The 143412-nt window shown below is 46.3% G+C and overlaps 2 protein-coding genes across 4 annotated transcripts; one reads left to right on the top strand and one right to left on the bottom strand.

Moving 5' to 3' along the window:
- Positions 1-30638: 30638 nt before the first annotated feature.
- Positions 30639-58758, top strand: SGCA (sarcoglycan alpha). Of its 3 annotated transcripts, XM_077314409.1 has the most exons (11): positions 30659-30735; positions 33365-33475; positions 34454-34579; positions 36962-37116; positions 38017-38089; positions 42307-42505; positions 45673-45835; positions 46150-46358; positions 49763-49789; positions 57439-57643; positions 58317-58758. In XM_077314409.1, the coding sequence occupies exons 2-10, from the start codon at positions 33442-33444 to the stop codon at positions 57629-57631; spliced, it is 1179 nt and encodes a 392-aa protein (XP_077170524.1). In that variant the 5' UTR covers positions 30659-30735; positions 33365-33441; the 3' UTR covers positions 57632-57643; positions 58317-58758. The 3 variants fall into 3 exon arrangements, with proteins under 3 accessions (XP_077170523.1, XP_077170525.1, XP_077170524.1); XM_077314408.1 differs by lacking the exon at positions 33365-33475 and having other exon boundaries at positions 30639-30735; XM_077314410.1 differs by lacking the exons at positions 33365-33475; positions 36962-37116; positions 38017-38089 and having other exon boundaries at positions 30639-30735.
- Positions 58759-68464: 9706 nt separating this feature from the next.
- COL1A1 (collagen type I alpha 1 chain) lies at positions 68465-115108 on the bottom strand. The gene is made up of 51 exons (XM_077315648.1): positions 114886-115108; positions 112233-112421; positions 110686-110720; positions 110544-110579; positions 109914-110006; positions 109755-109826; positions 108620-108664; positions 107264-107317; positions 106965-107018; positions 106084-106137; positions 105016-105069; positions 104375-104428; positions 104227-104271; positions 103277-103330; positions 103120-103164; positions 102718-102771; positions 101616-101714; positions 101455-101499; positions 101270-101368; positions 99021-99074; positions 98811-98918; positions 96204-96257; positions 94538-94636; positions 92048-92101; positions 91846-91944; positions 90949-91002; positions 90290-90343; positions 90127-90180; positions 89596-89649; positions 88460-88504; positions 88242-88340; positions 87070-87177; positions 85953-86060; positions 84880-84933; positions 84726-84779; positions 83634-83741; positions 83492-83545; positions 82411-82464; positions 81007-81168; positions 80488-80595; positions 79568-79675; positions 78945-78998; positions 78701-78808; positions 77120-77173; positions 76817-76924; positions 74213-74266; positions 73346-73453; positions 72958-73240; positions 72250-72440; positions 71384-71626; positions 68465-70380 (listed from the first exon to the last, which is right to left on the bottom strand). Exons 1-51 carry the CDS (start codon positions 114965-114967, stop codon positions 70234-70236), a joined length of 4359 nt encoding a protein of 1452 aa, XP_077171763.1. The 5' UTR covers positions 114968-115108; the 3' UTR covers positions 68465-70233.
- Positions 115109-143412: the final 28304 nt, after the last annotated feature.

Below are 143412 nucleotides of genomic sequence, written 5' to 3'. Positions count from 1 at the left end.
CATACCATGGACGAGAATGCTGGAAGGGAAGGGAGCATGTGAAGGGTGGGCGCTACTCAAACAGGAGCTATTGCATGCTCAATCAATGACTATTCCAGAAAGATGAAAACACTGCAGGAGCTCTAAGAAGCCTATTTGGATGAACAGAGAACTTCAAGAGGAACTAAGAAAGAAAAGGAAAATGTTCAGGAAATGGAGGGAAGGACAGAGCTCTAAAGAAGAGTACCTACAGGTTACTAGGCACTGTAGATCAATCATCAGAAAGGCCAAAGCTGAGAGTGAGCTAAGATTGGCCAGGGAAGCCCATTGTAACAAGAAAAGATTTTTCAGTTATGTGAGGAGCAAAAGTAAAGTAAAGGAGGCAATAGGCCCACTGTTGGATGCGGATGGACATACTCTAACGGAAGATTCAGAGACAGCAGAAAGGCTTAGTGCCTATTTTACATCTGTTTTTTTCCCTACAGGTCAAAGGGGTTAGGCACATCTAGAGATGGCCGTAGCCAAAGGATAGTGTCTGGGTGGCAGGTTAACATGGATAGAGAGGTTGTCGAGAGGCATTTAGCTGCACTGGATGAGTTCAAATCCCCTGGGACGGATGAAATGCACCCGAGAGTGCTCAAAGAACTTTCCAGAGAACTTGCACAGCCCTTGTCCATCATCTTCGGAACCTCTTTAAGGACTGGAGATGTCCCGGAAGACTGGAAGAGAGCTAACGTTATTCCAATCTTCAAAAAAGGGAGGAAGGATGACCCGGGAAACTACAGACCAGTGAGTCTGACCTCTGTTGTGGGGAAGATAATAAAGCAGATATTAAAGGGAGCAATCTGCAAACATCTGGAGGACAATTGGGTGATCCAAGGAAGTCAGCATGGATTTGTCTCCAACAGGTCCTGCCAGACCAACCTGGTTTCCTTTTTTGACCAAGTAACAGGTTTGCTGGATCGTGGAAATTCAGTTGATGTCATTTACTTGGATTTTAGTAAAGTTTTTGACAAGGTTCCCCATGATGTTCTGATGGATAAGTTGAAGGATTGCAATCTGGATTTTCAGATAGTCAGGTGGATAGGGAATTGGTTAGAGAACCGCACTCAAAGAGTTGTTGTCAATGGTGTTTCATCAGACTGGAGAGAGGTGAGTAGCGGGGTACCTCAGGGCTCGGTGCTCAGCCCGGTACTTTTTAACATATTTATTAATGATCTAGATGAGGGTGTGGAGGTAAAGATAAGTGTAAAGTTCTGCATCTGGCTCAGAAAAATGAAAAGCATGCCTACTGGATGGGGGATACGCTTCTAGGTAACACTGTGTGTGAACGAGACCTTGGGGTACTTGTGGATTGTAAACTAAACATGAGCAGGCAGTGTGATGCAGCGGTAAAAAAGGCAAATGCCATTTTGGGCTGTATCAACAGGGGCATCACATCAAAATCACAAGATGTCATACTCCCATTGTATACGGCACTGGTCAGACCACACCTGGAGTACTGTGTGCAGTTCTGGAGGCCTCACTTCAAGAAGGACATTGATAAAATTGAAAGGGTACAGAGGAGAGCGACAAAGATGATCTGGGGCCAAGGGACCAAGCCCTATGAAGATAGGTTGAGGGACTTGGGAATGTTCAGCCTGGAGAAAAGGAGGTTGAGAGGGGACATGATAGCCCTCTTTAAGTATTTGAAAGGTTGTCACTTGGAGGAGGGCAGGATGCTGTTTCTGCTGGCTGCAGAGGAGAGGACACGCAGTAATGGGTTTAAACTTCAAGTACAACGATATAGGCTAGATATCAGGAAAAAGTTTTTCACAGTCAGAGTAGTTCAGCAGTGGAATAGGCTGCCTAGGGAGGAGGTGAGCTCCCCCTCACTGGAAGTCTTCAAGCAAAGGTTGGATACACACTTTTCTTGGATGCTTTAGGATGCTTAGGGCTAATCCTGCATTGAACAGGGGGTTGGATTAGATGGCCTGTATGGCCCCTTCCAAATCTATGATTCTATGGTTCTATGATTCTATGATTCTATGTTCTGTTCTTTTGTATTTTCATGCTGGCGGTAATCCTAGGCCCTTGTTTGAAAAGTTTGAGCATTTGGCTATTTTTGATTGGATCCTTCTTTTTGACCCCGATGTTCATTGTCCTAGAGGTGTTTCATCACTTTATGAGATTTTTAAAAAAATGTCTGCATTCTGTATTTGCTAACTGCAAGCTTCCCCCTTTTTTAAGACTCCAGTGAAGTGTTCCCTAAAACAGCATGAACATTTCCTTGGAGGGTAGGGTTGCCAACTTCCAGGCGGTGGCTGGAGACAGCCTGCTGTTACTCCTGATCTCCAACAACAGAGAGCACCTGGAGAACATGGACATTTTGGAAGGTGGACTCTTTGGCATTATGCCCCATCGAAACCCCACCCCAGACCCTATCTACCTCCACTTCCACCCTCAACATCTTCAGATGTTTCCCAATCTGGAGCTGGTAACCATACTTGAGGAGTCCTTTGATCCCTTTGTGTCGCAACAGTTTTAGGGCTGTAGTCCTGTGCATGCTTACTTGGGAGTAAATCCCACTTAAGAGGGCTTAATGTTGGGTGAACATTCATAGGATTCCACTGCTTTGCAGACAGAGAGGGGAATGGCCCTGGAAGAAGGGGCGCAGTCTGCTCATTCCCTTTGGGTGGAGGAGGAGCATCCATGTTTTTGCAGAACATGGTTGGCATTTCCAGAGCAGTGGAGGAAAGGAACGTGCCCTCCCAGAATCACCCACCATCCAGGTTCTCTGTACAAGAATACGCACTGTTCACATTCTTGCCCAAGCCATCTGTGCCGAGGACAGACATTTGAACAAAAAATCTCCATGGAGCTTTCTGTACAAGCTGTGCCAGGCAAAGTAAAGATTATTCTTATTTTAAGAAGCAGGGAAGTCTGGAGGGAGGGGTGCTCCCAGATTAATTTTATTAGCTAGCATCTCTGTGTTGGACAGAGGGGCAGGGGCTAGGATTGCAAGCCTCCAGGTGGAGCCTGGAATCTCTCGGAATCCAATCCAGACTACAGAGATAAGGTCCCTGCTGATGGATGCTGCTGTTTTGGAAGGGGCACTCAGTGGCAGAGATAACCAACCTTCTGGCAGGCACATTTGGAATTCTGATACACTGTGGGGGGCACAGCCCTGAAATGGCTGCCATGGAATGGATGCCACTCGAGGTGGAACCATCCGCAAAATGATTGCTGCAACTTAACTTGAGCCACTCAGTAAAGATCTTTGTGTTGTGGTGGCAGCTGCTGCCAAAGCAACATTTTAAAAAAATCTGCACTGCCCGTCAAATCTCAGCAAGCACTGGCCGGGGCTCATGGGAATTCATAGAATCATAGAATAATAAAGTTGGAAGGGACCTCCTGGGTCATCTAGTCCAAGCCCCTGCACTATGCAGGACACTCACAACCCTCTCGCTCATCCACTGTCACCTCTAATTTTAGTCAGTGAACATCTGGAGAGCCACAGGTTGGCCACCCCTGTGCCAACACAGACCTTGTCTGCTGTTAGAGTCTATAAACACCTAGTTTCTTTAAATGAAACAAAAGTTGCCCGATCCAAATTGTGGTTAGAGAAGCTCTTAGAGTACACTGGGATGGCAAAACTTACTAACTTGGTGAAAGGACCACCAGAAGAATTTCATGATGTTGGGACTTTTTTCTTGAATTAATTGATAGATAATGTATTAATGGAGTTCAATGGTTTTACTTTTTTCTTTCTGTTCCTTTCTCTTTCTCTCATAATAAGTTCATACAATCTAAACTATTTTTTTTATAAAAATAGAATCAGATTCAAACACACAAGGTGCCATCAGGGCCCCCCAAGGGATTAGGAAGCCAGGGCTATGAATGCTTGGTCCTAAATGATATGAAAAGTCCAACTGGTGCATCAAAGGGAAACAAACTGTGCAGCAAAGAAGTGCTTGACTGAGTAACTCGTGAAAGAAGCAAGTCAGCATATATGATGCTCCCTCCTTCCCAGAATTCCATCAATGTGCTCTGCTCCTGGACCTGTTTGCACTGTTACAAGTATCAGTTAGTAGTATTAAAGTTATGGTTATTTATATGTTATGGATTGTTTCTTGTATTGTTTATATGTTTTATCTAAACTGCCCTGAGCCTCTGGGGAGGGCGATATATAAATATAACAGACAGACAGACAGACAGACAGACAGATAGATAGATAAATTTGCTGCATGGTTTGAAGGCTCACAGTGCAGCAAACCTGCTGAAGTGAATCTTGATTTCGTTTTGGGATTCACAAGCTTCGTAGGCTAAGCCACAAGTACTCAATACTCCATAACAGAAGATTCTCTTTTTGCAAGCAATTTTCTGCATATAGTCATTATTCCAGTTGCTTACAGATTTATTGTTTGAGTTGTCTTGCAAGCCAGAATCAAAGCTGAACATATCACATGTCATTCCTCTATTAAGCCAAGAGGAAGGCTACTGAAAACCTGTTTTCTTAACCCATCCATGTTTTGGAATTATGTAAATCTGAATTAAAGACCCTGCTTCTTCATACTTCATTATGGACAGTTTGTCAGTGCCTTCGTTCATGAGTCCCAGGAGAGATATTGTTGTTGTTATTGTTGTTGTTATAATATTTCTATACCGCCCTCCAAGTAACTCGGCTCAGGGTAGATCAGTCAGAGTAAACTGACCTTGATGGACCAGGACAGCATGAGGCAGGTTCATGAGTTCTTCCTTTTATGTTTTTGTTTCCATAATGTTATACCTACACAAGTTTTAAGCACTTAATCCATTTAATATGCAACATTTAGTCTATTTTTACTTATTGACTTGTTCTGTTGTGTTGTTTTAATTAGCACCCTGCCTTGGTCTTTTAACTAGTCGTTCCTGGAACTGGAGAGAGATTTGAATAAATTGTATTTATTTATGCTTGCATTTGCTACTTTACTGACTCCATCTCTTCCCCCTGCCACATTGTAGTCTGAGGAAACAATAGAATAACTAAATGGAATTTGGAACTTCTTTTTCCAACCCTGGGAAAAAATGTAGAGAGAGAGAGGAGGGAGAGAGACTCCAGAGAGTTGTTAAAAAAATGTTTCATTGGTTAGACCATGGGATTTTTATGAGCAAAAGCTACTTTGTCCATCTGAGGGAACGGTGTGGGGATGTAATTACATGGAAAAGCAAATAGATTGTAAGGAAATATCTATACTCTTGGGGGCAAGGACAGAGTAGAATGAGAGACAATGTACTGTATCCAGCTGAAGGAAAGGCAACAGTGAAAGAAAATCACTTAAAAAAATTTAACATAAAAAGGCTGTGTGTGTGTATGTGTGTGTGTGTGTTTGTGTGTGACTGTAACTGCATGGGAGGTGTTGTGCTGTGCTGGCACCTGGTTTTTGGTCCAAGGTTGGTTGCCCCGAGCCTTCCAACAATCTCATGGGGTAACACTTGGCCCGCTTCCATCAGTCTGCTCTGGGTTTTCGCTACCGCACTGTAGCCGATGGACAGTAAGTAGAAACTTCCTGATTTATGCATCAATCATTGCCATGGAATGGAAATTACCAATAATCTTCCAGCAGCATTATGTCGCATTTGAGCAGCACCCCCCTTCCAAGGCTGAAATCAATCTGTTAAAAAAAAAAAGGAATTACGTTACAACGCAACTCCAATATAATGAAATCCCCAAACAAAGATGGCCGACATCGGCCCACAGCACTGTTCCAGGTCGGGGAGTTTCTGATGCACTGCGGGCTGGCCTGAGGGCAGTGTCGGGCATTTCTGCTTTTCTTTCCCTGGACCTGGGAGAAGAGAGGAAAGAGGCAAGCAAATGAAGTTGCCCAGCCCCACCCGCTCTCGGTCCCAATTCCCCAGGGAAGAAAGCCCTGCAGATGGACATTAGGCAGGGCACAGGAGGGCAGGGATCTGGGAGGGGGGCATACAAGTGAGGCAAGGCAGTTTTATGGTGTTGTCACATCCGGCCACCCCACAGTGCGGCAGAGCCTCCCCGACCCAGAGTGGTGACTCTTTTTCAGCTTATAATGTGTATGATAGCTCCTAGGGAGAGTTCAGGCTTGATTTGATTGAACCCACTTATATATTATTACACATGTAAATCTTATACAAATTTAAGACCACTCCCCCCCCTTTTTTTTTTGTATGGCATGTGTGGAAAAAGTCTAGTCCTTCTTTCAGGTAAACAGAGTGTCTCAGGGAACCTGCTTCACCTATGACACTTTCCCCAAGTGGGTATGGGAGGAAAATGGCTGTAGCAAATGTCAGCCATGTGTACATACAATGGAGTAGATTTGGTGACATTTTCCTACTTGATGGCTTATGCAGAGATATGCTTTGTCTTCCAATTGAGGGCAGACACAGATTTGCACCTTATTTTCCGATGTGCTGGCACACGCAGATTACTTTTTATTTTCCTACTCAACAGTGCTACACCAGGGGGTGGGTTTGGTGGGACCTTTGACCAGCAAGTCTTGTGGCAGGCCATTGAAGATCTGATTGATTGTGCAGATTTTTAAAAATATTACTTGGGCAGCAGCAGCTGCCATAGGATAAAGATCTTCACCGTGTGGCTGAAATTAAGTTGCCACGGCCATTTTGGAACTGTCTCAGCTTCCTGGGGCAGCCATTTTGTGCTGCACCTACCATAGTATCACAGAATTCCAAATGTGCTCACAGGCTCAAAAACGGTTGGGTATATCTGGTATACACAGGCGTGTGCTTTATTTTTCCGCTGGATGGAGTATACATGTGCATGCTTTATTTTTCTATTTGATGGTGTACGCATTTGTCCTTTATTCTCCTCTTTGGTGGCATACACATAGACAAGTATTTGCCTACTTGAGCATCCATACTGATGTCTGCTCCTCCACCCATGGAGGGGAAGATGTTACCTGTGAAGCAGCCCTTCAAGGATGACGCACCATATATCCCTGTCTGCTCCCCACACTTGCTGTACAGCAGGGGTAGTCAAACTGCGGCCCTCCAGATGTCCATGGACTACAATTCCCACGAGCCTCTGCCAGCGAATCCCTCACTGAGGTACAAGGCCATTGAATCCACTTTTTAAGTATCTATTTTCTCACAGGGATCTGATCTCTATAGTATGTTGATGAGCAATAATTCTGAATAGGGTTGCCGGCTCTGAGTTGGGAAATACCTGGGGACTTTGGGGGTGGAACTGGGAGGAGCATGCTTTAGGATGCTTAGGGCTGATCCTGCGCTGAGCAGGGGGTTGGACTAGATGGCCTGTATGGCCCCTTCCAACTCTATGATTCTATGATTCTAGGAGGTGAGATTTGGAGCAGGAAAGGACCTCATTGGAGTATAATGCTATGGAGCACACCCTCCAAAGTAGCCATTTTATCCATGGGGACTGTAGCCTGGAGATCAACTATAATTACTAGAGGATCCCCAGGCCCCCATGGGGATTGGCATCCCTAATTCTGGGGGATCCCCAGTTCCCACTCAGAGGTTGGCATCCCTATCTCCACCTTTTCCCTTTCAGTTGACCCACTCCTCTGCCTGCTCAATCATGAGAGTAACCTTTTTCAACCTTTTGAGGGCGGATGAGCCCCTGAAATAATTTTGCATAGCTCAAGGAAGTGATGTCAGTGGGCCATGTCCCCCCATACCCCTGGAAGTGACATCACTACCCACAACTTTACCCCTCCTTTTCTGCCTCCCACTGCCTTTACTGCTACCATGGTGGATCTACCTAACATAGGCCAAAAAGAAGAGTAGGAACTGAGAAGACAGCCCAGACCCCGACATACCATGCATGGGCACAGGCAACGTGGAGGCAGTGTGGGCGGAGGCGACATAGACGGCATGGGGGCTGTGCCCCGCTTAAGAAGTGCTCAGGGAAGGAAAAGGCGGGAAGGAGTCCTGGGCGACTGTGGAATGGAATGGCTGAGCAGCAGGCAGGTGGGGAAAGAGAGGAGAAGAAGGGACGGGGGTCTGACAACCGAGGAGGAAGGGAAGGGGGCACTTAGTTAAAAACCACAAGGGAGAGACTTAATTGTGTTTGAACTGATAGGAACTGCCTCCCTCGCCATGCCCTCCACTGGCCAGCCATGTTTGGGGGGGGGATTGGGGGGACTTTAACTTACATTGCAATGTGTATTCACAACACTGAATATACAGTGCCATGTGTAAGTATCAATTTTTTAAAAAAAGCTAGACCAACAAACCTCCAATTGGTTGGGCCCAGTGATTGACAAGCTGCGGAGTGGTGAGTGAAAGAGTACGTTGCTTTCTCTTTTGCTTTTTTCGCAGCATGTGAGGAAGGTAAAAGGTGAGATGCCACAGCAGGAAGGCTTTAAGTGTGGAGGGGAGAAATAGCGTGATTTAATATCACGCTATTGCAGGTAGGAGGCATCTCGCTATTTTGATCTCTGTGTGGAAATGTGCTGAATGTTCTGTCACTGGTCTGCTCCTCAATTTCCCGCTGCAGTTTGTCAGGGTCTGTGGTTTCCCTACTTGCAGGTGGTTCAGGTGCCTATAGAGTAGCTGGTGCCTGGCTGGTATGAGCTCTTCCTTCCAGCAACTCTTCTTCCTCTTCAGAATTGCTGCTGAAACTGAGAGGAGGCCTTGTCAAAGAAAGAGGAGGGAGGGAGGGAGGGAGGGAGAGGAAGGAAGGAAGGAAGGAAGGAAGGAAGGAAGGAAGGAAGGAAATCAGGTTTCTGCAGATTGCCCAATCCTTGACTTGGTGCAAAAGATCAAGTTTATTGAAAGCAAGCAAGTTAACCTAATTAATACCTGTTGGAGCAAAGCAAAAGAGGCCCACCATATAACTCTGCTTTCAAGCCCCCGCCTGTAAGAACCCATGAAACATGGGAAATCTTCAAATCTCAAACTGTTCTGATATCAAAGGGAACCAAGGACACCGATTTGACTTCCTGGAGACAAGCGGTGAAGAATGGGGGTGGGGTGGGGTATGAAAACAGAGAGGAACCAGGACAGGCAATGTGAACAATTGACACAGATATATGTATATTTCTACCAAGCACCTCTGCTGCCAGCAGCCTTCATGAAAGCTGGGGGGAAAGTCCATTGGCCCCTTTTCTGTCATGTGTATCATTAACAGTATCACCTTGGAGGTTTGCTTCCCAGAGGCATTTAAAAATGTACACAGTGTCTTTCACAGCAGCCTGCTCAGATGCGCCCCACCTCCCGACCAGTGGCATCCAGCAACCAACACCCGGATTCCTGCCTTTGTTGATGAGCATGCACACTAGGAAGCGGCCAAGATCCTGGACTCATCTTGGTAAACTGCAATATCGGAATAACTGAAGGGGGAGCAGGAGGGGTAGATGCAGGCTGGTCTGGGAGTTCTACTTAGCTCATCCGGGAAATCCCTCCCTGGGATGAGGAGGGAGGACGTTGGGTTTGGGGCAATAGGATGTCACAACCATGTCTGTTTTTTGCCATTTGGTCAGTTCCTCTGCCCTTTCTCCTTTTATGGCTTGTTCTGTTCTCTGTCTATGCAATTTATTACCTTAGATGTCTTAGATATGAATTATAACAGTAGAGAGTTAGTGTGGGGGACTCTCTACTCTGCCCGATCACTATGGCAACGCTATCTCGGTCAGAGTCCTTGAAGGTGCTTATGTCACCCTGGATAACAGAAGAACAAATGGACCCATGTCCAAATGGACTTGGTGGCGGAGAAGCAAGGGGTTAAAACAGAGTGGAGATCACTTGATGTTAGTCTTAGCAAGGATCTCAAGATATAAGCATCATTGTATTTTACAATAAAGAAACTTTCTCGCAAATGGAGTTTTCTTACTGAAAGCAATTGAATGAACTCTCACAATCAGGCTAGCCTAAGTCACCCAGATCAGGCTTTACACCAATTGATTATGTTTAAATCTGAGTATGATCTTCAAGTTTCAGCCACTGGAGGGGTTTTTTAATGTTTCCTTTGCCTTCTAATTACGCACAAATCAGAACTGCTTATACTCTGTGCAAATACAATGGTCATAATTTGTGACAGGAAACACCAAATTCCATAAGCTGGTTTCACTGTATAAATCAACCCAGTCCTTTTGTATGCCAGACATGGGAAACCAACCAAACTCAACACTAATCTCACAACCAAAAGGTTACTGACACAAGCCCCCCAGTTCTCTTTCCCTCTCCCCACACCAGCCAGACTAATCCAAACATTCCAGCCTGAAGGCATAATTCCAGCTGCCTTTTGCCTGGGCCAACCACTGTCCAAAATGGCTGCTCCGACGTTTGAGCAATAACCCGAGAAAGGCTCGCCAATATTTTGTTTTGTGATTGTGTGCACTTGCAGGAAAAGTACACAACTCCCAGTTGGGAACTATCGGGGTGAGGTGTGGAGAAGAGTGGGATGTTAGTGGGGCATATGCCATGGGGTCCACCTTCCAGATCAACCATTTTCTTCAGGGGGAATTGATCTCTGTTGCCTTTCAATGACTGTATGTTGTGAATGTATTCCCAGCTGAAAAATAATTCTTGCAGTTTACTTCTGAATGTAAGAATGTTCTATGCTGGGGGATGGGTGCTCAGGCTCTAGTTTTGAAGGACTTCATTCTGTCAAGAAAAACATGGTTGACCAGATGTAGACTGAGAAAGGGTGCCCCTGCCCAGAAAAGTGTGGCTGTGAAACATTTCCCTCCCAAAGAAATCCTCTTTCATGTTTGCTTTCTGGACGCCCCTATAATCTCCATGAGCAGAGCAAGGCATAATGCAAAATACAGAGGGGGTGGCAGGATCTGTAGAGCAATCCTGTTGAGTATGAATAATAGGTTAGAGGAAAGAATAGTTCCAAATGGCTTGCTTACACATTGCCATTCTCAGGAGAAATGAATAATCGGGATTGGGGGGCTGGGCACAGGAGAATGCCAGCACTCAGAAAATATGTGGCTTGATATGGGAAGATGATTCCCATATGGTAGGGTTGCCAGCCTCCAAGGGATGGGTGGAGATTTCCCGCAGTTAGAATTGATTTCCAGGCAACAGAGATCAGTTCACCTGGACAAAATGGCTGCCCCTGGAGAGAGACTCCATGGCATTAGGCCCACTGAAATTTCTCCCCTCCCCAAACCCTGTCCTCAAGAATCCCCAGATATTCCCCAACGCACAGCTGGCAGTGATACCACCTGGGCCTATTTACCACCATCATGGCAATCATAGAACCATAGAGCCAGAAGGGTCATCTAATCCAACCCCCACATGGTAGATACAAGGTAGGTGAAGCTGAGAAAGTGATGTGTCCAACTATATGGGTACATTTCAAAAATCTAAATCCACAATTCCCATAGCATAATATGAGATACACCAGCCTCTAGGTGAGGCCAAGGGATTCCCCAGAGTTACAGTTTATCTCCACACTATGGAGATTAGTTCCCGTGGAGAAAATGGATGCTGTGGACTCTATGGCCTTGTACCCTACTGAGGCCCCGATCCTGCCAAGGCTCTACCCCTCAATTTATAAAATTCATTTATAAAATTAAGCATGAAGCTGACAAAGAGAACTTTTCCTCCCTCTCCTCAAATACTGGAACTTGAGGGCATCTAAGGAAGCTGATGGGCAGGAGGAACAAAAGGGAACACAGCTTTACACAGAGAGTGATTACAATGTGGAATTCACTGCCAGAGAACGTAGTGATGACCACAGAAACCTCCAAAAGGCATTAGATAGATTCATAGAAGATAACTCTGTCAGCAGTAGAGTTGTGTGCTTTGGCGGCCGAAGCACACAACCCTAGTCAGTAGCTACTAGCGATGGTCACTGAGGTGAACTTCCATATTCGGATGCACTAAGCCTCTGAATCCTAGAGCCAGGAGGCAATGTGGGGACCTGGTGTAATCCATGGCGACACTAGGGCTCTCGCAATTTGTTGCCGGTCCCACTCATCACGCCGGCCACACGCTTGACTTGATTTTCGGTGCCGGGATAGAGGTGGTTCTGGAGCCAGCTTTGGCCGTGCCATGGTCAGACCACTATGCCCTGCGGGCCCGGCTTGTGATGCCACCCCCTCCCCAGTTGGGCGGCGGGCGCACTTTTGCCCGCCCGCGGAGACTCATGGATCCAATTGGTTTCCGGAATGCTCTGCGGGGCCCGATGCCTCCTGGCAACTCACTGGCGGCGATAGTAGAGGACTGGCAGTCCCGTCTGACAGCCGCTATAGATGAGATTGCCCCTAAGCGTCCTCTCTGCCCTCGACTCAAACGGGCCCCCTGGTACACGGGGGTGCTCCGGGAAAAGAAGAGGGAGGTGAGACGACTAGAGCGAGTGTGGCGGAAGACTCGCGACGAAGCTGCAAGAACATCTTATCGCACGCTTATGAGGGCGTATGAGATGGCGGTGAAAGTGGCGAAGCGAGAGTTCTTCGCCATGGAAATCGCGTCCGCAAGCTCTCGCCCGGCCCAATTATTTAGGGTAGTTAGATCCCTTACCGCCCTTCAGGGGCGCCAAAATATTAGTCAATTGGCACTTGGCTGCGAGGCATTAGCGAGCTTTTTTGCGGATAAAGTCTTGTCGCTTCGCCGTGACCTTCCTGTCACAATTAATACAGTAAATGAACTGGAGACCTGTTGGCCGTCTTTGGCAGCGAGGTTTGATGGCTTCAGATGGCTCTCTTCTTCCGAAGTGGACAAGTTGCTGGGGTCGGTCAGGGCGACCACCTGCCCCCTTGATCCCTGTCCCTCTTGGCTTCTCAAGGGGAGTGGAGAGGGGATAGGAGGCCAACTCAGGGATATTATCAACCTTTCCCTGAGTTCCGGGGAATTCCCCGAGCGGCTAAAGGAGGCGGTGGTTCGCCCTCTCCTGAAAAAATCAACGCTGGACCCGCAGGACCCTGCCAACTACCGCCCGGTGTCGCACCTAGCGTTCCTGGGCAAGGTGGTGGAAAGGGCTGCGGCGGACCAGCTCCTAGCTTTCTTGGATGAAACTTCGGCACTCGATCCATATCAGTCTGGCTTCCGTCCTGGCCACGGGGTGGAGACGGTGTTGGTCGCTTTGCTGGATGATCTCCGTCGCCAGCTGGATAGAGGCGGGTCAGCCGTGCTGGTCCTTCTGGATCTGTCGGCTGCTTTCGACACCGTGGACCATGAGATATTGGGCCACCGCCTCGCCGGTACGGGGATACGGGGTACAGCCTTGCGCTGGATACGCTCCTTCCTCCAGAACCGGACCCAGAGGGTTGCAGTGGGGGATGAGCTCTCGCGCCCTTATGGACTCCCTTGTGGGGTCCCACAGGGCGCGGTTCTCTCCCCCACACTATTTAACATCTTCATGCGCCCTCTGGCCCAGCTGGTACGGAGTTTTGGGTTGGGCTGCCATCAGTACGCTGATGACACCCAGCTCTATCTCCTCATGGACGGCCACCCAGACTCCCCCCCGGAACCATTCGCCAGATGTTTGGAAGCAGTGACAGAATGGTTTGAGCAGAGTCGCCTGAAACTCAACCCCTCCAAGACGGAGGTCCTGTGGCTGGGAAGTAGGGGGCGGGAACAGGAAGCGCATTTACCCACCCTGGCAGGGGCGCATCTTACCATCGCGTCCCAGGCTAGAAACTTGGGTGTGACCATTGATGCCTCCCTGACTATGGAGGCGCAGGTCAGGAAAGTAGCCGGCCAGGCATTTTTCCATCTTCGCCAAGCCCGGCTACTAGCGCCCTACCTGTCCCCCGAACACCTGGCCACTGTGATCCATGCAACGGTCACCTCCAGATTAGATTTCTGTAACTCGCTCTACGCGGGCCTACCCCTGTCTCTGATCCGGAAACTCCAGCTGGTACAAAATGCAGCCGCTAGGGTCCTCACCGGCACACCTTGGAGGGCCCACATCCAGCCTGTGCTGAGGCAGCTGCACTGGTTACCAATTGCTGTCCGGATCCGGTTCAAGGTTCTGGTTCTAACCTTTAAGGCTTTACGCGGGCTGGGACCCACATACCTGAGGGACCGCCTAGTGCCCTATGCCCCCCGCAGGGCTCTGCGCTCTGCGAGTGAGAATCTTCTGGTCGTTCCCGGCCCTAGGGAAGCACGCCTAGCCTCGACCAGGGCCAGGGCCTTTTCGGTCCTGGCCCCCACCTGGTGGAATGAGCTCCCGGGTGAGCTGCGGGCCCTGCGGGACCCTTTAACGTTCCGCAGGGCCTGCAAGACGGAGCTCTTCCGCCAGGTCTATGGTTGAGGCTGGGGCTGCCGGGGTACATCGACTGCTCTCCCTCGGGCTTCCTGAACATCGTTGACCTCCTTCTCCTCCACCCCCCCTTTTTTAGGAATGGGGGTAGGAAGGGGATCTTATTATTGTGCTGCCATGTTGTGACATTTTAAAGTCTTAATGGGAGTTTTAATGGGTTTTTTAAGACATTGTAACCCGCTGCGAGCCATTTGGGAGTGGCGGGAAATAAATCGAAATAATAATAATAATAATGTCAAGGGAAGGCCTTGGCCTCTTTGCCCTGTTGGTCACCCTCCAGAGGAACTGGCTGGCCAGTGTGTGAGACAGGATCTGGATTAGATGCATCGTTGGTCAGATCCAGCAAGGCAATTCTTATGTTATGTTCTGAACATAGAAGAAAGGTGGCTTGACTTGGCGTGTGGCTCAGTGATACAAAGGTGCCATGTTGCTAATCCCTTTACTATCTGGGATTATCAGCCTCAAGATGAGGCCATCCTGGAGTATTCCCAGAATTATGTTTGGCCTCCAAACTACTGAGATCATTTCCCCTGCAGAAAACAACAGTTCTGGAGAGCAGGCTCTCTGTATAGAAGAAGTTTAGAAGAAATGGAAATCCTAGAGTGACTGCAGAAGATGGACTGCAGAGCTAGGAGTCACGTAGAATGATGCTTGGTCACTTACAGAACTGCTGCTTCACCGTGATGCCCCACCTAGTTCAAGATCTTCCATTTCTCCTACAATATACCATTCTAGAATCCCACTGGTTCTAGGGCTGTTATGTTTGGATAAGTGCTTGGTGTAGTGGTTAAGAGTGGCAACCTCTGATCTGGAGAACTGGGGATTCCCCACTCCTCCACACACAGCCATCCGGGTGACTTTGGGCTAGTGACAGTTCTCTCAGAGCTCTCTCAGCTTCACTTGCCTCACAGGGTGTCCGTCGTGGGGAAATAATTTATAATTATTCCATCTTAGATCCACCCCAGTCAGGCTTCTGGTCTGGCCAGGGGGTGGAAACAGTGCTGGTTGCCCTGACAAATGACCTCCACGGCCAGCTGGGTTGGGGCGGGTCAGCGCTGCTCATATTGCTCGAACTTACAGTGGTGTTTGACATAGATGACCATGAGCTTTTAGCTCGCTGCCTTGCTGATGCCAGGATACAAGGGACAGCCTTCCAGTGGCTGATCTCCTTTCCCCGGGGTCATGGACAAAGGGCAGCAATTGGAAAGAAACAATCGAACCACTGCCAGCTTCCATGTGGAGGGTCACAGGGTCCAGCCCTCTCTCCAATTTTATTCAACTTCTTTATGATTCCCATATGGTACGGTTGCCAGCCTCCAATTTTATTCAACTTCTCTGCCCAGTTGGGGCAGAGGTTTGGGCTTGGGTGTCATCAATATGCAGATGACACCCAGCTCTTCCTCCTGATGGATGGCTGCCTGGATTCACCCCCAGATTCCTTAGCCAGATGTCTGGAAGCAGGGAAGAGCTGGCTCAAGCAGTCATCTGAAGCTCAACCCTTCAAAGCTAGGCAGGAAGGGTCTTAGTGAGGACGCGCAACTGCCCAGCTTGGATGGGGCGAAACTGTAAGTAGCTCACTCTGCCAGGAACATGTCCGTGATCCTGGATGCCCCCCTCTCTGTGGAGGCACAGGTCACAAAAGCAGCACAGCTGGCATTTTATTTCCTTTGCCATGCTCAGCTACTAGCACCCTACTTAGCCCCAGAACATGTAAGCACAGTGAGCCATGCTGCAGTCACCTCTAGATGGGATTTCTGCAACTCACCCTACACAGGCCTGCCCTTTTTCCTCCTCCAGAAGCTACAGCTGATGCAGAATGCAGCTGACAGGGTTCTCTCAGGAACACCTTGGAGGGCCCACATCCAGCCTATGCTCCAACAGCTGCACTGATTACCAGTTCAATCCCAGATCAGGTTTAAGGTCTTCATAATTACCTTTAAGGCCATACACAGTCTGGGCCCAGCATACCTGTGGGACCATCTCTCTGCCTATGCCCCTCAAAGAACACTAAGCTCGGCCAACTCCAACTGGCTGGTGATCCCTGGCCCCAAAGAAACAAGTCTGGCCTCGACCAGGGCCAGGTTGTTCTCTCTCCTATTCCCCATTTGGTGGAATGAACTCCCAGAGGAGATCCGGGCCCTGCGGGAGCTAGCACAGTTCCACAAGGCTTGCAAAACAGAGCTCTTCCGCCAAACTTTTGGTTGGGGCGACTGAGCTGATAACATCTGCTGGGCCCTCCAGACCCCCCTCTTATCAGATATGCCCACTGGAAACGTTGTGGGGCAATTTCAATCCAGCCAATCGGCTGGGTTATGGTCAAATGTTAAATGGTTTGAATAGCCGAGGATTAAATGCTCAGTGATGTTGATGCAGTTATTGAGTTTGATCCACAGAATTTGTTGTATCTGCCATATTGGATTCATGTTCCCTGTGAGCTGCAAGGGAGGATGGCATACAATGCAAACAAACGAACAAGCCACTTTGAGACTCTGGGTAGCAAAAGATGGGACACAAAAAACCATCTCCTCTCCTTCTTGTTGTTGGTAGGTGCTGGGGTAGAAGTCCTGCAGCCTCACCAAAAGGGAGAGAAAGGGTGTACACATGATTGTACACGACCTGTTTCTCAGCTCCCTCGTGATTCATGTGGTCCAGAGCAAAGGGAAGAGGAAGAGCAGATTTTAGAATTGGGCATACATTCTGTTCTGGGGCCCTCTTGAAACACTTTTTCATGTTAAGCCTTGCATGATAGTGACCTTCTTCTGGTGCTATTTGGGGGACAGATTACAAATACTACGACAGACCATTTAATTATTAATCCTCGCTCTCATGAATATAATGCTCTTTTCATTTGCAAAAATGCTTTTAAGTGAGTTTTGTACCATCTGTTATATATGGGTGCCCCCCAAAATTTCTATGCCACTGTGCCTCCTGATTTATTTTAAACCATCATTTGCATAATTTCCACAGTAAGACCATACTAAAATTATGCTATTTAAACAGGTTACATCCCACTGGGGAAGGAAATTAATTAGAAACCAGGAAGGCCCTTTTCCCATGAACCTGCCTGGTGACCTCAGGGGTGTCCGTCTTCCTCATCAACCGCTTCTAGCCTTGTGAATAGGGCCGTCAGCTCTGGTGGGAAATACCTGGAGAATTGGGGAGGGGGGGGGTTGCAGCCTGAGGGGGGGGGTTGGAAGGGGAGGGACTTCAGTGGGTGTTTTCTCCAGTTGAACTCATCGCTGTTGCCTGGAGATCAGTTTTAATAGAGGGCGGTCTCCAGCCACTACTTGGAAGCTGGAAAACAAACTTGGGACGGAGGTAACTGACCTACATCACAGGGCTGTTGTGAGGACGACATCGAGATTAAAAATCCCAGTGGAATATTGTGTGAATCCATTGAATCAAAAATAAACATGAATCCTGTGGGACAGATCTATGGCTTTAAAAAAGCAGTAGACACATTCACGCAGGATACTTTCCTTATTTTTAATTATAAATTGTATTGCACTTTAGAAAATAAGAAAAAGAGACAAAAATAGATTAGTACAGATGAGAATAAGCTCTTAACCCATGAGAGTTGCTTAGTGAGGGAATATAGATGAGATTTACAATTTCCAGATATATATTATTGATTACAGTTCTTTTCTTTGGTAGGGTAAGAAACAATTTCGATGCAGTAAAAATTCCTCTGAAGAGTCTCTGTGAATTAGGCTGGTAAATTCCACCACTGTTGTGAAGTCTGCCATTTTTGTCGACCAAAGTTCAGTCCCTCGTAGTTCTTCTTGTTTCCCGTGCTGTGACACGTTAAGTCCAGCTGCTGCTGTCACATAAAAAAAATCCAGTTAGGTATACTTGATGGGAGAAAGGACAATAGCATATATTTATAATTATTATTGTTGTTGTTGCTGTTGTTAAATTTATTACCCGCCACTCCCAAGTAGGCTTGTGGTTACAGATGTCCAGTTAAAACCCCCATTAAAACCCTCTTAAAATGGGGAAAAAATACAAATACAGTGGACCAACAATCCAACAACATGGCAGAGGAGACAGGAGAGACGAAGTAGTCGTTATAGCTTGGCACCAGGGGCGCCCCATTGATCTTCCCCCACTGTCCTAGCCTCAACTGTAGACCTGGTGGACGAGCTCCATTTTGCAGGCCCTGTGAAAGGCTGGAAGGTCCCGCAGGGCCAGCAGCTCACCTGGGAGCTCATTCCACCAGGTCGGGGCCTGGACTGAAAAAACCCTGGCCCTGGTTGCGGCCAGCCGTGCTTGTTTGGGGCCGGGAACGACCAATAAATTCTCACCCACAGAGCATAAGGCCATGCGGGGGACATAGGGTGATGGGTGGTCCCTCAGGTATATGAATTCCAACCCGCATAAGGCCTTAAAGTTTAAAACCAAAACTTTGAACCGGATCCGGACAGCAACTGGCAACCAGTGCAGCTGCCTCAGCACAGGCTGGATGTGGGCCCTCCATGCTATTCCTGTGAGGACCCTAGCAGCTGAATTTTGTACCAGCTGGGATCAAGGACAAGGGCAGGCCCACATAGGGCGAGTTACAGAAATCTATTCTGGAGGTGACCATCGCATGGATCACCATAGCCAGGTGTTCAGGGGACAAGTAGGGCGCTAGTAGCCGAGGGATGAGGACTGAGATTTGTTGAAGGACAAACTAGTGAACCGTGAGGGGATGTTTTTCATGGGGGAGCGGGAGTACGTTCCTCCTCCTAGGAGGCAGTAGGTTCTACAGCCATGCCACAAGAGCCGGGCGATGGGGCATTCTGAGTTCTTGAAAACCTTCCACCTACTGAGAGGCAGTACCGGTGGCCCACCTTGCAAAAGGACATTAAAACATATGTGCAAGGATTCCCGCTGTGTTTCACCACGAAGAGGGGGGTGAGGAAGCCTCAAGGATTGTTGCAGCTGCTTAAGGTTCTGAATGGGCCATGGGTGTTGGTGGTCATGGATTTTATCATGGACTTGCCTCCAGGCATAGGAAGACACAATACGGGTGGTGGTAGATCTGTTCTCTAAACAGGCACATTTTGCCCTGTGTTTGGCACTTCCCTCTGCCTCAAAACTAATGAGTATGTTTTTCCAGCACATTTATCTGCTACATGGGTGACCTACCAAAGTGATCCCTGACCATAGGCCCTAGTTTGTTGTCATCTTCCGGCAGGAGTCCCTGAAACTGAATGGGGCAGAATAAGATTTGCCGGCAGGCTATTACTTGGAGGTAAACAGGAAGGCTGAGTGGGTAAATCAAGTGTTGGAGCAGTTCCAGCAGTGCTAGACCTCCTTCCAGCAGCATGATCGGACTGAATTGTTTCCCCTGGCTGAATTTGTGTATAATAATTTGACACTCTAGCACAGGCATGTCCCTGTTCAAGGTAGTGACCGCAGTGAATGCCCGATTCGCACCCTCATGGGACCTCCCGGGCGACAGTCCACTGGATTTTCAGGCATGGGCAAGCAGAACTCATGGACATGGCTGATTGGGGTGTTGCAAGTGGCCAGGGAGAGCCCTAAAATGTATGCAGACAAGAAGTTGAGCCCTGAGCCTGCTTGAAAGGTGGGGAACCAGGCTTATGTCTCCACCAAGCATTTAAAGTGTCTGCAGCCATCAAAGAAACTGGGAAAGAAATATGTGGGTCTATTTACAATCACCGGGGTGCTCAAACCTATGTTTGTGGAACTTGCTTTACCAAAGATTTACCGCAGTGGCCATGCGGTTTTCCATTCCAGCCTGTTGAAAAAGACCCTGGCACCTGAATCCCGATGACCCCGTTCCCACTTTTGTTGATGAGCACATCCATTTCAAAATCAAGGACATTTTTGACTCTCACTGCTACTGAGGGAAGCTACAATACTTTGTTGACTGGAAGGAGCTCTTGGAGGGAGAGTGGGAGTGTGTGGGCATGGAGCATGTCCATGCCTCCCAACTGATGAAGGCATTCCACCAATGCTACCCTGACAAACTGGCCGGGGGTGGGGGTGGGATATCAAAACCTTATAACTCATGTCCCCTCCAGCCAGCCTGGCACCTCGGCCATCCCCACCACCTTCGCCTAAGTGACAAACCCTCACTGTTGCCATGCCGACCATCTGCATCTCAAGGCAAAATATTACCTGGGGGGGGGAGTGAGGGTTGATGATCTAAAAGCAATATAATGCCTGAAATGAGAGCCCCTTCTCAGGTCAAGCCAATTTGATGCCTCTTCAATGCTACCTAATAAAGAACCTGATTTCTACAATCACGAGTCTTGCTAGTGTCCACAGGGGGCAATCCTCACAGTTATATTAATAGCACAACCAGAATCTGTACTTCCTTTTTTTGGCCTACATGTACTCAATAGCTAGCAACGCCACGCTTTGCATACTAGCTTAATTAAGCACTCTGCTAACTTTTCTAAATCAGTACCTAGACCCATACCACAGGTCCCACCACTCAATATCCATTACGGGTTATTGGGGATGTTATAAGAGCAGAGAATTCCAGCCTCTGAAGGGGTTTGATGCCTCTTTCTTCCAAGAAATGGAGAGCATTAAAGTTGGTTCTACTCTCCTTCATATCCTTTATTCGCTTGTTCATTTATACCTGCCGTTTCTCTCAGGAGGAAACCAGGTAGCTAACAACAATCTCATCTCTGATGATTTCTCCTCAAAACAACACTGTGAGGTAGGTTAGGCTGGCAAGCTTCCACGGCAAAGTGGGGATTCGAACCTGGGTTTCCCAGGTCCTACTCCCATACTCAATCCACTCTCTTATGCTGGCTCAAATCATCTTCATATCCCAGTATTAGTAACTTGGTTACTACTTCCTGTGAGTTTGATTGTTTACCCGTTTATTTATATGGTGTCTTATTCAGGATTTGGTCCTCTCAGAGACAACAGCAGAGTAGAAATACTTAAGTAAATATTAAATAAATAAAAGAGCATGACTGGCTCCAGGTCATCCAGTGAGCTTAATGACAGATGAGGAACTGGAACTCAGGACTCTGCTTTCCTCTAGACCTGCCCTTTTCAACCTTTTGACCATGGAGGTACCACAAAAATTTTTTTGCAGACTTTGAGGTACCAGGAAATGATGTCAGCTAGCCATGCCTCGGGAAGTGAAAGGAGTCTTGGCCAGGAAAGGTTTAAACGGCTGGGGCCCCTCCCCTTCCCACCCCCTCCAGGTTCCTCATTGACCACTTGGGGATGAGGTGGATCAACCTGTCCAAATAAGGATAGATTTTTTTTTGAAAAAAATGTATTTCCTCTTTGCTCAGAGCTGAAAATGGCAGGCACAGGGTGGGAGGACTCTCCGCAGCCACCATTTTGAAAACCCCAGTGCCGCACTACCATTGAGGGGCCTTTGAGGTAGAAGAAGAAGAGTTGGTTCTTATATGCCGCTTTTTCCTACCCGAAGGAGGCTCAAAGCGGCTTACAGTCGCCTTCCCATTTCTCTCCCCACAACAGATACCCTGTGAAGAAGGTGAGGCTGAGAGAGCCCTGATATTACTGAAGAAGAAGAAGAGTTGGTTCTTATATGCCGCTTTTCCCTACCCGAAGGAGGCTCAAAGCGGCTTACAGTCGCCTTCCCTTTCCTCTCCTCACAACAGACACACTGTGGGGTGGGTGAGGCTGAGAGAGCCCTGATATTACTGCTCGGTCAGAACAGTTTTATCAGTGCCGTGGCGAGCCCAAGGTCACCCAGCTGGCTGCATGTGGGAGAGTGCAGAATCGAACCTGGCATGCCAGATTAGAAGTCCGCACTCCTAACCACAACACCAAACTGGTACTGTATGGTATTGAGGTATGGGAACCCTGGCACTCTAAGAGGGCTATCAGCTCTGGGTTGGGAAATACATGGATAATTTGGGGGTGAAGTCTGGGGATGCCATCCATCTAAATCAGGGGTGTCAACTTGTTGTCCTCCAGATGTCCATGGACTACAATTCCCATGAGCCTCTGCCAGCCTCATGGGAATTGTAGTCTATGGACATTTGGAGGACCACAGGTTGACTACCCCTGCTCTGAGCCTCCGGGGAGGGCGGTATAGAAGTATGATAAATAAATAAATAAATCAGCCATTTTCTTCAGGGAAACTGACATTGACCATCTGGAGATCAGCTGTAATGGCAGGAGATATCCAGGTGCCACCTGGAGATTGGCAAACTGATATTATGCCACCCTGAATCTCAATGTGTCCTTCAAAAAGACGACCACCTGATCTCCTAAATGGGCGTGTTTATCATCATTTATAGTTTTTTACATGGAAGATGGGGTGAGTGGACTTGAAGGCACACGTGGTCTGGGGTGCCAAATCCAAAGAAGAAGAAGTTGGTTTTATGTCCTGCTTTTCGTTACCTGAAGGCATCTAATCTCAAAGCAGCTTATAATTGCGTTCCCTTCCTCTCTCCAGAACAGAGACCCTAGGTAGGTGGAGCTGAGAGAGCTTTGTGAGAACAGCTCTAACAGGCCTGTGAGGAGCCCATGGTCTCCAAGCTGGCTGCACATGGAGGAGCAGGGAATCAAACCTGGCTCTCCAGATTAGAAGCTGCTGCTCTTAACCACTATACCAAGTTGGCTCTCTGGGCAGCTCTCATAAAAAGTTGTTCCCGATGACACCTCCAGTGAGAGAAAATGGTTTTGCCAACAGCAGAGTCCTTTGGCTTCTTCTTAATGGGTTGCATTTGTTTCCCATTCTAGAGGTGAGTTTCTCCAGCATCTGTGACTCAGGCATAGACCAGGCAGCGATCTGCTTCACTTAATAGCAGTTAGTGCCTGCTGGGCTAATTTAGCAAATTATCTTTCTGCTAACACTGGTGTGTGTGGGTGTGGGGAGGGGGAGGGCCTGCTTTGCATTTTGTGCATCTGACTACTTTGCACACTATGCTCTTTTCAGGCCTCTAAATTTGACACATTTGATTTTATTTCTTCAGTCATCTGAACAACAGCTACCTTTGAGACTGCACAAAAATATGGTGTGTGATTTTCTAGTGGTGCCCTCTGGTGCCAGAGGATAGAGGCACAAGGATTGACATTTGCCATTGTGTTTTTTTTTTCAGAGGAGAGGGGGGTTGTTGGCAGATCTATTGGTTTGCTCACAGACAGCAGGAGGAACCCTGCAGCTCCCCCCAGCCCTTGCTCTCTTCCTGTAAAGGTAGATTGGTATTTCTGGGCTTGGCCTGGCTACACTGACGCAAGTTGGATAGTGACGGGCCTCCTTAACAGATGGGAGGAAATTTGCTGACCTAAATATAGATGTCTTGCAGTAAAGGAAGGTGCAAGAGGGTGGGTGGGTGGGTGGGGGGGAGACTGCGGTTTCCACTGGGAGAGGTGTGAAGGGAAAGGAGAGCAGCTATTCATGTTGTAAATCCGGCCAGTCCAACGACAAATCCTTCTCACTCCCCCAGTTAGGATTCCATCTCCTCCTAAGTGATACCTTTGCATTTCATTGCTCTTTAGCATTCTTCCACAGCACAAGGTTGCCAACTCCAGGTTGACAAATTGCTGGAGATTTGGGAATGGAGCCAGGGAAGGGAGAGACCTCTCCAGATTATAACGTTATAGAGTTCACCCCAAGGAGCTGCCATTTTCTCCAGGAGGACTGATCTTTGTAGTCTGGACAGCAGTTGTAATTCTGAGAGGTCCCCAGGCTCCAACTGGAGGTTGGCAACCATAAGTGAAAAGCCCTTTCCTCATAGTTTCCTGTCTCAGATGGGGTGTGTGTGTGTGTGTTGTGAGAGCACTGAAGGAAAAGCATGAGCTTTCTGCAATTGTTAGTACACGGTGGAGGATTAGACATTAGAGTACACCTCCAGGTGCCGCCTGGACATCTGCTGCATATACAGATTACAGAGATCAGCTTCCCAGGAGGAAATGGCAGCTTTGGAGTGGCAGGAGTGGGCAAACTGTGGCCCTCCAGATGTCCGTGGACTACAAGTCCCATGAGCCCCTGCCAGCATTTGTTAGCAGGGGCTCTTGGGACTTGTAGTCCATGGACATCTGGAGGGCCACAGTTTGCCCTCTCCCGCTCTATGGCATTATACCTTATGAGGCCCTTCCCCTCCTCAAACCTGCGCTTCCCAGTCTCTGTCCCCAAATATCCAGTAATTTACCTATGCAGAATTGGCAACCCTGGGAAGTAACAGAGGCTGGACATGGGGAAAGAGCCCAGCTCAGACCCCTGAACTCATTAGAATGTAATCCCAGAATCTTTTTACTATAGCTACTCCAATCTGAAACGTATGACAAATTCCATTTCATTGTCATAAAGCGAACCATGAGATTATGACAGGACCACTTCTGAACACGTGCAGAGTTCATTTCCCTCACCTGAGGCACTGCACTAGAAGAAGTGTAAACATTCCAAGGGCTGAAATACAATTGCCAGGTCCCCCTTGGCTACCGGTGGGAGATGGGAGAGGGGGGGAGAGGGTTGCCAGATCCAGGCTGGGAAATTCCTGGAGATCTGGGAATGGTGCCTGGGAATGGTGCCTTCAGAGGGGTCCAAAGTCACAGAGTCCCCCCTCCCAAGCATCCATTTCCTCCACCGAGAACTGATTTCTCTAGTCTAAAGATGAGCTGTAATTCCAGAGGATCTGCAGGTGCCAATTGGAGGCTGGCATCCTTAGGCCACAACCTTTTTACAAAGAAAGAATTAGCCAGAAGGCTTTCAAAATTAAGGGCAGGCTCTTGGGGTGACTTGCACTGGTGTACCCCACTCTGAGCTGTCATTTGTGCATCAGGAGAGGTAGCTCAGAGCGCATCCCTCACATGTTTCTCTCTCCGATGCCCTTGCTTGCTGGGGATGTCCTAGATTTGAGCCAGATATTTTCAAAGTCCCCTTGCTCCCTGCATCTCTCATTATACTTGGAATGCCCTTGCTGCTTGCCATATCTTTTTGTTCAGCTGAACCTACCTGCAACCTTGTCTATTTTTATCTTTTCCTCAAAAACTCCATCTCAGCGTGAAAGCTCTTGAGCACAGCCTGAAACCACTTGAGCTCTTGCCATAACAAAATACAAGAATACAATACCTTAGGATGACCCCAACAAAAGACAAGAAGCCAATGTAATACACAGCACAACTAGTTTCTCCAGGATATTGTAATGGAAAGTGTTCTCAAGTTGCACTCAACTTAGGGCCATTCTGTACGGTTTTCAAGGTGAGAGACGTTCAGACGTAGCAAACTACATCAGACTGGAGAGAAGTGAGTAGCGGGGTATCTCAGGGCTCGGTGCTCGGTCTGGTACTTTTTAACATATTTATTAATGATCTAGATGAGGGGGTGGAAGGACTTCTCATCAAGTTTGCAGATGACACCGAATTGGGAGGACTGGCAAATACTCCGGAAGATCGAGACAGAGTTCAATGAGATCTGAACACAATGGAAAAATGGGCAAATGAGAACAAGATGCAATTTAATAAAGATAAGTGTAAAGTTCTGCATCTGGGTCAGAAAAATGAAAAGCATGCCTACTGGATGGGCGATACGCTTCTAGGTAACACTGTGTGTGAACGAGACCTTGGGGTACTTGTGGATTGTAAACTAAACATGAGCAGGCAGTGTGATGCAGCGGTAAAAAAGGCAAATGCCATTTTGGGCTGTATCAACAGGGGCATCACATCAAAATCACAAGATGTCATAGTCCCATTGTATACGGCACTGGTCAGACCACACCTGGAGTACTGTGTGCAGTTCTGGAGGCCTCACTTCAAGAAGGACGTGGATAAAATTGAAAGGGTACAGAGGAGAGTGATGAAGATGATCTGGGGCCAAGAGACCAAGCCCTATGAAGATAGGTTGAGGGACTTGGGAATGTTCAGCCTGGAGAAAAGGAGGTTGAGAGGAGACATGATAGCCCTCTTTAAGTATTTGAAAGGTTGTCATTTGGAGGAGGGCAGGATGCTGTTCCCATTGGCTGCAGAGGAAAGGACACGCAGTAATGGGTTTAAACTACAAGTACAACAATATAGGCTAGATATCAGAAAAAAGTTTTTCACAGTCAGAGTAGTTCAGCAGTGGAATAGGCTGCCTAAGGAGGTGGTGAGCTCCCCCTCACTGTCAGTCTTCAAGCAAAGGTTGGATACACACTTTTCTTGGATGCTTTAGGATGCTTAGGGCTGATCCTGCGTTGAGCAGGGGGTTGGACTAGATGGCCTGTATGGCCCCTTCCAACTCTATGGTTCCGTGATTCTGTGAAAACCACGTGTTATGCTTTTGCCATGTAGCCTGGGTCCTGTTATTTGCAAGCCTATGCGTTATCTCTGCCTGCATTTCAGCAACTCCTTTGATCCCCAGCCAAGCCATCCTGCCTTTGATCTCTGTTCAGAATAGGTATGAATGCAATGACCTTGTCTTTCCTGCCTCCCTGCTGCGTTTCGCCTGGGAAGCACTATCTGCTTCTGAGAGCTGGAGTACCAGAGTCTGCTCGCAGCCAAACCACTCAACACTCACAGGGGCTGTGGGTAAAGGGTAGAATCATAGACTCATAGAGTTGGAAGGGACTTCCAGGGTCATCTAGTCCGACTCCCTGCACAATGCGGGAAATTCACAACTACCTGCCCATCCACAGTGACCCCAATTTCATAACCAAAAGATCCCCCCACCAAAAATCTCCAGAATCCAGCCTGGCCTGCAGGAAATTTACCTCCCATCCCACAGTGGCAATCAGCAATTCCCTGGGTCTTACCAGAGGGGAGTAAACTGGTAATCTGGACATTTCCCCAGGACATTTCCTTGCCGAGTGCCTCAAAAAGGCCACTGCTGGTCCAGGAACGACCAAGGAGGTGTCCCTCCTCTCACCAGCAACCGGTGGGAGGGATCTGGGTGGGAAAGGATGCCACAAGATGGGTGCTCACCCAGTGAAGGTCCTGTTGCCTCCAGTGGAGTCAGAAACCAACTCATCCCCGGATGAATCTCAATCCCAAAGAAGCTGAGTATCCAGGAAATGGGTGAGACGTGCCCAATGGCAGGCCCTGAAGTGGGGGGCAGGTGGAACCATGATGAGAGCACTAATCCCTTTAGTGACAGTCCTGGTGATGCTGGGGAATCGCTCCTGGAGGTTTAGGTTTAAGCTGCACAGGATATTGGACTTGGGTTGCACACAAACTGATAAACCCGGAGGTAGCCCAATACCTGGAGTTGCTGCTGGAACAGCTGGAGAGGCCTTTGACATTTGCCAGATGGATGGTTGGCTGGTGGGGTGGGGGGAGCTGCCACCCACAGGACTGAGCCCTTGGACATGGGGGGGGGGGGAACACTAGGAGCAGGTGCAACCAGTGGTGGTGCCCAGTGAGGATTGTCCATTCATTTTAGGTTGTAGGAGCACATTGTGGACTGGCAGCCCAGACCATCACATTCTGGGGGAAGACGTGTCAGAGCCACTGGCACGGTGAGGGGAAGGAGCAAGAATTGGTGGCCATACTTCCCACACTGATCCCAGTCAGCATGCCCCAGGCTGGGCTGGCTAGGGAGCAGGCCCAGGAGTACTGGGACTTGTGCAATGTATCAGGAGACAGTTGCAGAATTTCCTTGGGGTTGCACATTTCTACAGAGATTTTCTGGCCAATTTAGCTCTGGTCACCCTTCCCTTAACAGACCTGTTGAAAACCAAGGGGAGTGGGGAGCGTGCCCAGAAGCTAGGAGCCTGGCGGCAGTGGACTGGGGGATGTCAACAGGCATTTGATGAACTGAAAAGACATTTCACTTCTGAGCCCAAAGTCAGGCCTGCCAATCCGGCAGAGCAATTCATAGTCCAAGTGGACGCAAGTGATGTGGCTACACCCAACCATGACTTAACTGGCCATCAGGGGAACATTTAGGGGGCTCTATGGTAGTGGTTCTCAATCATCCTAATGTCGCAACCCTTTAATACAGTTCTTCACGTTGCAGTAACCCCCAACCATAACATTATGCCAGTGTTCTTTCACAGAAATTAAACTGAAACTGACCAATGGTGTGAAGATCCATTGTTCATGATTGTATATAAACTTTTTTTCCTGGGGTTTCTCAGTTCAGTTCTGCCTCTTGTCCCACCATGCCGATCTCACTCTTTTCCGCTGCTCCAGACAGACGGACGCTTTATCTCGATCTACCGTGCAAGGCTGTTGTGTAGATGGCTCCCCCCCAGCCAAACAGCTTGCCCTGCCGCAACCCCTGTGAAAGGGTCGTTTGACCCCCAAATGGGACCCGACCCTCAGGTTGAGAAACACTGTTCTATCTTTACACCACTCCACTGACATGGTATAAATAAAAGAGTAAGGGGTGTGGGGGAGGGCTCGGTCCGGGATGGGGAAAAGAGGCCATTGGCCTCTTTCCCCCGGACTGACAAGCAGAGGGCCCAATTGGCTGGCGTGAAGCGCCTGCCGATAGGGCTCTCTGCTTCTCAGCCCAGGGGCAAGAGGCCAATTGGCAGCTGTGTGCAGCCCCCGCCCCTTGGCCCCTTGCCCCTGGACTGACCCGCCCACCCCCCAACCTGAGCCACCTTCGGCCGACAGCCGCCATTCTGTGACTATCCGGCGACCAGGCACGTAGGCGGCTGCCCGGCCTAATCTACTCTGCCGCCCTCGGGGGGGAGGCTTCGGGCCGGCCCGAGGGCTGTCCCTTGGCCCGCCCCAAAGCCCCGAGGTCGGTAGAGCGGTAGCCCTGTTCCTTTCCCAGCCGGCAACCTGGGGCCTGGAGTGGGAGGGGGGCGGGAGGGAGACGAGCCTTCCCGGCTGGGAAGGGAGCAGGGGCGCTGCTTCACAGATGCGGCGACCCTGCTCCTTTCCCAGCCAGCAAGCCGGGGCATTGGGGGTGGGGGGTGGGAGACATGCCACCAGTCACCCAGCAATTGGCCCTACTTCACCCCCGTAGTGCTCGCCTGCCGCCCCCCCACATGCCGCCGCTCCCCAGGACCATCTCCCCGCCCTCTGCGCCGACCTGCCATTCGGCTGGGGATCGCCCCGGACTTGCTGCCATGCCGGTCGCCTGCATGGCCCCACTTTCTGCGTCCGCGTCCCCCCCCCCCGCCTTCCCATCACCTTTCCTCTCCTCCAACGCCTGCCTGGCACTCGCTGGCCACCGGGGTGGGGTAGGCCCATTCCTGTCCCGGCCCCTTCCAGCCTCACTCCTAGCGTCCATTGCATTTCGGACTGCAATGGGCTATATTTCTAGTAGTAATATAATACATGATGTTAAAACATGGAAATGGGGTTGTGCCAAGTGATGGTATAAGTTTCGGTCAGAACTAGGGATGCCAGCCTCCAGGTGGGACCCGGGGATCCCCCAGAATTCTAGCTCATCTCCAGACTCCTGGGGTCAGTTCCCCTGGCGAAAATGGATGCCTTGGAGGGTAGACATCAGTGAGATCTCTGTCTTCCCCAGGTTCCATCTCCAAATCTCCAACCTGGATCTGGCAACCCCACCTCCTGTCCCCCTAACCAAAACTCAGTGGCTTAACTGTCCTTTGTGGTGAATCCTAGAGAGTCACCCCACTCTAGGATGGCAAGATGACTCAGCAAAGTCCGACAGGGAACTGGTTCCTTGCAGGCAAAGTTTTTCTTCCATTTCAAATGGCCTTTTAGAGCTGCCAGCTTTTAGAAAAGTAATTCTTCGTTATTTGGGAAACACTTTTTTTGCTCATCATTAAAAATAGTAAAACAGCAGATGGCAGGTACCCTCTTTAAAAAGACATTCACTTTCCCTGTTCCCTCACAGTAAGGAATTCCTTGTTGTCTGAAGCATCTCTTAAAACCGTCATCTTCAAAAGTGTTGTTTTTACAAATCTGTGCTTATACTTAGTTCATTTATCAGTTCCTTGGTTTACAACTATATAATCAGGTACAAGCTCAGCTCTGTTCTAAAAGTCATGCTTAGATTTAAGGCACACTTGAAGGTTTTAGGAATGACCTTTAGAAAATCCCAAATCCTGCCCTCCTCAGGCTCCACCCTCAAAACCTCCAGGTATTTCTTAACCCTGTTAAGGCATCACAACACTCAGGGCTGCCTTTATGGCAAGAGACTTCTGTTCTGGATGATTTCCTGCTAATTGGCAACAATATACAGCTAAGCCAGCATCTGCATTTGGCTTTTGTCTTGACCAGAGAGACAGTCCTCGATGTTCTATCCAAGTGGCACAAAAGTCATTCTCATAATTCCCACATTCAGAATTTGGCAATTTGAGCCAAATTCCACCCAAGCCTGAGGTCCAGGACAAATGGCCCTCTGTCCCCTGCCTCCAAGTGCCCCAGGCCCGAAGCTTTTTGGGAGCAGGGTCTGCCTCCCAAAATTCTGCTCCTAGAGATCCCACCAGTCTGCTCTGTTCTTTGAGTATCCTCACAGTGCCCCCTTGAGGGTGTTGTCGTGCTTGTAAACTTGGATTCAGCTGCCATGTTCAAACTTTCTCAGCACTTGGCATATGTATTTATATACGTGTGCGTACACACAGAGTCACCCCTCCCAAACACACACACACACACACACACACTTTGCCTTCCACAGTCTTTCCTACCAGCCTGCCCCTGTCAATCAGTTCTTCCCGATGGCAAGATGGCAGGGCAAGGTCTGACTGGGAGCTATTTTCTTGCAGGCAAGTTTGATCCTCAGTTTTCAATGGCCATGTGGGATTGTATGCTACACGGGTACGCAGGAGTATCATATGTGCAGGCCACTTGTAAGAGCTGGAATGGGGGTGGGGAGAGAATGCAGAGACAGGATTTCAAGACTCCAAGAAGCAAGGGGGAAGGGTGATGATGTGTGGAAAGTTATATCTTCTTCTTTTTTCTTAAACACTGCCCCACTCAGGAGTGATTTCCCCCTAAAGGCACACACACATCCCTGCTCACTCTCTTTATTCATACTGGCACCATTTTTAGCAAGACAAAGGCGAAATTCTTGGGAATCCATAAGGCTGCCTGCCCTCCTTCTCCCACCCTCTTGTCTCCGCCGCCTTCTAATTTTAGCGTGAGCTTGCCTTCCCTTTTGTTTGTTGCTTGGAGTTAAGTCAGCTGTTGCCACATTTGTTTCGGCAAACTGGAGGTGACAGCAATATTTAGGGGGACGTCTTTTATGAGCTGGAGTTCTATGGGTGCGCAGGCTTTTGACCCACACAGAATTCTCCATTAGGGCAGAAGGGGGAAAGAGTGCCTGCAGCAGACGGGATGTAAGTCAAGTGATGAGGGCTGTCACTAATAGAATCTTGCCCCACCACGAAAATGGGTTCAGAGCAGGGTTCCCAACTGGAGTACGAGGGCAGAGTAGTGTATTCGAGAGCCCCTCAGATATACCACGGCATGGGGGGGATTCCAAGATGGAGGCTGCACGGAGCCGGTAGCTGGCTGCTTCTTCCCCTGTGACTGGCATAAGTTGGCTCAGGGGGTCTTCTGTTGGGTGTTAGGGCTGTTTTGAGTGGGGGAGGCATATTTTTATATTATTTTGCCTATAGGGCATTGCAGACAAAGTGTAGTGGGGTGCAGAGACGGGGGGCTGTTTTTATGTTTGTGTGCATATTTTTATTTCCACATGGGGGCATGGCCGGGGGCACGGCCAGCTGACATCACTTCCTTGGGACCTTAAAGCCTGAAAAATATTTCAGGTTTACCTCAACGGTCAAAAGGTTGGAAAAGGCTGGCTCAGAGGGTCACCACGTTTGTCTGCAGTTTCAGGGTGTAAGGCTTTGAGCATTAAAGCATATGACAATGCCAATTGTAATCAGGTTGAGTACAGCACAGGGGGGATTCTTGGGGACAGAAAATTATCATCTGTAGTGAGACACAAATTCCGTGTCCGTGTTCAGATGTGGAGAATCCATTGTGTTCTACTGACCCCCCCTCTCCCCCGGGAATCCTTCCAGACCTGCCAAAAACTGCTGGGCTTCACTTGCAAAGCTGTCAAAGGTCTCCACTTTTAGATGCATGACCAAGTGCTGAGACATGCATATGTGCATGTTTTGTGCTGTCATGTTGCAGCTGATTTCTAGCAGCCTCATAGGGCTTCCAAGGCAAGTGATTAAGCAGAAGTCACTGCCATGGCCTGCCTCTGCAAACTGCACGTTCAGAACAATGGACTTGCCTAGGGCTGAATAGTAGGGATGGGCACGAATCATAATTTTGTGGTTCATGAGCCATTTAAATTACTGGTGAGACACCTTTCTGGCCTCTCTCAATTGCCCTCCAAAAAGTGCTCCACGAGCTCTTTCTAAGAACTCTTCAGCCTCCTTTTTAGAATAAAGTGAGGACAGGCATTCTTCTAGCTTCTGCACCCTCTCCTCCAGGAGTGCTACTAAATTGTACTTGGTAAAAATACAAACATGCCACAGACAGTACAAGATCCACGTCCATTACCAGCTATGTTGCTTTGATCCATTGTGGGGAAAAGCAGACCCCTTCTGCAAATTCTGGAACACTAACTTAGCCTTCTGGCTGGATCGTGGAAATTCGGTTGATGTCGTTTACTTGGATTTTAGTAAAGCTTTTGATAAGGTTCCCCATGATGGTCTGATGGATAAATTGAAGGACTGTAATCTGGATTTTCAGATAGTCAGGTGGATAGGGAATTGGTTAGAGAACCGCACTCAAAGAGTTGTTGTCAATGGTGTTTCATCAGACTGGAGGGAGGTGAGTAGCGGGGTACCTCAGGGCTCAGTGCTTGGCCCGGTACTTTTTAACATATCTTAACCCCCGCCCGTGGCGCTCCGGGCGCCGCGGACTAAATAAAGCCGTATGGGCTTAGGGGGAGGAGTTAGGGCGGGCTCTGTCCGGGATGAGGAAGGGTGCTGATTGGCCCCTTCCTCCGGACAGACCATTGGCAGGGCCAATTGGCAGGCGCATAGTGCCTGCCGATTGGCCTCTCCGATTGCCGCCCCAACGCCAAGGGAGCAATTGCGAGCCACGCACAGCGGGGCTCACAGTTGCTCCCTTGCCGGCGGCCTGACGCAGCAATCTCCCCCCCCCCCACCAAAGCGGCCCATTAGCTTGCGGCCCAGCAAGCTTCTTGCTTCAGGAGGGGGGGGGGAGAAGCTTGCCAGGCCGCAAGCTAATCGGCTGCTTTGGTGGCTGATTTGCTGGCGGCCGGGAGGGGCGGGGAGAGGGAGCCGGCATGCCAGTGGCGGAAACGCGCATGCGTTACAGTTTGGTGTAGTGGTTAGGAGTGCGGACTTCTAATCTAATACAGAACTGTTCATGCCTTTCCCCTCCTTCTATTCACGGCATTTTCTGCAGCAAACATCAGTAGATGTGCCCAGACTGGGTGAAGTCGCTCTCAGCCTTTATGGAGACAGACGTCTGTTTGATGAGCCATGCTAGATGTTAGGAGGTTGCTTTGCTCGGCTGGTAGGTGTTGAGCTTTGTGGGCAGCCCGTTAAAAGACAAAGCAGCAGGCAGAGACGTTTCTTAATTAAATTACAAACAGGCCTTGATGATGCAGGGCAAATGTGACAAATCCCCCCCAGGGAGAAGGCGGTAAAAGCTAAATGGAAAAATACAAACAACCCCTGCTACCTTTTGAAATGTAACAACCGAGAGCAAGAGGATGGGAACAGCTCTGGGACTATTTGGGATTCTTTTGAAAGGAAAGATCTAAGTAAAGCAAAACAGAATAGTTGTTTAAAATCACAGTCCAGTAGCACCATTAAGACCAACAAAGATTTATTTAATAGCTGTAGGTGTGGCACATCTGGAGCTTTAAAAGGTGGGGAAGGAAACAAATTGGGTTTCCCCCACTTCACAAATAGGTGAAATCAATTTGTAATTTTTCACAGCCTACTTCTATTCTTTTGAGACTGGAACTTAAGCCCGCTGTACCCAAAATACAGCGGGTGCTAGCAGCCCTCCTTGCGGCCCCGCCGCCCGCGCCCCCCTCCCTGCCTTGAAGCCCTCTCCCCCGCCCCCGGCTTCATGACAGGGATCTTTTGTAATTCATGTCCCCTCAGGCCAGTCCAGCACCTGGACTGTTCCTATCACTCCCTTTACGATCTACTCCACCAGCTCCCACCATTACCATGCTGGCCATTAGCAACTCAAGGCAAAGCGTTCCCTTGTGGGGAGTGGGGGCTGGCAATCCAAAAAGCAATATAGGACCTGAGCTGGGGGCCCATCTCCACTCCAAGCCAAGAGTGTGTCTGTTGCTACTTCAATGCTATCCAGTAAAGAAGTCTGATTTTACAATCACGAGTCTTGTTAGCGTCGACGGGGGACAGCCGTGTAGACATGAAACTGGCGGGATGCCAGAGAAGATCAGTAGAAGAAAATTTATTTTCAAGGAATCAGGATTCAGGCATCTAATTTGAGGTCCCTTTTCTCTCCTGCCAGTGGTTTTGTTCAGCGGGATCCTGGATGCCAGTCTGCCAGTTCTGCAGCTGCGTGCTGTGGTTGGGGAAATCTTCATCCATGAGCTAGAAAGAGAAGGCTTTCTGGACTACTTCACTGACCATTCAGGTAAAGGATTTGCAGTCTTCTTTTGATAAAAAAAATATTGTTTGTTTGAGTGTTTACATATTTATATCACCCTCAATTCTCCCAGGCATCCCAGGACCCAAGGCAGGTAACAACAATGTAAAAATAATCACAACAGTTTCATAAAGCAAAACATTAAATGCAGTACATTCAAACCACAAACTAAAAGGACATAGCCCCCAATGAGTAGGGTGTTCCCCCTTTGTCTGGGCAAAGAATGTCCTTCTCTCAGATTCTTTGGATTAACTCATCCATTCATCCATTAAATTCCGCACTCATATCCATGCAGACCTAACTATGCACCATTAATTTCTTTCTTACTGTAGAGACATCGTAATCCTTCATTCGTGTGTCTCAGGGTTTAGTTTTTGAATTTACCTGAAAGTTAATGCTTCCCTGCATATGTGCCATTCCCTGTAAATCTGCAGGATTCCTATCTACAGTTATTGTCACCAACCGGGTTTTGAATTTGTGTCTCACTTACTTTGTGCAATGTTAAGGTTTAACTCTCTGTGTTTATCAAAATCTTTGGATATATAGTTGGCTTTCTGTGTACGTTTTGTATGTTTACTCGAGCTGTGGCTACCTTTATGTATTTTTTATGCTATTAAAGGTAATGTCTTGCTCACCCACTGGATTTAGTTTAAAGCCCTCCTCACCAGGGCTTAATCTTCACGGAGCTTTTATTCCAATCCCAGGTTGATTCAGTCCCTGCCGTCTCCACTGAATGCAATTTCCATTTTGATTTTGGCTAATTTAAATTTTCCCTCTGCAACAAACATGATTTTCCCTGCAATATCCTAGAGTGGATATAACCCTCAATATTTGAAAAATCGGTATGAGAAAGCATGCAGAGCTCTTCCTGTTCCGAATTTGCTGCTGAGCTCCATGGTAGAGAAGGCCTGATTGGCCAAGCTTTAGTTTCTTGTTCCCAGGCTGCAAGCTTGCCTTAAAGGGCAAGAGACTCAGCAGAGACTTCAGAAGCCCTAACTTCCCTCAGTAGAGATTTGCCTCTTGGTTTTTCTCTCCCTCCTCTGCTGTCTCCAATTCTCTCCCCCCCCCCCTTCAAAAAAAGAATAAAAGAGGCTCCTTCTGTGCTTGGCTCCTCACTCCCCTTCTGAGCTTCTTTAACCACGTGCAGAACGATTTTCTGTTTCAATGGAGGAAGACCCGAGTTCAAATCGATCTGGATTCAGCAGGATCCACAACGGAATAAACAAAGTTAGGGCAGATTCAACCCAGGTCTGCAAGCCTCTTCACAAAAACATTTTTTCTTGTGAGGTGCAAATCATCTCCCGAAAGAAGAGCCTCATCACGAAGGCCCTAGTCCAAAAGTGTAAACCTTCCACGATGACACCAATGACATGGCCAGTCTTTATTTGCATTTTCTTTCCCCTCCTAAGCCACGGCCATTGACAGGGAGAACTGATGCAAACACACATCCTGCACTCCCAGGTCCTTCACCTTTTCGTTCAGAGCCACAAACTCTCTTTTAATATGCTCCACACATATTTGTTCCCACATGAATGAGGAGGAAGGGATAATGATCTGTGGGCTTCATGAGCCTTTCCAGCCTTCATGGGACATCCTTGATGCGTGAACCAGTAGACAGCACGTCTCTTGAGACTACATGTCCCGTCAACATACTTTGGCCTCCACCCCTCTTGGTAGGGAATTCCCAGTTATCAGCACCTGCCTCTTCCTACGTTGGGGACCATGAAAAATTCTTTGAGCCTTGGTGGGGGAACTGAAGGTAGTTTCTAAGCCCTAGCCTCCACCCCTGAGTGCCAGGGGATGGGACGGAGGTTAGAAGGGGTCTGAGAATATCCTATATCTTGCATTCCTTCTTTGGTGCCATCTCCTCCCACCACCATATCTGCCCCTTTCCCATATTACTGGGATCCTTGATCCCCTTAGGCCTCTCCTTTTTGTCCCTTCATTTATGCCTTGTTCGTGTGAGGTGTTCACAATGTCCTCCCCTCTTGTTTTCAATGTTATGCATCCTCCTCTTCCCTTTGTTTCAGTGGTTTTCAGCTTATTTGTCTTCCTCCATGTCGATCATCTTTTACTGGCGTCTCAAGGTAGTTTAGATTTCTGATTGTGCGTAGAGTGGGTGGACGAGGTATCCTGTATGTTGGTTGTTGGAGGTTTGATTTTTGTACTGCATCTCATGCTGCTGTATGGTGGTGTCGATTTTTGGATTATAGCTGTGTGAATTTGTTTGGGGGGAGGTCACTGGGGAGCAATTGGTTAGTACTTAAGAAGGGATGAGTCAGTTCTGGGTTTTGCCCCACAGCGTCACACAGGCTTTTTTCTCTCTGCTTACAAAAGCCTGGTTTTAGTTCTGGGTCTGAAATCTTGCAGAGCTGTCGTCTGATCCCCCCATCACTTTCCATGCCAACCTGCTGGATCACCCAGACCTGCCCCAGTGGCTACGCTACATCCAGCGCACGCCTTTCCAGACGGGCTATCTCTACGGGTCTGCCACAGACAGAGAGATTGGCACACAGACCATTGAGGTAGGTAAGGGTGTGCTTTTAAACCAGAAAGAGAGGCAGGGAGATGCTGTGCATTTCTGGAATTTTGGGAAAAGAGAGCAGCTACCACCACAAAATGGTTGCCATGGAGGTGGGACAAGTTACAAAATGGCTGCTGAGAGGACAGTCCCAACAGGTGGGAAGGGCAATGTTGTTGGGGGCCAATGCCCCCTTGGGGTTTAATGAACAACTTTAAAGATCAGTGTGAGTTGTGGATCATGTGTGTGTTTTGGAGTTCTAAACCATAAATCCCTGACTTGCTTAGCCTTGGCCGGCTCACTCTTATTAAGGATTCTAATACAGAGGCAGGCAATGACAAATAACTTCTGAACATCTCATGCCTTCAAAACCCTACAGCAGGGGCAGTCAAACTGTGGCCCTCCAGATATCTATGGACTACAATTCCCATGAGCCCCTGCCAGCGAATGCTGGCAGGGGCTCATGGGAATTGTAGTCCATGGACATCTGGAAGGCCACAGTTTGACTGCCCCTGCAGCCTACAGGGTCGCCATAAATCAGCTGTAATTTGGCTGCAAGTCCCTTACCCCACCCCAAGCCAATCTTTGCTTAAATACTCCTATATTCTTTCATTGTAGACCCAGGAAAGGTGTCTTTGGGTTGTGGCAACAACTGTAGCAATGTATTTTTGTAGTGTGCGTGACTTGTCTGGACAGGCACATTTTGGAGCCGTTACTTGAACTTTTATGAAGTTTGCAAACCAGATTGGCGGTCACCATATATCTCAGTGCCAGATTTGAAGACCCACATTGCAGTCTCGGTTTCTGTGCCCCCAGTGCTTTTTCTTGGCTTCACCGACAGCCATTTTGTGTCTCCCTGGGGCAGGGAAGGAGCAACCAGATCTTTTCCTCTTTTCTATGACAGGTGACGGCATATAACAGGGACACCTATGAGACTGTGAGACAAACCTTGGTCATAAGCATTGTCCCATCTCCAGGTAAACTTTTCATCAGTTGCTTTGCTGGTTTTAATTCCATTTCGACACCCTATCGCAAGATCAAACAGGAGATGTGTGGCTCTTTAATGGGGGGTGGGGCTAGGTCTCCCATAGAGTTCTGAGTGAATCCTAGAGTGTCACCTCAAATGATTAATATCGCTTGTGGTTTTGTACCAGATGTGAGTTTGCACTTTAGAAGAGCGCCAAAGGTGTGTTCCCAAACCCCAAATTCTCCCACTGGAATGCCTGCTCTGGCTGATATCCTATGGCTGATATCCTCAGAAACTAGCCTATATTACTTGAGCATAAGCTCTCCTGGATTTGGGCTCGGTACCTCAGATCCATCACAGCCATGCACACCTGAGCATGCCAGTCCCAAGCCCGGGTAAATGACAAGGGTTAGGAAAGACCTGGCAACCTACCTTGTAAAAATGTTGCCAAGAAAATCCTATGGCACAGCTCTCGACCGATTTCAATATGGTGCCCAGTGGTGAGCCCCTCAGGCCAGAAAGTCCCCAAACAAGTGACTGGGGAGGAGCAAGAATCTACAGCAAGTAGCCCTGGATTTTATGATGTGCCTGGGGCAAATCCAGCAGGAACCCCAGGTGCTGATGTTCCAATGGTGAAAGCAAGGCTCTGCGCTTTACAGAGATGCACCAAATAGCAACTTGGAATGCTAGAGGACTGACTCAAGGAAAACTGGAAAAGAGAAATTGTCAGGTTATCCATTGACCTCCTGGGCATCAGTGAATTACATTGGACAGATGATGTTTATTTTCAGCCAGAGGATTTCACCATCTACAACTCCATAAGAAGGAGTGACATGGCTTCCATTGCAAGCAAAGAATTTTCTCGAGCAGTGGAAGGTTTTTCGACGATCAATAATCGACGATCAATAATCAAATCATAACAATTCAAATTTGTACCAAGCCAATAAATATCACAACTATCTAAGTATACGCTGATGCAACAGAGGTAGAAACTGAAGACTCCTATACTGCCATTCAAGACCATTTAAAATGAGTACCCAAGAAGGATGTCATTTACATAATGGGTCACTTTCATGTAAAAGTTGGCACACAAGCAGAGAGAGACATGACTGGCAGCCTTGGACTTGGAGAAAGGAATGATGCAGGTGATAGTCTGGCACAATTCTGTCATGAAAATCGGTTATGCATCATAAACATTTGGTTCAAGCAGCATAAACATCACCTATAGGACATCACAAAATAGACCTCACAGGATCAAATCAACCATCTCTTGTGCAGCTGATGATGGTCCCACTCAGTCCTTGCTGTCAAAACATATCCAAGTGCTGATTGCAGTTCAACTGTTAGTGGCTAAAATCAAGACAAAACTCTGCAACACCAAGAGAACATCAGGCTTGAGGGAGTTCGATGTAACTAAAATTCTGCTCACATATGAAGTGGAGGTGAAAAATCAATTTCAGCTATTGGACACAACAGAGAGGATGCCTGAGGAAGTGTGGCAGGAAATTCAATTCACTGTTATTGAAACAGCAGTTAAATACATAATGCATAAGAAGCCAGAAAAAAGGTCAAAATGGCTCTCAGATGAAGCTGTAAGAATATCTGAATGTAGAAAAGCAGCAAAAACTAAAGGCAAAATGGAGGAAGCAAGAAAACTAAATGTGGATTTTCAAAGGACAGCAAGAACAGACAGGGAAGGCTACTGGAATCAGAAATGCAAGCAGTTAGAAGAAGATTACAAAAAGGGAAACTTGAGAAATGCTTTTGCACAAGTAAAGAGGATCCAAATGCCATTTGCTGTTTGCAAAATCATTATCAGCAATAAACAAGGGAAGGAACTGATTGACCAATAGAGCATCAAAAACAGGTGGCAGGAATACACAGAACTGTACTCATGCAGAACGGAAGTTAGTTCTCTTTAAAATTAAAAAGAAATAGAAATAGAACTTGAACTGGCCATTCTTGAGGAGGAAGTTGAACGAGTCTTGAGTAAATTGCCTAACAACAAGGCCCCAGGTATTGACATCATACCCATGGAGCTGATGAGATGGGTACCAATCAAAACCATTACAGCTTTGTGCCAGAAAATCTGGGAAACTTAACAACTGGATAGAAGAATGGAAACGATCTGTGTTCATTCTACTACCAAAAAAGGGTGACTCAAAAACCTGTTCCAATTACCGTACAATATCCTTCATTTCTCATGCTGGTAAGAAGAAGAAGAGTTGGTTCTTATATGCTGCTTTTCTCTACCAGAAGGAGTCTCAAAGCGGCTTACGGTCACCTTTTCTTTCCTCTCCCCACAACAGACATCCCATGAGGTAGGTGAAGCCGAGAGAGCCCTGATATTGCTGCTTAGAATCGCTTTATCAGAGCTGTGGAAAGCCCAAGGTCACCCAACTGGCTGCGTATGGGGGAGCAGGGAATCAAACCTGGCTGGCCAGATTAGAAGTCCGCACTCCTAACCACTACACCAAGCTGGAGCTCTGCACCTGTGTGTGCATGCCTGCAGGCTCACTGATGCCTGTGCCTCCCTTCCCCCCTGGCAGCGCGGTGTTGGTTGCGCCGGGAGAGACCGGCTGTTTTGGGCGCCAAAGTGCCAAACCCTACTGAGGACCAAGCCTTGTGAAGAAAGGCTGAGGAACTGCTCAGCCTGGAGAAGAGCCAGTTGAGAGGGAACATGATTGCTGATTTGAAAAAGAATCTGGAGAAAATGGAGAGGGTTCAGAGGAGAGCAATGAGGATGATCCAGGGCCTGGGGACCAAGCCCTATGGGGAAAGGCTGAGGGACATGGGAATTTTCACCCTGGAGAAGATAGGTTGAGAGAGGACATGATTGCTGTCTTCAAGTATTTGAAAAATTGTCACTTAGCGGAGGGCAGAGAAAGGTTCCTGTTTGTAGCAGAGAACAGGATCCACACTAAGGGGTTTAAACTATGTGTAGAATGATATTGGCTAGATTTCAGGGAAAACATTTTGACAGTCAGAGCAGTTCAGCAGTGGAATAAACTCCGTAAGAGTTGGTGAGCTCCCACTAAATGTCAGTCTTCAAGCAGTGGCTGGACAGATATTTATTGTGGATGTTTTAGGCTGATCCTGCCTTAAGCAGGGGGTAGAGCTAGATGGCCTGTATGGCTCAATCCAACTCTATGATTCTATGAGATCTCCAGCCACAATTCTGTCAAGCTACATTGGGCAGATATCTGGAGACATATCTTTAACCTGGATAAGATTCGAAGCGTATGATCATGATCATGCCCTACCTGATTGGCCCTCAATGGTGGAGGCTGAGAACAGGGAGTGTCCACTTACCCACAGAGGGCCAATGGTGGATCTGCTCCACCCACAACCACCTCCTCCTCCTTGCTGGAAGAAGAGCCAGCCCACTCTGCTGGCCCAGCTTAGAAAGGTAAGATGAACAGGCAGTGGGGTGACTGGGAGGGAGGCAGAGGCTCAGGCCGAAGGCAAGCCCCACGGAGCTCAGGGTGGCCTCTATACCTGCCTGCCTGAGATCCTAGGGGTGGGGGAGGGAGGCCCACGAAAGGCCACCTGCTGGCCCTATGAGGAGCCTGCTAGCCTTTGGAGGTCTCTCTGCAGCCTTACCTAGTTTGAGGCTGCCTGTCGGCACTATGGGGCCCAGGGCAGCCTCTTCGCAGCCCTCTTGAATTCAGAGGGAGGGGGACAGGAGGCTTGGGAAAGGCCATTTGCTGACCCTATGGGGACTGGCGCAGCCTTTGGAAGCCTCTCTGTGGTTCTCCCAAGTTCAGGGGTGTTGCAGAATTCCCGGGAAAGGTCACCTGCCAGCACTATGAGGCCTGGGTGGTGTCCAGAAGCCTCTCCGCAGCCTTCCTGAGGAGCTGAACTCTTCCTTCCATTTTTTGTCTTCCTTTTTTAATCTCCCTCCCTTTCCCCCTTCCTTCCTCCCTCCCTTTGTATTCTAATAAAAATAAATAAGGTGAAGGCACGGCCTGGTTACCATGAGCAAGCCTGCCTCAGGTGGACATTGGCACATTGACACTTAACCATCAGCAGGGAGTTTTGTGGGTTTGTAAGTTTCTGAAAGGCCCCCTGTTAAGTTGTCAGTCACACTTAATTTCTTCAGAGGCAAATGTCATAACACTGGTTTGGGGGTACAGCGGTCTCATTGAAGGGACACAAATTCAACGTTGTGCCACCAACCTTGAGACCTGGCATGCCTTTCCCCCTACCCCGACGCCCTCTCTGCAGATGGAGAGATGCCCTACCAGGCGGACTTCTTTGTGAAGAACTGGAACGTAGAGGAAGTGCTACCAACTGAAGTCCACGAACTTTTCCAACAAGCTGTGGACAGCATGTGGGAGCAAGAAGGTTTGGTTGTTGTCAATATCTCCTCTGCCCTGGACCGGGGAGGCCGTGTACCTTTGCCCATTGAGAACAGGAAAGAAGGGTAAGGAAACCGAGCTCCTTGGGAAACGCAGAAAGAGTCCTAAAATGGTCAAGTTTCTGTTTCTACTATGGCTCTTTCACTCATTAGCTCAGGATTCTGTTCCAGTTTGGAAACAAACAGTACGAAGTGACTTCACCCAATAGTATTCACATGGTGAGGTGAAGGCCTGTAGATGATTTGAGCATCTGATGCAGATTTATTCTGAATCAGACCTTTTGGTTTCTGGCCATATACCAGCAAATGCCAAAATATTGGAGAACAGTGTTAGTTAAAGCCCTGGTAAGGAAAAGGGACAGGCACAAAGAGCCCAGGAGGGAGTCATTTTGATCTGGGAAATTGGATGGAAAGAAGGACAGTTGCAGATTCTTCTGCTTCTACCAACATGGCATGGTGTGTGTGTGTGTGTGTGTGTGTGTGTGTGCTTGTGTGTGTGAAGGCCTGGAGGATCATTGTCCATGGGGTCACGATGGGTCGGACACGACTTTGCACCTAACAACAACAACAACAACAACAAGCCAACTCCAGGCTGGGAAACACTTGAAGATTTGGGGTGATATTACCAAAAATAGACCTGTCTTCTTAATTTATGATAGAATTAGCAATGCTAGATACCTAATGAGCAATGCAAGAGGCAGTAACAAGCAAGATTATATGAGGAGAGTATCTGGCAAGAAATCTTAGATGCAAACTTTAGGAATTAATACAAAGGTTTTCTATAGAAAACTAGGAGCAAAGCCTGTTGCACCCAGAAATATAACAAGCACTAGGATGCACAGCTGCACTGTGTCCTTCCTGGGTGAGAATGAAAGGAAGGAAAGGGGATGAAGGAAGAAAGAAAGAGAAGGAGGGAGGGTGAAAGAGGAAGGAAGGAAGGAAGACAGATAAAAGGGAGACGGAACATAGAAAGGGAGAAAGAGAGGGGGAGAGAAAGAGGGGGAGGGAAGTAGAAAGAAAAAAGAAAGAATGAAAGAAAGAAAGAACGCAAAAAAGGAAGTAAATGAGGTGAAGGAAGGAAGATGGAGGGAAGAAAGACAAGAGGACGGAAGGATGGAAGGAAGACTCTCCCACCCACCCCCACTTGGGAGGGCCATGGGGAGGCTTCTGAAGTGAAGGGACAGGGGATCTCAGGTGGGCAGGAACAGAAGCCACGCTGGGGTCCTTTGGCCTGGCCTGTGTCCTGAGCCTCTGCCTCCCTCCCAGCCACCCCACTCTCTGCCCAGCTTACTTTTCTGAGTTGGGTCAGCAGAGCAGGCCAGCCTATCTTCTGGCAGGAAGCAGAAGGAGGTGGCCAGGGATGTGGCAAACCCACCACTGGTCCTCTGTGGTCTTCCCCCTATTGGGGACCTATGCCACGGAGGGCCAATCAGGTAAGTTATGAGTTTGAATTTTATCTTGGTTAAAGATAAATCAAAATGGTCCCTAACATACAAACTTTAATCTAGAACAGTCCTGCGGAAGAAATAAAGGGATGATTGGGTATTAATGGAGGGAGAATGGGCCAATTAAGGCATATTTTACTATCCAATGCCTCAAGGGGGAAAGATTCCAGAGGTGGCAGCAGCAGTCTGCCCGGCATGCTGGGTCTCACACAGAGGGGTAGCCAGCTATACGAACAGGAAATGCTCTCTTTTTAGAGCAAATGTGTACCCGGGGGCTAGGGGCAGGGAGCCCTAGAGGCTTTGATGTGAGCAGGATGGCAATGTCAAACAAGAAGAGGTCTGTCAATGAGCAATCTAGATTCTGATAACAAAACTCTACTGGACCATTTAGGGGTATCTGGGAGTCAGTGAAAGACTTTGGGTGAGTCCTGTGGAATGACTTCTTCTGCATTCTGGTTGGGAGGGGGAGTCCAGGTATGAGAATTCCCTGTTAATGGGAGTTTGATGTGCCAGATACTAAAGCCAAAAGGAAGCTGCCAGAAGCCCAGGAAGAAAGAACAATACAGAATAGTTAATTAGATCTGCCAGTAGCCCATGTGCGGTCTTAGTGATCCTTAGGTAGGAATGAATGTCCTGCCCCGCTCTTTTGTTCAAATGATTGCATTGCTCCTGTAGGCAGACAGGAGACCTCCTTGTGGACCCCGATTTTACACAGTTGACCTATTTCTGAGAGTTGACCTATTTCTGCCGCACACAAGGCCTTGTGGGTAGCCATGTCTGGCTTGGCCTGTGTTTGCTTGTCAGAAACAAAGATGGAGGATAGAAGCTGCTCTCCCCCCCTCACATATTGAAAGGGCTTGTCCATGGGATTGATTCCCCACTCCTTCACATGAAGCTTGCTTAGGTCAGTCACAGTTCTCTCAGAGTTCTCTCAGCCCCACCTCCCTCACAAGATGCCCATTGTGGGGAGAGGGAAGGAAGGCAAATGTAAGCTGCTTTGAGACTAAAATGTTGACAGAAGTGGGGTAGAACCATAGAGTTGGAAGGTGTCTCCAAGATCATCTAGTCCAACCCCCTGCACAATGCAGGAACTCACAACTACCTGCCTACCCACAGTGACCCCAGTTTCATGCCCAAGTGATTCCCCCATACACACACCCAAAATCTCCAGAATCCAGCCTGGCCTGGAGGGAATTCACCTACCATCAGCAATTCCCTGGGTCTGCAAGGAAGGACCACAAGAGACATACATGGGCACATCCCTTCCCGCCCACCAACTCCTCGTTTTCCTCTTTTTCTTAGGTTTGCCAGCCTCCAGGTGGCACCAGAAAATCTCTCGCTGTTACAGTTGATCTCTAAATGATCAACCGCAGTTCCCATGGAGAAAATGGCAGCTTGAGGGTAGATTCTATGCAATTATACCATGCTGAGGTCTCTCCCTTCCCCAAACCTCTCCCTCCTGAGGCCATACCCCCCAAACTTCCAAGTATTTCCCAACCCAACTAGGAACCCTACTTTTTCCGCTGTAGAAAAGTTGGTTAGATCCCACCCTCAATATCAGCAGTTACTTTTATAGTCAAAACAGTGTTTGGAGCACCAGTTATGAAATTCTAGAGAGGGTCCAGTTCTAACTCCTTGTTCCCTGACAAGTATTTTGCCTCACTACTATATATGCATTGCGCTAGAGTTTCTATCTAACATTTGAGTTTCTATCTCCTTCATTCTACAGGTTTATTCTTTCTTCCATTTCTTCCTTTTGGTTTCCTTACCTTGTTTTCCTTTTCTCAGAATTTACATCAAGGTGAGTTCTAAGGATCCGTTCACTGAGTGCTTGACAGAGGCCAAGTCCTCTGAAAACCTTCACCGGTGTAAGCTGGAGCAACAGCCGGTCATTACCTGTTATGACAGCTTCAGCCCCAGATTCAGAGTGGACTGGTGCAATCTTACCCTGGTGAGAGGCGGGGATTAGGGTTGACATCTCTGGGATGGGAAATACCCAGATATTTTTGGGGCGGGGTCTGAGGAGGGAGTGGTGGGACATCAATGGGGTATAAGGCTATAAGGTCTACCTTCCAAACCAGCTATTTTATCGAGGTGAATTGATCTTGGTTTTCTGGAGGCCAGTTATACTCCCAGAAGCTCTCCAGTTACCAGCTGGAGGTTGGCAACCCTGTCAGGGAATCAGAGGAAATGGCATGTATGGTTAGCCATTCCTAAAGTCGAGAGATCCTGATTTCCTGCTCTTCTCATTTTTATGTTCCTTAGATAGACCTCACAGATGTAAATGCCACAGAAATGGTGACTGTCTTTGGCGATGGGGTGCTTGAGCCTGGTCCAGAATTCAATCCTCCAGAGGATGCCCCTGATCGGTTGTTTTTCTATGACTTCTTGCTCACCTTCCTTCTCCCTCTCATTTTTGGCCTTCTTCTCTGTCTCATCCTGGCCTACATCATGTGCTGCCGACGGGAAGGCATGTAAGTTGAGCAAAACACGTGTTATTTAAGACGTGACTTCTGGTGGAATAATTTCACAGAGAGTTTTCAGGTGTTTTCTACATTTGACAAAATATTCATTCATTCATTCATTCATTCATTCATTCATTCATTCATTCATTCATTCATTCATTCATTCATTCATTCAATATACCGCCCTCCCCAAAGGTTCAGGGTGGTTTACATGAAACAGAAACAATACAAGTAACTCAGTTTGTAATGTGGTGGTGACAATAACAACAATGCAGTGATAGCAGTAAACAGTGGAATGGTAGAATCCTATAGAACAGTGGTCTGCAACCTTCTTTGCGGCCACGCATGGCACAAACACGCATGTGCATTGCACATGCGCGACGCTGTTTCCTCGCCCCCCCTCCCACAAAAAGAAGCTTGCCGGGCCGCTTTTGCGGCCGATTTGCTTGCGGCCTGGGAAGTTTCTTACTGGGGGGGGGTGGCGGGGAGAGGGAGCTGCAGCCCAGTGCCAGGGCCTTCGTGGCCTGGCACCGGGCCGCAGCCCAGTTGTTGGCGACCACCGCCATAGAACATTTATCAAACAAATTATGTGAATGGAGCAGTGCTGCCATGAGAGAAGAAGCTAGCCACAAAATGGCTTCACTTCAGCCATTCAGTGAAGATTTCTGTGCTGTGCTGCCAAAGCAATCTCCAATGGTCAGTCAGTGGCCTTGCTGGGCTGAAGCTGCCCCTGGCACTGCCTGCTTTTTAAAAACACTTGGCAGGCACCCAGAAAGTTGTGGGCAGGTTCCATGGAACCTACGGGCACTATGTTGAGGGTCTTCTAATGTAGGGGTTACTCAGAACAGCTAGTATTCCGTTCATAGGAATGTCTTCCGTTCTCCACAAGTAAGGTCATGTTCACATGATGATATCCTGGAGTTGTCTGCTCTGCTTTCTTGAGCAGAAGTTGGTTTCACGTTGTACAGTTCATGAACAGAACGTTGTTATTCATCTAGCATCATATACGGCTCATGTTATTTAAACAGCATCATGATCTGAAATGCACAAAGATGCTATTATTTCAAAATGTTACATATGTATGCAGATTGCTGCTGTGCAGAAGGGCATGATGCTGTCAAACTGGCAAAACCTCAGCCCGTGTTGAAGATTATTGCCACAGCAAGAATTGCAATTTATCTGTGAATCTTTTGTACAAAGGCATAATTGTTTGCGCAAAAAGAAACCTAAAGAGGGTGTGATTGAAAACAGGAGTTAAAGGGCAATTTAGGTTGCCAACAACCTGGAGAAAAAAATGTCCCACCTCCTTAATAGCAGCTTAGTAGAATGCTATTTACCCAGTGATTTTATTTGGTCCCCGCTGGTATTTCCTTACATTAGACCAGGGGTAGTCAAACTGCGGCCCTCCAGATGTCCATGGACTACAATTCCCAGGAGCCCCCTGCCAGCATTCGCTGGCAGGGGGCTCCTGGGAATTGTAGTCCATGGATATCTGGAGGGCCGCAGTTTGACTACCCCTGCATTAGACCTTCATTAAAGGGACAGGGCATTTTCCCCGTTGTAGGCTGGTGGGAATCCTGGGCAATATGGATCTGTTATAAACTGGAAATCCAGGATCATAGAGTGAGACTCAATTACGTAATTTTGTGTATTTGCATAATTTATTCTAGTCCAATCCAAAAATGTACATAAAAAAATGTTTGGGTTAAAAGATATATTCCACCTCATCAGCCGCTATAGGAGTGGCTGTCTACACATTTTGGAAGCCATCATAATTAAAATGCAATAAACTGTCCCTGACGGAGCCACAGGAAATAAGACCCAATGATTAAAAGACGTTTAAAAGAATCATTTCCAGCCCGTGCCAGCCAAGAAGGGTCGATGAAACCACAGGGGAGTAATGAAATCATCGAGAGCAGTAAAGGAAAATAAAACATATCACATTCAGGAAAAAGGCAATAAAGTAGAAAACTAATAAAATCCATCAGTACACCACCGGGTATAAGGGGGGAAACAGGATGCGATGTAATTCTGTGGCAACCAAATGACTTTGGAAAGATCACAGAGTAACGGAAATAAAAAGACACACACTCTGGCTTTATGAGCATAATGTATTCATGTGCACACAAGCACCCCCCCCCCAACCATTGCACAGAAAAGATGCCTCCAGTGATAGCTGTCTGAGGTGTTCTTGCTGCTGTTTTCAGCGGGTGGCCATGTTGGTCTGCAGTGGAGCCAGTGTGGTGTTGCGGTTAAGAGCAATCTGGAGAACCAGCTGGTTAGATCCTTCCCTTTCTACAGGGGTAGTCAAACTGCGGCCCTCCAGATGTTCATGGACTACAATTCCCAGGAGCCCCTGCCAGCGAATGCTGGCAGGGGCTCCTGGGAATTGTAGTCCATGGACATCTGGAGGGCCGCCTGCTGGGTCCTCTCACAGTTCTCTCAGCCCCACCAACTCCCAAGATCCCCGTGGAAGGCAATTGTCAGCCACTTCAAAACTCATTAAGGGGGAGAAAAGTGGGGCATAAAAACTTACGGTGATTCTTCAGTCGCACAGTAGTACCTGAGAGACCCACTGGAGTTTTAGGTTATAAGCTTGGGAGAGTCAAAACTCCCATAGTCAGACTGAAACTGTTGTTGGTCTCTAAGATACTCCTGGATTCCAGTCATGCTAATATTTATTTACCGTGCAGAGCTTTTACATTGGTTGCAGGGTTTCTGGCTGACCGGAAGTCTGTGGAGCCTTTCCCTCAAGTGTGTTCATTGTGGACTACAATTATGAATAGGTTACGACAAGTGGAGGCTGAAAATTTACATACTGTTGCTTGGCCCAGCCTACCTCACAGGACTGTTGTTAGGATAAATTGGAGGAGGGGAGAGTGACTGGTTGGCTCTTGCCAGTTTTTCTGTGAGTAAAAAAGAGAGGAAGGATCCTCCTATGACCACCCAAAAAGAAAATGCTGGAAATCATGGGACCTGCATGGACAAAAACCATTTATACTGAGTAGAAAAAGATAGCTGGATCCAACCCAATATACATGGGCCCTGAGCTCCTTGGAGGGAAGATGTGCTTAAAAACGTGTAAATAAATATGTAAATAAATAAAATTTCGGTCACTTTTCAAAATGCTTGGAATTTGCTACCCGTGGGTTTCTTTTAGACTGGGTTCCTCAGCAGTGCTGAAGTGGGGGAGCTTTGTTGTACAAACAACTGTGTAATTTCCTTTTTTAGTCCGTCTTCTATTTATAAATTTTAGTTAAAATCTTCAAACACGGACACTGTGTTTCCACCAATTTTTGTTGGGAAACAATTGCCGTAGTGCATTGGGGATGCATTTTCCCGTTGTGTGTAAACGTAGCAGCCTATGGCCAATGCTACCTAAACCATGTTTTTTTCTTCCTCTTGAATTACAGATACAGAAGAGACATGAAGACTTCAGAGTAAGTGATATGTTGATCCTTGTTCTATGACCAGTCCACAGCTGCATGGAATGTTTTCACAGAAATATGTAATTCTTTTTTATTTAGGAAGTCTTTTCAACCACTTCAGCCCCTCCCCTTCCCAGTCCCTCACTTCTTTGTATCATCGGCTGTATCTCTTTAAGATGCAGCAATTGGAAGTCACAGAATCATAGAATCATAGAGTTAGAAGGGGCCATCTAGTTCAACCCCCTGCTCAATGCAGGATCAGCCCAAAGCATCCTAAATCATCCAAGAAAAGTGTGTATTCATCCTTTGCTTGAGGACTGCCAGTGAGGGGGAGCTCACCACCTCCTTAGGCAGCCTATTCCACTGCTGAACTACTCTGACTGTGAAAATGTTTTTCCTGATATCTAGCCTATATCGTTGTACTTGTAGTTTAAACCCATTACTGCGTGTCCTCTCCTCTGCAGCCAATGGGAACAGCATCCTGCCTTCCTCCAAATGACAACCTTTCAAATACTTAGAGGGCTATCATGTCCCCTCTCAACCTCCTTTTCTCCAGGCTGAACATTCCCAAGTCCCTCAACCTATCTTCATAGGGCTTGGACCATTGGCCCCAGATCATCCTCATCGCTCTCCTCCGTACCCTTTCAATTTCATCTACATCCTTCTTGAAGTGAGGTCTCCAGAACTGCACACAGTACTCCAAGTGTGGTCTGACCAGTGCCGTATACAATGGGACTATGACATCTTGTGATTTTGATGTGATGCCCCTGTTGATACAGCCCAAAATGGCATTCACCTTTTTTACCACTGCATCACACTGCCTGCTCATGTTTAGTTTACAATCCACAAATCCACATACTGTCCATGGGCTGTTTCCCTACTTGGGTTGTTTTCTGCAGCCCTTGATACTGTTCCTCCGTTAGCCATTTTACTTTAGGATGCTTAGGGCTGATCCTGCATTGAGCAGGGGGTTGGACTAGATGGCCTGTATGGCCCCTTCCAACTCTATGTTTCTATGATTCTATATGCATGTTTGCCATGGAGGATCCCCCCCGCCATAGATATTGACAATATAGCAATACAATTTATTGCCTGATTAATAATTATACTAGTTTTCTGCCCTGTCTCCTGAGACTCAGGGTGGATTTCATCACAATAAAATCTCAGATAATGATGAAATAGGCTGATGAAATATAAAAAATAACTAAGTTAAATATAATTAAAATAAAAAGTGAAAATTAAGTCATCAGTTGCCTAGTTCTTCTGTTTACTGGGTAGGAGGAGAGAGGAGGTAGGGGGATCTTCCTGGCCCTACCTGACATATAAGTTGGGGGCTTTGATAAGGAGGCCACCATAATTCAGATGTTGTTTTGAACTTGGTGGATCAGCTCCATTTTGCAAGCCCTGTGGAACCATTGAGGGTCCCGTGAGGCTCTGATCTCATTCGGAAGAGCTTTCCACCAGACTGTTTGATGGAATGATTGGAAATCAGTCACCTTCTGGATTTTCCTGTCCTCACAGGGTGTGGGTCTGTTCTGATCCTGCCTCTGCTCTCTTTCACTGTTTGCCAACATCGGTGGAGGTTTTCTTCTGCATTTTTGTATTAATTTGATCCAATTTGTGTGACTAACACATGACAGTAGCCACTGTGGTATAGTGGTTAGGGTAATGGAACTGTAATCTTGGAGATTGTGTTTCAGATCCTCACTCGGCCATGAAATTAACTGGGTGATCTTAGGTTAGATGTTCTCCCTTTGCTTAACCTGCCTCCTAGAACGTAAGAACATAAGAAAAGCCATGTTGAATCAGGCCAGTGGCTCATCCAGTCCAACACTCTGCCTCCCACAGTAGCCAAAACCCAGGTGTCATTAGAAGGTCCACCAGTGGGGCCAGAACTACAGAAGCCCTCTCATTGTGCCCCCCCCCCCCCGCCCAAGCCCTAAAAATGCAGATCACCACTGCCCCAGACTTCGCATTCCATCTATACTTTGTGGCTAATAGCTCCAGGTCCAACACTCTGCTGCTGCTACTACTACTACTACTACTACTAATAATAATAATAATAATAATAATAATAATAACTAGACATATTCTGGCAGGTACATGCTTGGACCCAATTCCAATTGGGACCACAGAATGCAGGTAGCAGGTAGAATGCTTTCTTCACTCAAGTCTTCCCAACTTGGGATGGCCCTGAGAAACTATTGCCCACCCCACTGCAGAAACGTATGTGTAGTCCATATGCATGTATGTCTGTTTCCCCTACAGGCAAATAGCAACTTCCCTAGGGCCATTTCAGGTCTAGAAAATGAGGAATACAACACTTCTTTCCCTGTGCACCATATGCCCAAACTGAATAGGTGTGACCTGGGGACCTCCAGAATTACAGCTCATCTCCAGACTATAGAGAAAATAGATGCTTTGGAGGGTGGACTCTATGGCATTGGTACCCCGTTGAGGTCCCTGTCCCCCTCAGGCTCCATGCTCACATCTCCAGGTGTTTCCCAAACTGGATTTGGCAACACTCCACTAGTGGCCAGGAGGATCCTGCCAACCCTTGATCTGATACATGCTCACACACACCAAGGAATTAAGTTCCCAGTGAGAAACCCCCAAACCTTGTCTTTCCAAACAAGGACATGGGGAACATGTATACTTCATAACATATGAATGAGTGCTCAGCAGATCTAAGGTGTATGAATTCTGAATTTTTATAAGATTAGCTCTGAAATGCCTACACAATGTGTTGCCCCCCCCCCCAGCCAATCAAACAAGGAAACACACATACACAGAGACATCACAGGGTACTTTGTGATCCCACAATCCTCCAAGGTATTCCCATGGCAACCGTTGGTTCAAGTCCCTCCCCCAGGGCCCTCAGGACCTGTGGCCAAGTATCAGGCCTGATGATAACTGCTTTGTAGAGGAGCTCCTGCCAACATCTTCCTTGCTGCGAGAACCATCAAACCGAAGCCCCTCAAGCTTAGGAGGGTGGAGCAACCAAAAGAAGAGTGGCCAAGACAAGTAAGGACCATAAGCAAGCGGTCAAGTTTAAAATACAGGAGCTCTCATTCAACCTCAGTGTGTCCTCTTGAGGACTTTGAACCTACTTTGGCTTGGACTCGTCAGGGGAAGCGACTGTTCTCACATGGAGCTCGGTTTGCATCAAAAAGCCCACTCTTAGTGGCTGTAACTAAGCACCCATTGCCTTTGTTTTCAAGGCCAACCCCAGCTTTTGAAGCTTGGGATAGGGGCAGGAAGTAGCATCTCGCGGCTTAGCGGTCAGAAAATGGCTCGGAGCAGTGAAAAACCTGCAGTTCTTTCACTCGATAACACAGAGCATCCTGGGGAAGAGGACCTGGATTCTGTCTCTTCAGAATCTTTTGACTCACAAGCACAAGAGGAGAGGAAGGCTGATGCCCCTCAGGCTTCAGGTTCAAGCCCACACCTCAACTCCAAGACAAAGGCCATGTCCAAGTTGAAGGCTAAGACAGCCGTCAATCCTTTCCTTCCCTGGAAACTGTTGCGGCCAAAGCGTGGTATCTCCAAGATCATTTTCATGGTGGTGGCTTCCACGGAAAAGCGCACTGGCATATCACTGCAAGCCCTCAAGAAGATCATTGCTGCCACTGGCTACGACCTCGAGAAGCGGAAGAATAACTTCAAGAGGGTCTTACGGGCCCTGCTTGCTAAGGGTTTGCTGAGGAAGCTTTCCGGCCGGGGACTCACAGGCTCCTATGCGGTCAGCAGGGTGATGCTGAAGGCCCTGAGAAGGAGGAGGAAGACGAGGAGGAGGGGGAAGAAGGTGGCCTTCCGAGTCAAGAAAAAGAGAGTCTCCGAGGGAAAGGAGGGAAAGAAAAGGAGGCTCAGAAAGATCCAGCCTGACACAGAATGCAGCCAGAAGCCTCAGGAAATCTAAGAGATTCATCTGGCATATGGAGTCACAAGCGGATGGCGTGAGATTTCCAAAGCTCTGTGTCAGAATAATAATAATAAAGTGGTTGTCTTATTTCAAATGCCGGGTTTTCCGTGCTAATTGTCGGGATCTGAGATGGCCTTCTCCAGTCAGCACACAGGAGAAAAACCTATCACCCTTTGGCAACTTTTAATGTCCTGAGTTTCAGGATGGTGGTGGTTGTGCTGTGTGTGTGTGTGCGTGTGTGTGTGTGTGAGAGAGAGAGCTTATTTATCCAAGAACAGACTGGAGGAAAGCAGGGGAAAAGAAGAGGGGAACACTTCTGATGGCAGTGATCACTCTCTTTTATACAAACACTAGGGGCCAAGCCTGTTGCATTCAGGAATACAACAGGCGTTAGATGGGGTGGGGTGGGGTGGGGTGGGGTGGAAGAACTCTGTGGATGGCCTCTCCCTCCCCCCAGGACCTGGAAAGGCTGCAGGCAGCTGTTAGGGAACTCACCGGCAGGGGCAGCTCTCATGCAGCAGGGAACTGCAGCCTCCGAGCCTCGGAGGGAAGTGGAAGGAGGAGGAGGTGGGGGACAAAAGGCGATTGGCTGACCGCTGGACTGACAGGCAACCTGGTTGGAGGAGGAGGCACTCAGGGGCGGGACAGCCTCCCTGAGTGGGTGTTAAGTGCTGACTGGCACTTAAGCCATGAGACATGCTCCTCCTTCTTACCAGAAATATATTATGTGGAACAGATGGATCTGATGGAGTGGTGGTCTTCTCTGCACAAACCCCAGAAACTGTAGCCCTTTTCATACGTTACAGCCCCAACACATCAGAAGTCCAGCAACTGCACATATTGGGAGTTCATGCTTACCTACAACACTTCAAATCCATATAGTCACCATGCTTCTGAACAGGAGAAGGTCTTTATGTTGCATGGGGTTGCCACTCTCCAGGTGGTGGCTGGAGAATACAAGTGATCTCCAGATTACTGAGATCGGTTCCCCAGAAGAAAATGGCTGGTTTAGAAGGTGGGCTTTGAGGCATTATGCCCCACTGCTATCCATTCCCTCCCCAAATCCAGCCCTCCCCCACACCCCAAATTCTCCAGGAAATTCCCAATCCCAAGTCAACAACTCTAGCATGCATCTTCAATATGTCTGAGCCAGAGACCTGAAATATCAAATGGCTACTTCATACACGCCAAAGTTCTATGCTGGTGCCTCCCCTTTAAAGTTATTTTCCTCAGGATAACCTCAGGGCTCTTCTGGTCAATATGAGGCCTCATTAAAATCATTTTCCTTTTAAAAAATTATGCCAGGATTTTGGAAAAGGCACAAGCGATATCATATGACCTTTCATTCCACATTATGGAGTTTTATCTCTATTTTTAAATACCACTATTAGTTGCTGGCTTTATTTATCCTCAAATTGTAGCCCAAATTGAATTTATAACAAACCTTATAGCCCGCCTTTCTCTCGATGGAGTTCCAAGGCAGCTTAAATTGTTCTCCTCTCCCCCATTTGATCCTCATACTACAACCCTGGCTGGGACTGTGTGCCTGGCCAAAGGTCCACATGAAATCTTCAGAGACAGAGTGGGGATATCTCCAAGAACCAAAATCAACAATCTAACCACTAAATATGCTGGTTCTGATAAGCTCAGGGAGTTCTTAAACCTCCTCTCTGGTTTAGGGAGGGGATATTTCCCACCCTCCCTGCCTGTGCTACCTGAATCTGCTTCCATCACAAATAGCATGGGGGTTTGGGGGTTCTCAAGATAACATGGACTAGGATGTCCCAATTCCTTTCATGTTTGGGGCTGCAACTCCCAAGTTCATCCTGCAGCCATTCTGCAGCATCTAGCTTTATTTTCTGAGGAGTTATGCTTACCACAGACTGATGGATGGATGGATGGATCCAAGATGTCCCCAGAACAATACTGACTAGGGTTACCCAATGGTTTCCACAAAAGTAATGGGCATGCTGTTTGGGCTAAGAACCACTGCTGCTTGGGCTCAGAGCCCTCTCCTCCAAGCCCAAACAGTGTACTTTGCTTTGGCCTGGAGGAGGTGGCACTGAGCCCCCAATTACCCCCAGCCTCCTTTCCCTGGCAGCCATCTCTGCTGGCACACCAGCTATTCTCCTGGCCAGGCTGCCAGGATATCCCCCATGCTGCCCAGGCCTGCTCCCAGAAATGTATGTGTAAAGGGCTACCAAGTCACAGTTGGTTTATGGCAACCTCAACAGGGGGATTTCAAGGCAAGTGAGAGGCAGAGGTGGGTGGCCATTTCCTTCTCTGCAGAGTCTTCCTTGGTATTCTCCCTTCTAAGCCATGAGCCTACTTGGCTTCCAAGCTGTGAGGAGGTTGGGCTATACCAATCCACTTCCCCTTCCCAAATACCTCTCACTTAAATGTCTAGTATTTTAAAAGTTATTTTCTTGGGCATTGACTGAAAATACTGGACTGTCTAGGTCAATACTGGACACCTGGCAAACTTCACTCACCTTATCTCTTTCTTTGAGAAAGTTACTACCTTGCTGGATCATGGGAATCCTGTAGATATAGTTTGTCTCAATTTCAGTTTTCTTGTTGACAGGCTGGTAAAATGCAGTATGGATCCTATTAGTTGGATCAATAAATGGTTGACAGGTCGCACCCAAGGGGTGCATGTTAATGGTCCGTCATCCTCTTGGAGAGAAGTGACAAATGGAGTGCCTCAGGGATCTGTCCTGAACTCTGTGTTGTTCAACATACTCATTAATGATTTGGATGAGGGATTAGAAGGGGTGCTTAATAAATTTGCAGATGATACTAAACTGGGAGGGGTAGCACACACAGCAGGAGAATCAGAATACAGGATGATCTTGACAGGCTGGAAAACTGGGCTAAAATGACTAAAATGAATGTCAATAGTGATAAATGTAAAGTTCTTCATTTAGACAGGAAAAATCAAATGCATCTTTATAGGATGGGGGATAACTGTCTTGGCAGTAGTTTGTATGAAAAAAAAATAGCAGACCATACATTGAGTATGAGCCAGCAGTGTGATTCAGTGGCTAAAAAGACCAATGGGATTTTGGGCTGTATCAAAAGATGTATACTGTCCAGATTATGTGAGGTGATGGTATTGCTGTACTTTGCTTTGGTTAGGCCTCACTTGGAGTCCTGTGTTCAGTTTTGGGCATCACAATTGAAGAAGGATGTAGACCAGGGGTAGTCAAACTGCGGCCCTCCAGATGTCCATGGACTACAATTCCCATGGACTTGGGAATTGTAGTCCATGGACATCTGGAGGGCCGCAGTTTGACTACCCCTGAGACAAACTGAAATGCATCCCTTGGAGAGCTACAGAAATGTTGAGGGGTTTGGAGACCAAGACATATGAGGAAGGGTTGAGGGAGCTTGGTCTGTTTAGCCTGGAGAGAAGCTGACTATGAGGTTATAAGATAGCCATCTTCAAATCCTTGAAGGGGTATCATATAGAAGATGCAGAGTTGTTTTCTATTGCCCCGAAGGGTAGGACCAGAACAAGTGGGATTACATTAATTCAAAAGAATTGTCAGCTAAACATCTGGAAGAAATTCCTGACAGCAGCTCCTCAGTGGATGTGCACATTTTGGGGAGGGAATTGTCCTATATGCAGATTCATCTTCATTTTGATGAAATAAATTACTGGTCCCTATCCTGGGGAACAAAAGCTGCCATTTCTCCACTTCCCTCTGAGTAGTTTTTTCCTCTCCTTTTCCCTCAGCATCCAGATGGTGCATCACCACACGATCCATGACAACACAGAGGAACTGAGGGAAATGTCCAGCACCCGGGATGTCCCCCGGCCTCTCTCCACCATGCCCATGTTCAACGTCCGCACGGGTGAGCGAATCAACCCCATGCAGAACAGCCGCTATGACAGCGCTCAGGTGCCTCTCATCCTGGCTCAACAGTGAACCTTTGCTCAGGTTAGTATGGTGACCACGGCAAGAGGGTTTCTCCTACCATGCTTACACAGGGTAATAAATGAGCAAGATGGGAACTGAAGGGATGGTGGACCCCAGTAAGTAAGACTACGGAGAGAAGGTCAAGTGGAAATAGGGAAGAGAAGTATTTTTAAAAAGAAAACTATTGCATTCAAATCTGCCTAGGAGTAACTCCAGTAACTCCTAGGAGTAACTGACTTTGCATTGCCCTAATTATAGATAGCTTCCAGTTCCATATTTACAGCCCCTGGCTCTTTGGTTGTCCATTCCAGCCATAAACACCGATGGTTTAAATAGCTCTTCATCCTAAAATATGCTTTGGCCCACCCTCAGCCATCATGAGATGTAATGGCCTGCAAGGATAAACTAGTGCCTGATCCGAAACTTGCTTTTTGTGAAAAACAGAGTGCCCCCCCCCATCGGATTGCCTTGCTGAATAGCTGAAGAATAATAGAATGCTGTGTCCCAAAATCAACCCAATTCAAGCAAACCTGGAATCAGGAGATGGTACGATGTAGAGATGCCTTTTTCAGAGTCTGCTTTTATGTGCAGACTGGCATGGTCTGTCTTGCCAACCCTATAATGCCTCCCGTTTTTAATAAAATTAAAATTGGCACTATTAAACTTCATTTTTCTTCTCTCCCACATGCAATAGATGGACCCCAGTGTGACGGATGAGAATTTTCCTGCCACAGTCATCTCTCAGTGCTGTGATAACCTTGTTGTCTTGGACAGGAAACTCAAGATGGTGGATCTTGCTTTGTTCCATGTTTTTATTTTTATAACTGGAGTGATCGGGGTAAAGAATGGGCTGGATTAATATGGTTATTTTTTTATAAGGTTGACTTGGAATAATTTGGTCCTGTGGAATATTTTGACTCAGATTGCTCTTAGTTATCAACAAAAAAGTAGGATCTTTGGAGCTACTAATGCACTCTTCACTGCATGTCAGGGATTCTTGGCCAGCTCTTGCAAAATTAAAACCCCAGAATTCTTAGGTAAAATCATGGCAGTTAAAACTGAGAAGATGTGTTTTCAAGTATTTATAGCTTTTGGTTTCCACTTTGCATCATGGAGTGATAAAAAGTTGAACCTTCCCTTCTGTGTCATTTTTTTCCTTGCGGATGAACACTACTCAGATGTCCACATTCCTTGATAAAGGAACAATGGAAGGCGTGACCAGAACCATCACAGTAGCTGCTCACAAGACACAGTCAATAAGCTTATTTATTATAACACCATCAATAACACAGTTGCAGAATATCTCCTTTCAAACAACAATAATACATAGGTTATGGGAAATTTTGGGGCCACCTCCCTGAGCCATATGGATGCTACCTCCACCAAGACTGGTGGGTTGGGCATCAATTTCCCAGGGCTGCATGGGCTTTGGAGGACTGGGCATCACCTATCATAGGACTAGGTAAGCCGGGTGCTATTTCTCCTACCTGCATGTCGTGTGAGAATCCAGCTGATTGTTCTCAATAAGCAGACTTGGTTGAAGACACTCTCTTTATTGAAGATACATGGTTATGTAACCCCATTTTATTATTTTGTTGAAATTTTAAACGCTATTTTATATGTCTTATACATTTTATGCCAATAAATGGTTACTGACTGAAGATACAATGATGCTAACATCTGTACATCCTAGGAATGTATATCCTGTACATTCCTAAACACCTAGGAACCTTTACTCCATCTTAACCTCCAGCCCCCAGCTTCCTCTACTCACCCATTTGGGCACAAAACTATCTAGATCCTACCCCCATTGCCAGGCCAGAGAGACAAAACTAGAACTTCCTGCCCCAAGGTTGGGGCGAGAGATGACACTTTCTCACACATCAGAGTATTACAACCAGAATTCCTGGTGCAAACACTGACACATCTCTTCCCGCCCACCCACTTACAATCTGCCTAAGTTCATAAAATCAGCATTTCTGTCAGATGACTATCTAGCCTTTGCTTAAAAACTTCCAAGGAAGGATAGCCCACCACCTCCTGAGGTCCCTCCCCCCTCTGAGCTTCCCCAATCAAGTGCAGAAATGTTTTCTGTTTCAATTCGGGGGAAAGCAAGGAGGAAGACCCGAGTTCAAATCGATCTGAATTCAGCAGGATCAACAATGGAAGAAAAACAAACTAAGTGCGGAACCAGCTCAGGAAACCACCCAAAGAAGTAGTTGGGCCTTGGGATGACGAAGAGATGGTAGATGGTGTAACAGAATCATGTACACTTTTGCTAGTCTCATCTTTCTTAGCACATGGGTCCTAAAATAATGGCTTTCCTACCTATTCATCAGAGCCTCTTGTGGCGCAGGGTGGTAAGGCAGCAGAAATGCTGTTTGAAGCTGTCTGCCTATGAGGCTGGGAGTTCAATCCCAGCAGCCGGCTCAAGGTTGACTCAGCCTTCCATCCTTCCGTGGTCGGTAAAATGAGTACCCAGCTTGCTGGGGGGTAAACGGTAATGACTGGGGAAGGCACTGGCAAACCACCCCGTATTGAGTCTGCCAAGAAAACGCTGGAGGGCGTCACCCCAAGGGTCAGACATGACTCGGTGCTTGCACAGGGGATACCTTTACCTTTTTTTACCTATTCATCTCTCAGAGGCAGCATCAACATATACACACCATCACTGTAATTTAAAACAAATATAATCCAGGAAACACATGATTGCAACATGAGCACACAGTGGAACCTAAGAAATCATCCATGCAATGTCCACACCACCCCCTCATCTTTCTTGCAGATACAGAGATGGCAGCTCTTCCAACAGTAGAAAGAAAGCCGTAGCACCTTTGACGACACAGAGAATTGGATCTGGATAGGTTTTCCACTTAGTCTTTTCTAGTTCCCCCAATCTCCTACTATTTTTATTTATTACTATTATTTCTTTGGATTTATAAACTGCCCTCTCTGCTTGAGAAGACTCAAGGCGGTGAACAACACATGTCCAACAATACACAGCTTAAAATCACAGCTTAAGAAGTCTAAAATCAGTTCTAAAAAAATCCACCCCTGGGTGTAAAGACTTCTGTACCTCTAAGTTCTATGATTCTCAGTATAGATTTTGAAAGGAGTCAAATGCCTACTTGCTTTTTCACCATGAATATACCCATGTTTAAGACGTACAGGCATGCAAAACCACGTGTCCTTCTCAACGTTCAATGCTCTTGCTTTTTGTCTAGTATATGTCTATATAGACACACACACACATATATACAATGTTGTGGATTATTACATACTAACACAAGTAAAGTCCTGTAGCCCTGTTTCATTAAACATCCCGGCTTCATATTTCTTATTTTTAAAATTTTATTTTGTAAAGATAGAGTATACAAAACGGGTAAAGGGATCTCTTTATTCAGTTACGTAACAGAAAATATATATTCGGGCATCATTCCATGTTTCAAAGAGCCGCTCATTAGAGTTGGACTGAAAAGGGGGACAATTTGACGTATTGTTTGTGTTGACTTGGACATGCAGAGAGCAGTCTTCAAGCACACAAATTAGTCTCTCTCTCTCTCTCTCTCTCTCTCACACACACACACACACACACACACACAAACACACCTGTCATAATAAAAACTAAAGCCAAACCCCAACTGGATGTGAACTGTCCATCGGTGGTTAAATAATTTTTAAAAATAGAAGTCTTAAGTCAGAAATTTGCACTGCTGGAAAGAATCCATGACCATCTATCCCACAAATCTGAGATCTTGATAATTGGTTAGAGGAGTGGGCAAAACATCTTCTGTTCCTAGGATCCTCCTCCTTCCCAAGAAGGGACTCCCTTTCTTCAGTCTGGGCAGAAAGGCAGTTTCTTCCACTTGCCAGCCAAACACAAAGAACCCAAAACCTGTCAAGAACGCCACGGCCATTCTGCAGCCCAGCGCACAGCCCAAACAAACGCAGCATGTTCCTTTGATTGCCTTTCCATTCAAGCAGATGCAAATCTGCCTGCAGACACGGAGAGCACTTACGATAGCTGTTATGTCCACAATGCGAGATTCAAGTCTTCTGTCCTCTTGTCTCAGCTCCAAGCACATTGGTTTGGCAGGTTTTGCAGCCCACTTCAAGCCGAACCTGAGAAAACCTGATTCCTCCTCCTTCAAAGGTGACAAAGGCTGTTTTCCTATATGTGCCTGCAGCTGTTTCAGTGCTTATTGGCTGGTGCCTATGACATCATCAGAGCCCTCGTCCCTGCCTCCAGATCTCTGGAACTGTGGTGTGGCTGTTTTCAGCAGCATTTAGGCCCATTCCGCACAAGGACCAATGTTGCCAATTGCTTTCACAAAGCAATAACGGTATTTTAAATAGTGGAATCTCAGCATTCCGCATACCTGCATTTGTAGTGGAATCCAGTAGTGTTTCATTTGTTCCCCACAGGTTTCCGGTCTTGCAGGAATCGCTAGAAAGGAAGCGATTTTTTTTCTGTGCTTGATCCCGCCCCTGGCTGTCAATCAAACGAACAGCCAATGGGCGGTTGTTATCATGCTCCTGAAAAGCCCCTTTCCCTTTAAGCACAGGTTTTAAAAACACACACACACACACGTTTCAACGAATATGCCTCGATTCTTCCTAACATAGAGACCCATCTAGCTGGCGTGTGAGCTGGTGAGTCATGGTTACCACACTCCCCTGAGTGAAAAAAAAAATCCCTCCCCCCGCACGGGCGCGATTTTCGGCCGAAATTAAAGGGAACTGGCAAACAGGGAGCTGTGTTGTGCTTGGGGACTTAGGGGAGCTTTAAAGCACTTCTGTGGAGGGACTGTAGCTGGAGAAGCCTTGCTGGGTGAATCAAGCCTCGCTGGTTCATTGCTTTCCCTGCTCGCTATGAGGGGGGGGGGGGAAATGGCGATCGCTTCACCGGAAGTTCGGAGGAGAGAGCCAGGGGGAGGGACTTTGTTGCAACCGCAACATTGAGAATGCACAGGTCTTTTTCGCTAGTGTTGCAGGTTGTTGGCAGGAGTGTAGCAATTTTCTGAGGGTGAATCCACTATTTTGGATTCCCCGGAAATCGCTACAATGAAGCGATTTTAGCACTAGTGTTGCAGGAGTGTTGCAGATTGTGTGCGACGTCATGCAGAATGTCAAATTTGTAGCGTTTACCATTTGTAAGACTTCTGCGGAATGGACCCTAATAAACCAAATGCATTATATCTTACAGATATGGAATCTCAAAACCTCAAAGTGCTCTTTAAAAATACACCTTTAGCATACACCTGGTCCTTTTTGGGAACACGATCATGCAACCTCTCTCATTCTCCTTCCACAATGATGTTCCAACATTTCAAGAGGATTTTCTTATTTCTTAAAATCCATTTTCCATCAAACAGATTGCAAGTTCTTAATTTCTAACATGAAAGCAGACCATCTCTTGGGCTCTCCCAGTAAACAAGTTTGGGATTAGAGGCACTGGAAGACTATATAATTTGTTGTACAATATAAAGCAGCTAAATTAGCAGCAGTAATTGAATTTGTTCCACTGTGCACATTGTACAAGCTTACTTCTTTCCCTCCACTCCTAATCAGGTTTCAGTTAACTCTGCGTAATCTATTTTACTACATCCTTTCCTCTTCACCTCTTTGATCATTGGGGGAGGGATGGGATTTTTAGCCGTCCTGTTAGTAGTTTGATGTTTTAATGGGAATTTTAATGGGGTTGGTTGTTGTGACCCGCCTCGAGCCTGTCGGGAGAGGCGGGAAATAAATCTAAAAATAATCATAATCATAATACATTCACACACACAGGCACAAAGCGCAACAGGAGAAAAAGGAAAGGCAATGCTCTGGCGGCAGCATGTTCCGCTTCCACCACAGCCTGCCAAGTGACAAGGCAACCCACCCCCAAAGAAACAGATTCCCCTGCAAGAAAACCCTGGAAGGGAACTGCTTGGAGCTGCTGGGGCCAGCCGAGGCAGGAGGGCGCCCTCTGAACTGCAAAGAGTGGCTGGCACATGTAAAAGGATCCCTGGGAGAGACATTAATGCTCCGGAACTGGAATTACAGCCCTGAGTGTACTCAAATCTTTTAAAAATCAGGTTGTTTTATTTTTTATGCTAAGGAAGTTTAGAGTTCAGGATAATACTAGTAAATGATTTCAGCAAAGTGAAGGCCTCTGTTGCTTCCAGAGTTCCAGAGTTCCAGAGGCCAATATCCTGGGCTAAAAAGCTTAGCATGTTTAGGGATTCAGAAGGTGAATTGGCTCTGTCTCAAAGGTGTTGACAAGTGGAGAGGCCCATCAGCGACTGGATTTTTTAAGAGGATTTAGAGCAGGTGAGGAAGACCAATCATGGACTTGTTTCAAGGACATTGAAGAGGTTTGTGTTTAGATATGAGGGCAGGGCAGCTGCTGGATCCAACACCTTGCATTATTTCCACCAAAACAATAAGCAACGTGTTGGTCAGGGTGCAGGAGATGTGTAAAAGTAATTAGACTGACACCTTTTTTGCATGGGATGGTGGATATGGACTTGGTTAAACTAACAGCGTCAGAAACAGGGACACACTATTTGAACTGGGAATTTGCTGAGATAGGGATTCATTTGTCACCTGGGCAGAGTCTGCACTTACTTTGTTTATTCCATTGTCAATCCTGTTGAATTCAGATCGCTTCGAACTCGGGTCTTCCTCTTCCCCCACCTCCCCATTGAAACAGGAAAGTGTTCTGCATGTGGTTAGGGAGGCTCAGAAGTGGGGGGGGGGTAGCCAAGCCTCTTTCTTTCTTTTCTTGAAGGGGGGGGGGAGAGGAGCCAAGCAGGGAGCCTCTTTATTTTCTTGGAGGGTGGGGGGGAGAGAGAGGATCGAAAAAGGAAGAAAAGGGAGAAAAAATCCAGGACCGACAGAAGTTGAGAGAAATTAGGGCTTCTCCTTTAAGGCAAGCTTGTCACATGACCAGGTGTGGCCAATCAGAGGTTCTCTACCACGGAGCTTGCTTTCCCAATCCGGATTTGAAAAATATTGAGGGTTAAAAGCACTCTAAGATATCGCACAATAAAAGTAGGGTCACTCCGGATCAATACTTGTTGCTGCAGAAGGAAAATTTAAATCGCCCCAAATCCAAATGGAAATCGCATTCTGTGTAGAGGGCAGGGACTGAATCGATCTGGGATTGGAATAAAAACTCTGTGCAGTTTACACCCAGGATTCCTGGGGGCAAAAATTGTCAACATTATGTTTTGGCGCAAACAAGTTACCTTGTGACAATTCAGAAATGCCTCAAAGGTGTTAAATGTATATATCTGTTTTCATATAGAGGTTGCTGAAGATTATTTTTGTTAGTATCCTTGTGGAAACCAACTTTAAAAATTACCACATTACATTGGAAAAGGTAGATAGAAACTTTAAAATGTATACATTTTTTCTGTTTTTATATGGTCTGCATGAGGACATGATATATTCTTACTTTGTTACAGTTCACTGATGAAGTTAAAACGAAAACGAGGCTATTGTACCTAGGAACGCATTTTGCTTATATTTCATAGAATTATTCTATGAGTTCCTAGGTACAATAGCCTCGTTTTCGTTTTAATTTCATCACTGAACTGTAACAAAGTAAGAATATATCATGTCCTCATGCAGACCATATAAAAATAGAAAAAAGATGTATGTTTGCTTGTATTGTTTGAATAAAGTTTTTGCCGTCACCAGCTTGAAAACTTTCTTCTGTCCACACATCTTTGGCTGACGGGTCGTCTCTGACGGTAAAGACAGTTTTGCAATTTAACCAACAGTTCGAACTTCTGGTGAGGTTTTCTTTGTCCTGATTCCTACTTGGCAGTAAGAGATTATGTTGGTTGTTTGGAGGATTCCCCATATATACTTGACAGTGACAAATTATTTAAACCAGGGGTGGGCAAACTGTGGCCCTCCAGATGTCCATGGACGACAATTCCCATGAGCCCCTGCCTGCAAACTCTCCAAGGCTGCAGTGACTATCTGGATCAGACTTTGCATCAAGAAAATGTATGGCACTTGTGTTTGAGATAACCTGTAAGGGTTGTAGCCCATCTTACTGGGGCAGCAGCGACTTCAGCTGCATTCAGAAACAGAAACAGAAATCCTACCAAGGACATGGGTAGATCAGCAATCTGGTTTTCCTTTTCTTCTTGTTTAGACATTTCATAATAATTCACCAGAACTCCATTGAGACTGCTTTTGGGAGACAAGTCCTCCAATGGGAGTTGGAATGAGCACAGTGCTGAAGTCATTACTGTGTCCATCCTGTCTTAGCTTGGTTATATAACCAGTTTTGGAGGACTTCCCCCACCGGAGGAGAATTAAACATTGGACTTACCGGAAGGTTTCTTCTCTTGAGTGGGCCAAAGTCCTCCAGTTATTCCACCACATTGTTCTTCTGTGTATTCTACACCTGTAAGTGACAGCCCACTCTCATCTGGAGAGTCATACTAATTTGTTTGGAGCAACTGGAAGCGTGAGCTAACTTTGTCCCACTGAAGAGAAGAAAACTTCAGGTAAGTCCAACGTTTCGTTTCCAAACAACCTGACGTATTCAGGAGCAACAGCCGGCGCAGCAGCTGTGTTTTGCCCCTTCTCAACCAGGCTTCTTAGGAACAGGCAAATATTTGCTGCTTGTGATGTCTCCGGTATACATTTCTCATTTACAAAGCACCCTTTGAGGCAGAGGCTTTCTAGCTAACTCCTGAATAAGGGCCATTGAACTCTGTCTGGCTTTCTTGGCACAGTGACGGAGAGGATGCCATCTCTCGCTTTGGATTTCTCTCCTCCCTTTCTGAAAACATCTGGTAAGAAAGCAAAACGGAGAAGAAAGTTCAGCCCATTTCTCAACCATCTGCAAAGAGTTGAGAGAGCAAGAAGCAAGAAGGGGGATGAACTTGGTATGAGATACGGTGGAAAAGGAGGTGGAAGACGTGGAGAACTGAAAAAGAGGATAAATAAATCCAGGGAAGAAAGAACATTGGAGATTGGGGTGAAAGAAAGATCTTTGGAGACCGATATTGTGGGATATTAAGAAGAGAGGAAAGAAACTAATTCCTTGAGGCCACAGCTTTTGAAGGCCAGAGCCTAAGATTTGATTTGTATGCTGGCTTGTTTTCCATATAATTTGAAGGAATAATACAGAAAAGTGCATATTTTTTCTCTTGCTGGCAGTATGAGTCCCAGGTTCTCTCTTCTTAGAAATGAAGCAAGCGTAACCTAGTGGGCAATGAAGTTGGGTCGTCCCCTCTACACGTATGGAAATTGTGTATTTACCATGTTTTGAGGGGAAGGTGGCTTTAATTTCTGGAATAAATACACGCTCCGTTGGGAGAAATATTGTATTTTCTGGGACACACAGGATACGTGGGATGTGAGGGATCAAGAGAGAACTAAGGAGAAAGAAGCAAATACTTTTTGAAAAAGAATTCCTCATCGCTTTTTTAATGGTGGAATATTCCCAAGACGTTTTTTGCTTGTGACAGGAGCCTCGTGAAGGACTCTTTTCATCACTATCTGGGTGAGTTTAAAGCTTTTGCAATGCTTTTTTCATTCTTGGACCAGTCAGTATTAAAAATAACTACCATTCTACATAACCAAGTGATCAAGTAGATGTATTTTGTTGTCTTCCGCCTCCACAACCTTCTTGCGGGGTGTGTGTGTGTGTGTGTGTGTTCCTTGCAGCTAACATGCAGCAGTAGGGAATCCATGTGGAGAAAATAAAAGCACTGAAACATTTAGAGCATAGAAGGTTAAAATTGATAAAACGATTAGTTGCTGCTGAATTTGCCAATCTTTTCACTTCTGCTCTTGGTCCCTGGCAGCAGTGGGAGTGCATGGAAATTTAGCAGGTGAGGATTGTCTTGGCAAGAAAAGGCAAACGATGGGAAATGCAACACCACTTCACTTCTGAATGAATGGCACAGGAAAAGGATCAATTTTAAAAAGTGGCAGGCCTGCAAGTGGTCGTGTCATAGGGAGAGGGAGGACTTGGGAGGGGGGGGGGAATGGGCCAGTAGTAGAAGAGGAGAGGAAAGGGGATAGAAGAGAGTGAAAAGGAGACAAGGTAACCATGCACAATGAGAAGGGTCATTACAAGATAGCCTTTCTTGGACTTCTTTCAGCTTCTAGGGCTTGTCTACATTGCAAATTTAAAACTGGTTTTGACTGCCATAACTTCTCTCCAAATCTCCCTTAGGGCCAGATTTCATGTTTGGGTTTTTAAAGGGTTTGGTTTCAACTCAGATTTGTCTCACCTACATAGCAGCTGTGGGGAATACCTTTTTTTTTTTTGAAAAGGAGAGCTATTTTTGCCATGGTGGGAGGGAGCCATTTTCCTGTGTGTGGGAGAATTATTTCCCTGCTTTCGCTGCTCCTGGTACACAGAATACTCCATGTGGAGCAGCAAGTCGACTCCCCCAGCATTGTTCTGCCACAGAAGAATCACTTGTGGGGGAAAGCAGGGAGGTTCTTCTTCACTGCAGCAGGAACTCACTGTGGGTTCTCCTCCTCTTAAATACAACAGAAAACATTCCCTCTACCTGCTTTGAGGCTGTGGGGTACCCAAGTTGGTTCCTGGGAACCCGGACACAACTCTTTAAAAAGCAAAAATGCACGGCCCTAACCGGAAGTTAGATTTCTCTTCAAAAGAAAACCCTCAGCAGCCTTACAAGACCATGTTTCTGTAAATTCCTAATCGGAATCGTTAACCCCGCAGTATTTTCCAAGTGGCTTCCATTTGAAGTGTAGACAAGCCTGATAAAGTGTAGGAAGCCCTTCCCTGTCCCCAGCCCACCCCAACCGACCACCTGCCTTACATGACAGAAAAGTCTGAGGAACAACCGGTGTATTTGGATCATTTCACATGCTTTATTTCAGCAGTCAAAATAATTAAAAACATCTCAAATTATTATACATATACAAAATAGGTACAGAATCTTCGGTCGCTCACACTCCCTAGAACAACTGCCTCTTGTTCAAGAGGGGGGATAGGTTTGCTCCAATTGTAAACCCACCAAAAGACAGGAGGGGAAAAAAGGGCAGGATGAGGGTGAGGTTGGGAAGCAGAGAAAAATGATGATTGGGGAAAAAAATGAGCATGTCAGCAGCAAGTGAGGACCACAGGAGAACAAGAGAGACTTGGCACAAGAGGTTGCTGGATGCAGATGGGGAGAGATCAAAAAAGAAAGCCATGGCAGTGGGAAAGAACTGGATGAACGGGGAGAAGAGAAACCAAAAGGGAATCCACCTGCTTTACAACAGAAAGATAGAAATTGCTCAGACCTTGATCCCTACTTGTAGCAATGTTTGATTTTTTTTCCCATCCTGGATTTTTGTCTTCGTTTAAAAAAAAAATAGCACCTTTTGAAAATTCACAAGTATTTTTGGTCAGCAAGGCATCAAATTTGCTTTCCCCTTCGCAATAGTCTTAGTACTATAGCACCAAACGGCCCCTCTTAGCAAACTCAGGGTGAGGTCTCTGTAGGTTTTTCATCACCTCGAAAAAAAAAAAATTCCATGGGACCTGAAAATTGTTAACATAGCAGACTAAAAAGAAAAATAAAACACACAGTTAGCACCTTTATCTGAGCCTGGAACCCAACCCAACTGTCCTTCCCCTTATGCAACCTGGTGCTAGCACTGAAAAAAAGACCCCCAAACTACCCCAAAGTACTTGACTATGACAATGGTGAGGTAGCCGTCCATACAACAATAATATACATTTAACATTATATTTTCTCTGCTTTCTGGTATTACTGGTCATTTTTCCCCCTTCAGTTGTTTATCGACAAAACATTTGTAGCTCATAAACACATCTCCTATCTATTTCACTTCAAAAGACATTCTCCGAACTCTCAGAGAATCAGGTGTTTTTATTACCTGTCCTTTGTCCAAACAGGGTCCTATTTTGGAAACCACTAAATGTCACACCTGTATTTGGACTCTGATCAATTTCTATTGCCAACAGAGCAGGGGGAAAAAATTACATTTCAAATGGCTGAAATGTACTCTTCGTAGTGGTATTGCTTCTTGTTAAAAAAAACACACACAAATACACCAAACTCCCTATATAAAGTTACCGGCAGAGAAAGTTGGCCTGTGAGGGAATTTGGGGATTTATTTTCCAACTCCAGGTTAAGGGGGGAATTTTTAAATAGGATTGTGTAGAACAGATTCTAACACAGCGTTGTTGTTGCTGGAAACAAGAGATTTTTCAAAGTGGGTTCTTGGATTTCAGGTGTTGCTTGGATTGGACTGATTTTTTTTGGTCTTGATATATGTATTTCTGGAATGTGCAAATAGTGGTCCCAAGATATCACTTGATATTTTTTGTTTTATTTAAAAAAAGATAAAATCAAACCATTCTGTCTTCGGGGATTTATTTTTTTTAAAAAAAAAGTCAAGCAAGTGGATGCACTTCCTTAATTATTTTTGAAAAGTCATTTATTTTTATTTTTTTGGTTTAATGCTTTTTGTTTTTTTTTTAACGGAAACGAAAATAGTTTTAGAGATGATGGATAGAAAAAGACACAAATTCAAGTCCATGTGAAATTTCCTTCTTTTTTGGCTGTTTTTTTATTTTATTTTTTAAACTGTCAGGTTTCCTTTGGGGTTTACAAGAAGCAGACTGGTCCAATCTCAAAGCCGAATTCCTGGTCTGGGGCACCAACGTCCATGGGAGCCACATCAATGATGGGCAACCGGGAAGTTTTTGTTGTCTTGTATTCAATGACTGTCTGTCCCCAGCTGCCGGTGTGACTCTGCAGAGGAAGGAAAAACAAGAGTGAATTAAAATTTTGTATAAGGCCTAACATACTTTTAAGGCTCTCCTACTGTCTAAGCTCTCCCACTTTGGGCACCTGTGTTCCTAAACCAGTCGTTCCATGTTCTTGGCACTTCTCCATCTTGACTCTACTTTTGGCACTTAGACATTCTCCATGTTTCTAAAAGGAGCAACATTACTCCACTATTAAGAATTCTGAGGATTAAGGACAGCATAGAAGAAAACAGGCAAGGCCAATGCAGGAGTTTGGAGGCACTGCTGTGGTCCATATGATATGTGAACAGAGCACAGGCCCTCAGGCTTAGAAGAAGGGCAGGGGAACAATACAATTTGTCCATATGTCCCTGTCTTTTAGAATCCTCCAGCCCTGACGGTTTTATTTTTATTTTATTTCTTTAGATTTATAAACCACCTGGTCTCCTAGTCAAGTCTTATTATTGCATGGTAGCCTTCTAAAAACTTCCTTAGGTTAGGATCAAAGCACAGAATGTGCTTGAAAATTAAATCAAATAATGAATGGCCCTGATCCAAACAATGAAAACTTTATACAGATTCTACTGCATTCATGGATAAGTAGTTTGTGGCACGTGAGAATCCCTTTTGGTTAACTAAAGGCATCCCAGTTTCCATGCACACCACTGTCTTGCACACCTGCCATGAGACATGTTTCCTCATCAACATTTCATTAGCTGGACTGGAGCCTGGAGCCTGCAAGCATTGCTAGTTCACTCACAACTGCCTAGCCCTGGTTTACCAGTCCCTGGTCTGTCCACATGTTGATTCCTTTCCCAGCTTTCAACTGTACTTCTGTAATATGTATAAAAGCCTTAGCAGAAGGTACAAAGAGAAAAGGGGGAAGCCTTGTGCTAGTAAAACAGTGTAATCCATGTTAAGATTCCTGTCGAAGTATGTATTTAAAGCCTTTAGCCCCTCCTGGGCTTGGTGCAGGCTGGCTATCTCACTCAAGGCCCAAGACTCACCGTGCAACCATCCTCAGTGACTCCGTAGGTGAAGCGGCTGTTGCCCTCTGCTCTGATTTCAATCTCATTGGACCCTTGGAGGAGTAAAGCCTTCTTCAGGTTGCCGGTCTGTTGGTCCATGTAAGCCACACTGTTCTTGCAGTGGTAGGTGATGTTCTGGGAGGCTTCAGTGGACATCAAGCGCAAGAAAGTCAGTTGGATGGCAACATCAGCTGCATTGGATCCCTCACCACCATATTCAAACTGCCAAAGGAAAGAAGAAGTTTGTTAGTGCTTATGCCATCACCCCTCAAAACAACTTCTTTTAGAAATCTCTTTGCTATTACTACTCAACTTTAACTTTCTCTCCATTCTCAGAGTGCCCTGCTAGTGATGGGGGACAGGAAAACCTCGGGTCTTGGGCACGGCCCTAACTAATCTCCTTAGGAAGCCAGAGTCCAATAAGTAGTAGATTATCTTAAGAGACACAGAGAGAGAGGTGGCCAAATGTTCTTCCCCTCTTGAAAAGGACTGAGTAATAAGCTACCAAGTGGAGCTTCCTATTAAACTATGATAATTAATATAGCATTTGGATATTAGCCTATCTTGTCTTGGGGGCAGGACGGGACAGGAATGGCCTTCCTGTTAATCATGGAGTTGGGAGTGACTTTTGGAGTATCAAGCTCAACCTCATTTTTTTTTTTTTTGGCTTGTGGCATGGACACATAATGCTGAAGGAACTACTAATCCTAGCTCAGGAGAGGGACCTGAATAAACCTGACCATGAAGGAATTCTCACTATTCCTAGCTCATGGTATAAATTTGGTAGTCCCAATCCAAATAATTTGTAGCTTGACCTTCCCTCTCTCACTGGTTCCTGGTCTCACCTGGAAGCCATCGGTCATTGCTTCACCAAACCAGACATGTTTCTTCTCCTTGGGGTTCTTGCTGAGGTACCAGTTCTTACGGGCGATGGTGTTCTGAGCTGGGTAGACACATGTCTCTCCAGTCTCCATGTTACAGTAGACCTTGATGGCATCCAGGTTGCAGCCTTGGTTGGGGTCAATCCAGTATTCTCCTGTTGAAAAATGAGGATGATGAGGAAATGAATAATGGAATTGGGTAGCTCGCACTGCAAAAGGAAGTGGGTCAAACGAAAAGGTAGAGACCGATGTGGGCTCACAGTATATTAAGGAATGCTAGAGCAAAAACAAAGTAATGTTTTGTAAACAATGGTGACTGACACAAGCAGTGCCACTTTGACCTCAATATATTTTTGAGGGTAGGAAAGACTGATCAGGCACTTCTCTGCAGTTTTCTTGGGAAATGCAAAATGAAGGCCACATTGCTGAGATATACCTATAATAATTCCACATGATTCAAGCAAGCCCCTGTTGGAAGGATTCCAGGAGCAGAATCACTGGTGAGTTAGATCAAATGGAAAATTCCTTTTATGGCCCCTTATTCAAAAACTTCAAGAACTGGCAAAAAAACTGGCAACACAAGACAATGGTCCAGAAGTAGAGAGGATTATTAAAAGAAGCATAAATCTGGCACCTCAGAAGCATAATTCTGGCCCCTTTGCTGGCACTCACCACTCTTCCAGTCTCCATGGCACATCTTCAGGTCACGGCAAGTACGAGCTGGGTTCTTCCGGGTTCCCTCAGGGCTACGGATGTTCTCAATCTGCTGGGTCAGGCTCTTGAGGGTGGTGTCAACTTCCAGGTCACGGTCACGCATCACATTGGCATCATCAGCTCTGTAGTAACGGCCACCATCATGGGCTTTCTCCTGAGGAGGCTGGGGCAGGAAGCTGAAGTCAAAGCCACCGCTGGGTGGGCCTGGGGGACCAGGTGGGCCAGGAGGTCCAGGAGGACCCTGTGGCAGAAGAAGAAGAAGAAGAAAAAGAAAAGTTGAAACAGAATTCTCCTTTGCACAACAAATGACAGTTGTGAGACTCTCCGAATGAGATAGAATGCTTACAGCAGGACCAGCATCACCAGTACGACCACGGGGACCAGGTGGACCAATTGGACCGGGGAGACCATTCAGACCATCTTTGCCAGCAGAACCAGAAGAGCCAGGGGGTCCCTGTCAAGAAGAGAGGACACAAATGCATTGTTATATGAGTTTATGCATAGGATGGTGAAAAAATCAAGACTATTATGAGCCGATGGGAGTTCATAGAGAGGTGGAAGATTCCAAGCCCTGCTTCACTAATCTGCATTGCCATGACACAGAGGCCAATACATCTTCCCGGATGGTAAAGCCCTCCAGTCACAGTATTTAGTGAAATGATCCAAAATCCACTTCTCTTATTTTGAACAAGAACAGTAGTAGTATCTCTGCTTAGTTTTACCATAGGTTCATCTTTGAGTTATTACTAGTGTTGCGAACTGCAGACTAGGACATTCTTGGAAATTTGGGGGTGAAGTTGGGTAGTTTGAGCCTTGGGGAGGGGAGGTATTATCAGCAAAGTTCTATGCCATAGAGCAGGGGTAGTTAAACTGCGGCCCTCCAGATGTCCATGGACTACAATTCCCAGAAGCCCCTGCCAGCGAATGCCATAGAGGGAGGCCAAATTGTGGGTCTCCAGATGTTCATGGACTACAGTTCCCATGAGCCCCTGCCAGCATGGCCAATTGGCAGGGATTCATGGGGATTGTAGTCCATGAATATCTGGAGAGCCACAATTTGGCCACCCCTGTGGGTTTACTCTCCTAATCTTCTCCAGGGTAACTGATTTCTGTAGCCTGGAGATTAGTTGTAATTCTAAGAGCTCTTGAGGCTTGACCTGGATCTGGCAAACTTACATTGGCTCCACTGAGGTGGCAAAACAATCATACTTACTCTGGGACCAGCAGGGCCAGATGCACCAGAAGGACCTTGTTCACCGGGAGAACCCTAAATGTAAGAAGAAATGAAAAGTTAATTCAAATGGCACATTGGATTATCATATTGGAAAGTTGTTGTGGCATTCAAATCAATGAAACTCAGTGAAATTCTGGTCTGTAAACCAACTACGACTTCTACAGCCTCTTATCGGGCTGCTGTGTGTGAACCTAGTTTGAAGCTTCCAATGGGAGCACCAATAGATTTGCTTAGCACAGTGGAAAATATGCATTAGTCACTGTTTGCTAGATGAAAACCTTTTAATTATTGGATTTCTTGTCCTGGGAGACGAAAGGCTGATGGACAATGGAAATAAATGCATTTATTCATACACCAAACCTATCACTGTTTTTACAACTTCTAGTAAAACATTTGCATGGGGAGCAAGAAGAAATGAAAGAGGACGATCTTGACAGGCTAGAAAACTGGGCTAAAATGAATACAATTTATTTCAATAGTGATAAATGTAAAATTCTTCATTTTGGTAGGAAAAATCATATGCATCACTATAGGATGGGTGAGACATGTGACTAAGATCTGGGGGACTTAGTAGACCATACACTGAACATGAGTCAGCAGTGTGACTTGGTGATTAAAAAGGCAAATGGGATTTTGGGCTGTACCAAACAGAGTACAGTGTCCAGATCATGTGGGGTGATGTTATCACTTTACTCCACACTGATAAGACCCAGGGAATTGCTGATCGCCACTGTGGGATGGTAGGTAAATTTCCTCCAGGCCAGGCTGGATTCTGGAGATTTTTGGCAGGGGGGATCATTTAGGTATGACATTGGGGTCCCTGTGGGTGGGCAGGTAGTTGTGAGTTCCTGCATTGTGCAGGGTTGGATTAGATGACCCTGGAGGTCCCCTCCAACTCTATGATTCTAGGAAGGTTTTAGAAATCTAACCAGTTCTGGCTCCAAATATTATTATTGTTATTTTCAATGCCACGTGGCTCATCTGTAACAGGAACTGAACATGCTAAAGTATCAAGAGTGACTATGGAAATGTTTGCACTGAACAGCTGTAGGTGTTAGTTTTTACTTTTCTATCAGTTAGATGGGCCAAAGTCTGCCTCATCCTCTGATTAGGAGGAGATACTGTCATGGAGGCTTGAAGCCTATTCCATGTTAGAATTGCCAACTCTGAATGGGTAAGTACCTGACTATTTGGAGGGTGGAGCCTGGAGAGGTTAGGGTTTGGGGAGAGAGGGATATTATTAACAAGGTATAATACTATAGAGCCCCCCATTTAAAGCAGCCGTTTTCTCTAGAGGATCTTGGTTGTCTGGAGATCAGTTGTGATAATGGGTGTCACCTGGGAGTTGTCAACCCTGCTCCATGTGCTCAGCTGTAAGCAGCAGGACAAACTGTGGATGCCCACGGTGTGAGATTATATTTTGCTTGTTCTACCAAGAAAACTGAGGGGAACTGGAGAAATCTGGGAAAGAATATGTTATAAATGGATTGATATAATTAGCTAATTTACTGCTATTGCAGATTAAAGTCTGACAGTCCATCATCATTGGGACCCTTCTGAGGTTGTGTCCATGCAAGTTGCATACTTATGGACGTTTCTTAAAAACAGGCCAACAGATATTTCAGGTGGCATTTCCTTGCTTGAAATTAATGGTAGTTTCTGTTTATTAAATGTATTATGTAAAGATTGCCTTTCTGGGTAAGATAAAAGTAAATTCCCCTAGCATTAGAAACAGAATGACAGTGGACAGTCAACTACGTCTGAGGGGATTCACAAACAGGGCAGGCATGAGCAGGATGGTGGTGTGACTTGGCATGATCATAGGATCATAGAACCATAGAACCATAGAGTTGGAAGGGGCCACACAGGCCATCGAGGCCAACCCCCTGCTCAACGCAGGATCAGACCAAAGCACATATGATCCATATGTGATGTCACTGCGTAGAGGCAATGTTCTAACATCCCCCCAAAACTATAGCTGGACGAATGTTAGGATGTTACCCTTAGACGTTGATATTACTTCCAGGTTGTGCAGGAAGTGGCACTGCATTATCACAAAAGAGCGTAAATTTTCCACAGCAGAAGTGGATGCTTCCAAGAGAGCGCTCCCTAGATATGCCCCCTGGATTTCCAAGCTGAGAGGAATAAGAAAGTCTGTGGCCAGGTTGAGGGTACCCTGTTGTCCTATGTCTGGTGAGAATGAGTACAACACATTTCTAGGCACTCAGTTACAGGGAATGACATGAAGCCCCCCCCCTTTTTGCTTCCTGTTCTATTCAAGACCCCCTGGATTTATCCCCAAGCCACAAACAGGTGGCAGGAGACACACTGATGGGGAGTTAGGGTTTCTCTTGGAATCATTCAGGTTTTATTTACTTTGAATTCCCTTGGCCCAGGAAAACTGTTTTGAGACGTCTTCTTTTTCCCGCCAATCCTTGAAACAGCCCAGCAGAATCACAAAAAGACAAGCTTGAATGAATCAACCACCTGCTGGCTACTCTATCTTAACAGACATGGCTATGTAAAGATTTAGGGTTCTGTGACACAAAGGCCTACTCGAGTGCTGAAAGGCAAGGTACTTACAGGGGGGCCAGGAGGACCCTGAAGGCCAGAGAATCCTCTGTGACCCTTCATGCCTCTGTCACCTTGTTCACCAGATTCACCCTTGTCCCCACGAGCACCTGTGGCTCCCTGGAAATTGAAAGAAAAAATGAAAAAAAATCAGGCCGTTGAAATACTTGGTTAACGAATGCTCAAGGAATTTCAGTTGGCTAAAACAAGATGGCCGCCATCTTGAAACGGCCTCATTTCAATGATAACACCGATTTAATTGTCATTGTTTTTTAAAAAAAAAATAAATCTCAGTTTTTTTAACTTCAAACTTACAGCAGGGCCACGAGCTCCAGCAGGGCCGGCGGGACCAGCAGGACCAGCGGGACCCTAAAGGGATAGGGAAAGGGGGAGGAGAAGGATATAAATGTACAAAGTTAAAATTTTTATAGGTTTGTAGGAACTTTCTTTAGGATCTGAGTCTTCATAAGGATGTGTACAGGAAATATGAATAGCATGGTTACACAAGACTTCTTTCTTTAAGCCTTAGGATGTTCCAGGGGTTTGGGGGTTTTTTTGGAAGACAGTCTACCACACTAGAGACTTATGGAGTTTTTGTAGTTTTGTTGTCTTTACAAATTTACAGGCAGAGGCCTTTACAGAGCAGCAGGTATTGAGCACCCATGAGATTCCAGAGAGAGAGAGAGAGAGAGAGAGAGAGAGAGATCATACACCTTCCAGGTACATTAGCCAACTCCAGTCATGTCTATTCACTATAGCACAGAAATATGCACTTCTTTTTCCAACTGACACAGTCATCAGAGGCCAAACTCGCAACAATATATATTTTTTCTCATGGAGGAACAAAACAGTTTTTACAGTGAGGCAATTTCCTTGGTTTCTTTTTGGTTATTTGACTATGAACCTCAACAAATATCTAGTGATCACATCAAGAAGATTATAAATAAAGCTCGTCTGGAAGAAAATGTGGGATCTGCCAGTTGTGAGCTTGATAGTGAGATTGGGAATATTTAGTGGGCTTCAATGAAGACGTATGGTCCCTGGGCTATTCTTCTGGATTTGGGGAGTATCATGTAAACATATTTAAAATCACAAATGAGTGGCCTGTCCTTAATTCTGAGGGGTGTTCCTGCCTCCATGTTCCTTCTGGAAATAAAAAGGTAAAGGTATCACCTGTGCAAGCACCGGGTCATGTCTGACCCTTGGGGTGATGCCCTCTAGCGTTCTCTTTGCAGACTCAATACAGGGTGGCCTTGCCAGTGCCTTCCCCAGTCATTACCATTTACCCCCCGGCAAGCTGGGTACTCATTTTACTGACCTCGGAAGGATGGAAGGCTGAGTCAACCTTGAGCCGGCTGCTGGGATTGAACTCCCAGCCTCATGGGCAGAGCTTTCAGACGACATGTCTGCTGCCTTACTACTCTGCACCACAGGGGGCTCAGCCGTCTGGAAATATGCATCACTCAAATGATGGTTTTAATAATATGAAATCATGGATGGATGCCATTCAAAAGTGTGAAGTGGAAGGATATGATCTTGCCAGCATGGCTTCAGTGACTGTGCACTCAGAAGCAGGAATGGCCCACCAGTCCAGTTAAGCCCTTTCAAGGGTACATTTGGTCATTGTGAAATGTATAAGATGTGTGTGTTGGCAGCTAGAGGGGTGGTCCATACACCCATGTGGTTCCTTATTCAGATAATGGTAAAAGGGAAACTTGTGAGTGGTAGATCTTCCACTCCCAAGAGCAAGAGAATGTGATTCTGTGTTGGTGGCAGAGCAGGGGAAGAAGTATGGGACACTAGTAGATTTCTAGATCTCTTCACTAGCTTTGCAGAGGTCTACTTTTTGGCCACAAATGCAATATTTTAGAGAGAATGAAAGGAATCATCACTTACACTCTCACCACGGTCACCATTCTTGCCAGCAGGGCCAACAGGGCCAGGAGCACCAGGGGCACCAGGAGCACCAGGAGGACCAGCAGGGCCAGATTCACCACGATCACCCTATTTAAGAAAAGAAAACAAGGAAAAGAGCGTCAGAGCTCAAGTCCCTAGGAGGTGGGTCTTGAACCCGAAAGTTTGTCATAATGCTAACTTCTTGGGGTCCCAACCAGTTCTTGACACCTGATTCATAACTCACCTTAGGACCAGCAGCACCATCACGTCCAGGAGCACCTTCTGCACCAGGAGAACCCTATGGGGCAAGCAGAGAGGGAGAGATCATGGAGGAGCAGAATACTATACTGAGCAATTCAGAATGCTATACTGAACAAAAAGCATTTCCAGATTCTACAACTGAAAGCTTTTGCATTTATGAACTTATGATGTTGTCTTGTATTGATTCAGAATATTGGTCCATCTAGCTGAGTATTGCCAACACTGACTTTCAGCTGCTCTCCAGATTTTTTGAATATGGAGATTGAACCTGGGATCCCTTTAAGGCATATGCTCTATCATTGAGCTACATTCCCTTATGTAGCTTCCTTATTCTCATACCAATGACCTGTCTGGTATAATAATGCCTATCCTAATTGGTAGCAGGTGCCCAGGATCACAAGGATATTCTTTCCTACTCCTCCCACCTATCTTTTAACTGGAGATACCAGGAACTGGATATAGAACTATCTGTATGTTTAGCCTGAACTCTGACACTGAGGCTAAAATACATCATTTTGCTTAGATAATAGTTTCTGATGGTAATGAACAACCAAAAGAAGAATGAGCATGACAGCAGGTGTGGAAGGATAAAAACTGAAGACATACCTCACGCCCAGATTCACCAGGGGGTCCAGCCAATCCAGGTGGTCCTGATGGGCCAGGAGGTCCACGTTCACCAGGAGATCCAGATGGGCCTTGTTTGCCAGGTTCACCCTGAGGAGATCAGGCACAGAATTGAAAAAACCCAGTGTGTGAGAATGAGGAATGAAAATGTACATGTTTGAATCCAGCCAGCTTTTTTCTTAATCTCCTGACTATATTCACATTGTCCATATAGGCCCCACGTTGCCCCGGAATATCCTTTTTGGTGACCAAAGTAAACCCTTCCTTTGCTGTTTTTCACAGCAAAAAAGTTGGTTGTACTCAAATCATGGAGAAAACTCTTTCTATATATTTGTTTAGCCCTTAGAAATCCAAAATCGCTGACAATTTTGCTTTGAATAACAAAGCGAGATGCTCAGATTAAAGCATGAGCACATGGATGCAACCACAACTTGTGGGAGGTTCTGCCTCTAGGCCTCTGTTTTGTAAAATCATAGAGCTGGAAGAGGCCATGCAGGCCATCTAGTCCAACCCCCTGCTCAATGCAGGGTCTCTTGTTGAGTCATGGGATACAATTCTAAACAACATTACTAAGGAATGTTCCATTTATTTCAAACATAATTTCCATGGAAATATATTTAAGATCAATGTGTTAGAGGCATATATCTTATATGCAAGAAATCCACATAAACTCTTCTTTGCCAAGCTACAAAATTCATATGAGATTATCTGACATTAGTAAACTCTCCAAAAAGCCCCTGAAAACCGCTTTTGCCCCTTGGGGTGCAACCCCCCCCCCAACTCCCTTATCCCAGGCCAAGAAAACCTTCCTTTTGTCTTTGAAGGACAAAATTCAAATCCACAAGGATGAAACTAGGTGCAGATTATCTCCATGGAGGAGCTAGAAGTGCTGAAATACTCACAGAGGGTCCAGGAAGACCAGGGAAACCTCTTTCGCCTCTTTGTCCAGGAAGACCAACCATACCACGGTTTCCAGCGATACCTTGTGGCCCAGGAGTACCAGGTGCACCCTATAAGAGGGGAAGGAAAGAGAAAGTCTGATATGATGCACAGCTCCTATTCTCCAACAATTGACTATAATATAGAAAAAGAAGAGGGAGAACTATTCCTTAGCAGAAACCATTGGTTGGCATTTTTATGGTCAAGGAGCAGCCCAGGAAATTAAAAATTTTGAAAGTTTTATGAAAGAGAATGAAAGCTGGATGTTCTGAATCCTCCTACACTGATATTCAGTTCTCCTCTTTCTGGATCCACCCACCTATGTTCCTACTAAAGAAACCATGATCCTGTTTTCTTTTGGCTGCGATGAAATTGGGATTCTGTGTTAAGAATCATTTCTAGTTGTCAACGGAAGATGCCCAGCATGGGTCCAGCTACCCTTCTAAAAGAGAAGTCAACTTTAGATTGAGGCCTTTACTTACAGCTGGTCCATCAGCACCGGGAGATCCTTTCTCACCAGAAGGTCCAGGTGGGCCTCCAGGTCCAGCTTCACCAGGGCGGCCAGCAGGCCCAGTCTCACCACGGGGTCCTTTGGCTCCTTCCTTTCCACTTGGGCCTGGTGGGCCGGGAAGACCAATGTTACCCTTTTGGAAAAGGAACAGAAAGAAAAACAAGTCAGTGACTTGCACAATCATAGAGAAGAGGCAGTATCCTGTCTCACTGGGGATTCTTAGGGAAGGTCCCCTGGATGGGTTGAGATTATGCTCAGAGCGTAAGTGAAAACAAGAAGGACTCTTCCTATAGGGGTGCTTGGCTGGTAGTTTTTGGTTGTGTGTTCCCAGCACCTACTCCCAGTGAACAGGTGAGTTGCTACTTTTTGAATCAACAACAGTTTCAGAAGCAGCCTTATAGAATCATATAGTTGTAAAAGACCTCCAGGGTCATCAAGTCCAAACCCCTGCAAAATGCAGGGAATGCACAAATACCTGCCCACCCACCCACATGACCCCAATTCCATGCTCAGATGATGCCCCCCCCCAAAAAACCCAGAAATTCACTTTTTGATCCTAAAGTGTCAATCGGCATTTCCTTGGGCATGCAAGAAAGGGCCACAAGAGCCAAGTACCTACACAATCACTGATTTCTTTTCAAGGAAGAATGAACTAGAGAATAATAGATAACAATAGATAATGCACATTCAATGCACTTTAGAAGTAGATTTTCCTGTTCTGCACAGGAAAATCCAGCTGCCAAAGCACATTGAAAGTGCATTATCCTACGTGTGCAGACTAGGCCGAGGTCCTTCTTTTAAAAGAAGAGGAAAAGAAAAGAGAAATCAATTGAATTTTGGGGAAGGGGAATTTCCCTTTCTGTAACAATGCTAAAAGGAAACTGATGAAGTATCTACTGTCCCACATTAGAAATATGGGAGTCGCTAGATTCTGCACCATTTTAATTTCAGCTTTAAAATATTTGAATTATATTGACAAATTCCAGCTTTGATGGCAACCACTGAAGAGTTTAAGCTGTGTGCTATTGCCTACAAAGCTATCAGATTTGCTAGTGGATCTCAAGATTCTCGCTAAAATTTGGAAACTGGGTATCAAGTGTATAAAGCTATTTTTAAAAAAATCACTCTAAAGTCTTTGAGTTTAGGGCAGAATAAGAAATGCTGAGCATTCAGGTGTTAGCTGCTTCCCCATTATTCTCACATCGGTAGCTCTTCCTCCTGACAGTCACCATTGCTGATCTCTCTGCCAAGGGGTGCACACTTTGGGGTCTTGGGGACCTCCCAATGAATACCAGCAATTCAGCCACCTGCATAAGCTTTCCAAATTATTGCCAAGAATAAAATAAGTGTGTGTGCGTGTAGGAAGGGTACTTACAGATGGGCCAGGCGCTCCTACTCTTCCAGCAGCTCCGGGGAATCCAGTAGCACCCTGTAAAAGAGATGGTGGAGAAGGTTCAATTTCAACAACTTTCTCTCTCTAAAAGGCACTTGCATTTCTCTTTGACCCTGTTGTCCTACCAAATGGAATGTTGAAGCAATTCTGAATTGATTTGGTGATCATTTGAGCTGGGGCTTGTAAACCAATGGATCTCTTTGCAATGTCATGACTTCCCCCATAGAGTGATGAACTCCCAGTCCCTCTAGCCCCTTGCCAGAACATAGTGCTGCTAATGTTCCGTAGGGATATGCCGAGTAAAATCACTCTCAGTCTTGACAGCCGGGGAGTGTCACATTTGTTATATTGCCCAGCTTGAGTTCTGTGAGGCAGCTTATTTGAAATCAATTAGAGGGGATTTCCTGGTAGGGATTTTTGCTCCCCTCAAATGAGATTCATACCTGTGAGCATTTAGAAGCAGTCCTTGGCTCCTACTCCTCCCTCAGAATATGACACAACTCTTGCTCTGGACAAGAATATTTGTTCAGTAGCAAGGGCTAATAGAGAGGAGCAATATAATTTACTTTGTTTTTATGCGGAAAACCGATATCGAAATGTAGTAACTAACTAACATGAGATCATTTCTGACCCATGAAGTAGCCAGGTCCCCGGGAACATGGATTAAACATTTTAAAATGTTGGGAAAGAGCTCTGTTCTTTTCACAAGGACTGTGAATCTTTTTGGGTGGGTCTTATGTGATTTATACAGCAGATACTGTGGCTGATTCCTTGACCTAGATAGCCCAAGCTAGCCTGATCGCATCAGAGTTCAGAAGCTAAGTGGTCACCTCTGAACATCTCTTGCCTTAAAACCCTCTGGGATTGTCACAAATCAGCTGGGACTTGACAGAACTTTCTACCACCACTAGTGTAGCTGGTGCGGAGAGTTCCAGTGCTTTTCATCCCAACCACAGTAAATTTTAACTAGGATAAATGGGAACTATATTGTTTGTTCTCAGTTCTTTGCTAACACAAAAGATATCTTGAATGCATGTCATGAAGAAGGGAAAAGAGCACTCACAGGGGGTCCAGCATTTCCGCGAGCACCTTTGGCTCCTGGAGCACCGACAGCACCCTGCAGGAAGTGAATAGAAGACAGCATTAGCTAAAGACTGATACAAGGATTTACAGAAAAGGATAGGAAATTGTGATGGGCCACTTACAGCAGGTCCGGGAGGTCCAGTGGCTCCAGAAGGCCCAGGGGGACCAGCATCACCCTTAGCACCAGCATCACCAGGTTCACCTTTAGCACCAGGTTGTCCATCAGCACCCTGCACAGGTGAGAAGGAAGAAAAATGATGATGAGGAGATAGATGACAAAGGCAAGATAGGTAGACCTTAATAATACGGTGTCTTTCTCCACTTCTGCAAAATATATTGGCCTAAACTATCTTACTGAGCCAAAGAAGGCTAATCATGTGATTTCTAATGATTCTTCCCTCGCAGTTTCTGTTGATGTCAGGGATGAAGTGATGGAATATTAAGGTTTTTTGCTCAAGCTTGGGGGGGGGGGGTTAATGGGCACACATGGGGAAGAGATGGCTTGATGACGATAATGTAACATTCAAATATTAGATCTGCAGCACTGATGCATCTCACCACTGATTACATAGTGGGATCACGCCTTTGGGCTTCCGCGGACAATGGCTTGGATATGGAAGACCCAAGTTCAGATTCCTAGTCCTCAGTTATGAAATCATTGGGTGGCCTCATAATCTTTTTTTTTATCAACCACACAGTGATGTGGGGAGAACAATCAAGGTGAGTCATCCAAAGCACTCAGAAGTATCAAAGAAAGTATGGCCAGCAGTGACCCAAGTTAACATTTCCAGTACACTTTGGGATCTTGAGGCAATCTTCTGAGGTGCCCAAGTCTGGGCTGCAAGTCATCCAGTCATGGAGATATTCCAAGAGTTTAATCAACCAGGGTGATGTCTGTTGGTTAAAGCATCTATATGGCAAACCATTGAAAAGCATCTGGGTTGCCTTTTGCACATCAAGAATGCCCTGATTGCTGTAGATGCGATGGGGAAGTAGGAAATGGAAGCATCCAAGTCTTGGTATTTGGTTTGTGCTACCACAATCACAGTTCCCATTGCATTTTTCCTTTAGCAAGAATGTAGTCCATTGCATGTATCTAGGAGCCAATCCTAGCTGTTCAGTTTCCTAGCTACCCAGTGGGAGGATTGCTCACTGCGCCCTTTCTCATATGCGAATGCAGTGCACTGATAACAGAGGTTTGCCATCATACTTACAGGGGGGCCAGCGAATCCAGCGGGTCCAGCAGGGCCTGGTTCACCACGATCTCCCTGGGAAAGAGAAGATGAAGACCCCCATGGTGAATGCGGCCAACAATGGGAGTGAGGCCCAAGCAAAGAAAGAAAGAGAAGAGGTGGGGAAAGTACTTACGGGAGCACCACGAGCACCAGTGGGGCCAGCAGGGCCAGAGGGGCCAGCTTCTCCCTGGGCAAGGAAGAAAGCAAAATTCAAAGTTAAGCTCCATAGAACCAGAAAAGATCACTAAATGTAATGCAAGTAGAAAAAGGCACCAAATTACAGGATTCATCCAGACTGCAGCTTTCTGTAAGTCAGTCACATAATACGCACAGTAGATGTTTTTAAAGACTTGCTCTGATAACTGTACCTCTTCTGAAGCGCAGACTTTGGGAAATTTGGTAGTGAACAGGAATGCTTCTTTCCCTATTCTTTAGGGAATACTTCCCTTTCCCAAATATTTAAATTCAATATGTGAACAATAATTTGCCTTCATATTGTTGGCCTTTACATTGAGAGCAAGATCCCTTGCGTGAAAACCTAACGTTTCCTCCTTGTTACACTAGTTGAGGTTCGAAGGGCAGAAATTATTTGAGAAAGTGAATCTGAGGATTGTGCATAAGACATTTGTTTGGAAAGGGAAGTGGAAGCCTGGCTATGTCTGATGAAGTGGAATCAATATGCATCAGTGACCTCTAGAACTCTGTTGTTGGGTTCAGTTTTCCTGTAGCCTTTGGCAAGTGACCTGAGAACGCCCCACTCAAATGGCACATACAAGGCTGGGCTGGAGATTTAGTGGTCTGAAACTGGTAGTTTGTGAGATCATCTGCCTTGTAGATGATCGTATATTGGCCCACCACCCTCGCCCTTCTGGCTGCCAATACAACCTTTATAGTGGTCTAGACCAGGGGTAGTCAACCTGTGGTCCTCCAGATGTCCATGGACTACAATTCCCATGAGCCCCTGCCAGCGTTTGCTGGCAGGGGCTCATGGGAATTGTAGTCCATGGACATCTGGAGGACTACAGGTTGACTACCCCTGGTCTAGACCACGTTTGAAGGTCTACACACAAACAGACAAGCAAGAAAAGGTATTTATATAGATACTAAGAAACTCATATAGCTCATGGAAACACCTTCCTGGACACCAGACAACTAGAGGTCACCGGACATTTTCAGGAACAAAGATTTGTAAAGTAAAGCGCTTGCCTTATCGCCAGGAGAACCAGCAGGTCCAGGTGGTCCAATAGGTCCAGTCAGTCCTCTAGCACCATCTTTGCCAGGAGCGCCATCAAGACCTTTGGCACCTGCATCACCCTAGGGATGAAGATGGAGAACACTATGAAGGATTGAGTAGAACAGGTTAGAGGAAGCACTGAGGAAGAAGAACTGTATAGAGAGGGTGTACCATGTATGAAATAGGAAATTCCCAGAGAAATTTGGTTTGCCTTACAGATTTTGTATTTGTTGAAGAGGAAATACAAATTGGAGACAAATAACCTATTGCTGTGCCTGAACAGAAGGGGTTGATCATCTGCCTAGCAGGAACCTTAAGGAAAAAAAACATTTATATGCCTACTGAAAAACTATTACAGATCCTTTCTTGCTCTTGTGTCATGATGCTAGTCAAGGGGCCATAGCTTGATGGCCAGGCCTGTGCTTTGCCAGGAAAGACGTTTGGCCTGCAATTCCAGGAACTGGCTGTCAGTGCAATAGTATGAACTTCTTGTGATAGCTCTCCATAGCTAAGCTTTGTGTTTCAAAATAGGAAGCAATATGAAGGATGGGTTGATAGAGAGCCAAGGATAGATGGAGAAATGGCTAGACTGCCAGTGTAGTCTTGTGATTCAAGCGTTCCTCATTCTCTCAACATAACCTACATCATAGAATTGTTTTGTGAGGATACAACAGAGGAGGAGAGAACCCTGTTTGCCCCTCTAATCTCTGTGGAGAGTCAGGATAAAAACTGGGTAATAGAAGGGACAAGATAAAAAAAGGAGAATACAGAAACAGCTGAAGAGATAGTGAGGAACTTTGAATGAGACTACAAAGAGCTACTGGGAATGCTTGCTCCTCCCGTCTTTTGTTCCACCACCACTCTTATTGGCTACAAAAACTAATCATTAACCCTGTCACTACCTAGAGGATCCATAATTCCTGGAGGATTAGACCCCTTCCCTTCTTGTTTCATCAGCAAAAAGATGCTGAACAATTCGGTATGAATAGAACGCCTTTATTGGCATAGCCACTACGCAGTTGGCTCCTCTAGGTTCAGTACATCCTCCGATTGTTTTGGTGATATGGTTTCAACAGTCCAGATACTCACTCTGTCTCCCTTGGCACCGGGAAGTCCAGCAGCACCACGTTCACCAGGCATACCCTGGAGACCAGGGGCACCTTGGCTTCCAGGAGAACCAGGAGCACCGGCATCACCCTAGAATCAACAAAATGGAAGTGGAAGAAATTAGAGCTAAGGTACTAGATCCAAAGAAGGAACCAACTTTCTGGATTAATGCACACATGCACATAAACACCCACACATCTTTTGGCAAACAGCATTAAGCATTGATGCCCAACCCCTTCAGAGGGTTGTGGGTGGTCTGGGCTCCTCCATTATGAAGTTGTCTCTTTTGCCTGTTGGATAAGACCACCTATGTCTGGGCTTTACCCTTTGCTTCCTTGTCCTTCAATCAGAAACAGCCTATTAGGGAAAGCACTTCAGGGAGGGAAAGCTATATTGTTGCTTTCCATTAGTGTGCAATGCAGAATTTTTTTTCCAGTTGAATTCCTGTGGTGAGGCATTCCCATCCTTTTTTGTTGTTGTTAACTGCCAATCTGCTAGGGACTGAGGAATGGGGAAGCCAGCGCTCTCAGGATGGTGAGAGGTTTTGTGCAAATGGATAGGAATTTTCATCCCCACCATTGCTATGCATTGGGATCAAAGCTAGAAATATCAATCAGAAATCTGACAGTCTTTTCTTTGAAACATTGGAGAAGCAAGACCTGGGATCTTTGCCAACATGTCTTCTGGAGAACCTGAGAAGGGACAGGCAAATCTTTCTTCCCACTGCTCCAATTCAGGGGTTTATGAATTTAAATCAATGCAATCTTCCCCTTGATTGTCCAAGTGCTTAAAAAAAACAAACAGATCTTGGGTATGGAAAACTGAAAATATTCCTCCAGCCCCTTTCAATAGGGCTTCAGTTGAACCTTGCATGTCCAAGCTCTGTATGCTGGAAATTCCAGGTTCAGTCCATGGCAATCTGAGACTAGAAAGGACTTGTACTGGAAAACTGCTTCCAGACATAAGTGGCCCAAGGAAGCTTGCTATCTATCCCACATGGCAACATATTCGTAATGAAGAAAATTCTTCAGGTACATTTAAGGATAACAGGTGGGTAGAGTGTTGGGCTCACTCTAGAGTTATAGCATCTCTCCAGATTTCTTGAAACAGTCTGTTTTTCACTTTTACTGAAACGATCTTCATGGGATCCTTACCTTAGCACCATCGTTACCAGGAGCACCATTAGAACCACGAGGGCCCTGAGGACCTGGGGGACCTTGGACACCACGTTCACCGGGGAAACCTCTCTCACCCTGTAGGGGGCAAAAGGAGTAAATACAGCCAGTTATAATTCTGCTGTATGTAGGATGCAGCAGTGAAGATACTTGAGAAGATGTGCAGATGACCAGTGATGGTGTGCAAGATTACTTACTCTTGCACCAGATGGACCGGGAGCACCAACATCACCAGGGGGACCCTGTGAAGAGGACAAAAAAGAGGTTTACTTTTATGCTTGACAAAGTACCTGTGCAAAGCACGTAGGCATCTTAGCTGATCTGACGGAGGCTAATAAATGGTCCAACTATCAGGCAAAAGGTGGTTTCCTCTGCCTTATGGCTCAGGGTTCTGTGGCTTTCGTTTGGATATGGAATTCTAGGATCTTTGAAAAGGACAGAAACAAAAGTCAGGAAGCTAAATTTGTCCAGAAGAGGAGGAATGAAGGAGGGCTGATGGGGTCCAGATTTGGGAATATATGACTCCTTCTGGAAAAGACTTTGTCATCCATATCACACCAATATCCTTGAAGGCTTCCAGCTGAACAGTGAAGATACGAATGGATGTAGCCCACCAATAGCTTCCCTGAAATGACAACTTCAGACCAGGAAGAAGTATCATAAAGTTGGAGGGATAGAAAGGCTCTGTGGGACATCAAGTCCTGTCCAACCCATTGCCTTGATGCAGGGTTTGCTAGACCTGACAAGACCTCCAGAATGGGCTGTCCAAGGCTCTTAAGGAGCCTATTCTAAGAAGGCCTATTCAGAGGTAAGTTCTATGAAACTGCCAGGAAATTTCCTTTGGATTATACCCTACGGTTAAAGATCTCTCATTCATTTCAAAATATCTGAAAGCTTCCCTGGGTGGGGTGGAATATTGACTGAGATTTGAAGGTCAGGAATTCTGATCAGACAGTCTTAGTTCAAATGATCTTTTCTTCCACACAACTATGAAAAGAGGCAGAGCTTTGCTGTATGGAGGAAGACTTGTCAAAGGAGCATCATGCCCTTGCCATAACCAAAACTGTATGAAGGCACTATCATTTCTGCCTCACACACCTTAAAAAGAGCACATTACTAGTGCTACTAGCCTCCAGGTAAGGTCTAGTTCTCCCAGAATTACAGTTGACCTCCAGACTATAATCATCAGGTTTTCAGAGGGAAATGCCCATTTCAGAGGATGGATTCTATGGCATCACATCCCTGCTAAAGTTCCTCCCTCCCCTCAACCTCTCCCCCCCCAAATCTCCAGGAAGTTTCCATACCAGATCTGGTAATCCTACCCTTTACTCACCTGGTCACCAGGCTTTCCAGATTCACCAGGAGCACCAGCAGGACCAGGAAGACCCTGCAAGAGGAAGTTGGAGATGGGGAAAGGGTTCGATTAAAGCAGTGGCATTGAGATATTGCTACTCAAAGAGGCTTGCTGGGATCATAATTTTCTGCAGTGACACCAACACTTATTGGATTATACACCTAAGACTTTCCCTTTTACCCAGTCCTTACTGTGTCCTCCTGGTCTATCTATTCTTCTGTTATATATCTCCCATCCTCCGGAAAAATTTGCAAAAATGTCTAAGTTATTTAATTAATTTATTTCTGAGATTTGCTTACCACACTTCCAGTATGGCTGACTGAAGCAACGAAACTGACCAAGCCATACAAATCTGAAGCAACCTGATGCAAGTATGCTTAATTTTCATTATTTAGTGCCATGTCTAGATTTTTTACCTATTTCTTTCCTGATTTCTGATGCTTGAAATGTTACTGGATACAAAAGATACATAGGCTTGACTGGGTGTCCATTATATGGAAGATCTCTTACCTGGAATCCAGGAGCTCCAGATGGACCTTGTTCACCTCTTTCTCCAGCAGGACCCTGTGATGAAAATCAAGGGAAGTTTCAAGGGACAGTAGGAATCAAAGCAAGGTGATTGCAGCCAAAGCTGCAAAAGGTGTGAAAAATAACAACAAAAATGTATACTTACGCTTGGGCCAGGGGGTCCTTGTGCACCAGTTTCACCATCTTTACCAGGAAGACCCTGGGAGAAAAGAGGAGGAGGCTTTAGTTCACGGCGCCTCTGATCGGGTCTCTTCTCATTTATCACTCCAAGCTTTCCCTTCTCTGATGTTCCACTGCCAATTGGCTGGTCAGTGAAACATTGATGATACCTGTTTGGTAGGCCTAAATTTCTCCCTTCGCTATTATGTCACATATGAAACTGTCTTATATGGAATCAGATCATTGTTCCATCATGGTAGGTACTATCTACTCAGACTGTCTGCAACTCTCTAGGAACTCAAGTAAAGGTCTTTCACAATACCTACTGCCTGGTCCTTTTTTTAAAAAAACTGGAGATTCTGGGGATTCAACCTGGGGCCTTCAGCATGCAAAGCAGAGGTTCTTCTATTGAACCACAGCCATTTCAAATGGCAATGGCAAACTCTCTGGGACTTCATCCCTTTTGTGTTCCATCAAATCCTGGATATATTTGGTGTTAAATAAGTCTGGTCTGGTGGCAGGTGGCAAGCTAGACATCCCTCCAAACAAATACAGAAGACTTTTAACTTTCACTTTAAAAACCCTCCAGTTTTTCAGAGGACTGGTCTGAACAGGATGGCAGACGGTCCAGAGTTGAATACTTACAACAGCGCCAGAAGGTCCAGGAGCACCTCTCTCACCAGGTTTGCCAGGCTCACCCTATAAGAGGAGAAAGGAAAAAAGTTTGCATATGTAACTTCATAGGCATCTGTATCTGCCATAAACACATGGATTTGGGTTCCCGTGCAATTGATTGCCTAGGCTCAGCCTGCATTAGGACAAACCCAGGAGGTTCAATCATCCCTGGGGTATCCCTCTGTGTGCAGGAAGAGTGCAAACTTTGGATCACAAGCTGATGGGACCATTCACTTGCATTTCTGATTTCTTAAGGATGGCCAATGATGTCTTGTTGCAATACTCACAGAGACACACCCTGACTCGGATATCAGGCATACTGGGCCTCTGTCTAAAAATTTCCCATAATTTCTTTCCTCTGAATTTTATCTACAAACCTTACTTTTCTCAACATTACCACCGGGGAAAACCCTACCCTTATCTAGTTTACGTTCTAGCGGTGATTGATTGCCAGAAAAGAGGTGGGTGGGGAGAGAGACAGAAAAATCCCTGAAGCAAATCTTCAGGTTCATCTGAATCAAAGTAACCTGCTCATTATGGACATTTTGCCGAAGTGATAACAAGATTTTAAAAATGGAAGTCTGGACAGCTGCTGTGGGAAATTTCCAAAGAGGAAGTCTTAATATTTGGTTTATTAAGGTGTGCTCCAGAGATCACATCTGTAACCATATTATTTGTACATTTAGAAAAATGTTCATACTTCTCCAGATTCCTATTATTGGACACACACATATTTTAAGAAATAGTGGAAAGGGAAAACCACCATGAGATAATTAACAAAGGCCATTTCTGCCATGTGTGTGGCTATTCTAATCGGACCCTCCCAGGGAACTTGAGATTTTGTCCAGCTAGAGAGGTGTTACTTACAGCAGCACCTTTAGGTCCAGGGAATCCCATCACACCAGCCTGACCTCTTGCACCAGGAGGACCAGCAGGTCCAGGGCGTCCATCTTGACCAGCAGGGCCCTGTTGGGAGAAGAAGTCATCACTGCAAGTACTTGTCCCTTTACCCTCCAAAAAACCAAAAGCCTTCTAGAGTAGGACAGAAGAAGGCCATCCAGTTACTTACAGTGGGTCCAGTCTTGCCATCGGGACCAGGGCTGCCAGGACTACCAGTCAGACCCTTAAAAAATGGAGAGAGAGAGAGCGAGAGAGAGAGAGTCAGGAAGCAGCCTTCAGTAGCTTAACACAGGGTGCATGCCTCCTCGAGTACAGGAGATGATTATTAGCTTTAAAAAGGGAATGGATCTATCAGTGGCTACTAGCCATGGTGACTGAATTGAAACTTCATGCTGAGAGGTCCTAATCCTTTGAATAACATCAGGAGAAGAGCCCTGTAGTTGGCTCTCCAGAGGAACTGTTTGGCCACTGTGTGAGACAGGGTACTAGACTGGATGGACCACTGGTCTGATCCTACAGGATTCTTCTTATGTCCCTAAAGGATAAGATGGGCTTGTCTGATGTCCCAAGTCATGACACCATGAGCTGAGGGGTGTGCCACAGAATCTTTGGCAATGTCTCAGAAAATGGTGAGACACACCTGTGGGCAGTCAGGTTGACCTTATATGTCTGTGTGAGCTTCAATAGTCTTTCAGTGGGATATTGTGCTAAGTTCTCTTCTGAAGGTTAGCTTTTCCTACACAAAAAGGACATTCTAAAACAGTCCTATCTAGCTCCACCCAAGGAAGCAGCATGCCATACATTTGATTGCTGAAACATTCAGCCACCCACTCCAAAGATTTATTCCTTTTGATTGGCCTTGCACATTGCCCTCAGGCAGTTATATTCATGCGGAATCTAACGGCCTCAGTTCATTCAAGCTGTGCAATAAAACTCACTCCCTATGGCTTTAAACCTCTGGCCAATGGAAGCAAACCATCCTGACACAGTGTAGAGTTTGCATCCAACCAGCTTTTCCGCTGGAGAAGGAGGAAGGAGTGAGTCCCCTTTGACTACCAAGAAGATGATGCTAGGGATCATGGGACATGCGTGGGCAAAAGCTGTGTGGGATGGAGGCTGTAATCAGGAGTGGAATCCAATAAGATTAAGCCAGAAAGCTAACGGAATCCAGCCCTATGTGCGTAAATTGCTAAACAGCCGGATTTGCATCTGGATGACATCTTTGCCTTGCTCTTCATTCAAATGCTCTTCAGCTGTCTTCATACATCCAATAAATTCCTTTGCAGCTGGAATACATTTTGCTAGTAAATGGAGACTTTCCTGTTTTTAAAAAGCTTTCCAATCTGATTTCTCTTAATTAGTTCCATTGTTAATAATGCTTTATTGTTACTTTTGGGGTGTTTTGCTACCTGAAACTGATTTTGGAGGGGTTTTGATTTGAGATTTTGCCTTGAGCACCTAGTTGGAAAATGGCTAATAAATAGGATGAAATAAACTAGCAAGCCAGTTGTGGCTTGACGTGGTTGCTGAGAAGCAGGGGTCAAGTAAGTCATGGAGCAGTGGAAAGCTTTTGAGATCTCCTGTGCCCACTACAAAAAGCATTTGGGTGGCTTAGCCCTTGGTGTGCTGGCACCTTTGGCCATCCATGAACAAGTTCCAAGTAAAATGGGATCCTCCATAAATTCTGGTTTGAAATTTACTTTCCATTCTTGCCCCCCCCCCCCCGCAATTTTCATAGCTGCTTGCAGTAATTGTTTCTCATCACTGCTGTTTTTCATGAAATATGTTTAAAGGCTCCCCCCAGCCCTTCATGGAGTGATCCCAGCTGGTCACATAGTTGGGTGATGTTACAGTGCCACAGGGGTAAACATTTCTGGCAATATGATAGCATTGGCATTCTGGATTAGCATAGTCCCCACTCTGAATGGACAAATATGTGTATAGGTACAGCAAATCAACAAAGCTTTGTATAGAGGTGGGGGAGGGGGGGTTGCTTTTCCTGTTGATGGACGTTTGCGCACCCACAAAAGCTTCCTCCTTTTAGCCCAGTTTAGCCCAACCAATTCAAGTCTCCTGAATTGGTTGTCATAACAAATTGCACCTGAAGTAGAATGGCTACTTAAAGTTCTCTTTAAAAGTACAAGGACTTTCTCACCATCTAGATCTGGAAAAGCCTATGTATTACGTGGGGAGAGAGGGGAAATGTTAGCTGTTTTGTATTTTATGGCAAGTTTGCACACTGCACAAAATTTGAGAGTTTACTTGAGTCAGTGCTCTGAATGGTAAAGTTATCAATGAGAATTAACCCTCAGTTCTCCCCCTTTAGAGGAAAGAATGATATCAGTTGTATTATTGTTGTATTGTGTAGGTTTAACAATAGGACTGTTTTGCTCAGTGGGGCATGCCACCAGCCTGCCCTAAGCCCTCATCAAGTAGGTATGCTGAAAATCCAAAGAATGAAAATTACTCAGTATCAAATCAAGAGAAGCTTATGACTCCCTGATATGGACATTGAATATGGACATCTCCAACTGGGCGCCAAATCGATTGAAGTGGAGGCTTGTGATACTGTATGCCTTGTTCTCCATTTCACAGGGGTTAACAGGAAGCTATAGGGCGACTTCCTGTGGCTCTGTCTAAGCCTTTGTCATTCACTTACCTTGGCTCCAGGGAGACCGGGTTCGCCAGGGCGTCCAGATTCACCGGGAGATCCTTTGGGACCAGCAGGGCCAGGAGATCCACGTTCACCAGGGGGACCCTGGAAGAGGAAAAGGAGTCAAGAAAAGATTGCATGAGTTAAGGGGAGTGCACTGTCCTAAGTTCCTAAGTGTTGGGTTCAAAGATGAATAGAGTACAAAGAGGAGAATGCTTGATTTTGGGGAGGGGGAGCTCAAAATGCCTACAGGGATCTGCAAAATAATAGATGTTAGTTGTTCAACTGGTCTATAAAAAGGCCCAAAGTGCCCTCATGAGCATATGTATGCTGTGGTTTTGGTTCCATTTCAATCAAATAAGCATCAACAAGTCCCCTTAGAATAAATCTGAAGAATTCCCACGGGTTGGATCCTGCCAGGTTTTTTTAGGTTGGTGAAAAAGAAAAAAAAAACATATCAAAAGGCTAGTTTAGGCCTGCATGGACAAAAGCCATGTGGGATGGGGACAGTAATAATTGGACAAGATTGGACAAGAGGATAATTGGGCAAGATTGGATGAGACACTGTCTGAATTCAACTCATGGTGAGGAAAAGGCAAAACATGCAGTCAAAGGATGAAAACAAAGGATGAAAAGTGGATGAAAGCCCTAAGGGATGGAAAGCAGGAAAGGGTGGGAGGGAAGTTGGAAGCTGTCTTCCAGCCAAGTTCTGGTGCCCGGGAGGAAAAACTCACGAAAGCCCTTGGGGTACATAAGAACTGGAGTGGGGGAAGTTGAAAGTGGTTGTTGTGGGATGGGAGGGGGGGCAGCACTTTATATATTCTGATGCTTGGCACCCAACTTGACAGTAAAATTATCTGAAGCAACAGGAAGGGGAGAAAGAGGAGCTGGCATCAAAAGCCGTTTTTATCACTTGGGAGTAAGGACCATGGAGGCTGGGAGATAAGGGAGCAGGAAAGGCCTCCAGGCTGTCGGGTGGTCAGGCTTTGCCAGCTCCTTTAAGCTGCAAGATTGTTCAGATGTTTTGGGGAGATTCAGACGTCCCTTTAGTGTCTGGAAGTGCCTGACATTTTCGTGCTTCCTGGACCGCTAGATCTCAATTCTAAAAATCTAGATTCAAACTGCACTGTTGTTATAGATACTGTATGGAAAACCCATATTTTCCCTGCTCCACATTTTACCCCACATTCTGGAAGTATTCTTTCACTTAAAAAACAAAACATTGGCCAGATTGCAGCTGAATCCTTCACAGAATCATAGAGTTGGAAGAGACCTCCAGGGTCATCATCCAGCCCCCTGCAGAATGCAGGAAATTCACAACTACCTGCCCGTCCACAGTGACCCCAATTCCATGTCTGGATGATGCCTCCCCTAAAAACCCCTCAGAATCCCTGGTCAGTCTGGTCTGAAGGATATTCACCTCCTGACCCCAAAGTGATGATCAGTATTTCCCTGGGCATGCAAGAAAAGGCCACAAGAGCCAAGCTCAGACACAGTCCCTTCTGCCCACCCACTCACCATCTGCCTAAGTTCACAGAATCAGTGCTTCATCCCTGACCTCAAACAAATAATAGGAGTGTTGCTATTGACTTCCACAAGGCGTCGCCCCTTTAAAATGTGTATGTCTTTCCTTCTGCAGAAAAGATATCAACAGCATGGGACAGAAACCTACCTTGGGGCCAGCAATGCCATCTGAGCCAGGGAAACCACGGCCTCCGGGAGCACCCTGTGAATGGGAGGAAGGAGATCAGGTGAATGACACATATCCAACTCTAACAATATGCAAGTCTTCTTGTTGTAATGTTAAAACAGAACCACTTATCATGTTGTGGGCAGAAAAAAAATCACTCGCCAGTATTCTATATTGCACATGAAAATGCACTGTTAAATGTTTTGCAAGTGGCATGAACTAGGCTTCCATTATATCCATATCTTGTTCTCCATCAATGTAAGGCTTAGCACAAGCACTGCTACAGTGGTTTACACACTGTTTTGAAAATTGATGCATATTTGCAAAAACACAGAAGAAATACACCTTTATTAATTTACCAATGCAATGCTATGCAGAATCGCATAGGTCACTGTGCACAAGCTAGTTCTCCTTGTGCACAGATGGCACAGTACTAAGGAAAGTTGTCTCACATTTTGTGTGGCAGTAAATCCCATTGATTTCACCAGGACTTACTTCTGAGTAATCATGCTCAAGATTGCCCTGTCAAAGGCTACTTAGTCCAGGCATCCCACTCATTCCCAAGACTCCCATATACATCACCCCATCTACAGATCTATACAACACAACTCCATATTTGGAATAATGGGTACAGGATATGGTCTGATGGCACAAGATACAGGGACTGTCCTGAAATTTAGTGGTTTATGAGCCTGGATGCAAGACTTCCTGAAGAGCAAACTGAGCTAAATGATTCAAGAAATGTGTGTATAAATGTAACCAATAATAATGGTCTTCTCTCAAGAAGCAGGCTCCTATACTAATCACTGATCAGAGAGTTGGACTGGATGGCCTGTGTGATTTTAGACTCAGTTGGCCTCAAGGCAGCACCTGTAACTCCAAATTGAGAAAAGGTGCTGAAAAAGTTGCATATGTTCTTATTCAAAGGTGATTAGTTCAAGCTGGAGAGATGAGATAAAATAGGTTCAATAGCCATCTTCTGAATATCAGTGCTAGGAAGCACCATTGCAGTGAAGGATCAGGCCTCTATGCCTTGTTTTTTGCCCCTCCTTGGCAACTGTTGGATCATCCAGTTAAACAGAATGATAGATGGACCTCGTGCCTGGTCCCAGCAGGGCTTCACTTCTAGGGTCTTTTTGCTAATCCAGAAAGGAACATACAGAGCATAGTTTCCCAGGTGTCTCATGCAAGAGGGCAGCACCTTATAGGACAGTGTAAAAAAGGGGTGGTGGTGGGGAGACTGTGGCTTGATGGAAGGTGAGTTTTGATCTCATTGGCCTGAAGAAGATCAAGACTGTCACCAAACAGAGTGGATGGCTTGACTAGAGTTCGCCTTTTTGATCTGGGAGAAGGTTTATCTCTATTTGAATCAGTTTTCATAAAACAGTGGTTTCAGCTTAGGAATGGGGGGAAAACACAGTGCTGATTTCTAGAACAAAAGCCCTGTTCACAAGTTCAAGGGAAGACATGTACAAACTGTGTGCAGTATACACTTGATTTTTCTTTATACATGAAATTCTCTTTATACATGTAATTCTCGTGTTCCATTCAATGCATGTACAGTTGAATGTGTGTTTCAAACCCCACAGTTAACCAGGTACTGGTTCCCAGTTTCTTTTGTAGAATGAATATGTGTTGGACCTTTCTTTCTACACATCCAGAATGTACAGGCATTCAATTGTAATATGTGAGCAAGACTTAAATCTTTAGAGTGAATGCAATGCAGTTTTAGTCAGTGGGAGAGACCAGAAAAATCCATCTCACGTGACGGCTAAATATTGAGCTCTTGTGGGTTTAGACCAGCCTTTCTTAACTTTTTTATCATTGAGAAATCCCTGAAACATTCTTCAGGCTTTAAGAAACCCCAAATGAGGCACGGTCATGCAGAATATGGTTGGGAAGCACAGCTGTGGACATGCCCAACCAGGGTTCCTCCTCTTCCCACCCCCTCCAGGCCCATCCTTGGCCATTTTGGGAAGGGAGGGAATGAGTCAACATGACCATATATATGATCATATCATCTGATAAATGTTTAGCAAATGTAAAAAATATATTAAACATAAATTAACACCCACCCATTCTGGAAACCTTTCCAGGGCTGTCAAGAAACCCCAGGGTTTAGACCACTGAATGCACAAAGTACACCTTGTGCATGTTACTGGCAGTGAAATCCTGTGCAGAGTAACACCATTCTAAACCTCTTGAAGGCAGTGGAGTAACTCTGCATAGAATTGCTTGCACTTTCTCAATAGGCCTTTGCTAATAACTGACAAAGGTAACCTCACACCTACAGGTTCAGTTTCCTTTGCAGTTCAGCAGCATATTCTGCTTTTTGAAACTGCTTTCCCGCAGGGAATGACCCACTGATTGATTGATTGATTACTTGTGGCCTCCTTGCTGGCCAGCTTTGGTTTCCTTTGCCTATTGTTTTTCTAATTCCTAGCTAATCTGCTGAACAATGTACTGTGGGCATATTCAAGGGACATGGGTCCCACTCACAAACAAACCACTCTGAACAGGTGTTTCAAGCCTGTGAGACCCCAGTGCCCAGAGGGGAGGGGTGACTAGAAGAGGAAAGATGGTACATACACGTTCGCCAGCTGGTCCAGGAGCGCCAGCAGGTCCAGGTTCACCACGGGATCCTCTCTTGCCTTCTTCACCAGGGGGGCCGGGGGGGCCTTGGATACCAGCGGGGCCCTAAGAAAAGGCAAATGAAGACAATGAAGGCAATTGCGTCTGGAAGCAAAACTGAGGAAAGTTGCAGATTCAACAGGTGTGCAGTGCGAGAAGGAGACTTACAGGTTCGCCTTTGGCACCGGCATCCCCTTTGTTTCCAGGAGCACCAGGTTCACCCTAAAGACAGGAACAGAAATAAAAGGATTGCTTATTTGGTTCAATGAAAGCAACACAACAATGGATTTCTTTCCCTTCTCCTACCGAGTTCCTTCAAGAGAACAAGACTTGCAGGCACTGTTAATAACACCTTGTAGAGAGGAACAGATCTACGTACAGCCTGTAATTAGCTTTGACACCTGTCAAAAAGGGATTGACGATGGGAAACATAGCAAGGGAAGTGGATAAAATTCTTTCTAACGTGTCTTATCTGAACGGATATCCTAGCTGACATCCTCTCCGTGGAACAAGGTGTCTCGAACACCCTTTTCAGTCATTCTGGAATGGTTACCGTCAAAATGTACATTTCTATACCATTCCCATTACATAACGTTTTGATATATATCTAAAAACCTAATTTTATATTTAAAAATCTCATTGGCTGCACAAAAGAAGCTTTGAAATAGCGTCATTTCTTCCCAGCTTTTTTGGCCCCAGATAAAACTAGGTATGTCCCTGCCACTTATCTGTCTTCAATAATAATAATAAATAAACAAGGAAGGGGGGTTCACCTTTGCTAGATGCTAGGCTATGCCCTCAGCTTTCTTAGAGGGCTGTTATATGAATATCCTCACCAAGACAGTGTTTTTGTGGCTGTGGCCAGACTGGAACCAAAGAGCACATACTGTTCCGCCTATATGGATATTTGCGGCAAATTGATCGATCCAATACTTAAAAGGTTCCCAAGATGTTTGGATGCAGACTCAGCAAAGAGGTTGTTGAGCAATGAGAACACTCCATTTGCTTTGCAACACTGCCATGAAAATACAGTGTCTTGAGGTAAGACAGTCTTAAATTTTATCTTTTATCTCTAGGACCAATTTCAACTGTATTATACCTTATTGACCACACTGCTATGGTCCCTTATGATTTTATTTGTATAACATGGTCTGAACCACTGTACCAGTAAGCTTTACTCACTACTAATGTCATTTCCAAAATTTCAGACCTCAGTACTGCTTAGGAGGTTTGAGAAGTGTCTGGGTCAAAAAAGCTAGTGTTCTCATAATCAGCCAACTATTTAGAACAGGGGCTGGCAGGGGCTCCTGGGAATTGTAGTCCACGGACATCTGGTGGGCCGCAGTTTGACTACCCATGATTTAGAAGCTATGTCTCAATGAGGAAAACTGATGGGAATAAACTTGATTCATTTGACAGGTGGTGTTGGCAGAGAGTTTTATGGGTGCTATTGGACTGCCAACCCCACCGCCCATAACTGAGTTGTAGATCCAATCAAGCCTGACTTCTCCCTTAAAGCTAAAACTACTAAACAGAGGCGGACTGTACTTTGGTCACTTTACGAGAAGACACGAGTTAATGGAAAAGACAATGATGCTAGGAAAAGTTGAAGGTGGCAGGAAAGAAGGAAGGATTGATTCAGTAAAGGAAGCCATGGCCCTCAATTTGCAAGACCTGAGCAACGCTGTTAATGATAGTACATTTTGGAGGTCATTAATTCAGAGGGCTGCCATAAGTTGATGGCACTTAACATGACCCATTGGGTACACATTTGGAACACTCCAGCAACTGGGAGAACATATCGAGGGCCTAGCTCAGGAGTGGGCAAACTGTGGCTCTCCAGATGTCCATGGACTACAATTCCCACGAGCCCCTGCCAGCGAATGCTGGCAGGGGCTCGTGGGAATTGTAGTCCATGGACATCTGGAGGGTCATAGTTTGTCCACCCCTGGTCTAGCTACTGTAACTATTGAGCAAACATAGTTAGAGAATATGTAGTAGGGGAAAACACAGAGGAAAATATTGCAGTATTGCTAAAGTTGGCAAACTCCACATGGGACCTGGAGATCTCCTGAAATGACTACCGCTTTACAGGCTATAGAGATCAGTTCCCCAGAAGGAAACAGCTGCTTTGGCAGGTAGACTCCATGGGGTTATACCCCACTGAGCTCCTTTCCTTCCCAAAACCACACCATCCAGGACTCCACTCAAAAATCTCCAGGAATGTCCAAACCCAGATTTAGCAGTCATATGACTGGTGCTACGGCAGTGATAGGAATCTCTGCCGTCTCTTGTGGCCAAGGAAATCAGTGGGTTCTCGAGGGTGAGTCCACGTGCCCAGCTCTTCCTTGATTCAATGGCTTTTGAAAGTAGATGCAACTTGAAAATAAAACCAGTGACAATGAGGGGACACTTACACTGTTACCCTTGGGACCAGGAGCGCCACTGGGACCCTGAGGTCCAGCTGGGCCACGTGCACCGGGGAATCCAGGAGCGCCAGCAATACCAGGAGAACCCTAGAAGAGAGAACAAGCTGGTAAGAGGAAGGTGGGCAATGGTGGCGGCAGAGAAAGCAGGAATAATACTATGGGATGATACTTACAGTGGCTCCTTTGGCACCAGGTTGACCATCAGTACCAGGGTTGCCCTAAAACAGAAGAGGAGGAAAAGAGGAAGATTATTATTAGAGAAGAATATCTCTAGGAAAATTCTGATGAATACCAGAATGGATTAAGGGGGAGGGATGATGGTGTTAGAACTTACAGAAGGACCAGCAGCACCAGCTGGGCCAGCTGGGCCGGGTTCCCCACGAGCTCCTTGTGGGCCTTCACCACCGCGGGCACCTTGGGGACCAGTTTCACCCTAAGCAAGAGAAAGAAGAGGAAACATAAGAAGTCTTTCTCAGAGCTGATGGCAACATCTTCCTTTCCTGGCAATATTTACTTCTTCCATACCTGCTCTTAAGATTCTGTCTTCCTGTCAGGTTACTATACTACTACAATTGATCCTGTAATCTAACTGAGGCTTATCAGAGCTTCACTCCCACCCAAGTCTGGATAACTGAGGCATGCTGCTGGAGAAAGATTACTCCCTTTCATTGAAGTTTTCATTCAACTTCTTGGAAATCAACTTGTAAGGCCTGTGGCCTACTTCTTATATTACTGGAACAGACCCATTCCCATGGCAGCTGGGGAAGATGGGCTCCTCTAGGGCACAGTACCCCACTGAGCAATGAGGATGGGCCTTAGGAAACAAACATTAGCAAAGTGGCATGGTATGCTGCCATGGGCAACCAAATCACTCCTGGAATTTGAGAATGGGAGCAAGTTTAGCAGTGAATGTGTTGTCCTTGATCCATAAATGAAGACTTATCAGGGTTTCTCCATCTTGTAACTAAGCCAGCACAAGCCACAGGTTTTTAGGGGGAAATTCCTTAAAAATGGCTTCTTAACTGTGGCTTAACGGTAGCCATTCAGACAAACAAAATGTTTGTGGTCAGTTTGTTAAGAAGCACGTGATTAGGAACAGAGATATCAATATATCAGAGATGGCAACGCCAAAACCTGCTCTTAAAAAAATTAAACAGAATCCTTAGGCTGGAGAGGGAGAGGTGACAGGAGAGCCAATGCGGTGTCATGTTTAGAGTGTCAGACTACAATCTGGGAGGCCCAAGTTCCAAGCCCTACTCTGCCATGGAAGCTTGCTGGGACCTCGTCAGGATGCAAATGGAGTTGAGGAGAATAACATGACTTGCTTGGGTCCCATTGGGCATAAAGGTGGGGTGTCATTCAACCACAATGGCTCTTCTGTAGCGAATCTCCCCCAAACAGTCATTTACGGATGTTGAATTCGTCAATGTGCTCACCTTAGGGCCAACAGCGCCAGGGAAGCCAGGGGGACCAGCTGGACCAGTGGGGCCCTAAAAGAAGAGGGGACAACATATTAAGTGGTGATTATACAGTTCTCCTGACAGCCTCAGCCTAACCACCAGCTAGCGCCAGCCAACTCAGCTGTGGCCCAAGGTCTGGATGGGGCTTTGAAAATAGACAGGAAAAAGAAAAGTGGAATTGAGGCAAAACTAGGCCACCCTAAAGCCGGTTAATTATAGGAGCAGCCTTCCTTGCCGACCCACCCTATAGAACCCAGAGGCTGACAATAGCCAACATTTTGCATGACTCAGTTACTCTCTGCCCAGAAAGTGATAATTAATCATCCTTAGCATCACCCAGGCCGGTTAGGAGAAACAGAACACAACATAAATACTTACTGGGGGACCAGCAGCACCAGCAGCACCATCATTACCACGAGCACCCTGCAGGGAGGGACAACAACTTGCGTTACAACCACTTTCACACCAGATCAGGGCCAGCCCTTCAAGGATTGCAGGATATCAGGTTCCAGCAGTTTAAAGGGGAAGTACTTACAGCGGGGCCAGGAGCACCAGGGCGGCCTCTCTCACCAGGAAGACCACGTGGACCCTAAGCAGGAGAAGAGGAAACATGGTCAACTGGGAGAAGACATCTTTTTGACCTGTGGCCTATTACTATGCACCATCCTTTCATTGGCTCATCTTTCCTGTAGCATGTAGTACATTGCTCTACATCTACTAGCTTTAATGGGTTATGTTGTCAGTTAGAAGGCTTGATTTGCCAGGATCCTCATTGGGAAGGCCTAATTTGGTTCTTCATTCTGTAAGAAGTCCTTAACCTAAAGCTAATTTTTAAAGATACCCTTTCCCAGTCAAACTCTTTCTTTCTTGCTAAGTGTTAGTGTTCTTTTGTATCTGCCTGTAACAGCATCTGAAAGTTGCTAAATATCATTGCGGGGTACATCAGCCTAAGTGAAAGAGTCTTTTCCCTGTTATTTTTTCCCTGCTCGGATGCTACTAATATCCAGTTCTTCTAAGGCTCCTGTCCTTGCCCCTGGGCGAAAGAAGAAATCTTTCACAGGACTTGCAGCTCCTCCTTCATTTCAGGGTTCTGTTCCTCACAGAGAACATCATGCAAAGGACAGGTTCAGACTGAAAATGCCCTTCGTTTGCACCTGTTTCTGTGGTTAATTCAATGATCACCAGTGCTCATTGGGCAAGTCAAGAAGAAACGTAATGTCCTGGACATATTGATTCCAAAGCTGGAGCAGATTGGAATAAATTCCAACTGAATCAAAAATTAGAACCCAATTCCCGAAAAGCATCCCCCTGTTCTGCCACTTCAAGAAAATGTAGCTCTTTGGATTCAGTGTCAGAAGTGGGGCTACTCCCACCCTCCTTTTCTTCTTCTTTTTTTGCTGGTACCCAAGATATCCTTGGAAAGATGACAAGTGATGTATTCCTCAAAACAATAGACAGAAGGATGAGAGTAAAATGTATACTCACCACTTGTCCGGGGGCACCGTTCTCACCAGGGCTGCCGGGTTCACCCTAAAGGGAAACAAAACAGATGCCAACATCCAGACACGGAAAGAGGAGAAGAAGGAATTGTCTACAAACGTTTAGGAAGTCCACAGGTAATGTGGAGACTCACCTTGGGACCAGCTGGACCAGAATCACCCTTAGCACCATCAAGACCGCTGAAACCCTAAAACGAGAAGTCAAATGATTAGCGTGAGGAGGAGAACAGAACTATTAGAATTGAAACAGTAGAACCCCCACCTCCCCCAATGTGTGGGTGTGTGCCTGTACTTTTATGATTAAAAAAAAGGTTATGGACTCCATCATGCAATGCTCAATTAAAATATGAGATTAGCTCTTAAACTAATTACTTAATGGCCTTGTTAACTTGGGCCTTGACTCATTACTATGGTAATCATCCAGAAAAGGAGATTTTCTTCCACAGTTCATAAGGAAAGTCATCAGAAAAGCCCTGCTGGATCTGACAGATGGTTCTCTTAGTCCAGCATCTTATTTCACACAGTTGCCCGGGAGGCACAACAGATAGGGCACAGGACATAGAGGCCAAAGCCATAACCTTTGTGGCAGCAATGAATGCCAAGAGTTATGCAATGAAGATGTTCCTGTGGCAACCACAGGTGTGGTTACTATTCCAAGGAACTTAAAGACTCTGAAAGAAATGTATATATTGTCCTGACAATAGTTTATTCTTGGGATACTGAATTACAAGGTTCTGGAATTTAACTGGGTATTGAACAAGTGGAATGCACTTACTCTGTGACCCTTCATGCCTGGCAGGCCAGCAGTTCCGGGAAGACCACGGGCACCCTGTAGCAAAAAGATAAGTAATTATTTTACAACGACAACAAAGGAACTTTCATCTTTCTGCAGATGTGATTCATCACGTCAAGGCGTTGCATATGACTGGAGCATCTTTAATCTCTCATCAATAGCTACAACGTTGTGAAGTAATTATTTCAAAGGCTTGAGAAGTTCTAATGCATCCTCAGCTAATCCTTGCAATGGCTGGTTCTTGCAATCATGTCTTGTTTTGGAGCATCACCCTTGAAGCCTACTCAAGATCAATATTCTCTTTTTGGCTGAGATCATCTGTTTGGTGATTCTCAGAGCCTCTGTGATACAGTTGGTTTTTGATGTGAGTTCAAACTCCTGCCGTAGCCTTCAGAAAGGTGATGTCTCTTAATTTGTCCCACCACTTGCAGGATTATTTAGGATGATGATGAAGGGAGTGAGATCACGCTCTGAGTGCTTGGGAGGGGTCATATGGGTTCCTAAATAAATAAACAATCCCCTGGAGATTAAGCTATTCCTTGCCAATATTGTTCTCAAGCTTCTTCTCCTACTTCTTTCAAAATGTGGGAGGTTATGTAACTTTATCAAAATAAAGGATCCCAAACATGGGGCTTGTGGGTGTCCTGGTCCCTGCCAACACATATCATGGCACCCACCAAGTATTCATAGAAAGTGGGTGTTGCCTTGTGGGGCTTTTGCCCAGCAAGGGTTTTCATTGGCCATTGGAGATTTGATTGGCTGCACAGATTTTTTAAAATGTCGCCACCACAGCACAAGGATCTTCACTGTGCAACTGAAGGTAAGCTGTAGTGTAGCCATTTTGTGGCTGGTTCTGCCTCCTGTGGCAACCATTTTGTGTCAGGGCCCACCCTGCTGTGTCAGAATTCCAAATGTGGACACAGCTGAAGAAGGTTGGGGACCCCTGCTCTAGACAACTAATCCCACCTTCAAGATTATCTAGTTTTCTAAGGATTTCCATACTGTGCTTATAAAAGGCAGCTGCTTGACATCTAGGAAGAAAAATCTTACCTGTGGGCCGGGAGGGCCGCGTTCACCAGGACGGCCGGGTTTTCCAGCTTCACCCTTGAAGAACAGAAGGAACAAAAGTTACACGCCAGTACTGGACCAATGACTCTTATAGCTAATGTAGAAATATACACCTGTTGACTGATGAACCATGTTTGTAAGTACATTTAATACCTGCTTGGAGGTATTTAACAACTGTGCGGCCAGAGGCACAAGCCTTTCGTCATGAACCAAAGGGCTCTTGTCCTTTTACTAAAAGCCTGTGCCTTACAGTCTGCAATCATTTAATGAGATGACCCCTTTATCCAGAACCTGTCCTGAATGTGGTTTTGTTGAGGGGAGGGATTGTTTTTTATTTGATTAATTTTTGTTTATTTAAATTAGACACTTTGTAAACCCATTGGGGAGAAAAGTAGGGTAATAATTGTCCCGAATAGACAAATAATTTAAAAAATCCAAACGATTGAATTTTCCAGGCAAAAGTGACTTTAAATTTTGCAAGAGACAATTGAAAAGCATGGCAAATGACACAGGCTGTCTTGCCTAAGCTGGAAGAGAAAGGCAAAGAAGGAATACTGGACAGGATGAACATGGAGTCAGCAGCTAGTTGGCCATCCGAGGGCTCTGACTGAAAATGGCGTAGCTTAATGGAGCAAACCCCTCTGGGGCAGAGGGACTGAAAAGCATCCAGGGGCAGTGAAAACATAAGCAGCTGCTCTTTGATCACCTGGAACAGGTAACCAACCCAGTGCAAAATCACACATTGCACTCTGACCTCCACACTTGCTTTTTCTGGAGATAATTGAAGACAGGTATGTGAGTTAACTCACTCATGCCAGAGTCTGAGTTTTGAGATTTTTGCATGATTTTAAACCATTACTCACATCATCTCCGTTCTTGCCAGGGGGGCCAGCTGGACCACGGGGACCCAATGGACCCTAGAATGTTGCAAGAAGAAACACACTTGTTAGTATCAGAGGCAAGAAAGCATCTTCGCTCCTATCAGTAGCCCAGCAGATAGGCCCCCTGAATCTTCCAAAGTCAGGCCAAGAAGTCTGGCATCCGCAGACTGAAAGCTCCCTGGAGCGGCGGACAAGGAGAATTCCAAGAAGAGATCTGAAAAATGTTCCGCTTGGCCTGAGTGTGAAACCAGAATGCAAAACAGAGATCAGATGGTACTCACAGAAGCACCAGGTTCTCCGGGCTCACCAGGGGGACCTTGGAAACCTTGGGGGCCCTGGAAGAGTCAAAAAAGAGCGACATTAGCAAGCAAGCAGCTGACGGCACCCCTGTTTGTTTTGAATGCATGCAGGAGAAGCCCAGAAACTGTCCCAGTTCTGATCCTGTCTTTTGCCTTCCTCTCCCACTCATGATTGCCTTCCTCTCCCACTTTTTCTGCAGTGTTGGCCGGAATAGGCTCCCCCTGTGATTCCGAAACTTCCTTCTTGTACTTCTTGAAACACCTGGGATAACAATTGCCTGGTCTTCTATTGCAATCTGCTCCTTCCCCACATACCCCCATGTATTGAACCTCCTCCTGCACCTTGGTTTTGTCACACAACGCAGTGTGAAGTATAAGCCAGTGGCAAGGAATAAGATGAGGGTAGGCTCACCAGAGCTCGGCCCTCAATGATGGCTAATAAAAGTCATGAGCAGGGGTGGGCAAACTGGCCCTCCAGATGTCCATGGACTACAATTCCCATGAGCTCATGGGACATCTGGAGGGCCACAGTTTGCCCAACCACTGCTAATGAGAGTGTCTCTCAAGCATGCCCAGAGGGCACCCAGCAGAAACGGGATCCTCAATTAGGATCCTTGGATTAGGAAACTGCCTTGTCGCTATATAGAGTGTAAATTCCGGGTACCCATTAGTCCAAGCACCAAAATTCACACTGGTAGGTTTTCTATGACTTTGTTTTCTGGGCCTGTAGCTCAGCACACATGACTGGTCCATAGGATTAAGCTGTGGTACCAAAGTGAGCTAACTACATGGTCCTCACCCCAAAGCAAAGAGTAAAGTTGAAATTATAGTGTGCGTCCTCTGCCTTCAGCAACCTGTAGCCTCCTCTGAAATTTTACTGAGAAGGCAAAAATTCTGAATGTTGCAGGCCTCTAAAGAGAAGATTGTATGGGCAAAGAAATCCGTTACCAAGGTTCCTTCAAATTCTGTGCCAGAAACAGCTGAATTCCACAATTATATATACCACAAAAATTGAATATGTTTGCATATATTCTGCCTGCTCTGTATAATTTATTCTGATTCAGGAAAAGGAGGGAAGGGCTTTGCAAGTAATGAATTCTGCACTCTTCACCAATGGAAATCTGACTCTGTTTTCATCCCACCCTGATTCTTTCACCATCAGGGATCCATATACTTTATGGTCATATCCCTGCATATTTCCCATGCCATATGGTAAACGACTTCATGTAGCAAATTTGGTGCTTCTGCAATGCACCGACTGACTAAACCATCAAATACATACAAGGAATACTAAGATTTACTTCCTAATTATCACAAGGAAAGTGAAAAGGTACTTACAGGGCTACCAGGAGGACCAGGAAGACCACGGGGACCAGCTGGACCCTGAGAAGGCAAAAAGAAGCCATCAGATTGTCAGATTCAGTAGATCTTCTCCCATCTTTTCTAGACCCCCAATGATACCCAAGCTCTTTAGGCCTGCCTTGCTTGACTCCATCTTTTCAAAGCCCTACTTAATGATGAGTTCAAAATCTTCCTTTTCTTTCCTGTTTTCTGGATCCAACCATCCCTTTTATATCATTTTCCTCTTGATCAATCTTTGGCATTGGTTTGGGAAAACCTCTGTTTTTACAGTCACCCTGATATCCTGCGTTGAGCAGGGGGTTGGACTAGATGGCCTGTATGGCCCCTTCCAACTCTGTGATTCTGTGATATTAAGGTTTCCCATTCAGGATTGCAAATGGGCTCCCCTGAGGTAATCCAATTTCTCCAGGAGAGAAACGTACGGAAAAATTGGGATCTTTCTGTTCGACCAAAGCATACAAGACATTTTCAGAGAGCCCCCACCTACCATTCAAATAAGAATTTGTATAGGGGGGATGGGTTTCACATGCGTGAATTTCATATTCAAGCATTCCCACTGTTATCTCTATCAATTTTATATTCAAGTATTCCCACTTTGTTTCAATACTGGACACGAATCCACCCCTCCCCCATCTTTACATTGTGCTCACATATTTCCTGCAATTATTGCAATGGTCTACATTCCAGAGTTACTGTGAGGATTACTAAGGTTAATGTTTGAATGCTGGGGGAGGGGGGCTTATATGAACTTATTAGAGTCACCACAAATACTGTCCTCTTGATTAAATTTAATTATCCCCCCCCCATCCCTTTTTACTTATTGAAAGAAGGTCTTTCAGCTCTTGCTCCACTTTCTGGTGGTCAGATGCTTCTCCTACAAAAATCAGCTTGCCCTTTGATTCTCAACTCCAAGAAGATGGCTTCTATGCAAAACAATCCTCTGCCATCAACCTCACTGAGCTATCTTGTGAAACTTCAGCATCTTAAGATGTGAAGGAGGTTGACTGCTTCTCTGGCTGATCTCTGTCCAAGCCCACCCTTTTTTACCATTCCTCCTCCGTCTTCCTCAATAAATTCTCTCACGGTCACACTGAAGACCATGAAGACTTACCATTGGGCCAGGAACAGCCATGCCACCACCAGATTTTTCATCATAACCGTAGGACAGCTGAGGAGCGAAGTTCTATCAGGGGAAAAGAAAAGGGCTTGTTTTAAGTTCTCTCCTTGCATTTGGTTGAGTAAGTAAGTTAAACAGGTAAATCCAACTTACTCCGCCAAGGCCTGGGGGGCCAGGAGGGCCTGGAGGTCCAGGGAGTCCGGGTTGTCCGGGAATGCCATCTCTGCCAGGTGGGCCAGGAAGTCCCTGTAGATAAAAACCAGAAGCATTCCCATATTAGCACTTATCACAGTGTCCTCTGACCCATGGGCCTGGCAGGAAAACATCCTGATACTGGGACACAAATTGCAACAGGGGCACATCTATTCCAAATAAGGTGGACCAAGACTGCAACTTGGATGGAAAATGCTGGAATCATGTAGCCTGTGGTGAAGTATGAATGACGTTACAGCTTTGTGCCTGCCTGAGACAACAGGTGGATGTACAGTTTATGACCACCTTTTTATTGAAAATTGCAGTGAAGATTAGAGCATTTTCTACGTCCTTAAATATTGCTTTTAAAATATTTGTAGAGGAGGATAATTTCTGAAGAGGAGGATAATTTGCAAGAACTATTTTAGTAGGCTATTTTTTTTCTCATCCAGGAAGTGAAATTTCAAATAGAACCAAAGAAATGTCGAATAACTTTCTCACACCGTATTTTGCTAAAGATCCTCCCACTAGTCCTTAATTTCATTCTTTGTTTCAACGTCAATAACACAAGCTTTAGTTATGGATACCTACCCTGTCTCCTCTTGGGCCTTGATCGCCTTTAGGACCCTGCCGGGTAAGAAGAGAATTGTGATTAGACCGTCATCACCCAGAGGGGAAAAAAATGATCCATACAAAGAAATAAAAGTTAGGTTTATGGGAGAAAGTCAGTTACCTCTACACCTTCATTTCCTGGGTAAAAAGATGTATCTTAAACAAAGAACAAAAAAAGGTATATTAATATTCACAAGCTATCATTATCATCTGTAGCCACTGGAGAACCCTGAATTCCACCTGTGCTACTGGAATGTCAAATTAGATCCACAAAGAATAATCATCCCTGGGTGAACAGGCTTCTCCCCCTGTGGATTCCAAGGATTTAGAGCTCTCCATATCAACCGAATTAGAAGATGACTTGTGCTAATATGACAAATAGTTTCACATTAACCAAATTGCTCAGGGGTAGTCAAACTGCGGCCCTCCAGATGTCCATGGACTACAATTCCCAGGAGCCCCTGCCAGCGAATGCTGGCAGGGGCTCCTGGGAATTGTAGTCCATGGACATCTGGAGGGCCGCAGTTTGACTACCGCTGGCTTAGACAATCCCTTTTGAACGATTCACATTTCAAAGGAAGGATTCTACAATTCTATGAAACAGTGATAAATTGATTCCGATTCCTCCATTTTAGTGCCAGATTAAAATTAAGGAGACTACAATGGCATATCCTGGCAGAAAAAAAATGGACAGTCCTTTAAAACTCTTCTAGGGTCCCAAAACCTTGCCTTCCCCATGAGTCCCCCCGCATGCACTTGAGAAACACACACAATAATATTGACACAAATACCTATATTTGCCAATCCAAGTGGTATAGTCATAGAAAAGAGGTGAATGTTGGTCTTGGATTGTGGTGGTGATTTGTTATTGTTGCATTGGCAACGTAAACAGGGCCTCGGATCACTAGCCACATAAGAGGTGAGTTGCTGGGGGAATTGGAGGTGATGAATAGCTGACCAGATTAGAAAAGGTAGATGGGTAATAGGCGTACATCTAGAAAGATAACTGGGTGAATGTGCAGATGTTATGGCTGGGGTGGATAAAACTAGAAGGGAAAGGAAGAAAGTGTCCCTGTCTTGGGCAGCTGCTTGGGCAGGTAACTAGACATTGGATGGTTGGCTGACTAGATCAAGGTGGGTTCTCCAGCCTAGCTATCCAAGCAGCTGAGTGGAGTGGCACAATGAGGAGAATGCTGAGGTATCACGGGGTTCTGCTTACTCCTGGCCATCAGTGATGGGGGTCACTTCCTGGACCTACACTGCTGCCAGTTAGATCTGAGCTCCGCCTTCTTCTCAGCGTTCTTCTCATTGTGCCACATCGGGACCTGGCTGGTGGTGGTGCAGGAAAATGCAATTGCATGGATCAAGGCCCTGAAATTATTCAAGGTGACTTAATGAAATCGACTGGAGTAGACTAGAATGCAATAGATAAGAAGGGTGGGAGCTACATAGGTGGAAAGGAAATCCTTGGCACGGAGTGTGGAAGGATATGAAGGAATGCTTTGCATTTTGAAGCTCTGGGCTGATCCTGCGTTGAGCAGACTAGATGGCCTCTATGGCCCTGTGATTCTGTGAATCGGTGGAATAGTGGACCGATGTATAGGTAGGCTGGTAGTCAATGGGGAAATGGAGAGGAGCTGGCAGGAGATAGGTTAATGAAGTAAGTACCGGCATCAGGACAAACTGGACAGCATTCTCCAAAGGGGATCTCAGGGTTGGCACAGGGTGGATTTGAACACATCATCTCATCGCAAAGTATGTTGCCGTCGTCACACACGCATATCTTGCAGTCTCCAGGTTTCCAAACATCTTTGTTATTGTATGTTACTCCATCCTGTATGCAGGTCCCAGATGGAACTGCAGAAACGAGAAAAAGAAACAAGGCAGTCAAGCAAAGAGGCCAAGATCCAGCTGGGAGCCAACACTGGGAGCAGAGCAGAGGACATAGGGGAGATTCTCTGATGGTGGACCAACTGAAGGCAGAAATATTTCTCAAAGGATCTGGCCTTGATCACCCTTTTCCCTTTTCACTTCATAAGGAGAGGTACTTTGGTTGTTGTTGTTCTTCCAGATTGTCATCTGCTTTTCATCAAGCCAACTCTGTGACACAGGAAATGAGCCAGACCCACTATAACTCTTTCCAGTTGCTTTGGAATTTAAACAAAAACCTCTGTCCAGTTGTTACATCCAACTGGTAACCTCAGTGTTCTGGAGTTGAAGCCAAACCAAACACAAAAGAAAAGAGCGAGAAAGAAATTAACAGTCTTCTGCAAAGTTTCTGGAGGGGGAAAGAAAGGAAGGGAGAGAGAGAGAGAGAGAGAGAGAGAGAGAGAGAGAGAGAGAGAGAGAGAGAGAGAGGACTTCAGATTGAAAGAGGAACCACGGAGAGGAAGGGAATGTGTCTGTCCATGGCCCTGGCCTTGAGAAACTGTATCTGGTGCAGACAATTTAGGAAGGAAGGGAAGTCAGCAGGTGTTAAAACGAGAGAGTGTGTTCACAAGTCAAGTAGCCTTGGCCTCCCACCTAGGCTGAAATCCTATACCAGTTTGTTCAGACACCCTTGCATTTAATAGCACTGATAATATTTAGTGGAGCAGACCTAAGTGAAGAATGGTAGCAAGGAGAAGCATGCCAAAGGCAGATGTCTGAGAGATTTCAGGGATTCCTTGCTGCCACCACTGTAAATGCTTTAGAATAGGAATGTAAGTTTTGCATCTAAGAATTATGTTCTCCAGGTATAGGACTTACTTCTCATTTTAAAAAAAAGAATTATCAATATACAATAGAAGTAAGTTTTTCCATTAAGCCATCAGGCATCTGTTTTATATATTGCAAGGGGGAGGCAGAGCCTTCTATTACTGGAGGGGAAATGATTAAAGAATAATTAATCTGATCTTGCAACTTGGAATGACTCCCTTTTGGAATCGTTGTAGGAAAGCAGCAGGCCCACCACTAGATGGCAGCAAAACTCAGAAAGAATTCAACCATTGGAGACAAAATGTCACCTCACAAAAAAATTCGGCTGTAGGTACAAGGGACTTTTTCTATCCCCTGCCCCCCCCCAAAGGGGGGATGTTGCTTTTCAGTTGCTGACCCCAGAATAGATTCTTTCTGATCAGTACTGACCCATTTCGAGGCCACTCCTCACATCCCCTTCCCTCCCGGCCTTCCCACCAATGTGATGGGGCAAGGTTGATTCCATCCATGGCCACTAGAGGTCTCCTGTGGATTGGTGGAGAAAGCCCCCCTCTGGATCTTGAACATCCAACTGGCTTTGTCTGTGGAGTGATGTCTAGACTTTTGTGCTTTATTGGTTGCTAAAACATTTTTCCTTATGACTCATCTTGAAGCTCCCCCCCCCCCTTAATAATTGCCTGATGATTTTTGCAGACTTCTTCTACAAGGCAGGGGAAATGGGCTTGTCTCACTACTATTCTCCTCCTCCTCCTCCTCCTCCTCTCCACAACTACTGCTTTCCAAGAATACATAAGAAGAAGAGTTGTTTTTATACCCTGCTTTCACTGCCCAAAGGAGTCTCAGAGTGGCTGACAATAGCTTCCCCTTTCTCTCCCCGCAACAGACACCTTGTGAGGTAGGTGAGGCTGAAGGAGCTTCTGCCAGGACTGCTCAGTCCGATTAAAAGCTGCCGCTCTTAACCACGGGCTTGCCCAGTGACTTTCCCATCTCCTGTGGCTTCTCCTGTTTCCTGCTCCCTTCCAATCGCCACCCCCTCTCTTGTTTTCTGAACTTGGCAAAGGATTGCAGACGTTCTAATTGATCCAACTTGTTGCTTTGCCTCAAGGGACATGTTTAGAAAAGAGGAGGGAGGGAGGGAGAAACACACCCAAGGCTATGTGCAGCTGGTTAAGCTCAGTTTTGTTTCTCCATGGAGCACTTGCAAAGAACAAGGAGGAAAAAATGCTTGCATTTCCCCCCCCCCCACCTCTGCTGTCTCCTTTCTCCTGCCTTCATGCCAACCCCAAAAGTTTCAGAAAGGTCACAAACATCTGGTGACCTGTCTCCTTGAACAGGATTCTCGGGAATGCATCTTAAGAAGGAGCTCTCTTGATCCATCCTGATTTCTACATATCCTGAGACAGGGAGAATACCATTACGGGGACAACTGTACCAGAATACCATCACAGTGATAAGTCCCCCCCCCCTCCCCACCTCTGCAGAAATGGGCTGAAGGTCACTTGACAAGTTGAGGAAAAGCAGGTTCTGTCCTTGACAGGAAGAGGCAGGCAGGCAACCCACTACAATAAACACTGTCATTCAGCACATGCATAGCGGCCGAAGCTGCATCAGCTGTGGTACTTACTGTCTTCTTCGCCTTGACCTTTGGTGAGTAGAACAGTTGCTGCTATCAGAAGCAGTAACCGGGAATCCACAAAGCTGAACATGTCTAAATATTAGACATGAAGACTCTTTGTATCCTTGGTTCTGCTTTAGCGTCCAGTCATACAGGGAGGGTCTGATTTATGTAGTTCCACTCCAGACCCCAGCAGAAACTTCCTACTGACTCTGTCAAGTTCTTAAGTTCCCTTTTTATACGGTCCACTGTCCCAGAGGTGGATCCCTTCTTTGCTGGCTTCAGAGGGTTGCAGGGGGGGGATCATGGGCCAGCCCCTCAGCCAATCACAGCAGCACAGCCTGCCCCAAGACACGCACACACACGCACACACACACACCCCTCCCTTCCCCTCCCCCCCAGAAATGTGGAGAATCAAAGCCAACCCCCTTTCTAACCAATCACAAAAGAATGGACCCTGTTCATCTTCCTTCTCCAAACCAGTGGATCCTCTGAGTTGGCAGTACAGTGTGCATAAAGAGGGAGGGATGTAATGGGGAAGGGAGGAAGGGAAAGAAAAGGGGAAAGAAAGTGATTTTTGTAAAAGAAACAGAATAGCAGGGAAGTTGGAAAGGGTTGTTGCAAAACTTGAACGTTCCAAGGCTTCCAAGAGCCGGGGGCTGTGAGGTGGAAGTCTCAATCCCTGCTTGATGTAGGGAAGGCACCTGTGCAGGTGAGGCAGCAGAGGGTGGTATAGAGCAAACTGTGCATGGGGCTCAGTCCTTTCTTATCTTAACATACGAAGTGAAAATTTGGGGAACCTTATGAACTTCCCATTCAATGTCAGCAAAGGCTTTGATTTTTTGTCTCCAGTCTTCATCTTCTTTGTCTTTTTCTCTCTGGCTGGGAATAGCTAATTTAAAGCAGAGGGATATAAACCAAGGCACTATTAAGCTTAGAACAGGATGCATCGAAAGACAAGAAGAGCTGGCTGGGACCAGTCAAGAGCAAAAATTTTAAAATAGGGACAGTCACTGGTAAGTAGAATACCAGCCCTGCTCCGGAGCATGTACAGATCTCCTTGATTTCCAAGGGCTTTCTTGCTCACACCTCCCTCCATCTGCACAGGACCTCCATATGGTGTGTCACGGCACACGTGGGGCTCTGGATCAGAATACCTGGGCTTGCTTTTTGGAAGGAAAATGTTGGAAGCTGATCCTTTTGCTTACATCCTTGGTTAAACATGTTTATGTGGAAATTCCTTCGATTCACTTGTATGTCTTGCGCTCCGTACTGGAGTGACAGGCTATGATTTTGAGCACGTTTCAGGGCATAGCAGAGGGGCCTCTGAAACAGCAACACGTCAACATACTACTCTGGGATAGTAGGTGAATTCCCTCCAGACCAGGCTGGATTCTGGAGATTTTTGGTGTGGGGAAGAATCACTTGGGCATGGAATTGGGGTCACTGTGGGTGGGCAGGTAGGTGTTGAGTTCCTGCCTTGTGCAGGGGCTGGACTAGATGACCTTGGAGGTCCCAGCTCTATGATTCTATGAACCCAATGGCACTTCTTGTGAGTAAGCCTCATTAAATATACCTGGGAAGGATTCTGAATAGATGCGATTCTGAATATGTGGCACTATCTTTCGCATTATTACCATTCCTTCCACCACAAAAATACAGCTACTACATGCGTATTCAATTGTGTTATAGTCTGTGTTTAAGATTGCTTCACTAAAAGGATACACATTGACTTGGAGAGGGGGAAAAACTTTTGCACATGCATGTAAAAGTTATAGCGCATACAACTTTTTTGTCATAGAAATGTGACCCTTAACACTGCCTCCTTTTTGTTCGCGGAGATCTGTATACAAAATATTGAGAAACCCATTTAAAATGTTCTCTTTTCTAGTTGAAAGAGAACCCCCCACACACACACACACAAACACACATACACAACTTCACTTAACTTTAAGTCAGTTATTTCATCACGGTGTACACAGGTAAGCGCCAAGTCCCTAAAGCTAAAAATGTTCAGCAAATTCAAATGACAATGTTGAGAGCACAGTAGAGAAAAATCACACACTGTCTCCCGGAGGGACCTCAAGGGCATATCCTTTTCTTTCCCTTCAAAAAAAAGTTGGCAAAACCCCATGGCTGTCCCAAAGCCTAAAGAGCCACGTTGGTTGGAAAAGAAAGCGCATCAGGACAATGCACAAGTTACTCTGCAATTTTTAGAAGTTGCAATTACTGGTTTGCGCGTCTGTGTGCGTTTTGCATGTAGATGTGTATGCCTCGACCGGGCACTCAACCTAAAATGAGGGACAAACAGCTTGAGAAGCGAAAAAAAGAGGACACACAATGAGGAACAGGAAGGTTTCCATGAAAAAAATGCAGGAGCAAAGTGATTGTATGCTGAACCGAAATGCATTTGTCTGAGTTTGTTTTCAGAAGACCTGAGTGTCTGCAGGATCTGAGACTGCTCTTCTCTCAGGCTTTCAGCTGGTCCTGCTCCTTAGCACTGAACAGTTCTGAAAGAAGGTCCATGCCTAAGGGTCACAACTGCTCATCAAAGATGATAGGAGAGCTCAGGTTTCGGTCTGCAAATGCTTCACTCTTTGCTGGGTGGCAGCGCCACGGAGTCCACCACACTTTAGGGATGATGGTTAAGACCAAATTCAGCGGAAACTTCTGGGACCATTTCCGCTTGGGAGGGGAAAAGGTACAGGGCAAGGGGAGGCTTTCCCACATATGCCATGGTCCTAAAGCAAACTGGACACTTCTCACGCGGGAACTGAGAACCTCTTTGTGATCTCTGATTATTCCACAGAGTGGACATCCCAGACCTAACCTGTGCACTCCTTCATGTGCGAGTCGGTTTGACCCAGCAAGGTCTTGGGATAACAGCATCACTTGGACCAAGGTTGGGAAATCTGTGGCCCTCCAGATGTCCGTGGACTACAATTCCCATGATCCCCTGCCAGCGAATGCTGGCAGGGGCTCATGGGAATTGTAGTCCATGGACATCTGGAGGGCCACAGTTTGCCCACCCCTGACTTAGACCCTCTCTCTTCCATTGACAATCTCTGACCTGGCTTCCAGGTCCTTTTAATAAAAGTATTTATGTATGTTGTGCTGGTTAAGTAGGAATTAAAAATGGTTTCCGTGCGGGGTTTCATGAAGCCGGTCTAGGCCACCTAAGGAGGAAAGCATCAGACAACTAGAAAGAGAACGAAAGCTCTTAAAAAAAAAAAGAATGAAAATGACCGATTAATTGAATGGTAGATCCTAGTTCTGGAAAACCTGAAGACCACTGATCTAGATAATCATGTCATATGGCAAAAATGTGGCCCCATGCACCGTGTTGCCAAAGTTGATGCAGCATCAGTGTGGCAGGCAGGTGATCCAGTGGACGTGGTTTGGGTCTGACTTGAGGCTGTCTCAGTCCTCAAAGTCTGCTCCTGTAGCCTTTATCTGACTTCAGGCAAGCCAGTATAGGGTCACACATGCTGTTGTTCATGTTTCCAGAAACAAAAAGAAAGCACATGGTAAACCACATCCAGAAATCAAGTACACGGGTTGCCTGGCTACATGGATTCCTTGTGTCCTGTTGTGTCATCTGTTCCACATAATATATTTCTGGCCTGTCTGTCCAGCGGCCAGCCAATCACCTTTTGTCCCCCACCCCTGACCACCCCCTCCTCCTTCCACTTCCCTCCGAGGCATGGAGGCTGCAGATCCCTGCTGTGTGAGAGCTGCCCCTGCCTGTGAGTTCCCTAATAGCTGCCTGCAGCCTTTCCAGCTCCTGGGGGGAGGCCGTCCACAGAGTTCTTCCACTCCACCCCCCAATCTAGCACCTGTTGTATTCCTGAATGCAACAGGCTTGGCCCCTAGTATCAGCATAAAGACAGGTGATCAAAACGGGTCTCACTGAGATGGGCAACTTTCAAAAGAAACATGCTATGAAATGTGTCCACACAGTCACCCTCCATCGGAGTTCTGTGGCGCATGGATCCAGAGGCCTGTTGGTGTAAAAGCAACGTGAACATTCCTTTTAGCAGCTGGGGGCACACTCTGTGTCATCACGTCAGGAAGACCTTTCACGTCTCCATGTTGAAGAGCAAGCTGCAGATGCATGGCTGGAGTCTTGTTTAAGGGCTGCATCTTACCTGTTCACACGTGAAGATGTGGGTTTTGGGCAAGGTCAGAATGTGGCAGGGGCTCCTGGGAATTGTAGTCCATGGACATCTGGAGGGCCACAGTTTGACTACCCCTGGCTTAATGGCACAGCACGTTCCACACTTGTCCACGGCAATTGTTAGTCAGGGATCAGTGGCAAGTCCGTCCGTGGAAACTCAGTTCCAAAGTGCAGGGGCCCTGATTCATACCTGGACCGTGGTGTGGGGGGAGGAGCGGCTTTGGCCTCCCTATGCAGGAGGGATGGTCCCCTGCTCCCTGGGACTGCACTTGTCAACATCTTGTCTCCTGGGAGCTGTGAGGTCAATATTTTCATGAAAAGAAGATCTCGTCCATCCTCTGCCTCAGCGTCCTCCAGGTCTTGCTATGTCCTGTGAAATGGATTGTGGAAGATAGAGCTCTCACAGTGATGAGGACTGACAACTCTGGATTGGGAAAGTCTTGGAGATTTGCAGGCAGAGCTTGGGGAGGGTAGAGCTTCAGGAGGGGAGGAAACCCAGTGAAGTTAGGGTGCCATGGTATCTGCCCTCTGGAGCTGTCACTTCTTCCTGTTTTCTGATGTCTGGAGATCAGCTGACATTCCAGAACTCCAGCTCCCACACTGAGGTCGGCAGCTTAACAGTGATACACCACCGAAGTGATGTGAGTGAAATCCTCTGAACAAAATCAAATGCTTGTAGGCCATCCTCAGACAGCAGTACTGCCCAATGGTACCCCAGAACAAAGAGGGAGAGTCAGATACCAAGAGGGTCTGCCTGTATGACGCATCCAGAATGGCGGCAGCTGGGCTGTGCCGCTTGAAATGGGGCAGTTAGCCCTGCCACTTCCTGGGTCCAGATGGGGGAAGATTTTCCCTGCCAGGCCCAGTCTGCCCGGGATACCTGCCTCCAAACGAGGCAAGTGGGGTGGAGAGGTTCTGCCGTGCTTCACGGTGGTGGTGGTGGTGGTGGTGTGTGTTTGGGGGGGGGCATATTCACAAAGGTGGGATTGCATTACGACATGCTCTCACCTTCGTGAAATTCTTTTTTAATGCTCCGGTCAAGTCTGCACCGCTGACTGGGGCATATTTTGTCCCTTCTGGGATGCCGATTCTTCCCCTTCCACATGGGCCTGGCCTGAGATAGACCTCGATGGTGCGTTCATCAGGGAAGGGAATGGCAGGAGAATCAGTGTTCCTTTGCTGCGGGGCAAACATGGGCCTCATTCAGGCCAGGGCTGGCCAGGTGCCAATGTCGTCTGGAAGCAGGGATTGGCCCCACTGCTAAAGGAGCACCAGCCTGGCCTTTCCCCTCATGCAGACAAGAACCATTTCCGCACTGGAGGCTTCACGCTGGGCTGCAGGATGGAGCTTGTTTGAGCTGGAGCAGGTTGCCCACCTCTTCCTGCTCTTGCGCGGGGGAGCGCTTGACCCACTGCACCTTGTCCATCCTGAATTTGTGCTCCCATACGGGAGCCAGAGCAGTGAAGTTCCCAGTATGGAAACGGACTCTGTGTCTGTGTGATCTCACTGACTAACGCCCCCCCCCCCCCCCGTCCAACCCAACCGGCAGTCTCTTCTCCAAGTGGACCAAGTCAAAAAGCCTCTGCTTGAAACCCTGGAGCACTGTTGCCAGTCAGGATGGACCAACCATGGGCACTCTGGCACGTGCTGAACAATGCCATGTCAGGGGCCATTTCACACAGTAAAATCCAGCTGCAAAGTGCATTGAAAGTGTTATTTAGGTGAAAGTGCCACCCAGAGACGTGGGAATAGAGGTGTGGACCATTTCTTCTCTGATGGGCATGATCATTTTGATTTCATTTGAACACAGAGGAGGAATGGCAATTCCCAAAACTCAGGAAAACCAGTGTCTGATTATAAAAGAATTCTTTGTTACTCTTATAAAACAATTCTTTTTTCTCTTTCAACAGTCTGTCCCCTGTTGATCCATCCTCTGGGTGATAGCCGATTATTAAACCACTTGATCCCTGTCCCTGCTCCAGTAATCATCAAATGCCGTGTGGTCCCTTCCAGTTCCCCTTTCCAAAGTGGTTCTCATCCATAGAAATGAGTCAAGGAGGGGAAATTGGGTGTTTCCAAGTTCTTGAAGAGCCAGGGGGGGCAGGCAATTGTACTATCTGCAAGATCCAGGTCCAGATTCCCCTTTCATCCATGAAACTCACTGGGTGTTCTTGGGCCAGTCTCTGTCTCAGCCTAATCTACCTTATAGGGTCGCTGTGCACCAAAATTGGGAGGGGGGATATGCTGCCCTGAGCTCCTTGGAGAAAGGGTGGACAAAAATGTATTAGTTATTTCTTTCTCATGTTTTCCTAATCAAGGGACTCTATGCAATTAAGAAAAAAAATTTAATATCCCACTTTTCACTACCTGAAGGAGTCTCCAAGTGGTTCACAAATCCCTTTCCCTTTCTCTCCCCACAGCAGACATCCTGTGGGATAGGTGGGACTGAGAGAGCTCTGATGGAAGTGTTCTGCAAGACAGGACTGTGACTAGCCCAAGGTCACCCAGCTGGTTGCATGTGGAGGCGTGGAGGATCAAACCCCGTTCTCCAGATCAGAGTCTGCTGCTCTTAACCATTACACCGAACTGGTTTGTGATGTTCGCAGACAGATTCCAATCCAGGCATGGATTAGACCAGGGGTAGTCAAACTGCGGCCCTCCAGCATGCTGGCAGGGGCTCCTGGGAATTGTAATCCATGGACATCTGGAGGGCCGCAGTTTGACTACCCCTGGATTAGACTCATACCTCCTGGGTTTGTGGACTGAGCCCTTGGTCCCTTTTAAAATCTCTTTCTTATTAGCCTCCCTGTCTTCCAGACATCACCTCGCTATGTGAACAGTTTTTGCATATCTGCAAATCCCTGCTTTTCAATCCTGGCATGTTCTTCTAAAGGTAAGAAAAGGACCCATCAGAGCAGGAGCCACGAATGGTTCTCCAGCCTCTCTGACTTTGGGATTTTTACACAGGCTGCAATTAAATTTGCACTGAAACCCCCCGCCAAAGAGACTCCTTTATTTTCTGTTTCCCCTTCAGCGTTGCAGACTCTCAAGATCTGGCCAGCTTTCAAGGATGTAGCCAGGCACTCCAGACACGTTGCAAGGGAGACCTCCGCTGCCGCCGCCCATCCTGACTTCTTTTTTGGAAACTTGAAAAAGCGGGCTGCTTTCCAGCATGGAGATGTGTCTTTAATTTTTGCAGCATGACCCAAAAAGAAAAGAATGCCATGGGTTTATGTGTATGTGTGTGTGTGTGTGTATGTGTATATATATATTTATAAACCCATGGCATTGTTTTCTTTATATATATAATTCTATGTATGTATGTAAAGGAGGGGGGAGGCCATCCAAGGCGGGGAGAGAAAGAGATGCCACCTCATCACTTGAAGTCTGCAGTTTGGCCTCAGGAATGTGAAGAGAATGCACTGGGAAAGGAAAGGGGGAAGAAATGAGAAAAGTCGTTGTTTCTGTGGGGAAAGACTAGGAAAAAGGGGGGGTAGGGATGCCAGCCTCCAGGTGGGACCTGGGGATCTCCCAGAACTTCAGCTTAGCTCCAGACTACGGAGGTCTGTCCCCCTGGAGTAGGGCCGTGGGCAAGGGGGAGAATGTTGAGGTCCCCAAGTGCAGTATGCGTCATCTCCAGTTAAAAGGATCAGGGAGAGGAAGGTGAGAGAGAGGAAAGTGGCCTGATCTTGGAAGCGAAGCAGGCAGCAGCTCATGAGCCAGAAGAGGAGCTGGTTTTTATACTCCACTTTCCTCTACTTTCGGAAGACGCAAAGCAGCTTACAATTGCCTTCCCTTTCTTTCCCCATCACAGACACCCTGTGAGGTAGGTGGGGCTGAGAGAGCTCTGAGAGAACTGGGACTGGCCCAAGGTGACCCAGCTGGCTGCAGTTAAGAAAGGGGGTCGCTTAAAGCACTACGCTACCAAAATTTGGAGCATGAGGTCAACAAACAAATGGCCTGAGAAGTTCTACTTAGGTCACTGAAATAATTTAACATACCGATGTGGATTAATAATTCCTAACATTCCCACAGTCTAAGCACTGGTTGCTGTGAGTGGTCGCACAATAAATAATATACCTAAAGCTGGGGAGCAAGTGATGGGGAAGATCTCCATGTGAGCTAGTGTCATGAAGTAGTTCTTCTGGGATCTTAGCTGGAGCTGTTAATGGGAGTTGGGTTGCAATAAAATGTTGTGTTCTGCAGTTCCTGTGAGCACGTAGATTTATTCCTCTCTCCCACTACAAAAGTGAACCACTGGGGTTCTTCTGGGATCTCAGCTGAAACCAGGCTTTCCTGTGGGGCTGAGGCAAAAGGGGACTTTGAGGCTATAGGCTACAGAGAGGGAGGCTTATTGGCTGCATTCTTTCCAGTCCAAATATCAGGTTTTATTGTTTTAATTGGAAAGAGGACACTCAAAAACAGTTGAGTATACAACTAAAAGACAGGAAAATAAAAAGAAACACAGTTGCTCAGCAGTTATCACTACATCACATAAACAGCTCCCTGCCTGAGGGATAGATCTTGCTTACCTCTCAGATATGAAGAGCTACTTTTTTGTACCCCAATACTTACTACCTGAAGGAGTCTGAAAGAAGCTTACAATCATCTTCCACAACAGACACTCTGTGAGGTATAGGGCTGAGAGAGCTCTGACAGAACTGTGATTGGCCCAAGGTCACCCAGTGTACCTCAAGTGTCTCACGGTGGCTGATAATCACCTTCCCTTCATTTTCCCACAACAGACATCTTGTGAGGTAGGTGAGGTTGGGAGAGCTCTGAGTGAACGGGGACTTGCGCAAGGTCATCCAGCAGGCCTCATGTGTCTCAAAGCAGTTTACAATCACCTTCCTCTCCCCACAACAAACACTCTGTGAGGTAGGTGGGGCTGAGAGAGCCCTGAGAGAACTGTGACTGGCCCAAGGTCATCCAGTTGGCTTCCTGTGGAGGAGGAGTGGGAAATCAAATCTAGCTATCCAGGGCCCATTCTGCACACAATAGATAATGCACTTTCAATGTGCTTTGGCAGCTGGATTGTCCTGTGCAGAACAGGAAAATCTGCTTCTAATGCATTGAAAGTGCATTATCTATTGTGTGCAGAATAGTGTCCCCCGTTCTTAGCCAGTGTCACTGTATCCATGTAGCACTTGTAGCACATGCTACTGGCCCTACGGTTCAAGGGGCCCCACCCCTGCCTAGCAAGCAAAGCCCCTGAATTGAGTGACAGAGAGCTTGCCAACGAGCACATGCGCAGAGAGCTTATGCACATCCATCTGGCGCTCTTCTGTACCACTGGCTTCCACTGAGGCAAGGAGCCTCATTGCCGGGACCGTCAAGCTGCAGAGGAGGAGTTGGAGAGGGATTGTAGTGCTGGAGAGGAGGTGGCAGCAGCAGGGGCGTGAGTCAGCTGGCCAGATCTGGGACTGTTTTTGGATTCCATCCCGTTAAACACTTTGAAGGGATTTGTTCACTGCGATGTTGCAGCCTTCCTTTTTCAAGAAGTCCTCCTTCCCCTGTCTTTAGGGGCTCCCCTTTTGCCTCAGCCCCACAGGAAAGCCTGGTTTCAGCTGAGATCCCAGAAGAACCCCAGAGGTTCACTTTTGTAATGGGAGAGAGGAATAAATCTACGTACTCACAGGAACTGCAGAACACAACATTTTATTGCAACCCAATTCCCATTAACAAATTCAGGGGGTGGGGTTTCCCTCCTCTCTTAATCTCTTTGCTATCCATTAACTCTTTGCTGTCCATTTTACTAAATTCACACACACAGGCACAACAGGCCTTAACCACTACACGACTACACTAGTATGACTCCTCAGCCTGCCCTTGGGCTGCTTCGATCAGTGCTTCTTTGAGCCTAGTTAGGCCCTCCAAGCTTACTAGCTGCCACTTGCCTCTTTGAACAAATGTGTTTGCAATATGTGGGACGCACCACCAGGCAGGGCGAAGCACTCGAAGTCTACTTGCATCTGAGAGCATAACACAGGCCGGGGGTTTGATGGCTTGCCAGAGGGGAGAGTGTTCAACTGCTGAGGAATTCCCGCAGTTCACCTCTTCAGATGCTTTCTCTGGCTCCACGGTCCTTTCTCATATCCAGATTGCTGAGACTATGAAATTCACATTTCATTTCCAGTAGCAAAGTGATTCGTATTCTCCAGCTGAAGAGTTCCCTATCTTCTTGACTACTGACAAAAATGTTTTTTTGAGAGGACATGGGTTGTAGACACAAAATATTCTTTGGGTCATCGGCTCCAAGGAATTGCTGTGGATCCTTTGATACAGGGACTCCCAACCTTGCTGAGTTTGTGGGCATTTCTGAAATTTTATGTGAAAGTAATATGTGCAACCGTAAAACACTTGTCAAGAGAATTTAGGCCAACCACAAAATGGCTGCCATGGGGTTAAGGCCAATCGCAACAAGCCGGGAGGTTCTAAGCCATGTGTCTTCTTCTGACAGACATAAATTAATTAGATATAAATGAATTAACTCCCACCCATTTAGAAAACCCTCCCAGGGCCATCGAGAAACCCCAGAAACCCTGGCTGAGAAATCCTGTTATGAGACAAAGGGAACTTTCCAGGAACTCAATAGTTGAAGATCTTCCACATTATCTATTGGAATGTCCACTTTACACAGACCCAAGGAGGAAATGTCTAAATGATATTATTCCAGGGGCAGTTTCTTCCTTCACAACTCGCAGAGGAAGGACGATTAGGCCCCCACCCACCCACCCTGCATGCCTCTCTCCCGATATGAATCAGGCGCTCACGAAGATAGTATGTCTGTTGGGAAAAAATGCTGGGAAGGCTCATGAACGGATCTCCCAGCATCTAGTATGGCCGCGGATAGTCCAAAAGGATCCCCGTACACGAAACAGACTGGAAGGCCATCCTGAATGGGTGGAGAGAAACACAAGCTCTCTACAAATTTGACGCAGCAGACGGCAGCCCTGGGGTGTGTTTATTCCCTGCAGAGAAAACTGGAGCAGATAAAGGGCATCTGGGATTTGTTAGCTTGATTCCATACTGCAGACACATGGGCTGCATTAAACTGATTCACTCCCCTCCCTTCCCCCCCCCCCCCCGCTTGCATTCTTTATTCTGTGCTAGGGAAGAAATTTGCCAGGCCTTCCTATCCCTGCACATTTTCCTGTCTCATAGCAAAATGAGGACTCCTCTAGTTTCTCAGTTTCATCCTTCCTCACCCTCCGCACTGTGTCGCCCTGAATGCTGATTGCATCAACAAATCACAAAGGGGGGCCAAGTTTTAAGAGATCCTTCGAGGCCCTCAGCATCCCCCTGTAGGGTGCTGACCTTTGGGTGCTGCCTGGAGACCTCTAGCTATTACAACTGATCCCCTGGAGAAAATGGCTACTTCGGAGGGTGTCATGATGTCATTATGTACCAGTGAGGTCCTTTCCCTTTCCAAACCTTGCTTTCCCCAGGCTCCACTCCCATAATCTCCAGGGATTTCCCAACCCAGAGCTGGCAACCCTAATTATTTCAGAGCTCCAGCCTACAGAGATCTGTTCCCCTGGAGAAAAGAAGAGCTTTGGAGGGAGGACTCTATGGCATTTGACCTCACAGAAGGCCCTCCCCTCCCCAAACCCTGGTCTATCCAAGCTCCCCCCCCCCCAATATTTCCCAACCCAGTGCTAGCAACCTGGATTCTTCGCACTCTGTCTTGTCCTGACTGAAACTGTGAAAAGAGTATTTTAACAGAACATTTCGTTTATGAGCTGCCTCCAGCAGGGCACTGTAAATTCTTTGCTTTTGGCCTAAAGGCCTGAAGATATCATTTTAGTCTATTCAGTGTTGGTTTCATGCTACTTTTATACCCTTGGTTTTTGTGTGTGTGCTTTTGTGCTTATTTTGATGCTTGCTTTAATGTTGCTAATTTTGTGCTTAGGCCCTAGAGAGCCGCTGGCAGTCTGAGTAGACACCACTGACTGTGATAGACCAATGGTCCGATTCTGTTTAGACCGCGGAAACTCAGAGGATGTTGTTCACATGGATTTTGGTGAGGCTTTCGACAAGGTTCCCCATGATGTTCTGATGGGTAAACTGGAGGACTGTAGGCTGGATTTCTGGATGGTTAGGTGGACAGGGAACAGGCTAGAAAGTCGCACCCAAAAAACGGTTGTGGATGGTATTCTATCAGATTGGAGGGAGGTGACCAGTGGGGTGCTGCAGGGCTCAATACTTTTCGACATTTCAAACAGTGATCTGGACAATGGGGCAGGGGGACTCATTAGATTTGTGGATGACAACAAATTGGAAGGAGTAGCGAACACCCCAGAAGATAGAGACAGAGTTCAACAAGATCTGAACACGCTGGAAAAGTGGACAAGTGAGAACTACCTGCGGGACCGCTTGGTTGCTTATGCCCCCCGCAGGGCACTCCGCTCTGCGGGTATGAATTTACTGGTTGTCCCGGGCCCACGGGATGTTTGCCTGGCCTCGACCCGGGCCAGGGCCTTTTCAGACCTGGCCCCAACCTGGTGGAATGAGCTCCCAGAAGAGCTAAGGGCCCTGCAGGATCTACCAGCTTTCCGCAGGACCTGTAAGACGGAGCTCTTCCGCCAGGCATATGGTTGAGGCCAGGGCAGCTCTCCCACTAATCCATCAGAGGATCCCCTCCAATATTGATATCTCTAACATCGAGATCAAAGTTAGATCTATTGTATTGGTGCCACCCTCTTCTGAACATTATTCTCTCCACCAGGCTGAACTAAGATCAGAATTGTGACCACCACCGCCATATGTTATATGTAACTTTTAATTGGGGTTTTTATGGGGATTTTATTGTGTTTTATGTTGTAAACCACCCTGAGACCTATTGGGAGAAGGGCGATCTGGGTCACAAAAATGGGAAACATGCATACTGGATGGGAGAGACACTTTTGGGGAGAAGTGGACAAGACCTTGGAGTAAGCTAAATCTGAGCAGACAGTGAGATGCAGCAGCAAAGAAGGCGCATGAAGTCTTGGGCTGTATCAAAAGATGTGTATTTGTATCACATCAAAATTACAAAATTTCATTGTTCCACTGAATACCACATTGGACAGACCCAACTGGAGTCCTGTGTGCAGTTCTGGAGGCCTCACTTCAAGAAGGATGTGGAGAAATTGGAGATGGTTCAGAGGGGAGCAACAAGGGTGATCCAGGGCCTGGGGACCAATCCCAGGCTGAGGGACTTGGGAAGGTTCAGCCTGGAGAAGAGGAGGTTGAGAGGGGACATGATTGCTCTCTTCCAGTATCTGAAAAGTTGTCACTTAGGGGAGGGCATGGAAAGGTTCCTGTTGGCAGCAGAGGATAGGACCCACAGTAATGCATTTAAACTACGTGTAAAACAATATCAACTAGTTATAAGAAAAACTTTTTTCACAGAGTAGTTCAGCAGTGGTGAGTTCCCCCTCACTGACAATCTTCAAGCAGCAGCTGGACAGGTACTTATCCTAGATGCTTAGGGCTGATCCTGCATTGAGCAGGGGGTTGGACTAGATGGCCTGGATGGCTCCTTCCCACTCTGTGATTCTAGGATTCTAATATAATGCAGGTTCCTATGTCCATCTGTACTGGAAGATTTTATATCAAAACCTTGATAATTTTATGATTGTAAAATACCTGATCTGGACAGCCTGGGCAGGCCAGTCTCCCCAGACCTCGGAAGCTCAGCAGGACTGGCCCGGTCAGTGTTTGGAAGGGAGACCACCGAGGAAGTCCAGGGTTGCTATGCCAACGCAAGCAATGGCGAAACACCTCTGTTCATCTCTTGCAAAAAATAAAAGTAAAAATAATGCAACAAAATCATTAAAACACACACACGTATGGATATCCAGCAGGTCTCTAGAATCAGAGAATCACAGAATTCAAAGGAACATCCCGGGTCATCTAGTCCAACCCCCTGCGGAATATAGGGAACTCACAACTACCTGTCCACCCACAAAGACCCCAATTCCATGCCCAGATGATTCTTTCCCCAAAAAAATCCCAGTATCCTTGGTCAGTCTGGCCCGGAGGAAATTTGCCTTCTGATCCCAAATTGGCGATTGGCATTCCCCTGGGCATACAAGAAAGGGCCACAAGAGCCAAGTGCAGACACAGTCCCTTCTGCCCACCCACTTACAATCTGACTAAATTCACAGAGTCAGCAATTCTGTCAGATGGTTATCTAGCCTCTGCTTAAAAACTTCCAAGGAAGAAGAACCCACCACCTCCCGAGGAAGCCTGTTCCACCAAGGAACTGCTCCAACTGTAAGGAACTTCTTCCAGATGCTTAACTGAAAATTCTTTTGAATTAATTTCAACTTATTGATTCTGGTTTGACCCCCTGGGGCAACAGAAAACAACTCTGCTCCACCTTCTATATGACAGCCCTTCAAGTACTTGAGGATGGCCATCATATCACTTCTTAGTCGTCTTCTCTCCAGAAGCAGCATATACATTTCCCAAATAAATCATATCAGCACTGTGACTGGGGAGGATGTTATTTGCCTTTATGGAGGGCAAACTGCATTCCCAGAGGGAAATTCTGCATGAGGGAAAATGCCACGCATGGTGGCCTTGAACCCCTCTTCCTCCTGTCCCATTGTCTAAAACTAACCTGGTAGTAGTGGCTATTTATAAAGACACGGCCATGGAACTCCCACCCAGATGCCACAAAGTCCTTGTTTCCCCTCATATGACCACCCAGTCCTGTAATCTACTTTTTCTTTGCTTTTTCTTCTTCACTGGGCCTGTGTGGGGACAGATTCAAATGGATCGCCGTATTGGTCTGAAGTGGCACAATAAAATCAGTAGAACCTTTAAGACCAACAAAGATTGATTCAAGATGTGAGCTTTTGAGTACTGGACTCTGATTTTATTGTGTGGGGACAGTGAGCTTAAGCTTCACACAATTATCCTGAAATGGCCCCAGAGAACTGCTATTTGTCCATTTAAGGAAATGGATGGTGACAGGAGATCTGGATGGAGACAGGCAAGAGTTGGTGGATGAGGTGAAGGAGGTGGGGACCCTAGGGGGAAGTGACCATGCCCTCATAGAATTCCTTTTGAGATGGGGAGCCAAGGAAGCTTGTAGCCAGACGCGGATGTTGGATTTTCGTAGGGCAAACTTTAATAAACTCAGAGACATGATGAGTGTCATACCATGGACGAGAATGCTGGAAGGGAAGGGAGCATGTGAAGGGTGGGCGCTACTCAAACAAGAGCTATTGCATGCTCAATCAATGACTATCCCAGAAATACGAAAACACTGCAGGAGCTCTAAGAAGCCTATTTGGATGAACAGAGAACTTCAAGAGGAACTAAGAAACAAAAGGAAAATGTTCAGGAAATGGAGGGAAGGACAGAGCTCTAAAGAAGAGTACCTACAGGTTACTAGGCATTGTAGATCAATCATAAGAAAGGCCAACGCTGAGAGTGAGCTAAGATTGGCCAGGGAAGCCCATTGTAACAAGAAAAGATTTTTCAGTTATGTGAGGAGGAAACGTAAAGTAAAGGAGGCAATAGGCCCACTGTTGGGTGCGGATGGACAAACTCTAACGGAAGATGCAGAGAAAGCAGAAAGGCTTAGTGCCTTTTTTACATCTGTTTTTTCCCACAGGTCACAGATGTGTTTAGGCACATCTAGAGATGGCCATAGCCAAAGGACAGTGTCTGGGTGGCAGGTTAACATGGATAGAGAGGTTGTCGAGAGGCATTTAGCTGCACTGGATGAGTTCAAATCCCCTGGTCCGGATGAAATGCACCCGAGAGTACTCAAAGAACTTTCCAGAGAACTTGCACAGCCCTTGTCCATCATCTTCGGAACCTCTTTAAGGACTGGAGATGTCCCAGAGGACTGGAAGTGAGCAAATGTTATTCCGATCTTCAAAAAAGGGAGGAAGGATGACCCGGGAAACTACAGACCAGTGAGTCTGATCTCTGTTGTGGGGAAGATAATGGAGCAGGTTAATATCGGGAGCGATCTGCAAACATCTGGAGGACAATTTGGTGATCCAAGGAAGTCAGCATGGATTTTTCTCCAACAGGTCCTGCCAAACCAACCTGGTTTAAGTTGAAGGACTGCAATCTGGATTTTCAGATAGTTAGGTGGATAGGGAATTGGTTAGAGAACCGCACTCAAAGAGTTGTTGTCAATGGTGTTTCAATAGGCTGGAGAGAGGTGAGTAGCGGGGTACCTCAGGGCTTGGTGCTCGGCCCGGTACTTTTTAAACATATTTATTAATGATCTAGATGAGGGGGTGGAGGGACTACTCATCAAGTTTGCAGATGACACCAAATTGGGAGGACTGGCAAATACTCCAGAAGATAGAGACAGAGTTCAACGAGATCTGAACACAATGGAAAAATGGGCAAATGAGAACAAGATGCAATTTAATAAAGATAAGTGTAAAGTTCTGCATTTGGGTCAGAAAAATGAAAAGCATGCCTACTGGGTGGGGGATACGCTTCTAGGTAACACTGTGTGTGAACGAGACCTTGGGGTACTTGTGGACTGTAAACTAAACATGAGCAGGCAGTGTGATGCAGCGGTAAAAAAGGCAAATGCCATTTTGGGCTGTATCAACAGGGGCATCACATCAAAATCACAAGATGTCATAGTCCCATTGTATACGGCACTGGTCAGACCACACCTGGAGTACTGTGTGCAGTTCTGGAGGCCTCACTTCAAGAAGGACGTCGATAAAATTGAAAGGGTACAGAGGAGAGCGACGAAGATTATCTGGGGCCAAGGGACCAAGCCCTATGAAGATAGGTTGAGGGACTTGGGAATGTTCAGCCTGGAGAAAAGGAGGTTGAGAGGGGACATGATAGCCCTCTTTAAGTATTTGAAAGGTTGTCACTTGGAGGAGGGCAGGATGCTGTTTCTGCTGGCTGCAGAGGAGAGGACACGCAGTAATGGGTTTAAACTTCAAGTACAACGATATAGGCTAGATATCAGGAAAAAGTTTTTCACAGTCAGAGTAGTTCAGCAGTGGAATAGGCTGCCTAAGGAGGTGGTGAGCTCCCCCTCACTGGAAGTCTTCAAGCAAAGGTTGGATACGCACTTTTCTTGGATGCTTTAGGATGCTTAGGGCTAGTCCTGCGTTGAGCAGGGGGTTGGACTAGATGGCCTGTATGGCCCCTTCCAACTCTATGATTCTATGATTCTATGATTCTATCTCTCACTGTGACCGTTGAACTCTAGGAGGCAGAAATCAGTTCATCTGAAGGAAAGGGCCACTTTGGGAGGCAGACTCTAGAGCATTATACCCCATTTAAGTCCCTCCCCTCCCTAAACTGCACCCTCCTCTGCCCCCCCCCCCAAATCTCCAGGTATTTCCCACCCCAGAGCTGGCAATCCTGTATGTAACCCATCACTTTAAGGTTCGAGCATGGAACACCCAATGCAAGTTCTATCACCTGGATCCAAAGAAGAAGCAGGGGGAGGGGGTCTAGGGCTGACATCCTCCAGGTGAGGCCTGGGGTTCTGCTGGAATGACAACTGACCTGCAGACCACAGAGACTGGTTTTCAGAGAGAAAACAGCTGCTTCAGAGGGTGGACTCTATGGTGTCAAACCTCCACCAAGGTCCTCTTCCTTCTCAATGCCCACCCTTCCCAGGTTTTAGGAATTTCTCCATGCTACATGGGGCAGGGACCAAGGGTACAAGGGTAATTTTAACATACATTTAGATCCTTTAAAAATGATTTATTTGATGTAGGGAGGAACCAGCTTGGCTAGTAGTTAAGAGTAGTGGCCCCTAGTCTGGAGAGCTGGGTTTGATTCCCCATTTGTCTACATGCAGCCAGATGGGTGATCTTGGGCTAGTCACAGTCTTGTTAGTGCTGTTCTCACAGAGCAGCTCAGTCAGAGCACTCTCTGCCCCACTGACCTCACAGCATGTGTGTTGTGGGGAGAGGAAGGGAAGGCACTTGTAAGCTGCTTTGGGTAATGAAAAACCAACTCTTCTTCTCATAGAATCATAGAGTTGGAAGGGCCATACAGGCCATCAAGTCCAACCCCCTGCTCAACGCAGGATCAGCCCTAAGCATCCTAAAGCATCCAAGAAAAGTGTGTATCCAACCTTTGCTTGAAGACTGCCAGTGAGGGGGAGCTCACCACCTCCTTAGGCAGCCTATTCCACTGCTGAACTACTCTGACTGTGAAAATCTTTTTCCTGATATCTAGCCTATATCGTTGTACTATGCTTTCTCAACCAAGAATCTTATGATCCCTGTTCCATTGTCAAAGGAAGTGCACATGCACACGAAAGCTCATGCTTTGAATAGATCTTTGTAGGTCTTAAAGGTACCATTGGACTCTAATTTTGTTGTACTACTTCAGACCAACACAGCTATCCACTTGAATCTTTGAGGTTTCTTGATGGCCCTGGAAGGGTTTGCCAAATGTGTAGGAGGTAATTAATTTTTAATATATATTTTTAAATTGTTAAACATTAATTGGGTGATATGCCCATATATGGTCATGTCAACTGCCCTCCAAAATGGCCAGTGATGGGCCTGGGGTTGGGTGGACAGGGGAGGGACGCTGTGTGGGCGTGTCCACACCTCTGCTTCCCAACCATATTCTGCACAATTCTGCCACTTCTGGGGTTTCTCAAAACCTGAAGAATGTTTCAGGGGTTTCTCCATGGTAAAAAAATTGAGAAAGGTTGTTCTAAGCCTTGGGGGGAGGGGGGGATCTTTGCCTGGCCCTTTAGGGTCACTTTCCAGTGAATGATGGTTCCAATGAACTGTATAGAAGTGGCAGTCTGCCGACAAACAGCCTGTACTCTAACAAACAAGAAACATCTGTCCCCCTAATTGTCCCCCTCCTCCAATGATTTATTCCCAAAGGCTGCCATTGCACATCCCTATGAATCCAATTAATTGGTCCAGTTCAGCTATTGCAAGAGACTTTTGAGTCAGTTCAAGAGGCAAAGATCTATTCCTTCTCCACGTTGTTCTTGCGGTCACTGTTTTCACAACTGACCCATTTCCATTACATCTTAGGCACATTTTCTTCTTTAAATAGAAAGGGGGGGATGAATGAAATCAAGGAACTGATGGCATTAAGTAACACCCTGCACTCCTCCCCCCCTCTCCTAATGCTGCACCTGCCCTCATCAGGATCATCAGGACTCCGGCAAATTCAGCAGGGTTAAATCCCAGGATAGAAGAACTGTCAATTCAGTTCAGGCTCAGGCAATGCTCTGGAGTCCCCTTTCAGGTGGCTGTGGGGCAGGTGGAAGAGCAAGGGCTGCTGCTGCATGAGCCAAGCAGGTGGGGTGGGGTGGGGTGCAGTGAGAAGGGGGGGGGGGCTGAATCCCCACCACTTGTTGAGCCAGGCAGCTGAAGACACTGGATTTGCAGGCTAGGATTGCCAGCTCTGGGTTGGGAAATTTCTGGAGATTTGGGAGGTGGAGCCTGAGGAAGATGGCATTTGGGGAGAGGAGGGAGGAATGGGATGAAAAGGATGAGAGCTCCACCCCACTAAGTCTTGTGGGTCCCCAGCATGTGCATCCCTATAGTCATAGTTTTAAAAGCTGTCTTTTTTTTTTAAAGTTCATCACCTAGAAATCTCTGACTGCATGGAAAGGTGGGATTAAAATCTTTTGAATAAATACAAAATAGTGATCAGAGATCCATTGGTGGTTGTCCGAATGGGGGTGGGGGGAGATGGCATTCTACACACGCTCAGGGAAACTTCCCAACCCAAAGCTGAGCTTTGGCACTGAAAACGGCTTCTTCTACTTAGCCCTGGTTCGGATGAAAGCCTTTTCCTGCCTCCCAAGCCCTTTGCACCAAAGCGAGTCAATTTTTGTCTTTTTCCATCTCTGCTGACTGTCTTGTTTCTTCTGAGCTGTCTCCTTAGGAGGAGGTTCAGCCACAGCCTGTATGCAAGGCAACGCCCGGTCTATTATGGTCCCTGCTCCGGGGCCACCATACAATCGTCCCTCTCTCATCCCCCTTAATTGTGGCTGGCCCGTGATACCCAGCAATCAGCCACGCAGGGCTCAGGAGCTATTTCCAGCCCCTAATTGAAATCTTGCTTGCCAGCCAGCCGCCAGGGCCACTAACAGAGGCCCAAAGAAGGCGTTAGGGGAGCCCGGCCCAACGGGAATGTTACCAAAATGGACTGCAAATAGAAGGCTCTGGATACAAGAGCATTATCAAAGGGGAAGGAAGGAAGGGGGTATGTGGTGGAGAAGGAGGAGGGTGAGGGGAGAAGAGGGTAGAGGGATGAAACTGAGCACAATTCTACTCTGTGCATATTGGTTGGATTTGGGGTCCAGATCCATGTTCCAGGAGGAGAAAGGTCATAGGGTGATGGAACAGAAGACAGGAGTCGGCCGGGTTCCCACAGCCTGCTCGTGCTTTTCATGTGTCTGTATTTATTTATCTATTGATATTCAATTTTTTAGACCACCACTCCTGGAAAAAACCAGCTCGTGTCAGTTTACTTAAATCTAAAATCCCATAAAACAGTAAAATATCTCAGTAAAACCCAAGATGGGTGTAAAAACACAACAGGGTGACCCATTAGACCGTTCCCACCCCTGACCCCCGCATCTGATAGTCGCAGTCAGCTACAAGGAATGTCCCAGCAACTTTTCCAAGCCTGCACAGGGAGGGAGCAATTCTTCTTAGCCCGGCTTCAACCAAATGCCTGGCGGAAGAACTCTTGTCTTACAGGCCCTGCGGAAGCTCCGTCAGGGCCTTAGGTCTTCTGGGAGCTCATTCCACCAGGTTGGGCCCAAGAGCGAAAAGGCCCTGGCCCAGGTCGAGGCCAGGTGTACCTCCTGGGGGCCGGGGACAACCAGCAAATTCTGCGAGGGGCATAAGGAGTCCCTCAGATAAGTGGGGCCCAGGCCGTGGATAGCCTTGAAGGTAAGTACCAAAACCAGTGCTCTGCCCATGACAGGGTGTGGGAGTAGAAGACCATGGGAACCTTCCGGCCGTCTGGGAGATGGTGGCTCAGAACAGCACCGATACTGTATGGAGAGATGTTGCAGACAAGGACAACTGGCATGGCTTCATCAAAGTGAACAAGCCCCTGTCTGATGAAAGCAGATGCTTGATCGCAGTGAAGGCAGGCTGCTGAGCTGGGCCCCAAGACCACAGTGACTTCATGTCCAGCAGGTGGCGAAGCTTTCTTGGGCAGGAACGAGTGGTAGAAGTTATCAAGGGACCAAGCCCTATGAAGATAGGTTGAGGGACTTGGGAATGTTCAGCCTGGAGAAAAGGAGGTTGAGAGGGGACATGATAGCCCTCTTTAAGTATTTGAAAGGTTGTCACTTGGAGGAGGGCAGGATGCTGTTTCTGCTGGCTGCAGAGGAGAGGACACGCAGTAATGGGTTTAAACTTCAAGTACAACGATATAGGCTAGATATCAGGAAAAAGTTTTTCACAGTCAGAGTAGTTCAGCAGTGGAATAGGCTGCCTAAGGAGGTGGTGAGCTCCCCCTCACTGGAAGTCTTCAAGCAAAGGTTGGATACACACTTTTCTTGGATGCTTTAGGATGCTTAGGGCTAATCCTGCGTTGAGCAGGGGGTTAGACTAGATGGCCTGTATGGCCCCTTCCAACTCTATGATTCTATGATTCTATGATTCTAAGTTAAGCAGGCCCAGGAAAGCTTGTAGGTCATGCTCGGATTGTGGTGGTGGAGCTTGCTAAATGGCTTTCACCTTTGCAGGTGTCAGATGGATGCCGGCTATGTCAATGAGGAACCCCAGGAACTCAGCAAAGGAGATGGTGAGATGGTACTTTCCCCATTAATCTTGACCCAGGCTGACTGGAACCAGCAGTGGAACCAGCCATTATACAGAATAATTTGAATAAAAAACCAATGCTCAGAAAAGATACAGGAAATAGGCAGGAACTTGCTAAGTAGGGATGGGCACAAACCTGAAATTTCTGGTAAGGTTTGGGGCAACCCAGAGCTGAACCCCAAACTGAATTGAACAAAAGCCCTCAACTGACCAGTTTGGACTTCCTTTCTCTACTTCAGTGGCATTATACCCTGCTATGGTCTCCTTGCTTCCCCAACCCCTCCTCAGTCCCCAAATCTCCAGGCATTGCCCAAGCAGAAGACTGCAAGTGAGATGTTGACATTTTTAATGGTCCTGCATTTAATCTCTAAGTGGAAGAGTTCCGTTTGCTTTGCATTTCCAGAAGTTTGCATAGGAGGGAATCCTCTTTCTAGATGCATTTCTGCAAAGCAAAGCAAAGTCTTTTTGTGCTTTCACTTAAATTCCTGGTTCAAATTCAGCCAGAAATTGAACATGCCAATTAATCATCCTGGCTCTGACTTCCAGAAGGAAAAGGCACAGTGACTTTACCCTGAAGGGCAAAATGTGCCACCTTTGGGAGCTAGCTGCATGGAAAAGCCATTGCTTAAGTTTTTTCCTCCTCGTTTCTGGTACCTGAAGGGTAATGACCTTTACATTTTTTCTTGTTCTTAGTTCCAGAAAATTAACCAGGGGACAAACAATCATTTGTAATTAAAGCATATCCAAAGAATCCTATTCAGGTTTATTCAAGAATACTCCCCAGAAACCTTTTATTACTGCATTGTTAGTCAAACAATTTCACTGAAATCACCACTTGCAGCTATAGGGTTGCCCACTGGCTTGCAGGAAAATGCCCTGTGCTTTTAATAGAGATTTAATGGAGTGTAACTTACCAGTTGGTGCTATTTATTTCCATGGCCAAAGAATCATCAGCTTCCCATATCCACACTTAAGGTCTCTGTTAAAGGGACAGGACATCCCATTCCTTCCCCCCACAACCCATTGGTGATCCTGAACTCAAATGACATGCCAACCTCTGATGAGAAATGTGAACAGAATGGGAGTTCATTGTCTTCCTAGACAGGCTTTCCCTCAGAACCCTTTTTGATGCAGTGGGGGCCTCATTGCCATAGCAACCCCAGCTGAGTAGGCTGTGTGTAGGTAAACCATCAATACAGCAATGCAGGTGAGCAAGGGGACAAGTTGAGACAGGGACCCACAGCAGAGCAAGAGACACGTTGAGGCGAGCCTCGTCCCAGTCAAAAATGAAGGGGAAAGTGTGAAACCTGTAAAAGAAGCCCGGGGTGTAATTTTCTAAAGAGAGAACCACTGAGATTCAAGATTGTTAAAATACATAAATAAACGAAGCTGCCTTGTACCAAGTCAGACCATGGGTCCATCTAACTCGGTATCATCTGCTCTGAATGAACTTTATGAACTTAGGCAGATTGTGAGTGGGTGGGCTGTTAGTTGTGAGTTCCTGCATTTTGCAGGGGGTTGGACTAGATGACCCTCGAGGTCCCTTCCAAATCTATGATTCTGTGAATGTCAACAGCTCTCCAGAGGTATCAGAGGGGTCCAAGACTGGCCAGTTGAGATCCTTAAAGTGAAGTTGCCCGGGACTAGGGCAGCATCATGAGGTGCCTAAAAGATGATCCTTCCTGGCATATAGGAGCTTGCAATGACTATAGCAGCTCTGTTGATAAGTTTGGTTCTGGAGCTCCAGTTGTATATTTAAGAGCTTAAAGAACAGTTCTCACATGTGGGAAGTTTGGGCATGTGAGGTGTCTTTGGAAGGGGAGGAGGAGCCCAAATATCTGGTCTAGAACGTGTGGCAGGAGTCGGCTAGGAACATCATTGCACCTGATGTGTGACATGGAAGTGGACTCTGGTTCTGCATTTTTGATCATCCCTGAGTTGCTGTTTGACCGAGTACAGCTCAGTGGGGGACCAGAACTGGTAAAGTTTGATCTCTCCTTGATGGAGGTCCAAAGGAACTGAGTGCTGGTCCTGGGCAGAGCCTGGGTGGAGGTGGCATTCAAGAAGTTTAAAGGACTGCTGAATTTGGTTGTGGTGCTGGGGCAAAGGACCAGCCTGCTGGGGTTAGACTGGATTGGGCTCCTGAACATTACGGTAGAGGGTCTGCACCAAGTATGTGTGGGGAGCTACGATGTGCTGTTCCACTGATTCTCCTCCAACTTTGTTGGTAAACGGGGGCAGTACAAGGGTCCCCCAGTGTCGCTGGCCTTCGATCCTGGAGGGGCTCCCATATGATCCAAACCATGGTGGGTGCCATTTGCCCTTAAACCTAGGATAGAGGTAGAACTGAATCACCTTGTAGGGCAGGGGGTACTAGAACCAGTCTCACATGCAAAGTGGGAACCCCCCATTGTGACACCAGTTAATAAAAACAGAATCATTAAGATCTGTGCAGATTAAAAGTGCATGATTAACCGGATGTTGCAGCTGTACGTGTTCCCGGAAACATAAGGGGGCATTCAAGGAACCATAAAGGGGCATTTCCCTCTCTATGGGGTATTTCTGTCCCCTCTCTATGGGGTCAGAATTGGGAATGTAATGATTTTGCCACATCTTGTTGTTCTTATTGTCTGTGGTTTTAAGGGGTATACAATTGGGGTTTTTATACAGACATTTGTAACCCACCACAAGCCATTTGGGAGTGGCACGTAAGAAGTCTAATCAATCAATCAAGGTCAACAGGCTACAGTTTGGGGTCAGTGTGTTCCCATTTATATTCCAAGAGTTAATAAAGGATTTGCTTAGGGGACTCCCAGGTGTGGTCCCTTATTTTGATGATATGTTGGTGATGGTGGTTACGGAAACACATTTGTTGGAATGGTTGGCAGAGGTGTTGCAGCAGTTTGAATCTAACGGGTTGTGAGTAAAAAGGGGGAAAAGTGTGGATTTGGGACTCCACAGGTAGACTTTCTGGGATTCTTAATTGATGCAAATGGTATCTACCAACCCCAGATAAACTAAAAACAATTCAGCAGCCACCTGCCCCAGGTCAAAGCAAGAGCGCCAGGCTTTCCTGGAGCTACTTAATTTTTTATCATTCCTTCCTGTCTAAGAGCCTCTTGTGGCGCAGAGCTTGCTGGGTAAAATGGTAATGACTGGGGAAGGCACTGGCAAACCACCCTGTATTGAGTCTGCCATGAAAACACTAGAGGCCGTCACCCCTAGGGTCAGACATGACTCGGTGCTTGCACAGGGGATACCTTTACCTTTACCTTTACCTTTACCTTTACCTGCCTAATAAGGCCTCTATAGCAGAGCCACTGAATAGACTACTGGATAAGAGGGTGGCGTGAACATGGATGCCTCTGCATGCCCATGCATTCATGGCAGTAAAACTATTGTCATCGGGGAGCGTTTTACAGCACTACAATGAGGCACTACCCCTGGTCCTGGCATGTGATGTGTCCCCCCACAGGGTGGGGGTGGTACTGAGTTACCATCTGGCCATTGGGAAAGAGGCCCCCAAACCTTATTTTTCCTGCACCTTGTCTGGGGCAGAAAGAAATTACGCACAAATAGATAATTTCTGGCCATAGTAGCAGGGGTCTATGAATTCCACGATTTTTGTTATGGCTGCCCACTCACAATTTTGACTGATCACAAGCCCATACTAGTGTTGTTTGCCCCCCATTGGTTAATGGAAATTTTTTTGTCTCCCCAGGTGCTCTGATGGGCAATATTCCTGAGCGCCTATGACTGTGAGTTAGAACATCAGCCATGGGCAGGAATGGGAAATGCTGATGACCAGGAGAAGGTCAGGGAGTCAGGTGGTCAGGGTCCTAGGGTGTTTGTACCTTTTGATACTGTATATATTAGGAACTACAGGAGCTGCACTGTGAGGTTGCCCATGGAATTCTAGGAGGTGACAGGGTTGGTATCATACAGGGCTGTTACACCTGATGGGCATTGTGTGTATAGGCGACACATGTACCGAATTAGTTCCAGGACACAATCCAGAATTGCAAGGGTGCGACCCAGGTCCGGAGTGTCTGGTGGAGCCCTGGGAGCCTAAAGACTGAGAAAATCAGGCACTGGAGTTCACGGGGGATCCTGTGAGTGCAGATAGAGGCCCTGAGGACCACAGGTCGATGGGGCTGGGGGGCCTAGCTCTGGAAGGGCCAAACAAGGCTAATATCACTCCCTGATGCTCCACCAGGGTGCAAGCAAAGCCCAGATATTTGCAGGACCTCATGAGATCAAACTAGCTAGAAAAATCATTAATGCTTGGCATGGTCAGCGGCAAAAGGAAGTGTGGTCACCAAAGGATCCGCTGGCTCAACACGATCAAAGCCGACACAGGGATGACCATGAACCAACTAAAAGAAGCAGTCAGAGACAGGGGCGCATGGCGAAGACTTTCCTATAAAATCGCCGAGGGTCGGACACAACTGAACAGATGACATCATCATCATCATCATCACTCATCATCATGGAATAGGGGGAAGGGGTGTAATGTATTGAATTGGGTACCTGCCCCTTTAAGAGCTCGGAGAAAAGTTCCCGTGCATGGGAAATTTTAGTGTGCATCTAGCCTATATATATACCAAGTTGTTCAGATGTAAAACTGAAAACTGAAAGAAAGAACTGTAAAAATCAACTTTAAAAAGAAACACAACCCCAAGAAGAAAAGGCAAACAATGCTGCCCCTCAGATAAAAGAAGAAACACTGAAAAAACAGTAAATCCCAAAGCACCCCCAAAACCCACCCCACCTCACCCCACCCACAGAAACCAAAAGAAGAGTTTGGAAGGAGTGATTAGGAAGAGAAGGGGAAAAAAATATCAGAATCCCTCCGTCAAACCATTGATGTCCTACAAGCTGCCAGAGTAAGCTTTCAAGATATTTGCAGAAGGCAATGGTTAGCTGGAAGCAATTAGCTCAGTTGCAAAGAGGTTAGTTTTTAAGATCTTTGCAGAAGACAAAGGTTAACTGGAGGCCACTAGCTCACTTGCAAAGTGCTCAGGTTGCAGATGCAATGCTGCGATTGGCTGGCTGGAGCAGGCTGTTAATCAATTATCCACGTATAAGCCAAGAAGGTCTTTTAAGTGCTAAAAACTGTGCTGGAAAACTCAGCTTATATGCGAGTATATACAGTATATTAATCAAAAATAGTTGTTAAAAAAAAAGAAAACATTGCAAGGAGGAGGTGAGGTTGCCTGATAGGTGGAGGTTTATGTTCTGCACGTTCTAGGTGTGAACCTGACTTGGCTCAAGACTGTTGTGCACAGAGAGTCCTCCTCTTAGGGTTGCCAGCTTCAAAGTGGGGCACAGAACCCACACCAAACTATGAGCTAGTGCCTGTTGTTTTACAGCACACAACGGGCTTTACGACTAGTCACAAATAGTTTTGTTATTTATGCCAACTGGATTAATTAATTCTTCAGTCACTTGTGTGACAATCCTCAGTTTGGGGATTGTCTGTCTTGAGTCTTGCCACAGTGGATGTTGAGTTGACGCAAAGGTATAAAAGTTCTATCAGAAGTTAGCAGTTCAGCCCCCTCCAAAGCATTCTTAAGCTTCAGGTCTGGAGATTCAATATGGAAAAACTGATGAGCTTCAGACAACATCTGTGGAGAACATTTTCCACTTCAGCCATTCTCTCTCTCTCTCTCGCTCATTTTTTCAAAAGCTGGTGTGCTGAACAGTGAAATATTCCAAGGAAGAGAGAACAAAACAAAATATCCCTATGGCTGTCTGTAAGCAGAAAAGAAATGTGTGATTAAGAGCAAAATCAGCCCTTCAGAACAAAAGGAAGGAAAATGTTTAAATCAATGCCTAGTTTGCCTGGAAATTACACCCTTTTGTTTTGAAGTCCTGGAGACGGAGAATAGCTTTCTGCTTTGCTTTCCTGAAGTGAAATTTGAAGCAAATTTTGAGGGGAGGGGTGTCTTCATAAGGCAAAATGTCTGAGGAATTTTGAGGGAAGCCAAAAAGAGTCCAAGAAGGCTGGTAACAGTCTTCAGGCTGGGGGAACGGGAGTGGTTTCCACACATCCTAAAATTGTCACTAGATTTTGCCTCAAGTAAAATTCAAAGCAAATTTGGAAGTTGAAAAATCTGAGGAATTTTGAGGGAAGCCAAGAGTTTCAGTATGCTTTTTCAGGGACAGGAATGGTCATGGACATCCTCAAGGGGGGAAGGGATAGCACAGTAATCCTGTTCACAAGTTACAGTGGACACACAATCAGTGTATGGTGTACATTTGATGTTTCTTTAGTGCATCAAGTAATTCTCATGTTACAATGCACCACTGTTTTGTTCACAAGTCATTCTAAATCAGACTCGTGGTCTTCTCAGACTGGCAGAAGCTCTCCAGGGTCTCAGGCAAACATTACCTTCTGCTTGGTCCTTTCAGCTATAGATGCTGGGACTTGAACCTAGGATTCAAGGGCATGTGTTGCTTTTTTACCTGTGCAGTGGGTTTTGTTCAACAACACACTGGGCCATGGGTAGGGCAGTTGCTATTGCCGCAGGCTCTGAACTTACTGGATGACTAGCACAGACCCATTATGCACGGCAGCTGCCACGCTGGGCT

The sequence above is a fragment of the Paroedura picta genome, chromosome 16 (assembly GCF_049243985.1).
Source record: "Paroedura picta isolate Pp20150507F chromosome 16, Ppicta_v3.0, whole genome shotgun sequence".
Taxonomy (NCBI): Eukaryota; Metazoa; Chordata; class Lepidosauria; order Squamata; family Gekkonidae; genus Paroedura; species Paroedura picta.
This window is presented reverse-complemented; position numbering and strand designations above follow the sequence as displayed.

Coding starts and splice junctions, on each gene's coding strand:
- COL1A1 (XM_077315648.1), bottom strand. CDS start 114,967: ATGTTCAGCTTTGTGGATTCCCGGTTACTGCTTCTGATAGCAGCAACT. Junction 109,827..109,913: donor GCCCCCCAGGCCTTGGCGGA/GTAAGTTGGATT, acceptor TTCCCCTGATAG/AACTTCGCTCCTCAGCTGTC. Junction 102,772..103,119: donor CTGGTGCTGCTGGTCCCCCA/GTAAGTATTTAT, acceptor CTCTTCTTTTAG/GGCCCCACTGGTCCAGCTGG.
- SGCA (XM_077314408.1), top strand. CDS start 30,696: ATGGCAGGGCAAGGTCTGACTGGGAGCTATTTTCTTGCAG. Junction 30,736..34,453: donor TGGGAGCTATTTTCTTGCAG/GCAAGTTTGATC, acceptor CTCTCCTGCCAG/TGGTTTTGTTCAGCGGGATC. Junction 34,580..36,961: donor CTACTTCACTGACCATTCAG/GTAAAGGATTTG, acceptor GAAATCTTGCAG/AGCTGTCGTCTGATCCCCCC.